General features: G+C 40.8%; 3 protein-coding genes across 7 annotated transcripts; 2 read left to right on the forward strand and 1 right to left on the reverse strand.

The window, feature by feature from the left end:
- Nucleotides 1–462: 462 nt before the first annotated feature.
- btf3 (basic transcription factor 3) lies at nucleotides 463–6,135 on the forward strand. 2 transcript variants are annotated; one of them, XM_085166212.1, is made up of 6 exons: nucleotides 463–589; nucleotides 2,241–2,309; nucleotides 2,643–2,756; nucleotides 2,872–3,073; nucleotides 4,581–4,634; nucleotides 5,597–6,135. In XM_085166212.1, the coding sequence occupies exons 2-6, from the start codon at nucleotides 2,241–2,243 to the stop codon at nucleotides 5,641–5,643; spliced, it is 486 nt and encodes a 161-aa protein (XP_085022338.1). In that variant the 5' UTR covers nucleotides 463–589; the 3' UTR covers nucleotides 5,644–6,135. The 2 variants fall into 2 exon arrangements, with proteins under 2 accessions (XP_085022338.1, XP_085022339.1); XM_085166213.1 differs by having other exon boundaries at nucleotides 544–652.
- Nucleotides 6,136–11,120: 4,985 nt separating this feature from the next.
- Nucleotides 11,121–15,776, reverse strand: ankra2 (ankyrin repeat, family A (RFXANK-like), 2). Its single transcript, XM_085166211.1, has 8 exons — nucleotides 15,008–15,776; nucleotides 14,754–14,912; nucleotides 14,587–14,652; nucleotides 13,425–13,522; nucleotides 13,189–13,314; nucleotides 13,026–13,092; nucleotides 12,812–12,892; nucleotides 11,121–11,893 (listed from the first exon to the last, which is right to left on the reverse strand). Exons 1-8 carry the CDS (start codon nucleotides 15,306–15,308, stop codon nucleotides 11,838–11,840), a joined length of 954 nt encoding a protein of 317 aa, XP_085022337.1. The 5' UTR covers nucleotides 15,309–15,776; the 3' UTR covers nucleotides 11,121–11,837.
- Nucleotides 15,777–21,375: 5,599 nt separating this feature from the next.
- Nucleotides 21,376–79,054, forward strand: arhgef28a (Rho guanine nucleotide exchange factor (GEF) 28a). Of its 4 annotated transcripts, XM_085166207.1 has the most exons (36): nucleotides 21,376–21,629; nucleotides 24,024–24,078; nucleotides 30,931–31,075; nucleotides 31,164–31,529; nucleotides 35,883–36,072; nucleotides 36,379–36,568; nucleotides 38,830–38,899; nucleotides 40,620–40,666; nucleotides 40,821–40,893; nucleotides 50,321–50,427; nucleotides 50,540–50,805; nucleotides 50,887–51,064; nucleotides 51,167–51,275; nucleotides 52,220–52,306; nucleotides 54,428–54,470; nucleotides 55,381–55,482; nucleotides 56,879–57,002; nucleotides 57,702–57,837; nucleotides 57,926–57,981; nucleotides 58,063–58,123; nucleotides 58,250–58,379; nucleotides 58,484–58,599; nucleotides 61,287–61,427; nucleotides 61,614–61,864; nucleotides 61,955–62,080; nucleotides 62,186–62,303; nucleotides 62,454–62,708; nucleotides 62,795–62,871; nucleotides 62,972–63,150; nucleotides 63,430–63,521; nucleotides 64,227–64,412; nucleotides 66,736–66,971; nucleotides 67,604–67,651; nucleotides 68,271–68,789; nucleotides 70,546–70,810; nucleotides 76,302–79,054. In XM_085166207.1, exons 2-36 carry the CDS (start codon nucleotides 24,046–24,048, stop codon nucleotides 76,451–76,453), a joined length of 5,274 nt encoding a protein of 1,757 aa, XP_085022333.1. In that variant the 5' UTR covers nucleotides 21,376–21,629; nucleotides 24,024–24,045; the 3' UTR covers nucleotides 76,454–79,054. The 4 variants fall into 4 exon arrangements, with proteins under 4 accessions (XP_085022333.1, XP_085022335.1, XP_085022334.1 ...); XM_085166209.1 differs by lacking the exon at nucleotides 55,381–55,482; XM_085166208.1 differs by lacking the exon at nucleotides 52,220–52,306.
- The last annotated feature ends 65,125 nt before the right edge of the window (nucleotides 79,055–144,179 follow it).

A 144,179-nucleotide genomic window follows, 5' to 3' on the forward strand; every position in this document is an offset into this window, starting at 1 on the left:
CAAGCATAGCAACACCTTAATTCTTTTCTTTCTCAGCCATTCTGCTGTAGATTTGCTGGTGTGCTTTGCTGCAAGCTGCCCAAGCCCTGTAGTTGGAAAAAACCCAAATAGTCACCCCTCCACCACCATGCTCGACAGTTTGTATAATGTGTTTGTGCTGATATGTTGTATTAGGTTTTCACCAAATGCGGTACTGTGCATTATGTCTAAACATCTCCACTGTGGCCGCGTCTGTTTAAAGGACCTTATTCCAGAAGACTTGTTGTTTGTTGCAAACCTGGAATTATATCAAAATTATCCCATTTTTCTATGGCATAAAATAGCCTGTGTAGTTACAAAATGATTCTGTATTGTCTAAGAGGCTTTAGGCCTTAAACTCTCATAAATAACAAGTCCCTAAATTTACCCTAATCAAGAACTTTCAGGCATGGTTGGCAATGTGCAAGAATCTCGAAAGCGTTGCCTGGAAAGCAAAACTCAGGGCAGGAAACCCAACTCCCGCTAGTTCGCTCTTCTTCAACTACGTCACTTCCTCCCTCCTCTCTCGCTTCCATCTTGCTCCCCGCATGTGTTTGCTGTTAGTTTACAGGTCAGTCAGGAGCTTTAAATACCTTCTTCTCTCCTCTTTTTTCCACTGATCTGACGGCAAGAGGTAAACGAAAGCCTCTTCTGACTAGATGGCTGAAATCTGCCGCGGTGTGAAGCTAACCGTACTGACGGGCTTGTGAGAGGCTGTGACTGACAGGCCGATAATTTCCCCAGTTAGCTTAGAAGCTAGCAGAAGTTAGCCTGCAAGTTCTGGCACAAAAGCTAAACCACACCTCGTTTCGGTTCAGTGTTCATCAGCTAAACCAGACCTGCTGCTACCGGTGGTGCTTTCGCCTCAATTTATTTGAGCAACAATAACTTAATATTGGTCTACCTTCGGTAGTTCACACTACAGGGAAAAGGCGTTTGCTAATTAACCTGTGAAGCGAGCAGCGCTTGCTGTGACGCTCACGTCTCCTTTCTGGCTTTTTAAAATGTCTGCTTGCTGTTTTTAATATTTTATTTTACCGCTCATTACCACAGCCACACCCGCCTTACTTTTGTTTGTTTATTTTCATCTAATTTCCTCACGGGCATGTCTTGCCCAGCACTGTTGTTGTGAATTTTCGCGGCACACAGTATATTTTTTGTGAGTCATTATCCAAAGTGTATAGTGGGGGGGAAAAAAACCGACGTTTTGGTTAGAGCTAATTGGTCACGTGGTTAATTAGAGGCCATCAGCAGGTGTGAACGTAATCAACAGAACACGTATTTAATATGACAGTTTCTTAATACGCAAATTTGTGCTATTTAAACAAATGGATGCGTGTACGCAGCTCGGTTTATTAAACATTTAAGTTTACAAAGGCATACAAAAAACAAACAAAACAGAGAAGGTAGCTGGAAATGCCAGAGTGGCCTTATTAAATGAAAAATAAGAACAAATACAAACCAAATATTTTGTTTTGTAGATTATTTAGAATAACACCACTGTGTGTGTTTGACCTCCTGTAATTCACGTGGTCACATACACAGGAGTTTGTAAGTCAGGGTTGTCAAACTCCAGGCCTCGCTGTCCTGGAGGTTTTACATATCACCCTGGGTCAACACACCTGAATTAGTTCATTACCAGGCCTGTGGAGAACCTTAAGACACGTTGAGGAGGTAATTTGGCCGTTTAAATCAGCTGTTTTGGATCATGGAAGCATCTAAAACCTCCAGGACACCGGCCCTCAAGGCCTGGAGTTCGACACCCCTGTTGTAAGTGCTTGGTTAGCGTTTGTCATGTAGGTAAGACGGCCTCTGATCAACACATGAAAGGACCAAAAATACAGTCTGTGTGAGCCAGTCAGTGACTGGACTAGCTAGAGTTAATTTCTTAACAGCAGACTGGGAAGTGACTGTATTTTGCCAGCTGACTTTTATTAAATCTGGTCAAATGTTAAGACCGAAATGTTTCAAGTCGGTGTCCGGCCAGATAACGCTCTGCCTTAATAATGGGGCAAACCATTATTAATCTTTTTACTGGTGTAGATGAGTATAAAGGTGTCATTTTAACTGCACTGCTGTCTCAGGGTGCTGCTTTCTTATCTGCATGTTGCACTTTATTTTGGTGCCTCCTTTGGGGTGGATTAACTTGTTTTGCTTACTTAGTTTTTGGATAATTACATTTACATACTGACATAATAATATGCAACTTTCCTGCCTTTCAGATGAAAGAAGCAATAATGAATCAAGAAAAACTTGCAAAGTTACAAGCGCAAGTCCGCATCGGTGGAAAGGTAATGCACGCAAAGCAGATCTAGCATCACATGAAAATGGGTAGATTTTTTATTGCAAAGCATTTTCTGAGTGTAAATCTGCTGCTGTCTTTTTTCCCTTTAAATGTGAATCTAGGAACATTAAACCTGAGCTCAAACAGCTGAATTTTCTATAGTTAGTTTCTATGACAACCAACAGTTTGATCTATAGTTTTGTTGTATTGCAGCAGTAATTTTAGGCAGCGTTGCGTACAGTATATAAATAGAATAAAAACACCCTCCCTCATTTGGGCATAAAACATCACTCAGGTTATGTTGACTAAGAAACATGTTTGTGCGAATGCCCACATTCAGGGAACAGCTCGCAGAAAGAAGAAGGTGGTCCACAGAACAGCAACCGCAGATGACAAGAAGCTACAGTTCTCCTTAAAGAAACTCGGTGTGAACAACATCTCCGGCATTGAGGAGGTGGGGCATATATCACTCTTGAGTTATCCCTTTGCTTGTGATTTTTCTTACATGCACCAGTACAGATTGTTATTTTTATCACTAAGAATGGGAAATGTGTTTTGATCGGTTCCAGGTCAACATGTTTACAAATCAAGGGACAGTCATCCATTTCAACAATCCCAAAGTGCAGGCCTCCCTCGCAGCCAACACCTTCACCATCACCGGCCACGCTGAGACCAAACAGCTGACTGAGATGCTGCCAGGCATCTTGAACCAGCTGGGAGCAGACAGCTTGACGAGCCTCAGGAGACTCGCCGAGGCTCTGCCCAAGCAAGGTCGGTAGCCTCAAGTTATAATGTAGCGTGTAGTTGACCACACTTTAGACTCTGAGCATGTTTAGTCAGACTTTTAGCGGTTTTCAGATATCCACTTGTTTCTGTTAATCTGACACACATTTTATGGTATCAGCTTCATGTCTGCTTGCACAGCCTTTTTTTGTAAGAGTCAATGTTTCTAATGCATAGAAACTGTTAGCCAACTAACAGTAAATCAAAGAAATAGAGGAAGAATCCTTACTAGCAGTTAGACGCTGAGTCTGTCCTCAACGTCTGACTGCTTGTAAGCTGTCAATCATACAGTGTGGTTAGATCTGATGGTACTGTACTTTAACCCCAGAACAATAATTTTCCGTTTTTAACCCCACCACTTACATCTGGTGACACCAGTATACCAAATAAAACATACCTTCCATCAAATTAAATACAACAATACTTAGCAAACTAAAGTCTGAATGCACATCTGAGATTACAGGTTCACGTCTCTCCTGCAGCTTGTTCTGCAGTTTCAGGTCTGTTGCAGAGTGAAAATGCAATAGTTCTAAAATCTGACTGCAGTGAAGACCACATTTGTGACAACAGAATAAGAAGACTAGCTGTTAATGTTTGTAATCTGTGTTTTGACAGAATTTCCACAGCAGGCGAAGCTTTTTTGTTGCCACTAGCCGTTCCTAGAAGTCCTGTATGGTTTTTTTTTTTTTTTTTTTTTTAAACCTGCTGCAGCAGACGGCAACACAATCCATCCATTAGCCAATTGAGATTTCCTTATATTTACATATTGCACAACAACAGTAATTTAATTTATTTGTAATATCATAGAACATGAAGACAGGATAGATCAGGGTAACTACATGTGACATTGTGTACTTCAGACTGATGAGCTGTTACAGCTGTGGGATTGATTCACTGCATCTAATTAAATTCATCCATCCATTCTCTTCCGCTTATCCTTATCAGGGTTGGGGGGGGGGGGGCTGGAGGCCATCCCAGCTGTTATAGGGCGAGAGGCAGGGAAGACCCTAGGCGGGTTGATACTCTTATCACAGGGCTAACAGGGAGACAGACAACTGTTCTCACTCAAATTTACACCTATGGGCAAATTAAGCTTATCCAATAATCTAACCCAAATAATTTCATGTCTTTGGACTGTGGGAGGAAGCCGGAGTACCTGGAGAGAACACACAGAGCTCCACATAGAACAACCCCGGCCAGATGGTGGATTCAAATTTAGAACCTTCTTGCTGTGAGGCAGCAGTGCTCTGTTTAAGTAACTTTTAAAATGTAATCTGCAAGAGAGAAAACCCACGGCCTCATGCGTTATATTTTGCTTGTACCATATTGAACTAGCACTGTGGATAGTTTGGTCCGTGTCCTGGTAAAGTCTCAGTGAAGCCATGAAGAATGCCATCAGTGTGATGGACTGGTGAAGCCAGCTGTGTCTGAAAAAAGCTTTGGTTTAATTTGTGGCTACTCTAAGGCTTCTCACAGATCTGTTCTCTTCTTACAGCTGCAGATGGAAAAGCGCCAATTGCTGCAGTAGAAGAAGAAGATGATGTTCCAGGTGAGCAATTTTCATATGTTGAATCCAAGTGTCTGAGCAGTTTGCTCCACCACTCAGAATCAAAGACCAGGCTGACATTTCTCGAGAAAAATCTGTTTCCCTCACATTACAAATTTTTTGCAGTTCTGTTTGGAAATCCTGCTTTACACTTGTCATTTATTGCTGCGGGATTTTTTTCTTCTTTCTTTCTGTTAGCTAAAAAAAAGAAAAAATCATGGTGGGTTTGCTTTTCTTTCTGGCTCATAAAAAGGGGTCATATGAAGGGGACTCATCAGTTACTTTTTGACAATGGTGCAGTGCTGGTTTTGTTTGAATCTCATGTTCTTTGTTTATAGGATTGTAAGATTCAGTTTGCTTTTCTTTGTGAAGAAAATGGACCGAGCACATGAGGTTGCCATTACAATAATCTCAGCTCTTTTTTTTTTTTTTTTTTTTTTCTTTTTCCCAGGGCTTCTCTCCCTCCAGCTCGAGCTCTCACTAACGTAACAAACGATTACATATGTACTCTGCAGTTGAAGCCCGATGGCTCAGGGGTTAACATCCATTGCCATCACATTGTTTTTGGAGTTAAGGATTTCTTTTTGTTCTCTCACTGAAGGAACATGTTTGCTCAGACCTTTTGAATTGTTTCCATTTGAACCCCCGACCCTCTGAGCTTTGAGTTGGATAGGTGGGTTTCTCACATTTCATGGGGTAATTGGAGCCAACTTTTTGATGCCCTTTGCTGTCATTTTTACAGCTGCTTTCAGTAGTTATAAGGGCCTCATATGTCGAGCACATTGCCGTCTGTGTGTAGGAGTGGGAGAGATGAGCAAAGAATTGCATTACACCAAGTATCCTGTTTCACATAAACACACACTTCCTGAATTGTTCTCCAGCACCTTTGAGTCACTTGTGCAGATGGGATACGCATTTACTTTCTTCCCCAATCAATCAATTTAATGTCTGATCTTTTGTTTCAGATCTGGTGGAGAATTTCGATGAAGCATCCAAAGATGAGGCCAACTAGAGGGGCTGGGACTCCAGAGTGTTGAAACTTGACAGGACCACGTGGGGCACAAGATGTTGTAATGTCCTTTTTCAATGGGTGGAAAATGTAACAGTTAAAGTACCTGAGAAAATGGAAAAACACGTCAAATTATTTTTGGCTTGTGAGCATTCTGTAACATGTGCAACACCTGAAAGTACTTGCATACTCTTAAGTGAATTATTTTTGAGTAACTTTTTTTTTAAGAATAGTACTCTGTATTAAATCTCGAGTAGCAGTATTTCCGTGAAAGGTATTTTAGTACTCATTCCACCTCCTCTTTGCCACCAGACTTCCTTAATGCTTGTTGTGCTGTGTGGTCAGAGTGAGAGAGTGTTTGTAAAAATGTGGTGTTAAAGGCTCACGTTGTCCTTCTGTTTCCTCCATGTTACTGACCCCCTAAATCTGTGGCCCCCCTAAAAACACCATATCTGGAATAAACCTTTGCTACTGTCAATAAATAGCTAAAAATTCTGTTTTTGTCTTTTGTGTTCTTGGTCAAGTACAGTTTTACAATTGAAACGCTGCAACTGCTCTTCTGTAGCCATTCCCAAACTCTCTGTGAATGGTACTCGTGGCCATTGATCAGTGGTTGTTGATCAATGGTCAGGAGAATTTGCATAATTATGACGAAGGAACTGACCTCCCAGCCCATTGTTCCTTCACTGGGCTGGTTTCAGTCATTATGCAAATGTGCTGTTTATAAGATTGGGAAAACCTGCAGTCAGCTGAGACTGAAGTCACTTGGATGAGTGACGAAACATTTCTCCCACTGAAAACGCTACGTCCAGATCATTGACTGTAGAAAACATGGACGACGCGACCCCGCCTCCTACCATTGTGCAAAATTGAAGCCAAAATACAACGCTTGTGGAGGCTGCCATCTTACAAATTTGGAGCCAGAGTCTGCGCAGTAGTGACTTGAGGTGGAGCGACTGTGTAACGCTCCCGCCCACACACCCGCTGGACGTGACCGCAAACACGCCCCCCTACACTTTTTACGTAGCCCAGCTGCTCGAGTTTTTTTCTGGTTTACCGCGACTGACGACTCTTTAAGGTGAATACAACCATGTCACTGTTATAAAAAGACACACAGCTCATCATCTTATAGTTCTAAAATCACTCTGTTGTTAATTCGTTAGTTAGATTAGCCGCTAGCATACGCACTGTGTTGGAGGCTTGTTGCTAGCTAGTTAGCGATGCTACACACCTGCTACTCTTAATAGTCTTCAACACTTATGTTTTGTTTTGTTTTAATCCATTTTTAGACAAAGATGAGATCAGCTGCACACTCTACAGAGGCCCAGAGTTACTGTTAATATCAAAAATATAATGCTGTCCTTTGAGATTTTAACATAAGACTGAGTGTAATGGACCTAAAACTGTTCAGAGCCGTCTACATCCTGGTAACATGGAAACTTTAAAAACATCAGCAGAACGTTTCAGTAGTGTAGTCTAATTTGTTCTTTTCATTTAATAATGGAGTCCATATTATATCAACAGCTACATTCACCCTGGAGAGAAACTAGTGAGGGAGACCATCAGGACCAAGCTGGGTTTCCTGGGTCCAGAGGTTTGGAGAAACTTCTTCCCTTTTTTTCATCACAGCTGTCCTGTGCCATAAGTTCTGTTGACCCGTGTAAGAGGCATCATTTAAGAAACACCAGGAAGACTGAAGCTCATGGCATTGATCAAGCAAGACTCATGATCTTCACCAGCAGCTCCCTCACAGGGAAATCTTCAGCACTCCTCCGTAGGCCCGCCCAAGGAGATGGATAAACCCAGCATTTCATGAACACTGTGATGAGACCTTTGGTTTGTGTAATGTTATAAATACTCGGATACTCCCCAGAGGCTCCGGACTTTTACATAAAGATATTATATTCAGTCCTGTAGAAAGTTATGTATTTAAAAATATGTGATCCTCTCTGGTTACTCTGGTATGAATAACTCTGAATCACTTTATGGTAAATAACACACTATGTGTAAAAAAAAAAAAAAAAAAAAAAAAAACTGAAAAAATTCCAGATGACAAGTTTGTAGTTCAACATACAAGTGACGACCTTTGACCTTCATCAAGTTTTATTTAATTGTGTTAGAGAAAATCTCATATGCTCTTCATGCAGCTGAGTACATCAAGTGTTTAAAACAGAAGCTGTGCAGGTCTGAGATCAGCAGCTTTGTGAAACACCAAACTGAGGTCCTGTTAATGCTGATATATAGTGACACAGTTACATGAGTGATTAATCCGTTTGTGTTTTGTCTTTAACTTAATAAAACAGCTGCAGCTTTCACTACAGCACATGTGGTACTTTAACCTTTGTACTGTTTTCATCAGTTCATTTTGCAGTTAACATATGAACATGTTGGATGATCTGTCTGCTGTCACTCGATGGGGCTGAGGTCTGAATCCGAGGGCAGCTCCTGTAATCACAAAGACAACAGAACCATCAAACTCAGATATAAATTTTATCCCTCGATATTGAAATAAAGCTGATTCTTCTGTCCTCACACACTCAGGATCTGAAGTTCTTCTCTTACATTTTTTTTTCAGTATTACAGTACACTACAGTACTTTAATCCATAGTTCCTGATTAATGAGGAGTTACTGAAGTACAAGCTTTTAAAAAAATTGTTACTGTCTTTACAGATGTGGCAAGAGACTGAAAACATGCTGTTGTTTGCACATATTTAATATTCAGCTCTGCACAGGAGCTGAAGCAGGATGCGGCCTGTTGCTTTTACAGTATAACACTTGTAATAAAAGTACAGTAACAGTAATTAGTGACTGAGCAGCCCGAGGCGTTTCTCTTGATTTCTTTAGTAAATTCATTCACCTGCACAGCTAAACAAACCCTGACAGCCGAGTGCTCATCTTAGCACCTAGCTAAGGACGGTGAGACCTAGCTACCGTCCTTAGCTAGGTCTCAGGACCGAGCTAAGGACGGTAGTTACGGAGTAGCTTACAAACACGTTTAACTTACCGAAAAAGTGCAGCAGGGCCTCGGGTCCTTCTGTCGGGTAGTCCAGTTTACTGAAGAACACCTCAGGCTGTCAGGTTAAAACACTCGGTCGTGTTTTCGTAGCGTAAACGCTGGGCATCCTCTCAGAGCCTACGCTCTATCTGCTATTCGCGAACAGAGATACGCAAGTTTCTCCGTGACTGCAGCTGTCAGTCAAAGCTCTTATGATGACGTCTCACCCAATTTAACATCACCGTGGTAGGAATTAGAATCAAAATTATGGGAAAGGAGACCCCTTGAACATCAATCAGCGTGATGAGAACTATTGAAAACAAAAGAAAGAATCTTTGGAAAAAAATTATCTAAGGAGAATTAATTAATTTTAGTCTGACCCCAGTCCCATCCGCTAACATGGAGGAGGCGGGGTTTATGACCTATACTGCAGCCAGACACCAGGGGGCGATAGAGACGTTTTGGCTTCATTTTTGGGGAGCTGTCGCGTCGTCCATGTTTTCTACAGTCAATGGTCCAGGTGAACAGAATCAACTTTTGGAGATTTACTTACCTGGATGATTGAGGATGCATCAAGAAGATGCTCTTCTGTAGATTTGTTGAGAAACCATAAACTGCAGGTTAAACTTGTAACATTGTTTAGTTCCTGTAAGGTCAGGACAGTTGCAGACATTCTTTGTCTGCAGATAGTAACAGGGAGGTAAAGTATTCAGTAAACTTTAGTATGTTCCACAATTTACACTTATGAAAATGAGGGTAAGAGGCATGTTTTTGCTGGGCGAGTAACGAGGGCTGTCAATCCCTCAGTTTGACTTTATGGTCAAGAAAATGGAGAGGGTGAGTGTGACCATAAGTGTATATTAGAATACAGTTATAACAACTACAGAATTATCTATGATGACAGAAATATGAAAAAGTCTTGAATCATTATATTTTGCTTCTAAGGAACCATACTTTAATTTTGGTTGAGTGACAAAACTGTCGCGCACTGTTTTTAAGTACTTTACTAGCAGCCTGTTGCAAACACTTTCCCCCCTCCATTTGTTTAGTTGTCTCTATGGAAAATGCAAAAAATAATTTAACAGACAGAAAATTGTATTTTTCCAGCAACGCTATGATTCCCAGAGACCTTGGATGAAAACCTTGCATATCTTGGTATGAAGTGTAGTGTGCCCCTAAAGGAATCGGGGAATCTGGACAAGTGGAGGACAAAAATGGCATGCTTAACACATGAGCAGTATCCAGTCCCAATACAAGATCGAAGATATGCATCTGGTCCTTTGTGTCATCCATCTACTTTTCACTGATGCCTCATCAGAGATGGTCAGTATGGAAGTTTGACTTGACAAGCCATACTTAAAAATGATCACTATATACGGAGGAGATCGGGATTTTGATTTCACCATAAAGAACACATCTGGAAACACGGTCATAATCATGGATAGGCCTCCCCAAAGTCCAGACCGCAACAGGGGTCAGCAGTCTGGGATCATCAGCCAACATCCAAGGAGCTTTGGGTGTCTTTCAAGAAGCTGGAGAACTATTTCTGAATATTACTTAAAAAAACAGAAGCTCCCCTAAGAGAGTTCAGGCTAAGCACAAAGCATGTTGAATAGAAAACTATTTTGAAATGCCACAACAACAAAGATAGTTAAAGATAATTTAGACAACGCTTTAAATAAAAGACCGACGGCCTTTGAAGATGGCTGCTGAAGAGTCAAGATTTGCTTCAAGGACTCTGCTTGTAGCTAAAACTTAGGTCAGAGAGGCAATGCTGATTTCACAATTTTATTTTTAAAAAGCCATTTTCCAGTTTTGTGAGTAGCTGACGCTGCAATCTGCATGAGCAATTTTGGAAATACAGCATTTTGGATACAAAGAAACAACAGCTAAATGAAACAATGTGTCAAATTAATTAAACTTGGCAAAATAACAATTTTACCAGCCATTTAGGTCTATGTTAAAATGATCCAGGGAGGGGGCATCCCAGCAAATACCCCCCCTCTCAATCTGACTGAAACGCTGTGGCAGGAGCTTAAAAGAACCATTCATAAACAAATGCCTGCAAATCCCAATAACTGAAGTAAAAGAGAACTACTAAAAGAAGAGTGGGCCAAAATTCCTCCACAATGATGTAACCGCATACAGAAAACAAGCACCTCAAGTTATTGTTGCAAACAGTGGATCAAACAGTCCTGTTAAAACTTATTTTCACAACTGTACCTTTCATTTGTAATGAGTATGTTTTCATTTTTTCCCCATTACATTTTATTTTCTTGGTTTTTTTTTCAGAGCATTCTTCCCATCTTATGAACAATATAAAAAGAAAAGCTTCACAGAATCGCAGAATGTGATGCTGTTGGTTGTACTTTCAAAAGTTTGATGTTTAAGTTAAACTGCTTAACTTCATTGACTCTTGCACATCAGATAAATATCTATAATAAACACAAGTATTACTATTTTCATACAAACAGCACCACAGCATTTTTGTGTGTCATTTAATTTTTGTGTGATCTCTTTTAAAATTCACAACACATCTGAACATTTTGTATCACTACACAAAGAAACAAACTGACATCATAACAGTTTAAATTATTAAAATAAATAAATTCAATACATCAAACACAAAGATCTTCAGTAAACGGACCACAAACAGCTTGACAGAATCATAAAATCTCGTGCCTCAGAAATATCCCGAGTTCAGAGAGTGTGAACGTGAAAACATTACAATAAAATAATGCAATAGAAGATAATAGGTTAGTCTTAGAACACAAAGATGGGCCAAAGGTATTAAATTACAACAACGTAAAAAGTAAGCTCTTTGCTACTTTAGAGCAAAGTCAATTCCAGTCTGCACTGCTCATTTGGCAACATACTACAGGTGGAGGGGAGTGGGTGGTGGGCTGTACTGAAGAACTCAGCATGCTCGTTGACAACCAGTCAGTGTACATTGATTGGATATGCAACTCCACAGTCAATGTTGAAAAAAGGAAAAAAGTGCAGAGCTTTAAAGAGGGTTAAAACTGATGTTTCACACACCACAAACCTTCACTTGCATCATGAATAATATGAAGCAATGCTGATGAAATATCTCTTAAGGGAACAAAATACTCCTGCAGGCTGACAGACTGGCCATGCTACATGATTGTCCAGCGCACAGCAGCATCTCTTCAGTATTTGTTCTCCCTCAAGTGCAGCAGTTCACTCTCTGATCCCCATCAATAACTTTAGCAAGTGTGCCTCCATCACCTGTTGAACTAAACAGAGAAACATACACTGAGGTCATTTAACTGAACTGTGGGCTTTGTGGAAACAAATCCTGATTACCGTGATAGTTTAAGCATTAAAAGTGAAAATTAAGAACAATATTTACATTTCCATGTGACCATTCTTCACTCTGAGAAAGGAGAAAGTGTGGATCTGGCAGAAAAGGCGACTTTGTGTTTATCTTAGCAGACTTTTACTTTTATGGAAACAGCAGCACTGTCAACAAATTCAAATCAAGTTTTACAGGACAAACGCCAGGACAATTACTAATTTTGGGCTTTGGCAGCAGGACAAAACCTAATTTGTTTTGGTAAGTTTATGCCATGACCGAATGAATCATTATAGGGAAAAAACAGAAATCTCAAATCTAATTTTGCTGTCCTCAACCCATAAGGTATCAAGTTTTTACAGAGGGAATATGCCTGTATATATTTCAAGCATCCCCCTCAGAAAAGATCCACCACAAACTATGTGGCAGATATGGAACAACAGCGCTGTGCTGACCTGTTCCAGCACATGCGGTGAATGGAAGATGGCCTCCTTCACTACATCCATGAATCTTCTCTGTGGTCTTCCTCTTTTCCTCCCGCCTGGCTGCTCTATATTAAACATCCTTTGTTCAACTGATCCACTACCCCTCCTCTGCATGTCCAAACCTTACTCTCTCTCAAGATATTAGCTGAACAGGTAAAATGAAATGAAGTCATAACAGTGCCTGGTTGTTTATTCCTTTAAAGAAACACACTCTCTCATTTTTTATAAATAAAAGTATAGTTCTGGGGTTTGTGCAGCAAACTCTAAAGTTAATACATATTAGAATACAGTCAGGGTTACTCCAGAGACAATTTGATTACTGAGACTGTTCCAGCATATTTCTCAGGTGTGTTTTGCTCTTTTTCCCCACATACCATTTCGGTGGCCCATGGCTACAGCCATGTCCATCGCATTGAAACCAGAATCTGACTCTATGGTAGGATCAGCACCGCTCTCTGGAAGACATGCAAACATACAAAATTTCAATCACTGTACATCATTTTCTGTTAGAACTCAACACAACTGCTTTGGTTACCCTTTAACAAATATGAACACAGATGTTCCTGCAAGTCAAAGATTTCTGCTCACCTAACAAGATTTCAACACAGCGCACATGGTTGCCATGGACAGCGTACAGCAGAGGGGCTCCTCCATTCTAAAAACCCACAGAGATAATAACATTTAATACCAAGATCACACACTGAGCGGAGGCGCTACTTTAAACTAATCACACTTTTTTATAATAACATACCCAGTCATATTCATTGACATCGACTCCACAGTCAATGAGCATCTTCACAATATCTGTGTATCCCTTACTGCAAGCCAAGGACAATGCGCTCTCTCTCCCTTTGGCTAGGAGGTTAGGGTCAGCACCCTACAGCAAAAAGTGTCACAGGATGACAAACAGACAGTAAGTGAAGAAGTCTTGCTCGGATATAATAAACATATAAACAGAATAAAAAGTTTTCAATGAATATTCCATACATTTTGGAGCAGAAACTCCACCACAGCGATTTGTCCGTGTGCAGCTGCCCACATCAGCGGGGTGAAGCCCTCCTCATCTTGCAGATTGATTACAGTCTCTGTTAAAATAAAGATGGAAAATAAAACATAACGGTGTATTTAATCTCCATCTACTGGTCTAGTTACATTTTTAAACTTTATATTTTGCATACACAAGTAATTATCAAGATTCAATATCTGCTGGTAAACTGATGAAGAACTGTTGTTTTTCTCTTTTATGTGAAGGTGAATTCAATGTCTGAGAAAGAAGGATTTAAAAATTCTGAAAAAGCAGAATCTTTAAACATTTACAGTTAAAAAAATACACGCTTATCCAACAGCAATGAAAAATAGAATTAGTCTCTTTTGGAGATTTGGAAGAAAAAGTTTGAGTTTCTATTTACTATAACCTACTAATATCTACTTTTAAAGTCTCAGCAGTGAACAAGTTAAATGCCCCAAGAAGCAGCAGATAAGAGGACATATATGAAACAAACTGGAATGAGGCTTGTCTAAAGGCACAAATATAAATAAAGCATCTTCAATATAAGTAGCTGATGTGGACTTAACCTAAACATGTTTAAATGAAAAAGGAATCATTCTTCACTTTTCATGGGAATGTCCAAACATTCATAAATTCTGGAAAGATGTCATCAGCTGTCTGTCAGAGGTGTTCAACTTCCACATCCCTGTAAATGTTCAACTGTGCCTGCTGGGAATTTACCCAGTGGGCTTCTGACAAACACAGAAGCACTATGCTGGAAGAGTATGGATGCTCCTTCTATGAAACATGGGATAAAGGAACTTTCAGAATGTATCAGTCTGGAAAGAATAACATTGTTAAAGGAAAATGGAAGAAGTTCGTTCATATGGTTGGTTCATATACAGTTCACACCTCTGCGAACTAAACATTATAGAAGATTGAAAGTAGACCTTGTCTGTAAAAATGTGGAATCATTTATATTAATTTATGTGTTTCTTTTTTAAAGTGTTGCACTTCATTGGTATATAATTTATGCATGCTTAACGGTGCATGTATGACAGTGATGTTTTTGGTTGTTACTGTGGTGCAATTTTTCATTTAACTAATTTTGGATGGCTTGAACTCCATGACAACAAAAACTGTAATCCTTTGACAACCTACCTTGTTCAATCCTGCTAGCCAAAAACACCATCTCCCCTTGGGCTGCCAGCTGATGAATGGATAAAGCTGAAAGGAAAGAAATGCATGTGTAACAATTACATTTTAACATTTCCGCTCACATAAAAACAACGAAAGAAACTGAAGTTGAAAGAAATGATGGTACTTACAGTGCACCAGAAGAGGTGTGGAAGACACCTCATTGCCTCGATGTTTATTGGTGAGAGTGGTGGACTGTTTGATTGGCGAGAAATGTTTGGTGGTGGATGGTGTGTAAACATGACGCACTTGTATACCCGGGGAAGGTGAGGTTTGGATGTTGCACTCGGCTGACAGAAGTAAAACGCGTTTATTAGTATCGTGTATTCGACACAATCACAAGTTAATCTAAGACGAAGAAACAGGGTTTTGCTTTTTTTCCTACCTTTAAACAAAACGGAAGCCACCTCCAGATCAGAATTCACCTGATCCTGGATGTTCTTACTGTCCTCCTCGTTGAGCGATTTTACAAATCTTGAGCAAACATTCATGTCGAAGCGGTTGGGTAATATGAATTTGATGCCCATAGCCACATTTTGGGTGTTTGTGTCGTCTGGGCTTGCACCCACCGACTGCTCAGTCTTTATGGCACTCAAGTCAGGCATTACACAGATCCCCTCCATGTCCTCGGAGACCAGAGGGCACTCTGCGGTCCCATCTGAGGCTGACACCGTAACGTTGTCCATCCCCGGATCACTTACTGAGCTTTCACACTGAGGTTAAACGGTGTACTATGCACGCTTGAAACACGGAGGAAATTTATGCTAAAAATCGATGGAAATCAGCACTCTGCGTCAGAGTCATTTTCATTTATCCTCGCCTGCGTACTAAAAGGACACAGAAAAGCCTTGCAAACAAAAGCGTGTGAAACATATTAACTAGCAAACAACTGACGGTGGTTAACCAGTACTTAGCATGCTAGCTACTGTTAATGTAACCTTCGGCCCGGTACGCTGTGTATGGAGAACGGATTGCTAACCTTTATACAAATTAACCGTAACTATCAAGAAAGAAATATTTATTTCATAAAATCAATTAATCTAAGTCCATTAGACATTTTTTTCTAGATAAATTCCATGTAAGCGTCGCCCTTTTGTCGGTGTTTTGATAGATTTGCACATGCGCAATTGGACGTCTTTTAAACGTCGGTGCATCATCTTTTAAACTCCCCCTAGTAAGTTCCGACCGAAAACTAAATCACACAAACAAAATACCAAAGCTGTTATTTAATGGTAGGCCATTTAATTGACGGTCTGTTACAGTTTGAAGCAAAGTTACCATAGTTTTGTATCTTCTATTTATTTTTTTATTTTTATTTCATTTAAATTTTTTTTAACTCAGTTTAGTTTTAGTTAGTTTACAGAGTGAATTTTCTTATTTTAGTTTTTAATGTTTGAGTTTATTTAACAAATTATCATATATTAAAAGTGAGGATATTTCCTCTATATCTTTGTTTTATTTGGTTTTATTTGGTTTTCCAAGTTCACAAAATCAGTTAGTGAAGTCTGGGGGAAAAAAAGGTTATTTATCTAATGCTTCAGATATATTCACCGTCTATCCTGTTCACTCAAACAAAATATCCAGTGTGCAGCAGGTTTCTGGGCAGAAATGCCATCTTGATCCTAGAGGTCAGAGGAGAATGGCCAGATTGCTTTGAGCTGTAGACAACAGCCACTCAAATAACCACTTGTTACAACAAATGTATGCAGAAAAATATACATTGAACACAAACACTGAAGCAGATGGTCACAAGACCACAATTGGCACTGCTGCTATCAGCTAAAACCAGGAATCAAAGGCTGCAGTTGTCACAGTCTGTGGATTATAGAGACTGGATGTAGAGAAAAGGACCCACATGCAGTCGTGTGGAGGTAGCCAGAATAAAACATGGCATGGCCATAATTAGCTGGCCATAATCCAAAAAGTGAAACATAAATCCAAAAAGGGGAAAGTGAAAACTACAGTATAACCACTAGGAAACACACTCATGCTGAAAACCACCAGGGGCAAGAGAGACAGGAACAGAAACACATGGTCTGACACAGGACAATGGGGGGCACTCACTGTATATGTGCAGAAGGGCAGTTAAGGGAAGCGGAGACAGCTACTTTACACTTTAAAGTAACTAGGAGGAGCAAGCTAGTGCAAGTACACCAAGAATACATGAAACATATATGAAACATGAAATATAAACATTAAACAAACCAGGAATCAGAACAGAATATTCAAATAAACACTAGAAAGTCCAAAAACTCTGAACCACTGGGTCAAATCCCCCAATGCCATGACAACAATTTGCATAGGCTCATCAAAATTGGACAACAGAAAATTGAAAAAGTGCTGCCTCATCTGATGAGTCTCGATGTCATCTGTGAATTTTGGAGGGTAGGGTCAGAATTTGGCATAAAAGAGTATGGATCCCATTCATCCTGCCTTGGAGCAACGGTTCAGGCTGCTGATGGTGATGGAGTAATGGTGTTGGGGGATATTTTCTTGGCACACTTTGGGCCCCTTAGGACCAGATGAGCATCATTTAAACACCACAGCCTGCCTGAGTATTGTTGCTGAACATCTCAACCCATCTATAAAGATAGTGTAACCCATCTGCTGATGCCTGCTGCCATCAGAATAATACGCAAAATCCCAAAACTCAGATCATCTCAAATTTGTTCCTTGAATACACCACTGAGTTCACTGTACTCAAACGGCTTCCACAGTCAGCACCTCTCAGCACACAGTACAGCACCTTTGGGATGTGGTGAAATGGAAGATTGGTGTTGTGGATGTGCAGCCCACAAATCTGCAGCAACATGTGTGCTGATGTCATGTTAATATGGACCAAATTCTCTGAGGAATGGTTCCAGCACTTTTTTGACTCTATGCCATGAAGAATTAAATCAGTTCCAAAGGCAGAAGTGGGTCCAACCCAGTACTAGCAAGGTGCACCTAATAAAATGCTTAGTTTGCATATGTCTTTGGTTCAAGCTAAAGTCTAAGAGAAATTAATCCCACCTTGTGGACGCATGTTCTAAATAATATTCAAATTATATAATTAAGTAGGGGCTTATGTGAGAAAAGCTACAAAAGCTGAAGAATTTGAGCTTGTTTACTTATTCCTTTTAAACTGTTTGCTACACTAATGACAGGGAATTCAAATGTCCTGCCAATCGTGGTTATTTTCACGGCAAGGTCAACCTTACAACACAATAATCCGATTTAAAGGCCGCGACAACTATTTCCTCAGAATGAGTGAAATCCTTTTATTCAGAAATAAATATGGAATGATCCTTCCCCCCCATCCCCCCTTTCTCCTGTTATGTTGTTTGTTTCACAATCTGTGTATTTCCATATCTTGCTTCCCTGCTTGCTGTCGATGTTCTGAAAGCGTTTGTGTTCTTTGACTTTCTCTGTTTGTTTTGCAAAGTAGAGATTTCTTAATGGTGTGATTAGGCTTTGGAGGATAAACAGTATTTAAGTCCCTGCAGTATTTATCCCTGCAGTCCTAAATAGAAGGTTTAATAGTGTTTTTACTGTATAATTTCTTAAAAAAAAAATCAGACTAACTGCCTGGTATCCATGCCAGCAGCTTTTCTCTAATGCTTCTGTGAGCAATGTTTACTGCTGGTTGATGGCTAATTCCTCACTCATGATTATGCAGTGTTTGAGTTAAACTTGGTAATCTATCACCGTGTTAAACTGCAAAGACACAGACGTTACAAATTCTGTGAGAGAAAACAAATACAGTTATTTGAATTATTGCCTTTGAAACCCCTGAATGATTTTTTTGAAATGCTTTACATATTTAAGAAATCAGAGGAGGATTTGGAGATTGAAGTTATGATTCAAAATCTGTTTTCATTGGACTGTAACTGAAATGTCTTTTCAGCTGGGGAAAAAAAGGCTTCATTGAAACAGTGTGATGGCAGCTGCGCTGGGACAGAAACCCTTCTTGTTTTGTTGTTTTAATTGTTTTAGGAAAGTGCTTTTGTATCTCAAATATTAGCGCCTTTGTTTCCTGTTGTTTTGAAGTAAAAAAGTGATGGCGATGCTTCTCCCGAGGCCTTTTTGTTCTGTTGGTTTTGTTTTTTCAAGCTTCTAATGAGGAGGTCAAGGGTCCTGGGATGTCCATGAAGTTGCTCCAACAACACCAGGGGGTCTTGATGGAAAAAAAAAAAAACCCTTCCAGGTCAGTTGCACTGAGGAAGCTGTGCCTTGTTAAATGTGACTCAGTGAACCTCAGTTTTTGTGTACCGCTCTCGCCATCTAAAGGAAACGGGAATTGCATGCAGAAAATACAGCAGATTACTGCACCTTAACTACTTTGGAATTTAGTGTATGACATTTCAGAGGATGGAAAAGCCTCCTACACAAGTGTTGTTTATTTTAGTCACTTCTTGGTTACACCAGCAGATGGCACCATAGTCTTATGAATTCTGAAATCGGAGCTTGAACTTGAGGGAGGCTTTGTTCTTCTTTCAAACTTTCTATAATCCTTTGATCATCCAATTAAGCAAGACAGCACTTTTTGGTGGACAGGGTGAAATTAACTGATATTGCCAACTGTGTGAAAGCTGGACCGTCGTTTTAGTTCATCTGCTGCTCATTATTAGTTAGTGGGGGAACAGGGTTTATGAGTGACCAGGGAGCAGGAATTGTGGGAAAGTTGTCTTCTTTTTGTGTTTCTTATTAATGTAAAATGTCAATATAAATTGCCCTCCTCTGTGTGCAACTAAGATGAGAATCCAGCTGAGAATGAAAGAGGTCTTTCCCCCCCCCGAGCCAGTTAAAAATTAAATATAGAGTCCCTAGTTCTTTTTTCATAAAAAAGAAAATAACTCCTAAAGTAGATCGTGCAAAAATCACCAATCAGCTTACATATTAAATGTGAGTTATGCTTGATACACCTGATGTCACTACATAAAACAGCTGTAGAGCCACATTTATTGAGTCAATAGTTCATGCTAAAATACTAAAAAGAAGAAGAATCATCTCAAAGTCCAGAAAGGCCCTTTCATTTTTACTTTTCCCTCATGCACCTGCCGATGTAAAAAGTCTTGAATAATCAGGCCTCGTGTTATCGTAAAGACCTCAAAGTAGCACATCACCTCCGCAGAGCACTTTACACTCAGCCTGTGAGCTTACTTGTGGTTTTAGAGTATTTATAAGAACAATGGGAGGCAGAGCCTTCAGCTTTTAGGCCCCTCTTCTGTGGAACCAGCTCCCAGTTTGGATTTGGGAGACAGGCACATCTCTACTTTTAAGATTTGACATAAAACTTTCCTTTTTGATAAAGCATATAGTTAGGGCCGGATCAGGTGACCCTAAACCCTCCCTTAGTAATGCTGCAATAGATCTAGCCTACTTGGGTTGCCCACGATGCACTGAGTATTTCTTCTTTATTCACCTTTTTTCACTGTCAGTGTGTTTATACATCACTTTGCATTGAGCCTAGTTTTGCTGGAGTTTTCTTCCTGGTTTCTTCCTTGGCAACAGTGGAAAGGAGGTTTTCCTTCCCATTGTTGCCAAGTGCTTACTTATAGGAGGTCATCTGATTGCTGGAGTTTCCTCTCTACTATTGTGGGATCTTTACCTTACAATACAAATGGGGTTTGTGGTTGTGATTTGGCACTACATAAATGAAATTAAACTGAATTGAACTGAACTGAAAGCTAGCCTTGATTGATGAGTATACATCAGTATATAAGATTTGTTTCAGCTGATATTGGCCATGTTGTCTGAAGTTGGCTATTGGCAAACAACATGGAATTTATCAGTGTAAGGTCATGACCATTCATACATCCAGTCTAGCTTATAATATTAATAACACATTAGAATTCTGAGAAACACACTTCTCGTGTGTGTATTTATACTATATTTATTACCACGTTAGCTAATGCCAAAAGTAGCCACACCAAAGTGCTAAAATACTCAGTGAGAGACTGTATTACAAATACAAAGTCAAAGTACAACAACTGGACTTTACTGTATCAGCCTGCCTGGTATTTAAAAGATCCATTATCCCTATCAAGGACGTACACTCTATCTATCCAACTCAAGAAGAAGCTCAAAGAATAGTGATGTGGCATGTTAATGTTGTATTAATGTGTAAGGTGCATTTTAACATTGGGGCTGATAAAGTGGAGCAATTTTTTTTCCAAGGTTAATAATAATTAAAGTGTGGAAGAAGTGTAGTAGAATAAAAATGTGCTTTAATCACTTTCCATTCTTTCCAGTTATTATTAATCTCTAGCTCTCTTTCATCTGTCTCCCTCCCCTTACCCCCAGCAGATAGCAGCAGATGGCTGTCCTTCCCTGAGCCTAATTCTGGATGAGGTTTCTTCCAATTAAAAGGGAGTTTTTCCTTCCCACTGTTGCCAAGTGCTTGCTTGAACAAGGTCATCTGATGGTTGGGGCTTTGTATTACTGTAGAGTCTTTACCTTACAATACTATTGTGTGAGAAAATGTAGCTGAACTAAAGTGAATTGAATTGACTTGGCTGTGGTTTCTTTGTACTCGGTCACAGTGACATCACTCAGGCTGATCTCTGATTGGAGAAAATTAAAATGACAAACACTAAATACAGGAGCTCAGTTAAAGGAAATGTCAAATGAAGCATTAAATGTCATTATGAGTTCCCTATGCTGGGGACGTTACATTTATAGAGACGGAATTGAGCACATGTCGCCACGTTTGGCCCTGCCTCCCGGAGAGGTTTCACTCATGCTGCCCGGTCCTTGAAAGGGGTGGACCAAAAAAAAAAAAAAAAAAAAAAAGGACAGGCAGCAAAGGAAAAGGAAAAACATTGGCGACACCTGCAGACTCCTAACCTGCTCTCTCTCGGAGCAAAAACATGGAAACCTGAAAGAAGCGGAAATAAATAGGAATAAAAGGTGCATTAATAAAGTATGTTTATTAGTCACAACTACTAGCAGAAGCGAGCGGCTCAAACACTTTCCAAATAGACTCCCGGAGCGAGAAAGCGGAGGGAGGGAGGAAAGCGCAGCAGGTAATGGGAAGCTGATTCATCCTCACTCGGAAAAGTTCCGTTTCACGCAGATTTTCATTAAAGCTTAAAGGAAGGAGCAGTGTGCAGACAGCGAAACTGTTTTCATGCACTTTTTAATTTTTGTATATATTTTTTTTACTTGTTAATTGTTCACGTGAGGCGTGGATGGAGTGAAATACTGGTGCGTTCACAGGTAAAAGGCAAAACGCGCGTTTTCCCCTGTCTATGTTGTCTATTCAAACCCGCTGTTGTGATCCCGGAGAGATATAAATGATGTGTTTACTGACTGTATTTGACTGTTAAGTGCAGGGGTTTCGCTTCCTACTGACAGTAGCAGTGGAGATCATTTATTGTTCATAGGAGTGCTCACAATGTGTGCGGTCCCCCGTTTTCACTTCTTTGTGTGGCTGCTCCATGCATTAGTGTGAAAGCGAGGTGGTTTTCCTCTAAGTAATACCTTACATTCTGAGTCCGATAACTCTAATTTACGGAGACACTCATAAGTCGTCATACATCATTCATGAATTTTTGAGCTCTTTTATTAAGTTTAAATACGTCATGTTGAAAAGTGTGGAGTTATGCAGTTGTCATTCACTGTGTGAATAAAAATGCTTTCGACAGCCTGTTTTTGCAGCTTGCCATGTGAACGGAAATTAAATAGTTTAACCGTGCGTCATCTGAAAAAGGGCTGATGAAGACAGGGTTTACATACTCCCATCTATGTATGTCAAAATGCTTTCCAAAGGCTTTTTGACAGCGTGCGGTTATGTGTAATCTTTTTTCTGTTTTCTCACGCTCTGTTCTGGCGTGCCTGGCCACGACTCATATCAGGTTTCTCCTTCATACTGAACAGTCAGACTGAGGACAATGAATGACACTAATGCTTCGCATAGTTTTAGAAAAAAAATAGACAATAAACGTTGGGTTTAAGGTTAATCCGTAGATGGTGGTGTGCCTTACTTTGGTTTCCTGGTCATCCAATCCTTGTTTTCACCTGCAGTCTATTCAAAAGTTGTTTTTGAGCTTGTGAAGCTCAGGTGAGGTCCTTCTGTGTTTGGATGTGAATCTTCTTTTGAACTTTCTATAAAGGGAAGATGAGCAGAACAATCGCATTTGTGGGCATTAAAAAAAAAAAAAATCTGTAATAGGATAGATTAACCATCATTAGTTGTACATCACAGTAGTGTAATCCTATGAATATAAGTAAAAAAAACTTATTTCACCCATTGGTGTGCAAATCGATTTATAATTTCTATGTAGTCTTTTTTTCTTTTTGATATCCTGTCTTTCTCCATTAAATTTAAACTACCATCGGAATTAGATCCTGCTCTATTCTTAAAACTGTAGCTAGAAATTAAAATAATCATTTCCACCACTGTAAATGAATTGACCTGCCCACCTTTCCTTTACGTACTTTTATATGGAAGAAGTGTCATAATCAAAAAAATATTCAACAATCATTAAAATATGTGTATTGAAATGAAAGCCGAGAAGAGTATTCAGTTAATAAATTAATAAACATTAAAGCACGATTCCTGCTTTTGGTTGGTTAAAAAAAAAACAACAACACAATTTTAACCATAATTTCTTGAAAAGTGTGAAAACTTGCATACTGGTAGATTTTTTTTAAAGGTTCATCTTTTAAAAGCAGGAAGTACTTAATCTACCCAAAACTATAGCTGTTTTTTCATCATGGTTACCATAAAAAAAATCCTCGATATTTTAGCCAGGACATTCATGTGGCTTACTTTCTACAATTAAATGAAAATATTCCTAAAATAAAATCATGGCTACAGTTTATTCATGCAAGGGAGCCATTTATGGGTTAGGGTTACATTAACATTCGGCTCATTTAATGGAATTTTTGCCTGTTTGGGACATGCAAAACGTCTGCAGAGCCACAAGGCCTGCTGGATGTGCCCCAGCTGATGCAGATGAGTGTCTAGACAAAGTGCAGCCTGCTGTGCAGCTTTGAAGTCATGCACTATTCACAGCTGAGACTGAAGTCACAGTGGATCAGGTGTGTGCTGATGATACAGTTACCCTTTCTACCACTGCTGTATCCTGTCTGAAGGCTATTGTTTTTCCATTCATGCAGGCAGGGCAATATCAGCGAACTAAGCCCTATGAGAGTCTTTATCTTACTCACCTCAGGAAATGTTTTGAAACATGGCACACGAAAATAGCAAGCGATCTCTTGGTCCTGACTTTGGGAGACAGTGGGGCTAAGAGGAGGGTCAGATCGTGGAGGTTAAAGTTTCACGCCAAACAATAACACAAGTGCAATAAATTTGGTGCAACATTCAATGCTTCAGTTGTAGCATGGCTATAGGTTACATTAGGCGGTGCTGTTATTAACCCGATGTCATAGTAACACCTCTGTTTTGTCTCCAGGTCTTTGGTGGATGGAGAGAAAATGGACGTGAACCAGAGGGAGCTGCCTTTATATGTAAGTGACTACCTCCTTTGCTTGTGTGTGTCTGAGGTGTTTGCATAATGCAGGGTTGTCAAACTTATTCTGCATGATGGAAAGATGCTGTAGTAAATAAAATAAATTGTCATTGGTCATTGCCCAGACTCTCTTGCAACTGCAAAACTGAAAGTCTTCATTAATATACAGAAAAAGTTTTATTTATTATTCTGTGGACCCATTGTAAAAACAGAGATTTCTACAGGCGATAGTAAAAATTAAAAACAGAAGATTTTCTGTTCAAGTTTATCTATTTATTACTCTGGTGTAATATGAACAACAATGGCAATGTGGGGTGGGGTGTGTGGGTGGGTGGGGGGTGGGGTATCTTTATCAGTAAGAAAAGCTGTAAAACTTAAGAAAACACAGTTGAAAGTACAACATCTATGCCCTCTTTCATATACTCCAAAGCCATCAAGTGGCCCAGATTGAGGTCTTTGCCGGGCTGATACTGACCCCAAGGCCTTATGTTTCAGCAGAAGTGTTTCCCTCCAGCTATCCTCCTCCTCTCTCAGTCCTGACTCTCTCTGTGTGCACTGGTTGACTAGTGAGCCTTGTGTCGCAGGTGAAACCCAACCCAGCAGGGTTTCAGTCCCTGGGGAAGCCAGGCTCTACACAGCCGCCCACCACATGACAAGGGCTTCTGAAAGCATGGCTCCCATAGTGAACATGGGACTAAGAATAACAGAGTATTCTTGGCTCTTTAAAAACTACTGATTACACAAGTTTAAAAAACAATGTGGATTTTCTTTTCTAAAATTGTCAAATTATTGTCTTTTCAACTTTTTTTGTTTTAACTTTTGGACGTTTTAGTTTTGTTTCGCCATCTCTTTCTCTCTTTTCCTTTTTGCCTCTTTCACTCTCTCTCTGCCTATTCTCCTGTAAATGTGGAAGCCTGGGTGGGCCAGTCACTGAAGCGTTGCCAGATTTCTGGTAAGCGGAGTGTCTGCTTGTTTTGCTGTGTCACCAGTTTGAGAGAGGGATGGTGATGGGGGTGGGGGTCGCTTCGAAATCGTTGCCTCCATTCGCTCACAGAATCTGATGGAGGGCCGGTCTCGAGGCCCAGACATGTGAATCATTATGGGCGCTAGAACTTACACATACTAAGAGGAAGTGGTGTCTCCACCCTCAGAGGACACAGCTGAACAGGAGCAACTCTCAGGACTGAATGAGATCCAGATTTCAATGCTGGGCTTTGTGTAGACAAGCTGTGGCACACTGCTGTGATATAAAGACTACTATTGTAGCATGCCTAGTAAAGTTTTATGGCGCACCTCCACGCACGCAACACAGTGTCATGCCCATAGCAAATACTGATGGACGAGATCAATGGAGAAGTGGCTGCCATGAGTTGGATGGAAAAAGTGTTGGGAGTTCCTGTGTGGAAGGAGATTTTATTGAGCTGTAGTTTAGCTTCAGGTTCATGCGAAAGTCATTTTGTTTGTCCAGGTGCATGACTGAATTAAACTTATGCCCCTGAAAGAAGAATGTGTGGCCACGTTGGTGAAATGGAAAGTGCAATTTTACCACAGCAGAGGCTGAACTAACTACGTTTCCAGTTGTAGCAACACCAGCAGCTTGCTTCTTTCTTGGTTTGCCACCACATTCGGTCATACTTAAGGATCTGAAACTATTAATGTGGCTTAAATGTGATAAACTAGACAGCAGATTTTAAAAAATCCCAAAATTCTGCTGTTACTGCTATTATATAGAAATCTGCTTGACATGTTTGTGTTCTGGAGGGGTAAATAGTAATTTTAACATTTTTTGTACATTATTTTATATTTTCCAGGTCATTTTAGTTGATCTAAATCTGTGGATTGCCAAATAAGGTGGTAAATAGGGTAACCATAACAACTGCTTAACATCAGGATGTTAGCAGTGCTGTTGTGAGCAAGTTAGCATAACAGCGTTAATGTTTATCTTAAGATGTTATGTCCAGGTGTTTGACCAATCCTGGATTTTTGTTGCCATGGTTAGAGCTGAGCAGGGTTTTTAAGACAGACACTGACACAATATTCAATATGCTGGCCAATAGTTTTTGGCTTTCAGAAACGAAACATAAAAAAATTTCCCTAACATTTGTTATGTGCAGTTATTCATTTACACATTTATGCTGTGTCTGACTCTGCTTGGATCACGTGGTTGTTATGTTTGTGGTCTTCCAAACATATGTGGTTCCAACAACAAAAAAAGCAAAGTGCCTCTGCTGGACAAACTATGCAATGTTAACATTCATAACATAGCTGAAGGGTGTTTTCACCTGGTTCCCTTTGTATTTTAAACTTGAATTTATTGGCTATTATAAATGCAGATACCAATTGATTGGCAAATAGCTAATATTGACAGATGATAATAAGAATAACCCAGGTTGATCCTGATACCATTGTTTTACATTTTGTTGAAAAACAATTCTTTAAAATTGGCTCCATTTTTGTAATCTGGATTATTTTCTGTGAAAATGCTTTTGTATTGGCACATGTCAACATACCCGGCAGGACGATACATCTGTTATAGGCCAGTATCAGTTGTTAATATCAGTATATACTCACACATACACTTTATTAGAATAGAATAGCCTTTTGTCATTGTACAACAAAATTGTGGTTAAATATTTTTCTAGCAGAGGATAGTTTTGACTTTTGAGCCATCGACCTCTTGGTTATGGGCCCAGCACACTTCCACTGCACCACTCTGCTTGGGACTCAGACTCACAATCCCTAATTTACAGTACGCTAGGTGCGTACTGCTTGGTCAACTGCTCATTAATCCAAAAAGCAACTCAGGACATGTAAACATGGTTAAGATGACCTGCTCGGTTTGAGCATCAGAACTGGGGAGGCAGGTGATCAGACTGGTTGTTTGGTTGTAACCCAGCGGCCCCCAACCGCCGGGCCACGAGAGTTAAGGCTCGGTTGTTAAACTTATGGTTTTCAGGGTTTTTTTTTCAGTTTTTGTCGTTATTTTTTTAAATCATTTTTATCGTTCCCTGGGTCTTTTCCCGTGTGTTATGAATACATCCTCCTTTTTTGGTACCGGTACTGATTTTATTTTGTTGTTTTTATTCGCGACACCTTAAAGGCCGGTCTGTGAAAATATTGTCGGACAAAAAAACGGTCCGTGGCCCAAAAAAGGTTGGGGACCGCTAGTTTAACCTACAACATGAAGAATTAAAGCTTTTCTGAAGGCAAAAGGGGTCCATCTTAATAGGAAGGTGTACCAAGCAAAGTGGCTGGTGAATGCATTGTTGGGCTCTACTTCCTTTCCTTAACAGCAGCTTTTGTCTCAACGCAGTACTGCCACATTTTGACAAATGAAGATAGATTGGGTGTCCCCGTATTACAATGTTTGTTAGATTGCGAGTGTGGTTTGTGTAGTGTAATGGTGGTTTCCTTTAAACTAGCAGGTATGTGTGTGTGTAATGGTTTATGGGGTTTTTCCCCCTTTAAGTGCTGTGATGATTGTGTTTGCTTTTCACATGTCAAACCAACAGAAAGACTCACGTTTCCAAATATTTATTGATGCGGAACAAGAAAGTTGGCCATAAAGGATAAAACAACATTACTTCACCAAATAGACACGCTCTCCTATTACAGCTGATTTCTCAGATGTCGTAATTATTCATTTCAGTACTTCTTAAGAATATTATGTAACAGCTAGTCTACCGACAGGACTTTTCTTTGAGATGAATAGTTGTGGCACTGCACCAGCCCCTTTTGACATGTAGACTAGTTATTAGTATCCCATTTGCACAGCAGATTAAATCAGAGGTATGTGTCTCAGCTGAGCATGAGAAAAGGCCTTCAGCACTAGCTGGTTGTCACTCTCAAGACTCTGGAGTTTATGTTAGTTCAGACGTGAACAGCCCATAGTGTCGCTATGGTAGTGTGTGACGTACTGTCACATACTTGTGGTTGGACAATTGTTTTGCTTAATGTAATGCCTTTGTGTGTGAACGTTCATGAGCATATCATCATAGAGCATGTGGAAGTAAGTGGAACGGTGGCCTCTGTTGTTCTTTGATCAAATTAAATAGGCTATGAGGGTTTATAGTGACTCTATGATTATAGCAGACTCCATTGCACAGTGCAGGTTTTCTTAATGATACCAAATGTTATTAGTGTTGGTTATTAAACTGAAATAACTATGCTTGAGAGCTGACATCAATAGGTCTTTGCACTGAGGGGAGCTAACTGTTATTGGAGCTGTTTTTGTTGTTGCGGTGGCACTGATCTTACTCCCCTGACGTCACCCGTGTGATACACTCAGGAGATCATGGCAAAGAGCTGTAGAGCTGACAAGTACAGGTTTCCTGGAGACCGGGCAGCAGATTTGATGTTGTTTTTCCTCCCACCCCCCACACTGAATGGACAATAACATGCGGAGGTTATAAGACCATCTCTCTGGTGTATCATTGGATTTAGTGTTTTAATAAAAATAAACATTAAAAACAAAGCAGCCCAGTTGTTATGTCACACAACAGCAAAAGCACCTTGTGGATTCATAGCAGGCACTTATGAAAAACCTTGTATTCATAACTAAATATACTACCCGACCTTCAAACTCGCCACGTGGAAGACATGAAGTAAAAAACCACAAGGTGTTGAATATTTCATTGTTACTGGATCAGGTTGTGTCATGACGGTGCTCTGGAAAAAAGGCCATAGATCACATCGGTGTGTGTTGTGTCAAATTTTGCCCCTCTTAAAGTAATATTGTCTGAGGCTATGGGACAATGTTGAGACAATTGAGTGGAAACTATATCCTCTGTGCAGGATTCAAAATGCAATCAAACAATATTGTGTGATGTGTCTTTTATAGACATTTACAAAGGAATACAGTATAAAAAATACAGAAAACTGTACATAGCATTAATATCTAAATAAATTCTATAACTTTTTTTTGTAAATGTACTTTTATGAATGACTCTTTATGTGAAGTTAGACTTACAGGAAATAACGAAGGCTACACAAGCAGCAGGATGAAATCTTATCTTCTGTTATGCGGAAAAACAATCAGAGATAAGTGTGCACTAAGTGGTACTGCAGCTAACCGCTGAAAACGGAGAAACTGCAGCTTGAGTCAGACCCGTTTATCACTTCCAAATAGCAGCCTCGCAAACAACAGGAAGATAGCAACTCTTGAAACCCCCAAGGGTTTCGAAAGAACAGGGGTAAAGGTTAGAAATTTGACTGGAGCCAGATTTTAAGTGCAGTTGAAATGATTATAGACTTTTTGTTTTGTTTTTTTTTGTTTCCATGGGAAAGATTGACCTATACTTGCATGTATAATATAGGTCAAAACATGTTTGAAGACATAAAGTGTCCTGAGAAAAAAATTCCTTGAAAGTGAAATCACTGCAGGCACTGCAAATGCATTAGAAAGTGACATGTTTTAGATAAGAGTATTGCACACAATGTATCTGGAACGTCAGAGTCCAAGAAGATGAATTCCAGTGTTGAGCTATCTATACTGACACAAGGACAGTGTTTACAGAGAACAGTTGTCCTTCCAGCATATTCCTGATTCGATGTCATTGTGTTTTCTTTGCAATGTATGAGCTGGAAGGCAAGAAAACCTTGGTGGTTTTTGCTGGTGTTTGTGTACAAACAGAATAAGTCAGTGCCGTCATGTTTCCTGCTGATATCCTTAAAAGATGGTAAGGTTATGACAGTCGTATAGTCGGATAATGCAGGAAAAAAGGCTAGAGTGGGTTAAAAAGTAGAATCTCTTCATAGGATAGATTGTGAGAACTTAAGAGTCCCTGTTTTCTTCCAGGGAAAAAACAACAGGAGGGTTAAGTACAAGGAGTGCAGTAAAAGTTAAATGGCCCATTTTTTGCCTTTTTAAGTTCAGGTTTTTTACAGTATAGGTCACACTTAGTGGCTCGGTCACACTAGATTTAAAATGGGATGGCCTATTTTTACATTTTGCATCCTAGGAACAACTGGTGGTTTCCCAATAATTGCATAAACTTTTTTTGTGTTTGGTGGTATTATTATAGGGTCTGCCTTACAATATGAAGCGCCTTGAGGCGACTGTTGTTGTGATTTGGCGCTACATAAATCAAATTGAATTGAATTGAATTGACAGATTGTAAGTAGTTGCCGTGATCATTTGGTCACCAAGAAGTTGAATGACAAGCCACAGTTTGCCTGGTGGGAGGCAACTTGTCTCCAAACAGTCACAGTCTGACTTGGACTGACTACAACCACACTGTGACAGATTGGTAAAGATTTGCAGATAATTGCTGTCTGACTTAAAAACGCAGATGGATTGCCAAGATGAGCACAAGTCACCTGGGACAAGTTTCTTTGCAAATGTGGGCTTGATTCAACCGGTTGCCAACTGACTATACAATCAAGGTTGCTGAGCATCTGTGCCATTTTGTCTCTAATTTTATGAAGGAATTTCTGAATATATATTTCAAATACATGAGGTTCTGGCTGGACTCTGAATGTAAGTAGTTAATGCAAATTAATGTTTAGTGAGAAATTCTGTGCATGTTGATGGCAATAGATTCGCAACAGGTCCATGATTATCATCGATGTATCAGAGTTAATTGCTTTGTTATCACATTCTCTTGCACACTGACAGCAGAGTGGCTCTGTATTATTACTGTTTTATCACTGTCTTGATGCACAAAAGTTGCTCTGAATGGCAACTGATTGCAAGTTCTCGCAAACTTGGTACACATCTTTGAAACATCATCATTGGACTCAATCGCATAAGTTGGTGATTTCTAGCCAAAGTGATAGAATATTCTTCAGTTCTACTAGAAATCATGCTCAAGGGTGATAATATTGCCTGACTTTCTGTTTCTCAAACCAGGGACAAGTGGAGGCTCATGTAAGGCTGCAAACCAGAGTTTCTGAACATGCAGATTTCTACATTGTTGTACAAGGCTCTAGACTTGCACACGTGATTACAGCAAAAAGAGCCAATGACGGCTTGAGTCTCTGCTTCACAGTTCCAGGTATGTCCTTTAGTCAACCACTTTGGCTCTCACGTTGTCATCACTTCCTGCTTTGATTTTTTTAAATGATTTTCTCTATATTCCACAGGCCACAACCTTGAGGAAGTTGTTTCTGTCACATCGTACTTTCACATTGAGAACAACGTCAAACCTTGTGAGGGGGAAGCGTCCTTTAAGTACGTCAGGGATGATGCCCAGGAAGTAGCAGAATACCTAAGTGAAAACAGAGACCAGCTTGTCCCCCAGAGCTTCTTAGAGATCCTGAAGAAGTTTCCTTGTTGCGCACAGGGAGCGGATGATGAGCTCTTTGTTGAACAGTTAGCTCACCTTGAGCAGGAGGTGGAGATCAATAAAAGTTCAGCTGATCTTCGGCTGCTGGATGAGAAGATCACACATGCTTTGACTAACATGGATTACCCTCAGCAGTGGAAAACAGATGGCCAACCTAAAGAAGGTAATGAAATGAAACGTCCAACTTTAAGTCGGAGGTTAGTTTCTAGAGACTTCAGTAACCACTTGCATCTCAGGTTTCTACCTCTAAAGCCCAAATGTGTTTTCGTATTATTTTTGCTTCATGTTCTTTTTCCATGGTAGAATAATTGTACAGCACACATCTTTAATGACTTTAAAAAGTACAATTGTGGGTACACAACTTTGAATTTATTTTGAAGCTTTCATCCACACAGGCTCAAATATATACCGTATTTTCCGGACTACAAAGCGCACCTGAATATTAGCCGCACAAGCTAAAATCAGGGGAAAATCCTGTTTTGTACATACATTAGCCGCACCTGACTAAAAGCCGCAGGTGTTTCAATGTTGACTTATCATATGTAAGAGAATATGCACAAAGGGAATTGTCAGGAAAGAGATGGCTGTTTGGAGACACATCCCTCTTATTAATATTTTGAAAAACAAGTTACGGGTACATATTTGCATAACTTTTTAGGGTATATGTACAAGTACCGGTAATTACAAGTACGAAACATGTACTGTGCTTCATAAACGAGTAACAAATGTAGTACATAACAATAACCTACAGCACACCAGAAAAATAGATTCGGCCTACCTTTTAGGCTCAGATGCAGTGACACGGCTTTAACAAGAAGAAAAGTCAGTCATTTACCAGCATCTTTCTCTTCATCCTGCGCACTAAAACAACCGAAGTCCTCTTCTCCAGTGTCGGATACGAACAGGCTCAGGATGGCTACGTCATCCACACTCCGCTTCTCTCCTTTGTTGTCACTTTCAAAACCAAACAAATCCTCGTTGTCAGTGTCAGAGTCGAACACCCTCTGAAGGGCCGTGGCGGTGTCCTCCTCTCCATCATGCAGCAGTCCAGCCCTTCGAAATCCGTTGGTGATCGTGGATGTTTTCACACTTTTCCACGCTGTCAGAATCCACTGGTGGAGTTGGGCATAACTTGCTTTTCGCAAGTTTATCGCCGCTCGTCATCCACGCCTCCCGCTGAACGCGTAGCGCTACTTTGAAGTTTGTTTTTCGCGCTACTTCGTACGGCACTATGTTGCCCGGCGGACGGACATGTGACCAACATACCACTCTTGAACCCCAATACTGTGTGTCTGATCACATGCCCTTCCGCCAGGCAACGTAGTGCTGTACAACTTCGGAACAAACTTCAAACGTCTTACGATTTGTTTTAGAAATGTTGTTTTAGAAATGTTACTCAATCCATAGAAAAGCCGCACCTGACTAAAAGCCGCAGGGTTTAAAGCTTGTGCAAAAAGTAGCGGCTTATAGCCCAACAATTACGGTACATGCTTTGACTTTAAACTTTTACGTGGTGCTGAATATTCTATTATGTCTTTTAGTGTGACAAGGTGAAGGCCTATTAACATCTCGTTAATAATCATGATTCACTACAACTGTTTTTTTGCCAGCATAAAAACAATTTGTTTGACAGCTCTCATTAGATTGACCAATACTCTGAAAAATGAGAATGTCCAAGTAACTCAGTGAAGATCTAAGAATAACGGTAGAATTACACAAGTTGAGAAGGTCTCTTGAAGCCATTTCTAAATAATCAGAGATGGCAAGATCATTAGTTCAAACAAGCAATAAGCAATAAGCAATCACAAGTTTTTTGGATATGTTGGCACTTGCCAAGGTCTGGAAGAAAACCCAACTTGCCAGCCTCAGATGAGAGGAAATTGGTTAGAATGTTCAAGAACAACCCAGGAACCACCAACTCAAGCCTGACATGACCTGTAAACTGCAGGAATACCAGTCGCTGTTCTCAGTGGAACGTGTTTTGCATCATCAACAAATGAGAGGGTGCTGATAAAGGAAATCAACTAAAATTTGCAGCTGCCCACATGGACAAGTCAAATCCCTTCTGGAGAAATGTTTTATGGGCATAAGACAGAAATATTGAGCTCTTTTGTCACATTGACAAGAGTTTGTTTGGAGGCAGGTAAGGTAAAGGTAAGGTTTTCAAACCCAACTGTCAAGCACAGTGGTGGTAGCATCATGCTTTGGGGCTGTTTTGCTGCTGTGGTACTGATACCAACTGAGTGTTACAACAGGAGAGTGATACACAATCCCAAATACACATCAGAAAGGCTTTTACCAATTCTGCTAAGAAGAGTGGTCAAATATCCATCCAAAATTATGCTACAAGCTAGTTAAAGTGTCTGGCCAATGTGCAATTGTTATCGGGAAATTTAACCAAATACTGTTGTGCCTTTGTGCTTTAGAGAAAATCCAAAATAAATGTAAACTTGTGCATAGATTTTTTTGTTTTTTTTAAAAAGTAAGATCTATGCTGTAAAAATATTCCACCCTGGAAAAAGAAATTTAAAAAAAAATTATTAAAAGCTGCAAATTAGCATGATGAGTGTATGGAAACTTGGTCAAGTTTAATATAATAAGGTCAGTCTCTTAGCTGTCTAATGATGCCACTGAGAGTGGATATGCCTCATATCATGACTTCAGCCACACAGCTCTGGCTGTGAGTAGAGAAAACCCACCTATTTGCCAGTCAACCCTTCTGTTAAAAAGGGGCAGCCAATCAGAAAAGTTGACCTTAAAGGGAAATATGGGGAAACTGTTGGTTTCAGACAGCAAGGTCTGGTATTAGATAATATAAAAAAATAAATAAAACATTGTGCTAGAAAGGAGTACACAAGGTGCCTACTATCTTCACATGTTTATATCACAAAAGTAAAGTTATTGAATCATTTGGAAAACATTTTTTTGTAGTTTTGAGGAAAGGAACGTATTAATCCTTCAGGTCATTATTGCTCTGGTGTTCAGTGGTTTCAAACCCAATGAGATCTGACTGTGCGGCTCACCTCAGTCATCACATGATTCAGAGGACCAGGCAGCCAGTCGGGCAGAGGCTGGTTTGCTCCAAAGACAAAGTAATTATTGCCATTATTCTTTCTTGGTCAGATTAGAGTTGTCCTGCAGACCTCCGTGGCTGCTAAATCAACTTCCACAACCCTTTGCACTACACTCCCATTGCTAGAGTTTCTGGCATTTAGCCTTAGATTGAGTTATTTATTATGTTTTGCGCTATCCTTTTTAATGAAAAGGATTAAAATGCTCAACAGTATAACAAAATTTTAATGAAAATAAGAAATTAGGAATTAGATATCCTGGTCCAGCTGTTTCATTATGCCTTTACAATTCCATACTGTTTGTATTCATCATAAGCAGAAAAAGCAAATGAGACTATAGGCAGCCTAAAGCAGCATATATATATATCACATGTAGTGCTAAAGGCTGCATTCAGACTGTGTGTGTGTGTCCTTTTATTTGACAATGCATGTATGGTCATGGTTTGCTTAAAAAAAAAAAAAAGCAAATGCTGATGCAAAGCTTGGGTGTGGTGCAAATTCAAAGTAGCTCTTGGCCCCCATAGCCATGCGGTGCACTATTTGCAATGGCAACAATTTGACAATGACGTGCTTGTTTGTTGAACTTTGCATAAAGAGCATGTGCAGCATTCGCAGCCCTCTCCAAACTGGGTCACAATTTAATGGCACCATTGTTGAGGCGGCAGGACATTTCAGTTCATTTTGGGGTTTCAACAAGAATTGGAAAGGAGATGATAAATAGTTGAATTCTTCTGCACATTGTTTCTGCACTGGAAAGATGGTACCATGGTAACTCTCACCCACAGACGGGGGGAAGACCCAGAAGATAAAGTCTTTTTTCAAGTTTCTTCCTGAGCTTACAAGACGACAAGGATGTAGAGAGAAGGATTTTACTAGTGGTTTTTTGCTTGCTCTTTCCTGCTGCCCTACATTAGACTACAGACTGTTAAAAGATCAGTCAGTCATAGGGAATAACGACTGCTGACATGTCCTCATACTCATTGTTTATACTCCCTTATACTCCAGTGAGCAGGAGGCTAGATCTAGCAACTGTGTCACAGCAGGTGTTTGCTTAGGAAAGCATTTGGTTTTAGTTGGCAATGATAATATTCATATAGTGCATACAGGCATAACGCAGAGTCACTCATTCCTTATATGCACAGTGCCCTGCTGCTCTGTTGATGCACTGGAAGTCTATTTGAAATAGCAGGAAAAGTTCTGGATTCTTGAAGCTAATACCGCTTTTGATATTTGGGATTTTCCAAATACATTCATATTGACTAAAAGTCATTTTTGTTTACATGAACAAATCACACAAACAATTCTGACATTGATTACTCAGAAGACACATGCTAAGAAGGCTGTTTTACATGTGTCAGCGCTTTTTAAACATCTCCTCGATTAAAAGATTATTCAGTATCTTTCTCCCTCCAGATAATTCTCTATTTTCTTTTCTTTTTCTCCAGCTGTCAAACCTCATCCCAGAGAAACCCTTCTCCACGTTGCGGTGCGTTTGGGTTTGGTTCACCTTGCCCGATTCTTAATTCACCAACCAAGAGGTCAAAGGGCATTGACCTTACCCAATCAGGAGGGAGACACACCCCTCCAATTGGCTCAAAAGTCTGGACAGCATGCCATGTTCATGCTGCTAGCAGCGTAAGACTCTTATTATTTTACTATTGTCTCTTTTCGACTATTGAAAGGTAGTAGTATTTTCCTTTTGAAGGTATTACTGTAATATAAATAATTGCTTTATGAAGTAAATGATGAGTAATGATGAAAAAAATTAAGATGGAAATATACACAAAATGCACATGCATAAAATGTCAGAGAATTTATTTTAAATATGATAAACCTCTAACATTTCCACATGCAGTAATAACATTGTAAAGACTGAGCTTGAGAAGTATGTACAATAGCTGATATATTGGGGAATATTGTAGTAAATCTCTTCCTCATCAGCTCTCCAGGTCCTGCAGTCAGCCCTCTTCCTGGTGTGTGGTGCTTGTGGTCCAACAGTTCTTACATGCTGAGGTTCTGTCCTGGGACCGACTCTCTAGCCCTCTCTGTGAGGCATACCCCGGGAAGCTCCCCTCAGGATAGCATCATGGTCCTGCGAGAAAGACTAGAAGACTTCAGTGTTTCTAAAATGGTGAGAATAAACCACAGGGCATGTCTGTTAAAATATTTAGGGAAGAAAATGCAAAAGACTGTTCCAATGCCTGTCTGTGCTTGATGTGAAGTTATGTTGTCAAGTTAAGGCCATATCATAAGTTTAGTAAACCCTTGTGTAAACACTCATGCTCTTTAACAATCATAGGTTTTGATAAGAGTGAAGCAGTAAATACATTACCTCTGCAGTACAGTAAAACGAAGGGCACGAGGGAAGAAAATGAATGACGTTAGCTGATGATAACAGGCTTAAGGGGATTACCTTAAAGAGCGAGAAGCCAAAGCAAATTGTTTCAGGCAGAGGATAAGCTGAGGGGTCGCATCAAGGCCTGTTATAAGGCAAATAAGGATTATTTTGAACTGTGGATCAAGTGAAACTACAATAGCAGTGTCCACGAGTTTAAATATGGAGTTGAAAATCAATATAATGAGTCCACCTTTAATGTTTGGACACACTTGAAAATCCTTTTGTGAGCTAATAAAGCAAACAATGGTTCGACCTCTCCAATAACTCTGGACCTGGTCCCTGTTGATAACCCAATCAGACCACTCAGGTCATCAGGTGCAGCTCTTAACTCTTCCCAGAATTAGATCTAAGTGAGCTGAGGGAGCTTTCAGTTAATATGGTCCTGTTCTTTGGAACATAATGCCTGCTGACCTGAGGTCAGTTACAAATGGGTCTACGCTCAGAAAAACCAATAGAAAGATTTTGAGTTTCTGTTCTCACAGGCTTATAATTAATATCTATGTGTGGACGTGTGTGTGGGTGTGTGTGTGTGTTAAGTAGGGCTGGGTATCGTCACTGATTTCTAGAATTGATTCAATTCGATTCGATTTGAATCTGGGAAATTTTGACTCAGTCAGAAATATTATAATTCTGATCACGTATCAGTACATTTCCATATTTTTATAGCTATAAAAACAAAGCTGACACTTGAGACCTTTAGACAAAGGTGTAAGCATCACAGCAGATGCCTTTGTGTCAAAGTAGCTGAGGATAAAACACAGAAAAACATGAAGGCGACTTTCCTTTCCTGGGATTTTATAGCAGATAACCTTAAAAATATTCTGCAGTAGATCAAAAACGAAAGAAAGTCTTCTATCAACATATGAACATTACCTGATGCTGCTGAAGTGAAGCAAAGCAAAGTTACAGAGGTTTGATTAGAGACACAGCTAAGCATTTTGCAATTTTGCATAATTTTAAAAAGTTTAAATTTGTTCAGTAGCCTATTGAACAGCAGAAATAAGGCTTTCTTTTTGGAAGTAAGTAAAAGGAAAAAACAGCAGCTGACAGTGCTGTAAACAACGGTAGACTTGTGATGAAGTGTGATTTTATCGTGGTGGAAGCAAAACAGCAAAACTAAGAGGGAATTTGTGACAATGTTTATGTGAAGCATAGTTTGGATCTTCTTTTGCTGCTGGTTCAGTCAATATTGTTTGGAGAGAGACAAAAACCTGCCGCTTCAGAATCAGTGCAAAAAGGGTGTAAACACAAAGTGCGGACCCGTTGACGGATCAGAATCAGCGAGCTGTCGGGTTTCAGCCCCGACCGTGTCCATGCCTTCGGGTGAGAAAGCCACATCTCACTGATTCTGATCCGTCGGCGGGTCCGCGCTTTGTGTTTACATTTATGTGCAGAATCCATGTTCCTGCTCTCTTTTACTGTTTTAGCTGTTTGGTGGTTGTTGAAATTTTGTGAGGTATAACCTGAGATTCTGACGTTTCGGGCAAAATAAATTTATATTAAAAAATCAATTCAGGATCGATAACACGTTATCCAAGCTAGAATCGATTTTAATTGATAAACTGATAATCAAAACCCACACATAGTGTTAAGCACATTGAGTTTACATGTAATGAAATGCGCTTTATAAATAAAATTGACATTGATATTGAAATTAGTGTAATTTATACTAGCAAAAACAAAGCAAAGGCCGACCTACACTGGACTTCACATCTGAAGCAAACGCAAACAGAGACATTTGACATTCCTGGATGATGAATACGCAAATGAAAAAACATAGCGAAGTTAATAATAATGTGATGTTGTTCATGCAAAGTTTGGTTCAGATTGGCCCATCTGTATGTGAGTACATATGGGGATACATCCATACATAGTTTGTATATACACATATTATAGTAAGACTGCAGTAGTGACTTGTACTTTATCATAATGTCATGTTTCTTTGTACAGTTCATGGCAGTTTTAATTTACTCAAACATCTGTTTCTGTCCAAGATCAATGTGCTCAGAGCTGATACTGTGGTGGGCAAGAGGGATACGGATGAAGGTGTTCAGACTAACAAAGGTAAGTTCTGAATTAAACTCAGTCTAATGTGTAGCATTGTGGTCAATTTGTGTTCATAATATCAGAGAAATTGATTACTTTCAGGCTTTTATCTGAAAAATATTAGGCCAATGTTTATCCAGCCTTTCGTGTACTTTGTATGGGGCCGGTCTCTAACCACATACATAAAATGTGATTAGGAAGAGCAGCTATGTCCAACTTATCACTGTATCCAAGACAGCGGGATAATATGGCAGCGTCCACAAACCGGTGTCTGTTCCTGTGTATCTTTATGGATTAATTCCAAATTTGTACGTTAGAAGATGAAATTAATCACACTAATCGGTCTATATTTATGAGCACAGCAGTATTTCTTCTGTTAAATAACCTCAAAATGCAGCTGATTGTACCTTTAATGCAAGTTTTCACCAAAAATGTTGGAATGGTAGAGAAATAAAGAATGGTCTTCGACCGTACTAATTGACAGTAAATATAAGAAATAGCTTTAATCAAGTTTGTCCTTACCCATGTTATTACTACAGAAGCAGTGGTTGAGCTCAGTCCACACCAAAGGAGTGTCTTGTCCCATATTACATGGACTTTCTGGCTGTGTAACAACCCCCCCCCCCCCACACACACACACACACAACAAAAAAAGGTTCATAAGCACACATGTCAGTACTGTTTCTTCCATGAACTTAGTCATGATCCAAATTCTTGATTGACAGATAATAAACTGATCATTGCATTTTTCAATATTTCAGATCACTTACTCTCATATTTGGACTTTGGACTGTTTTGTCAAACAAAACTAGCAGTATAAAGACTTCTTCTCAGGCTCTGAGAACCTGTAGCGGCCATTTCTAAACTGCTTTCTGATGCTTTGTAGCCGAAACAAAGTGTTTGATTTGTCAAAAATAGCAATCAAAGGATTTTGCGATAATGAAAATAATAATTACTTACAACCCTGCTATTGTCATCACACTGATCTGCGCGTGCGCAAACAGCTCATGCGTGTTGTCTGCCTGCGGTGGCATGCAAGTTTGGAGACTTTACTCTGGAGCAGTGGAAAAATGAACAGCCACAGATTCACTTGAGCAAACAATGGTATGATCAGACATCCATCACTTAGGACCTAAAGAGACTAGAAAAACACTTTCAACAGACACCATAAAAGGCACAGCCACTGCACATCTGAGCCTTCAGAGAAAACCGAAGAAGCACATTGTTTCTCTTTCCCTGCGGTGACATGTTCAGGCTGGCATGCAGACATGCAGAGAGTAATCTTTGCTAATCTTCGATGCCAGCTGCGAATTATTTTCTATCATTCGATCTCTGTGTCTCACATACACACACACATTTTGTGTTTCTTCAACCTGTGGCTACTCTTTTTGGTAACCATAGAGATGGCAGGTGGCAGTATCGACTCATAAAGGGAAGCAGGAAGTGTACCACGGTATTGACCTTAACCCCGTCGCGACTCTAGCAGCCGTCCATTAATCCTCTTGAAATAACAGCTCCACAGTAGGGAGCTTGTGCTCTTTCTCTGGACCTGCTGGTTTGGACGAGCGCAAAGTCTGATTGGTTAGTTTTCCATTCCTGGATAGCAGAGTCACATCCAGAGAACCTGATGTTGTGCCTTCCACATAACTCTCTTTTTTAGAGTAGCAGCAGCAGCAGGAGGAGGAGGAAGATGAGGGTGTTTGTGTGTCAGGCTTCAGCTGATTTTTCTTTTGCACAGGCATCAACAAGGAACAACATGTGAAAGAGCATGTGCTCGTGGACAGTGTGAGTATACATACATATGTTGTAGATGTTTGCAGATGTGCCACTTATGATCATTTCTGGTTTTTGAATGCAGCCATATGCATTTATGACTTTTTCAAGTAAACTATATGTAAATTTAGTGAAAAGGTGTGCATGCTTTTGTGTTTGCTTAAAGGTTTTTGAAGAGCAGCTCATCCTGTCTTTAGATGACGATGATGATGAAGAAGAGTACTCATCCTCATTATCTGGTAACTGTCTTCTCTTCTCTTCTCTTCTCTTCTCTTCTCTTCTCTTCTCTCCTCTTCTCTTCTCTTCTCTTCTCTTCTCTTCTCTTCTCTTCTCTTCTCTTCTCTTCTCTTCTCTTCTCTTCTCTTCTCTTCTCTTCTTCAAGTATTTTCAGATGATTTATTCACTGGCCCAACGTTCCGGCCCAGCAATCACAACTTTTTATTTTCCGTTTTAATATTATGGCAATAACTCTTCAGCATCTGGATTAAATGATGAATGGTTAATCCATAAAAAATACAACAACATATTTGTGGCTGCACTGAACAGCGGGGTGTGGGAACAGAACATATTAAGCTAGTACAGAAGCCTGGGGAGGAACTGTTTCTCTCGTGGTCTTAGCACAATATGCGAAGCTCTGTTTTGAATCACATCATTGGAAATCGATGCGGTTGCTGCTTCACAGGCACAGACAGGGATGGGCTTCTGTATTAGGCACAGAGGTGGTATTCGTTTATTAAATGGACATATTGTCCTCCGGGAGTCTTTGGATGATGCTGGTTGCGTCTTTACCCGCACTGGCTCCATAATGACTCAATCCAGGGGTCCAGGAATCTGCCCTGTCAGTGGGACAAAGACAGGAATGGGGTCAGGCTTGTCCCACTCAGACTTTGTCTGAGCTATGAGATGCCCCCCCTCTGGTTTGTCGCCCTGCCATCCCCTCCCCCGATTCTCTCCTGGATCAAACAGTAGAGCTGTGTACTCGAAGCAAGAGGTGGAATGTTAACAAGCTAAAGTGTCCTCGGCTTACAAAAGCTGACATTTCAGATAAGACACATGCATTTACACTGATTCCCTTTTAAATCCAACATATACTCAAGACTATATAAGCTGAAGCTCATTGGCTAGTAAAAAAAAGTTGAAAAGGATGCTTAAGTGTTTCGGGTGTCACCACGGTTACTGCGAATGCTAATTTTCCTGTGTGATGCTGTGGAAGAATGAAGAGTTTGTTGTAAACTTTGGAGAGACTCTGGTGCTACTGAATGGCGCTTGTAAATGTTGTATAAATGAAAGTATGTGTGTTTACGATAAAGTGTCAGCGTCAAGTAGTGTCGCGTGAAAAACACGAGGCATCGATCCCATTGTTTTCCACAGATTGCAGATTTCTCCTTATATTCCTCAAGTTCTTAAACTGTCTTTTGGCCTGAGTGCTTTAGATGGGATGACAGTGTCTTGGGGCTACTGTGGTGAAAAAGTGTCATTTGGAGTTATTGTTTTTTCCAGATCTGTTGAAATGATCATAACAGTTTCTCATGTTTCACTGACATAACTCAGCGGTGGCAGTTATTGTTGGAGCTAGCTTGTGTTACGATTAGTCTACCAGCCGAGACTTGTGCTGCTTGTGTCTGTCACCATTAGATCCAGTAGTGGAATCTTGGTTCTTTGTTTTTGAAAGGTTCTATTTAAAGGTCACAGCAGATACATAAAAACAAGTCATGGAACTATATGAGAAGTCTGCCTTGTATATTTGAGCTCCATGTGCGCTACTTGTATGTCTTCACTGTGTGAGAGCAGCAAAGAGGAAATGCCTCAGTGATGCCCAGGATTTCCTTTACATTAGTGCAGCCATGGCCAGTCCAGACATCAAAGTCTGGGTGGAAAGTGCACTCATCAAGGAAGGCAATTTTCCACGTGTTTAAAATAAAAATGCCAACCACCACTCCCTCACAGTTGCCCAAGTAATTATGTACACTGTACATGTTCAACAAGACTTTACTTTGAGACATTGTTCAGGCTACTTTAAATTTACTAAATTTCATAGCGAAAGGGAAATATTGTGCTTTTTAAATACATTTAACGGTCACATTACTGTTGTGTTTTTGTTTTTTTGTTTGTTGGTTTTTTACAATATACAGATCATGTGGCAGGCATTATAGTGTGTATATTTGTATAAATACATGCAGAGTTATACAAAGAAGCTTAATCCGCCTTACCTTTAATCTAAACCAAATGCTCACATTTGCTAATTAGCACTAAAGACAAGATTCATCTGAAGTTAACTGGAAACCACTCATGTAGATTAGAAAAGAAGAAAAAATAAGATTCAGAAAAAAGCTAGAGAAAAAAAAAAATCTGAACACCAATAAAATCTAGATTAAAATATCTGACAGTGTCGTAGACAGGGGTGTCAAAAGTAAAAGCATTTTTTACTAGTACACATACTTGTGTTAAAAATACTTTGGTAAAAGTCAAAGCACTGATTCAAATTCTTTACCAAAGTAAAAGTGAAAAATTACAAGCTCTGATTGTGCTCAGATTAAAAAAGTTAAAAGTAGCTTTTTGGAGGGCATCTCTACCAGCTATTTTAAAAAGTAAACTAAACCTTGTGCTATATTAATAAAGTAATTAAATAATTAAATGATATTAACACATGAGAATACAAACTTTTTTGAACAGGGAAATGAGTACAGTCCAACATTAGTGGGATTTCACAGGAGGGAACTCAGTCATTTCTATTCTGAGCTCTGCTCCTGTTTATTATTGTGAGCTGTTTTCTTTGTGTACATGCTGTGATCAGCTGACCTATGTTGCTGCTGGTCTTTGTGGATTTACACAACTGAATTGAACAAGCTGTAAGCAAATGTTTCATGAGCTATCTTCTCTGATTTCCATTCCCTACACTGGCAGTGTACTGTTTATACTGTCATTATACTAGACAGTATTATAAAAGTTGAATGAACCAAAGCATCATCATCTTAAATTCAATTTAATTTAAGCTACCCTTTATGTAAACCAACTCTGACCAGGAACACCTCACCAGCCCAGTACAGTGCTTTACTGTATTCACATCATATACAAATCCAGTGTCATATTTTTAAAAATGAGGACATTACTGTGTTGAACTGTTAGTGACACTGCATTTTAAATTACTTAATATGCTTAAAATGCTTGCTCCTCCTCCTGTAGTGCTAGCTAGACGCTGAAGTCCCGTGACCGCAACTTATGTACATCTGGACTGAAAACGCCATTCCAGATCATTCTGACCCATTTTAACTCAAGCATAGTGCTCTAAACGGTGCATACATTTTTTTTTATATATTTGCCTTTTTCATCTCTGTGTAGGCAGAAAGCCCTTGTAATGGATACACCAATGAGAACTATTGTTACCTCCATCTAGACTCATATTGGTTTAATGTTTTGAAGTGTGGAGTAATGGTGAATTGTGCTGTAACCAACCAAGTACAGTAACCAAGTATTTGTACTTCATTACCTCAAACCTCTGGTCAGTATAGTTGCTTGTTATCACCCTCAAACCCCTCAGGGAGTCAGTGAGTGTATCTAAGGCGACCCCTTGCAAAATAAGGGAGCTGCTGGGACCATAGACACTATAAAAAAGTACCTAATTGTATGTTACCCACTGGTTCGTCTTGTTATGAAGACTTAAACTGAGCTTTTTTTGTGATTTTAGTGTTTTGAAACCCAAGCTGATGAGTATGGTATGGATCTGACTGTGAAAGAGCACCGCATGCTCATCGGCTAATGACTTATTCACATTATGAAATTCATGTTTTAGTCACTATAGTCTGAAACTAGTGATTGTCCTCTGGGAGTCATCACAAAAATGTCGATTGAGGTCACGTAGTGAGGGAGCACAGGGCCGTAGACCAGTGTTTCCCAACCTTTTGGAGCCACTGCACATATTTCACAAAAATCACACGGCACACCACCAAACAAAAATGTCACAAAAAGCACATTGATAATTTTTCCCTGTGCACCAGGTAAAGCAGAATTGGCTCAGTTTGTCCCCATTATGCCGTTTTTGCTTTCTTCTGGCCACTACTCATGCTAGGGACTTCATCTGGGTTGGAATTTTTCCCAGGACCCAGGTGAGATTGACTACTTTTTCTTTTCAAATATTTATCTATTGCTATTACGCGCTGTTTTCTCACTCACAGCATGACTATTATATAATTTCTTCTTTGTCTTCTTCTGTTTTACTGGCAGTTATCAACCCATTTAATTAGAGCAGTTGTAGTTGTAGTACTAGTTGTACTGCCCTCTAGTCGAAGAGAATGTAAATGTTCTGCCCGTTACGTCGATCGCTTAGAGTACAAATCAGGTGGAACCAGATAATCTTCCATGACACACCTAATCATTTCTCATGGCACACCTATGTGCCGCGGCACTGTAGTTGGGAAACACTGCCGTAGATTCCTATACAAGCAAAAGTCTGTATGCAGGAAAAGGTGTCGTCCCCTGCTGGTCATTAACTCCAAGATCGGAACCTTGACGTAACTGCCAGTTCCCTGCGTCAGCCTCCTGGAACTAACTGTTCCTTTCTACACAAACTCTGACCAGTCTTAAAACCTCACTTCTGTCTAAATACCAAAGTATGTAGTGTTTAGAAACTTTAAGACAAAGTAGATATGAATGTTATGTTGCCCTAAAAAGAGATTATTAATTGGCAACATAGCTCCCGAATGCCAGAGGCAGCACACACAAACAGATCCTGTCAGGGTTCCTGGGTCAGTGACCCAGTGCTTTCCGTTTTGTTCACGTTCAGTTTATTTCGTCACTTCCTGTTTGTTCCTGTGTTAGCTCGTCTCGTGCCGTTAGCCAGATTATGTTCAGCTGTGTACTCACCGGTCTCTCATTATCATCCTCATCAGTCTGTGTATTTAAGTCTTCTGTTTCTATTCGTTCTTTGTCGTGTCATTGATGATGTTCGTGTGATGTCGTCCTCCCCCTGTTCTCTCAGTCAGTCAGCCATTCAGTGTTCCAGCCAGTCAGTGTCCGTTCACCCTCTGTTTCTCCACTCCTTATAATAAACATCCACCAGTCTTCACCTACCTGTGAGTCCTGCGTTTGGGTTCGTTCTTCCTCGCCTCCACACAACGCCTGACAGAATGACACGACCCGTGCCACGAAGACACGATTGGGACCCAGCGGACTCGGACCTCAACGAGCGGCAGGTGGCAGCGCTTCACCGTTGGGCAGAGTTGGTCAGGGGAAAACAGCGGCTCTTCGCGGAGCGAGAGCACGTCTTCGAGGGGACTCGCCTGGCTCTGGGCGGGCCTCGGAGACGCCGCGTTCCCCCACCTGCTGCCACACCTGCCGCGGAGCATTTGCCGCGGAGAGCGGACGTTTCGTGCCGCGTTTCGGCCGCTCCCTCTCTCGCCGCTCCGCTCCTCGTTCGCACACCCGCCGCCTCATTCGCCGGACCTCCACCTTCGCCACGGCACCGCGGCTACGCCTCCCACCTCGACTCAATGGAGGCTACCGCGCCAGAGGCTCAGCTGTTTACCCCGGCCGCTTCCTCTTCCCGAAGAAAGCGGCGCACACGCCGCCATAATATGGACTATTTTCAACCACTCCCGGTGGTGAGTTCCACTAACTGTTTTCCACATCCGTCATCTGATTATTCACATAAAACACATAACAGATCCACCACCGATCCATGGGGGGATTCCCTCCTGGATGATGTAGACTGGGAAGAGTTTTTCTGCTGTGCTCCCGCAAAGACTGTAAATCGTGGTGGCAGAAAAAACAGACCGAACTTTGATAAACCTGCCAGTAGCACACACCCGGTCACCATTTCCACACCCGTCACTCAGCCATTCCCCACCAGCACGGCAGCCCAGATTTGGCCTTCTTCTTCAGCCATTTCACCCCCTCAGATGTCTAGGGCCCGGCCTACACCCACACCGGTGCCAGCTCCCAGGAGGAAGGCAGCTGCGACGCAGTCTACCTCCACATCCACTCTTGTTTCCCGGGTGGGGGTGACTGGTGTCCAGCCACCTCCCGTGCCTGTCCCAGCACCCAGGCTGAGGGCAGCCTCAACCCAGCCTGACCTCCCTGGAGGCTTGGAAGAGCTAACCGGCCCACCTACTACTTCACCTCTTCATCCACCTCCCGATCCAACCTTTCACGCCCTCGCACTGTCCCTGGTTAGGCTAGCTGAAGTGTCCCCTGCTCAGGCACCAGCCTTATTAGCCCAGGCCGCAATCTTATCCCCCTCGGTAACTCTGTCATTAGCTCAGCCATTAGCATCGCCAACCTCTGTTCATCCCTTAGCTTCCCCACTCCAGTCAGTTCACTCACCTGCTGTTCAGCTTCCACTCCAGTCAGTTCACTCACCTGCTCTTCAGCCTTCACTCCAGTCCCCTGTAGTCCAGTCTCCTCCCGTCCTCCAGTCCCCTGTAGTCCAGTCTCCTCCCGTCCTCCAGTCCCCTGTAGTCCAGTCTCCTCCCGTCCTCCAGTCCCCTGTAGTCCAGTCGCCTCCCGTCCTCCAGTCTGTCCAGTCTGTAGTCCAGTCGCCTCCCGTCCTCCAGTCTGTCCAGTCTGTAGTCCAGTCGCCTCCCGTCCTCCAGTCTGTCCAGTCTGTAGTCCAGTCGCCTCCCGTCCTCCAGCCCGTCCAGTCAGTCCAGTCGCCTCCCGTCCAGTCAGTCCAGTTCCCGGACCTGCAGCCACAGCACCCAGAGCCAGCTGTGAGCCCTCCTGCTTGCCAGCCAGGGGCCTCCGCGCCCGCTGGCCCGGCCGCTCTCCCGCCAGGGGCCTCCGCGCCCGCTGGCCCGGCCGCTCTCCCGCCAGGGGCCTCCGCGCCCGCTGGCCCTCCTGCTTGCCAGCCAGGGGCCTCCGCGCCCGCTGGCCCTCCTGCTCTCCCGCCAGGGGCCTCCGCGCCCGCTGGCCCGGCCGCTCTCCCGCCAGGGGCCTCCGCGCCCGCTGGCCCGGCCGGTCTCCAGCCAGGGGCCTCCGCGCCCGCTGGCCCTGCCTGTCTCCAGCCAGGGGCTTCCGCGCCCGCTGGCCCTGCCTGTCTCCAGCCAGGGGCCTCCGCGCCCGCTGGCCTTGCCTGTCTCCAGCCAGGGGCCTCCGCGCCCGCTGGCCCTGCCTGTCTCCAGCCAGGGGCTTCCGCGCCCGCTGGCCCTAAAGCTGTGGCTCCGTCACCCCCGGCTCCCGTGCCGTCGCCTGGTCCAGCCTCAGCCTCAGCGTCTGCTTCGCCTGGGCCAGCCTCGGACTCAGCTTCAGCGTCTGCTTCGCCTGGGCCAGCCTCGGACTCAGCTTCAGCGTCTGCTTCGCCTGGGCCGGACGCAGCTTCAGCTTCAGCGTCTGCTTCGCCTGGGCCGGACGCAGCTTCAGCTTCTGCTTCTGCTTCGCCTGGTCCGGACGCAGCTTCAGCTTCTGCTTCGGCTTCGCCTGGTCCGGACGCAGCTTCAGCTTCTGCTTCGCCTGGTCCGGACGCAGCTTCAGCTTCTGCTTCTGCTTCGCCTGGTCCGGACGCAGCTTCAGCTTCTGCTTCGGCTTCGCCTGGTCCGGACGCAGATTCAGCTTCGGCTTCGCCTGGTCCGGACGCAGATTCAGCTTCGGCTTCAGCTTCGCCTGGTCCGGACGCAGATTCAGCTTCGGCTTCAGCTTCGCCTGGTCCGGACTCTGCCTCATCGCCAGATTCTGCTTCGCCTGGTCCGGCCTCGGCCTCATCGCCAGATTCTGCTTCGCCTGGTCCGGCCTCAGCCTCATCGCCAGCTTCTGCTTCGCCTGGTCCGGACTCAGCTTCAGCTTCAGCTTCGCCTGGTCCGGCCTCAGCCTCGTCGCCAGCCTCTGCTTCGCCTGGTCCTGCGGCTGCCGCACCGTCGCCCCAGCCACGTTCTGGGCGTCATCGCCGCCGCGGCCGCCGCCTTCCCCGCGGTCGCCCACCGGACCTGCTCAGCGGCCGCTGCCGCCTTCCTCGCGGCCGCCGCCGCCTTCCCCGCGGCCGCCCACCGGACCAGCTCAGTGGCCGCCGCCGTCTTCCTCGCGGCCGCCCACCGGACCAGCTCAGTGGCCGCCGCCGTCTTCCTCGCGGCCGCCCACCGGACCAGCTCAGTGGCCGCCGCCGTCTTCCTCGCGGCCGCCCACCGGACCAGCTCAGTGGCCGCCGCCGTCTTCCTCGCGGCCGCCCGCCTGAACTGTCTCGTCTCCGCCGCCGGCCTCGCGGCCGCCCGCCTGAACTGTCTCGTCTCGGCCGCCGGCCTCGCGGCCGCCCGCCTGAACTGTCTCGTCTCGGCCGCCGGCCACGCGGCCGCCCGCCTGAACTGTGTCGTCTCGGCCGCCGGCCACGCGGCCGCCCGCCTGACCTGTTTGTCTCTCTGTGGACTCTGTCCCTCCGTCCTGGGCCCCCTCCGCCCGCCCTGTTCTGGTTTTTCTTTCTTTTGGCCGTCGGGTGCCGGCCTTTGGAGGGGGGGGGTACTGTCAGGGTTCCTGGGTCAGTGACCCAGTGCTTTCCGTTTTGTTCACGTTCAGTTTATTTCGTCACTTCCTGTTTGTTCCTGTGTTAGCTCGTCTCGTGCCGTTAGCCAGATTATGTTCAGCTGTGTACTCACCGGTCTCTCATTATCATCCTCATCAGTCTGTGTATTTAAGTCTTCTGTTTCTATTCGTTCTTTGTCGTGTCATTGATGATGTTCGTGTGATGTCGTCCTCCCCCTGTTCTCTCAGTCAGTCAGCCATTCAGTGTTCCAGCCAGTCAGTGTCCGTTCACCCTCTGTTTCTCCACTCCTTATAATAAACATCCACCAGTCTTCACCTACCTGTGAGTCCTGCGTTTGGGTTCGTTCTTCCTCGCCTCCACACAACGCCTGACAGATCCTAACCATGTATAGGCTCAGTGACCAGAAAATGTCACAAAAAATTAATATATTAGTCTAAAAACTTCAACTCTGATTTCAAGTAGCTTTATGACCTCTTAAATTTTGAAAAAAAAAAACAAAACATGCACATGGATATAAAACTCTGGCAACATTGTTTCTTTTATTCTTCATCATTGGATTTTATGAGCTCAAATCTAAAATCTAACCAAGGTCATTGCCTGTATTTCTGAACATTACTAAGAATGAGTGTTTATAAACACTATGTTGACCTAGCACTTGAAGGAAAGAGAGAGAGAGTGATAGTGAGCATGACTCAGTGCAAATCAGTAATCTGCTTTTTTTCCCCCCTCAGAAAACAAACAGGCTGCCTGTAAGGATCATATGTGGAAGTTTCTATAAAAACAACCCCTTAAAGGTCATCACGTTTTTGCTTTATTCGTGTTAAGCCATGACATTTAAGCAATAGGATGAGTGAATTATGGTTAAAAAAAGACTTCAAATAACAGAAAAAAGCAGGAGAGAGAAGCAAAAATGATTCAAAGGTCTATTTTGATGACATGCTTTTTTGACCACGTCATGGTGAAGTTTCCTTGATTTGTTTGTGTGGATAAGTCGCCTGATTATTTTATCCTGCCCTTGAGAGCTGTCTCTCTCTCTCGTTTCTGGCTGATGGGGCTGATGCTGGGAGGAATTATTGTAATCAAGAGTGTGCAGTAGTTGATCTTTACTAAGAAAGTGGTGTGTGTGACAAGAAGAAGTAGTCTGTTTGAATTATTCTAAACCAAAGTGAATCTCTTCTGAAGTTTTAACTGTATGCTTGTCATAGTAAATGGAGATCGCATGCCGTCCAGTGAAGTACAGAGCCAGTTCACTCAGGAAGCTGCCCACCCTCTGCTCTCTGCGATCCACAGCAGCGGCCACACCATCGCACAGGTCATACATCATTCTCTTTCTTTTTAGTTATAAAATTTCAGTTTTTGCTTTGCTGCTATATAAATTTCTTTCTTTTTGCTCTTTCCTGTCCCGCCTTATGTTTTCACCTCAGGCGAATGATGTTGACATTAAATACAATGTCAGTGGAGTGACGAGGGACAGTACAGGGACAGATGGCAGTTTATGGGATACCATCAACTCGGAGGAAATTCTTTTAGCCACCGATACCCGTCCGCCCTTTTCAGAAGACTTCTACCCATTCTCCGGCTCTCCCCTGCTTTCACCTGTCGATCTGGCCCTCACAAGGCTGATCCGTCCCGCCTCCTCCGAGCAGGCCGATCAGAGAGGCAGTCCACCAATGGAGACCTGTGACCTCAGGTATTAATCAGATGTCTTCTCCGGTGTGTTGTGTGTACCGATAGTGTCTAACTAATTTGTCATTTATAACTCCAATCCCAGTCTGGTGGCTCTGGAAGTGGACAGTGAAGAAGAAAGCGTCAGGCCAAAGTCTCCACTTTCCCCGCTCTCATCAGATGTGGAGAGAAGTGAAGACAAAGAGGAGACTTTCCCTCTTCCCTCTCCTGATCTCACTTGCAACCGTAGCCAGTCCGCATCAGCATATGAACCCACTTCACAAGTAATATACCATCCTCTCATTAAGTACTTCGGCTTATCCGTACATGAAGTGCTCTACAAGTTTTATACTGATGCTTTCAAACATTACTTGTTTCTCATGTAGGAACTGGTTGACGAGGGCCTTCGATTGCGATCCTATTCCTACTCCTCCAAAATCAGCTTACGTCCGGCTCGTTTTACTCGAGATAACCAAGCCTCAGATATCAGCCCCGGTTAGTAACGCTCAGATCGTTGAGCATGATAAAAGTTTAACACATGACTAACAACATTTCCAATTAACCTTTTTATTTTGCTTTTTTTGTCTGTCACTGATGGGGTAGTCTCACATCGTTGGTTGGTGAGAATTCTATTTAGCTAATTTTAAATTAGCTTTCAAGTGACAGATCAGCTGAACTAGATAGCCTTACAACTAATATAATGTACAGTCAACTCTAAGTAAATTAGTGGTTTGAATGGGAAATATGCTTGTTCACGTTCCTGCATTTGAGAACATTCAGCCTCTTGTCTGTATAGTAAATATATGTACAGAGAAAAAATATCTATCTTTATCTAAGGGTGGAAACCGTGGGTGTAAGCTAACCTACCTGCAACAGTTATAGTTAACAAATTAGCACGTTATGCATTGAATAAAAAGGGTGCTTCTATGTGACAGACAAATTCTTGGCTGGAGTCAGTTATTTCTGGAGTCCTGACATCACAATGAGTGTACCAGACCTAGACAAGAAATAGTCTGGCAGAAAACCTCTCCTGGAAAAAGACAATTTATCATTTTTAAACAGTGTTCTTTGTGCGGACTAAATAAATTAGATGGATTTTGCTAGCTTCCAGCAGAGCCAGGCTAGCTATTTCCTGTTAAAATGGTGAGCCAGCTGGTAACTGGCTGCTGCCTCCAGCTTCATATGAAATGCGTAGACATGACAGTGGCAACCGTTTGAAAAACAAAAACAAACAAACACTTTTCCCCCAAATGTCAATCAAAGTTTAAGGTTTTTCTTTACATAGTTGTTATTAGTAGTTTTTATTCAAAACAAGTTTACAAAACTGAATGAAAAAGTACTGTTTAACAGCTTTTAGCTTAGAATTGACTGTACATGCGGATAGACTCAAGTGTCTTTAGTTGATCTATGAGCACTCCTCTATCCACTGTGCCCTGTAGATGCCGTGCACCACAGTGTCAGCCACAGCCGATCTCTTCTTCAAGCCCTCTCTCTGTCTAAATCTCTGTCTTTGCTCCACCCTGGTAGTAAGTACTGGACACCTGCAGCCGTCACATAGTGCTAAGGCCCAGCAAAGCCGGCATGCCACTGTCACTGTTAATGCTTGAATAAGTGTGGGAGGGGCGATTCAAGGTTATTATTGTAAACTGATTCAACTCTTTAAAAAAAAAAGAAAAATGGCTTAAGTCATAATTTGATAGAATTTTATATTGAAACTTGGTGACAACATGGTAATAGTTTGGTAATAATGTGGAAAAAAGCAGTAATAGTCATATAATTCAATTTAATTTTAAATTCAGTTTTATTTATATAGAGCCAAATCACAACAATCGTTGCTTCAAGGCACTTTATATTGTAAGGTAAAGACCCTACAATAATACAGAGACAACCCCAACAATCGGATGACCCACTATTCGTAAGCACTTTGCGACAGTGGGAAGGAAAATAGTCCCATTTGCCTGGAAGAAACTTCCTGTAGAACCAGATGGCAGCAGATGGCTGCCCCTCTCTGAGCCTGTGAGTGGAGGGAGACAGCACAAAATACACACTGTGAAAGAGGGCCATAATAATTAATGATTAAATTAATGATTAAATTCAGATTGGTGTATAAAAACAAGTGTGAAGGAAAAACACTCAATACATCATTGGAAGCCCCCAGCAGCCTGGCCTATTGCAGCGTAACTAAGCAAGGATTCAGGGACACCTGACCCAGCTCTTAACTTTTAATCCTAATCTTGAAGTAAAGAGGGTGTCTGTCTCTTAAATTCAACTGGGAGCTCAGAAGAGGGACCTGAAAGCTGAAGGCTCTGCCTCCCATTCTACCACAAGTACACTAGAAGTCTGAGAGCAAAGTGCTCCATTGGGATGATACGGTACTATGATAGCTTGCTATTTACTATCAACTAAGGTTCAATGTTAGCCTAAAATCCTTATAATGGGGTAATTAGGGCTGATATTGAGGAAAAAAATGCAAATTGTCAGTGAGGGAAAACCAATTAGTAACATTAACCTATAGTATATTACATTGCCTGCTGGATGCGTATCATATTTAAATTCTTTTTTTCCCCACAAAGCACAAAAGTACAGTCTTTATTCGCGTACAAAACATAAACTACTACAAAAGAAACATGAACCTGAAATTTGAGAATAGTTTCTACAATGACTGCCACTTCAACTTAGATGGCTTGGAGCATATCTGTCAATTTAATCTAACTCTAGAGAGACAAAGAAATACTACCAAATAATGTTTGGGTCTTTGTTACTGACAGCCTTACTCTACTTGGCCACACACCAGTCTGCTGGAAAAGTTGATTCTTGGGTAGGGCATTGTTGCCTGGAATTTCTTTTTTGGCTTAAACTCTAACACTGCCGCTAGAATGCATTTATTTTCTGTTATGCATTCACCAAATCACAACTGGTATTTCAACTTTTGAGAGGCTGCACCTTTCCCACAGATGGGCGTAGTTTTGTTGTCTTTGCAAATGCCCTCAATGCTTGAGTTTCTTCATTTGTTCATCATATTTTAATCATATACGTTAAACACTTAATAACACAACTTTATGCGATGTGACAAATTCAGAAAACATTTATTCTTGTTTTATACGGACTTTAGAAAAAACACATATTAACCTAAAAAACCAGCAAAATGTAAAAATATACACTAATGCTCTTCAATCAAAACACATAAAACAAGAAATTTGAAAGAAAGTTAAGATTAGAAAAAAAGAGAATTCAATTAGAATCACCAAACTGTAATAACCTTGGCTTGTCTTTGTGTCTGTGTATGGCTTTTGTAATCACGACACAGCTTCGCTTCGCAGCAGCGATGACTGCTTGTGGGTCTCTGACGGGTCAGCACTTGTGATTGTCTGTCTGTGCTACTGCTTTTCATATTATCATCCTGTCCTGATTTGATACCTGAGGACCATCTTTGTTGCTTTGCATAACAATTGTGTCTGTATTCAAATGTTGTCATATGAAACTGAACAGCTTCTCTAGAATGGAAATAAAATCTGATAAATCTGACAACAAAACTTGTTGCCTAGTCTAAATATTACTTTACCTGCTGTTTTTCTTTGGGTTATCAATAATCTATTTTTTATTGTTCTCAACTTTAGCAACATCTGCCCCTTTTTTTGTGTTCACAGAGCCAAGAGCCTCCAGTATATCAGATCAGTCTCATGAGAAAAGGTATTTATACTCAACGTTATTAGGATTATTTTGTGTTCCAGGGTCTCTTTTCTGTCTCCTTTTGTTTCCTAGCACTAACTGATGTGACCTTTTGGAGCTCTTAATTGAAAGTGCCGTATGCGCCAATAAATTTGCAATCTCAAGGGCAGCATATGTAGGTAACTATCATGACCAGGTTGCTTGGTGACAGCAGGCGCTCTGTGAACTTGGCTGCTGGTTTTTGTGAAGTTCTTTTGTCCTGATGACTCAGAGCCTTTTCTTTGGCCTTACTGGTGTTTGATCTATTTTTTTTTCTAGGGACAAAAGCGGTAGTGACGCAGAGATATCAATGTGACCCTGCTCTACACCCAACCGGATTTTTTTGTCAGTGTCTCAAGGCTGCTCTGTGTTTTTCATCACTGAGTTGAAATGTTTATGATTTAAATATGAAAGCACAGTTTCCAGTTCTTCCATTAAAAAAGAAAAGCCAATTGATATTACTTATCAGTCACTTTTAAGTGGACCTACTTTGGGCTTCAACTTTCTGGTTATGTGGCTGTTTTATAACAATGGCAGATGCTCATAGTTTTGTATAATGATGACAAACTATGCAAAAGTAATCCCTGTGAGACAAATTCCTGGGATTCTGACTGCTCTAAACACTCACTCGTACAGCTTTCCTTGCTCTAGGATCTCTATGATGTCAAAGAGAGTAGATATCCTTAATGTGATCATCTCAGGAGCAGAGAGGGCCAATCTGATGTTCAGCTCTCCTGTTTACAAAAGAAAACTCTTGGTTTTTTTTGTTTTTTTGTTTTACCAAAGCCAGGTGTTGGATAAATAAGGATTATTTTGAACTGTGACTCATACAAAGCTACTCTAGTGGCAGAGAATATATAAACACGGTGTGCTATGGCGCTGTTCTTTACAGGGAGATCAAGTTTCGTAAGCGTGCCCAGTCTGCTGATGATGAAGGCTGCATGGAGCTGGCAGAGTCCCTACAACATCTCACCCTGTCTGAGTTTCTCAAAGAGTATGTGGGGGATCAACCTCTGTTTGCCTGGTTCCGCGTCATTAACCATCTGACATAAAAGACTAACCGTTAAAAAACGTAACGAAACCTACAGCACGTGTACCTCCTGTCAACAAACCACATTTCCTCTAACAGCAGAACAGTAACAGAATTAGGATCTTTTAACAATATGCACCGAATGTCTTTCTTTGTCATGCATGTCCCTAACTTCTAACAGTTCTTAGTTTTTTTTACCTGCTTTCACAGCAAAGTGTTGCAGAAATGGAGAACTTGTTTTTTTGGTCTGTGCTTGTAGAGTGGGGGGAGTAATTATTTAATCTCTTACTGAATTTGAAGTTTTCTAACTGGCAACAGTCTCAATTTTTTTTTGAATATCAACCAAAAAAAATGATTTGCTTGTCATAAGTATTTGATCCCCAAGCAAAACATGGCTTGGTACAATATAGATTCATTCATTGGTCTCTTAGTGCACTTGTGTCCTGTAACCTTAGCAGAAAAATAGCCCCAAAGCATAATGTTTCCACCTCCATGCTTTACTGTGGAGATGGTGTTACTTGGATCATACCCAGCATCATACCCAAGCTGATGCCAAGGAGCTCAATTTTAGTTTCATCTGACCACAGCACTTTCTACCAAGCCTTCATTTATAAGGTCACTGGCAAACTTAGGAGAGGGCTTTAAATGTGACTTTTTAAGCAGGAGATCGTTGCAGTCATTGCATTGTAGTGTGTTACTAGTGGTGTTCTTGATGACCCATTTTAGTCTTGTGCAGGTCTTCTCCATGACGTCCTTTGACAGTTCACTGGCCAGGCCCATGGTGGTGGAGAAGTTGGAATGAAAAAACTGGTTGACATCAGGAGAATGTGTAATTGACTGAGTCCACAGAGAGAATTCTGGCTATAAGGAGATCGAATATTTATTTCACCCAATAACATCCAGATCATTTTATAACTCTTGACATATTTTATTTTCTAAATTTTTGTTCGATATTCTGTCTCTTTGCTTTAAAAGGAAACCACCATAAAAGTTAGAGAATGTTTATTTGACAAATTCAACAAGGGATCAAATAATGATTTCCCCCACTGTAGGTAACAGAAATGTTTGTACAGTCTTTTATTTCAGTTCCTGTCCCTAACAGAAACAACACGCTGCACATTATCAGCTGAAACGATATGTTGTCACGTCATGTATCCGTTAGGTTTGCAGACTTTCTGCATGTAAGAGTGTGTGCACCTCAACAAACCTGTCATGCTTGGTTTACTTTTGTTGACTCAGGAATAAGGAAATCAGATCACGGTGACTAATTTATGTCTTCAATCCAGTTAGTAAGCAGAACACACACACAAACACACAAATAATAATAATAACTGCATTACTTACATTAACCTGTCTACAGAATTGAAGAGGAGGAGTTGGATAAATACAACATTCCAGCCAAAACGGAGTCGGAGAAGTACAAAGTCATCCGCACATTCAGTTTTCTCAAGAGCAGGATGTCCAGTACACGTAACAAAAGCAAGGTAATCCCCAGCCACAAAGAGTCCTGCTGTTACACCTATAAACGCTTTACTTACAACAACAATGTAAAGAATAACTCGCATAACTTCACCTTGTTGTAGATTAGAGCTGGCTTTAGCTACAACATGAAACTCTCAGTCTAATACCTTAAAAGGGCATGCAGTATTTTCAGGTGTTTGCTCTGTAGACCTTGGTGTGATGAAATCCGTAGATTAAAGGATCATTCGTGTTGTTCTTGTGAGCCTATTTATGCCATTGGGTGATTCCCACGTCTAGACTCAAGTCTTTGCTTTCTGAGAGACACGAACCAGGAAATGTTTCTGGGAAGGACTCAAGGTCAGAGGGACAGACCAAACATGTCCAGCTTCTTTCCTTTTTAATGATTAATCCCCTGTTGTTGAGTCAGCACAGAGAGTGGAAGCCCTCCCTGCTTGTGTCTGTTGTTTACACCACGCTTCATTTCCGTGTCAGTGGACTTTCTTACGGTTTGGAAAAAGGCGGGTCCTCCTGGTGGCCTCGTTTATCCGCTCGCATGCTGGAGAGTTTACCCTGCAAATAGAAACCTTCACAAAGATGTTTATCGTCTTTTGTATTAAGTCCTGCATGGGCTTGAGTTTATAGGTGTAACTGTCAGTCACGTTTCGCCTCGCGTATGTATGGCCTCTTTGTTGACTCCAATGTCTCTGGCGTGGCTTTCAAAGGGGAAAGGGAAGGACAGAGAAGGCAAGGACAGGCAGCCGAATGGACATCGCTTTGCGACAGGGTCCTGTTTAGGCCCCACGGTGTGTGTGGTGTGTGACAAACCAGCTTCTGGAAAGGACCTACTACATTGCTCAAGTTGGTAAAACTTAAATTCCAGCCAGCATTTATATTAATTTCTCTTCATGTATAAAAACTTTAAAATTGTGTTTTTTTTCCATCACAGCTTGCACTGCGATTGTCCATAAGGGCTGTAAGGAATCTGTCCCCCCGTGTTTAAAGGTGAGTCTTAGCCTAAAGCAGATCGCCCCTTTGTCGGTTGTTTATGTGCTGTAAGCAGACTCCCTCATTTGTATTACTTAGAAACATCAGGAAAAATATGCCGTGTCCATGGTGAAGAACAGGACAGCATCCCTTCCACAGAGTGAGTTTACAACACTTGGTCGCCAGTGATTTTAACCATGTCATGCAAGAGTTTCCTGTTTATAAAACTTGGGATGATTATTGTTATCTAGGCTAATTTGCTTTGCTATCCCGTCACCCCCCTCAGACTTCACAGTGAGAGACAGCCCTTCTCATTCAGTGATCCCCACTTCTACCTCTCTACCCGTCATGACTCCCAAGGAGAAGAAGGACGCCGTGTCGCAGTCTCTCTCACGAAGTTTCCCCAACGTGGAAAGGTTATTAATCTTTATCTTTTACACAATTTGTTGTGGTAACATTCATTAAAAAAGAAAAAAATAGCGATAAGTAGCGATTGTTTGTGTTTTTCCTCTTGGTACAGCCAACTCATTGAGAGTTCAGAGACAGAGTCCGATACCCTGAAGCTGAGCAGCCAATCCGAAGAGCTCCTGCCAACTCCAGTGTCTTCCACCTCCACCGAGCCGTTCTTTGGAGAGGGTAAGGTATGAATAGGGCTTGTTGTTTAAAAGACCCAAAAAGAAACAGATCAGTTTCTGTTTCATTGTTTGCTGCTGCAAGAAAAAGCTGATCAGTGCAGTTTAAAAGGTCAAACTGTAAGAATATTTTTCTAGAAGTATTTTTGTATGAGGGACAAAGGCATATAAGTTGCTGAGTAGGCATCACAGTTCCTCCCATTACTGTAGATTAAAACAGGAAATGTTTGGAAGCAGATGGGTGTTCAAAGAATAATTGGAAAACATTCCTATTTTCTAAAGTATTATATTATAACATTACTGTAAAAAAGTAGCTTTCCACCCATTTTTGATCATTATATTTGACTTTTAAATAGAAACAACGAATAGAAATTCTATTCAAATAGAATAGTTGTAGGAAAGGTGTTATAAAGGCGCGTTCAGGATCCCCAAATACAAAATAAATTGTATGTAACAGTCAAATACATATTTAAATACTAACTTTAAGGTTTTTTAAGGGTTTTTTTTTTAAAACCGTCCGAGAGGAGATGCTTTGGGGAAGAAAATGTACTGAAATTTAGCGTGTGTCAGACAAGTCTCAGATTTACACAGCTTTAGTGAACCATTAACATGCATTCCACAGTCTGTAAATAAATCAGGGGTCTTCCACTGTTTTTAGACTTTTATATTCACAGGGCAGTTATCCTTACCAACTCTGAGACGCACTTATAGCGTAGGACCCCCAGTGATTATGATTCAGAGATCTAGTAAAGTTTTGAGTGGCACTTTTAATTTTTTCCCAAAACTTCCTTCTTAAACTTGGGAAAACATTCTCCAAAACTATTCCTAGTTTTTTATAACCTTGTAAAAATACAAATAATATTTTAAAATGTTATTGCCTAACCAGAAGTATTATAGTTTTGTATTTAATTATTTACTTATTAGTTGATGTGTTTTTTTTTTCATTTTGACTTTTTGTTTTGAATCCACTTTAGTCCAGAGTGGAATTTCTTGTTAAATTTCAGTCTTTATTGTTTAAAAATGTTGAGTTTTAGTTTTGTTTCTATTAGTTTCAGTGTTAGTTTTAATCTTTTGAATTATTACTTCATGGAGACTATATGATAGGGGCAAGATTTTGTGCCCGATTTCTTTGTGTTATTTATGTTTAACGTTCAGTGTTTATCGAAGCATTTGTAAAATCTTTTGTGCATTCCAACTTTCAGCCAAACCATTAGTAGAAATGGTGGTTGCACTATTTTTTCCATTTTCCAGAATATTATAGCAATTTGTCCAATATTTGAAATGCATCTTTCCTTTTTCTTAACCACTTAACTAGTGCAGGGTCACAGAGGGACTAGTGACACCCTGGAGGGTGTGCCAGTCCATCAAAGGGCTAACACAGAGGGACAGACAGCTAGCCAATTTATGCACACCAGTTAAACTAATATTTAAGTGAGGATTTTAATCTGTAATGCCCCCCTCAACTTGGATTTGTAAAGTTAGAGCAGCCCTTATTTTTTTGTCTTTGCTAATGAAATGCACTAAGCTCAGAGTTCCAACATCTGACTTTAGAGGATTTTTCTTGCTTAAACATTTAAGTACCTGCTGATCCTTTGTAACAAGTTAGAATCAGAATCAGAATACTAATGCTAATATTAATCCCGAAGGAAATTATGGGTTACAGCAGGCAGCACGCTAATGGCGCATGCGCACTTATAAAGGAACCTTCTGACCAAACTTTACACAAACAACACATTGGAAAGACATGTCAGAGAGGTAGGCTGATAGGAAAAGACAACGAAAATACATAACATGAAGTGAGAGGAGAAAAAAAAAACTCCACTCAAACTGAGCTCCTAATGGGAGAACAGTTTGATAACAGAAAAAAAACACCCCAGCACAAAAAGCACATGACTATCAATACACCATAGAAACACAAGACAAGCAACAGGAGCGGGTAAAAGGGTGAGAGAGAGCCGGTGTAGACAGCGCATCCGGTCCTGCAGCATGTCTGCGCTGGTCCAGTCGACCGCCATCTTCCCCGGGAGGGGACAAGCATCAAAGGCGTTTGGAAAGGGAGGGGGGATGAGTGTGTATCAGTGTATGTGTGTGTGTGTGTGTGTGTGTGTCCAGAGCAGCCGAAAGTAACATATAGTCACTAAACTTGACTTGTTTTGGTCTGATGGCATCTGAGGATTACGAGGTACCCAGTGCTGCTAGGATCAACTGAAGATCAAAAATGTGATCCCAGACTTTCGCATGTGAAGAGTTTAAGTGTGGATTGTTGTATAATCTGTCTCCAGCAACTTCTCTGTGATTCCCTCTAAATATCAAGCCTCACCGATGTCCTGCAGGTGGTTTCAGAACACTGTACTGTGAAGCTTTTTTTCACTGTTATCATCTTGTAGGGAGAACATTATAACCTGCACTTTGTTGACATTCTCATAACATTTTGTAGTTCAAGGTTACGCTATTAAATTGTACAGAAACATTATGTGAGATAAGAAGCATCCAAACTTTCTTTTATCATTCAATTAAAATGCTGAGCAGTTAAAAAGTTGAACACCTTGTTAGAACTTGCAGGTGTCATTTTGTCAAATTTGTGGGGAAAGAAGCTAGGGAGTCTCTTTTTACTAAATAAAATGTTACAGAAAATAAACAAAACTAACTGAAAGAAATTAAAGTGGTTCGTATGCCTCTTTCCATCTGCAGACTGCACAGACTCATACATCCACAGTGACATATCAGCTGATTCTGTGGAATATGAAGCTGAATCATGGAGCCTGACGGTTGAGCACAAGTTCTGCAAGAAGCAAGACAAACGAGCTGTCAAGAGGCAGGATGTAATCTATGGTAAGCAGATGTTGCTGTTGTGAAAGGCGTCTCCTGGAATGCTTTACTTTCTGCTTGTGTCAGGATTTCATATGTAAAAGTGTCAAACCACAGAGAACTGTTTTAAGACTGAGTAAGAGATTCAGCTTTTTATTGGCATAATTTAGCACATGTCCCAAACCTAACACCTCCCCCACCCTGATCCAGAGTTGATGCAGACCGAGCTTCATCACCTGCAAACTCTGCACATCATGGCCGAGATTTTCCGGCGAGGCATGAGACAAGAAGTGCAGCTGGACACTGAAGCGGTGGAGCGAGTCTTCCCCTGTCTGGACCAGCTGCTCCTCTTTCACCACGCCTTCTTTGCCGCCATGAAGGAACGGCGACACAGCTCGACCCAGCCTCAGGGCCACAGGAACTACCTCATCCAGAGAATAGGAGACATCTTGATCCAGCAGGTTAGCTGGTGTTCATGGGTATACCTTTGTCTCAGGTGTGGTTAGACCGGATTAGGTCATGTTTGAGTCGCCTGGTTCTACTTTTTGCAGTTCACGGATGAGAACGGGGAGAAGATGAAGCAGGTATACGGGGAATTCTGCAGCCGCCATAATGAAGCTGTCAGCTTTTTCAAAGAGCTCCAACAACATAACAAAAGATTTCAGACCTTCATCAGGGTATTTAACGTTTGTGTCATGCTTTCAAAAATCATTAAATTAAAATAGACTCACTCCCTTTCACCTCACTAGATCTTTCATAATTGCTATACTTCATTTTTAAAGCAACAAGGGAATAATTCCTTGGTGCGACGGAGGGAGATCCCAGAGTGCATCTTGCTGGTAACCCAAAGGATTACAAAGTACCCAGTGCTGCTAGAGAGGATCCTACACTATACTCAAGGTCAGTCATCTACTGCCCTCTGCTGGCTACAGGCTCTTATGATTACTAAACCTAGATGTTGGGGGACAAAAAATAAAACCTTACTTTAGTTAAAAAAACAAGAAAACCTTCCTTTTTTTCTTTTTGTTTTTCTTTTGCTCTGTCCATCAGAGGAAACAGAGGAGCACGCAGACCTTTCGAAAGCCCTGGCTCACATTCGAGAGGTGATAGCAGCCGTGGACATGAGGGTCAGCGAATACGAACGGCACCAGAGGTTACAGGAAGTCTTTAATCGCATGGAGAACCGCAGCGCAGCTAAGCTGAAGAGTGGACACACCTTCCGCAAGCAGGATATGATGGGACCCGGACAAGTGCTCAAACACCAGGGGGTGCTCCTGTGGAAGACTGCCACCGGGCGACTCAAAGGTGGTAAATGATACTTAGAAGTTCATGTGTCATTTTTGCATCCTATCTGATCTAACTGTTTTTCTACCCGTCGTTATTTTGCCCAGACGTCCTGGCGCTGCTACTCACAGACACCCTCATCTTCCTCCAAGAAAAAGACCAGAAGTACACATTTGCAACTGTGGTACGCATTCAGTAAAGAAATCAGTAATAAACACTGCACCGTGTAAGGATGATTGATGTTTTGTTTTGTTTTTTTTCTCCATGCTTTAAATGTGTTAAAGGACCAGAAGCCTCCAGTGATTCCACTACAGAAGTTAATAGTTCGGGAAGTAGCGAACGAAGAGAGAGGGATGTTTCTGATCAGCGCCTCAGCGGCTGGACCAGAAATGTATGAGGTCCACACGTCGTCCAAAGAGGAGCGAAACACATGGATGAGGCTCATTAGAGAGGCCGTAGAGAGGTGTGTATGAGGCCCTTACCTGAGCCTGGTTCTACCAGAGGTTTCTTCCTGCTAAAAGGGAGTTTTTCCTTCCCACCGTCACCAGATTCTTGCTCATTCGGGTTTGTTTGATTGTTGGGGTTTTCTCTGTATTATTGTAGGGTCTCTACCTTACAATATAAAGCACCTTGAGGTGGCTGTTGTTGTAATTTGGTGCTATATAAATAAAACTAAACTGAAGATTTCATGATGTGTACACATTTGCCTGCCTGACCTGATTTAATTGTCGCTTCTGTTCAGCTGTCCGGAGGATGAAGAGGAATACACAAGTGAATCGGACGAGGAGAAGCGAGCTGCCGAGGCTCGTTTTCAGAAGATCCAAAAGCTACAAGGTATATTTAACCATTTTGTTTGGGGTGTTTTTCCTGTTGACTGTAATTATTTTAAATGTAGATTTATTACAGGGTTGTTGTTGTTTTCAGATGCTTTGACACTTTTCTCCCAATGCTGCTGTTTTGGCTCTGCAGATGCATTTCTCTTAAAATGTTAAAACACTCCAGATGAACTGCCAAAGGTTCTTAACTTGCCCGCTGCCTTTTATGCATTTGTCAGAATGATGTTTTGCATCTATTGTAATGGAAAAATGTTACATTGTTGTAACTTTGTTGCACTGAAGCTCTAAAAGATGCTTTACAGTCTGATGACTTGCACATGTTGGCTCAGCATATTTGTGACTGTTAGATGGACTATTCGCTGTTCATTGAGCTGCAAATGAATTGATGCTCACATATTACCAAGAGTAAAAATATTCAGCTTATAGAAGCATTATTAAAGACTGAAGCATCTCTGAATGGTTTCAATTACGCCACAGTGAGTGTCGCCTCTTGCCTAAATGTTCTAAAATATTTGCAAACACTAATAACAAGTAAAGCTTGTTCTGAAGTGCTAAAGTAACAGACTGTTCTGAAGAGTTTCACACATGATTTGGCTACATTCAGCTGTCATTTAAGAAATAAGCCAAAGCAACTGAGAAAAACTGTAAACATAGTAGCTGTTAACATTTTACGCTCTTTGAACTACATGAACTCTTGTACCAGAGAGCCTGACGAGCCAGGACCAGCAGATCTGCTCTAGCCTGGCGGAGAAGCTGCAGATCTACGCACAGCTCTCTGTTTTGAGTGGGAGGATGGAGGCTTCGCTAGCTGAACCGCAACTGCTGGTGCAGCCACACTCAGAGGAGCTTCCCCAGGCTGCTGCGCTGCTGACCGCTGCGCTGCAAGAAGGTGAAACCTTCACATGCACTGTACACTTCAGCAAACATATTTTCATATCCACAGTGTTCTCAACTTACAGTACTCCTTATAGTACTTATAAAAACCCTAAACAGTTATTGAAAAGCTTTTGTAAAACCCCTTGAATTGAAGCTGAGAGTTTGCACTTGATCACATCTTGATCATTTAATTAAAAAATCTACTGTACCAATTAGAGATGGCACGATACCACTTTTTTATGTCTGATACCGATATCATAAATTTGGATATCTGCCGATACCGGTATGAATCCGTTATAGTGTTTTTTAATCAATAAAACTGTTTTGTTTTTTTTTTATCTTGCTGCATTTTGTATAAGTTCATACTCAAGTTTAAATAAACAACAACACTAAGGCTATTCTGTTATACCTGTATGTAAAAAATGCACTGCACCCAAAATATTTCATAGTTCAGCAGTACTGATCAATCTAATAAACTTAAACCCACTCAATCCTTCCTATTCTGGTATTTTAAAGAGTACTTAGCAGAAATCTTAAGCAACCTAACTAATAGGGTTGCAAACTCCCAGCAAAAAAAAAAAAAATAGGGAACCACTCCCCAACCTCCACCTCATGATGCTTAATCGACGTAATCAACTTTAATTTGATGCAGTGTGGAAAACAAAATGCAGAAACAGAAATAAATTATTTTTCAAGAATAATTAAATAGATTCAACATCTTCCTTCAACAGAATTGCAGACTGCACAGATGGTATCTTCCCAAAGGAAAAAGTACTATAGCTTACTAGGGTATATTAGACTTAATAGTTACTATATACAGTAATGGACTTCTATATATTTTACATAAGATTAAAACTTTGGGTGTAAGATTCAGATAATTATTTATTAAAAGCTAGACGTTTTAAATGAGAATAAGAAAGAAAAGTATGTCTTTGTGCCCCCCTTTCCCTGTTCATGCCCTATCGGCCCCCCTGGCTAAACTTTGCTAGATCCGCCCCTGCACAGTTACCAGCTGTCAGCTACGTAGAAAAAGATCATGGTGTAGAAAGAAATATTAATTCTAACAACAGCTTATCAAGCTTAATAGTGCTGCTGTTGTTCAGCCGCTGGTTTCCTCTTTCTGGCGCGAAGTGGGCCAAAAACAAACAAGAGAGACAGAGTCGTGACAGAAAAGCCGATCAGCTGATCATTAAGCAGTTTCACGATTGAAGTAGCAGCAAGAAGAGGCAGTCGCTCCAGGTATTGGTTGTTAAGCTTAACGCGGGAATGCTTTACAAACATTCAGAGATGAACTTACACACTTGCTTTACTTCTCTCTGGGAAAACTTTCTCTGAGATGAAATGCTGGTTTGGTAGCGAGGCTTCAAATACACACAGCCACTCTATCACGTGATGCATACTGCTCCGACGTGCTACGGTTATGAGCCGAGTTACGCCGTGTCGCAAGTTTTGTGAGGTGCTTTTTTATATTTAATGGATCGTATTACATTTTTTTTTATTTCTCTCCGATATCCGATCCAGTAATTTACGTCAGTATCGGACCGATTCCGATATGTAATATCGGATCGGTCCATCTCTAGTAGCAATACAGTACAGAGGAAAAATATCCAAAAACCTATGTTCCTAATTCCTTTATTTTTGTGTTTTAGATCGTCAAATGAGTTTTAATATCAGGTAAAATTAATGTAAATAATGAAGTTAAAATACATGTCATTGTCTTTTATCTAACTACAGTCCCCTTTGCATTTATGTGTTAATCAAGGACTCCAGCATGTGTACGAGTGTATGAGATGAAGCAAAAATAGGACAACAACATTCATAAACATAATGCATGCAAAAAGTAGAAACGTATTTACACTGTAAGAATAAATCAGAAAATCACAAATATAAGTAAGAGATATAAATAATCTTAGCAAGCTAGCTCTAGCTCTTGGTATAGCAGCTTTCATATTTAAAGGGTGCAAAAAATGCATGATGCTAAACAGCACGGCAGGCAGCATCTGTTGTTTTAGCTTAATTTCCATGGGATCAAAGTAACGTCTTTGGTGCTAGGTTGAAATGGTTATAATGGGTTTTTTTTCTTTTTGTTCCACACACCCTGTAATCCACTACATGATGAATAAACCCATTTTAGGAAAATTCATAAAGTATGAGATGCTGGCGCTTTAATTTAACAGAGTTACATGATTTTTAAAAGGCCAACGGCTCCGGTGAGAAAACTTGGATTATGTTCTTACAACAAAATTGAACTGTTGATGGCTTCAGTTGATTCAGTAATGTTGTTACTGATCTTACTAGTTTGAGTTTTACACTTGTCCCGTCTGTTTTTTTTCCAGCTGAGAACCTAAAGGCCATGTTATCGTCCAAGGTCCGTTCACCATCGAGCCACAGCCAGAACTCTGACACAGACTCCGTGTGTCCTGTCAGCCCTGCCGTACCCGTCGAGCCCTCAGACTCTTTGGAGGTCTCGCCTGAAGACCCTCGGGGCACCGAGGGAAGCTGGCCTGAGACCTTTGTATTTCAGTCCACAACTGACTTTCAAAAAGACAATCGAGGTGACGCTGACTTGAAGGTACGCAACCTGCTGTTTAAAATGTGTGCTGTGACTTCACCATATAAACAGAGAAGATAAATTAAATTGCTTTTTGAGTTAAATATTGATGCAGATATCAGGAGGCAATGCCTCCCTCGCTGCTGTACTGCAGAGGTAACGTGTTCCCTGCATCTGAGCACGGCTTCTTTCCACGTCCTTACAGATGTGTGGCTCAAGATTGTTGCTTTAATAATTCAGTGCAGTCTATTAGAATTACATTTTGGCCTTAATCTAATGAATCATTGATAAGTTCATAATAAAGGAAGTCCATTTAGTTTCCTGAGGTATTGCAGCATTAAATATTGATATGGGGACTTATTCCAATAACCATGCAACAGCCTTGCTGCTCTTTGCAGCTTTCTGTGACCTGTGAGGTAAATTACTCTGATAAGAGAGAGTGATAATTTAACCCTTAACAATGTGGTGACATTCCACGCGTGGCCTCCAGGGGGCACAAGTGTTCTGTCAATGCAACTTCAAGCTTAAAGAGGAATGCAGCTTGTAGTTACTTGTGTAGCTAACTAATAGGAAGTGAAATCTTGACGTTCACTCATGAAAACTGCAGAAGACCCATTAATCTGCGTTTTGTATCTGACTCTGTCTATTAACAGGTGGCTCAGAGTGTCCAAAACCTGACTCAGTTGCTGTACAGTCTGCAGGTGAGCTATTTTTATTTATCCTCCTCACAGCCCTCATCTATATTAGGCCAACAAAGAAATTAAAAGAAAAACACCTCCTGTGATCTCAGTATGAACAGATACGTTCTGTATCATAAGCAGGCTCTCATTCGCCTGCACACTTTCAGTAAACAGAAGCATCACTCTGCTGGAGCTCCAGGAGCTCATCTCACTGATCTGTTTTTTCAGTCGGGAGACGTAGCAGGATTTTTTGTTTCACTGTACACACGCTCCTTCTTTGGTGTAAAATTTAAATTTGTGTGAGGAGGAGAATGTGGGTGTATTTGCATATGACGTGTTGTTGTTGCCTATCTACTTAGGCTCGAGGATTTGATCACGATGTGATTTCCATATTCAAAGTTTCATTTTGGGTATGAACTCGGAAAACCACAGGGGGAGAGCAGCTGTGGCTTCCTGTCACTAGTTGCTGTGACCTTAATGCATAAAAATTAAAAGTCATCACTTTAGCCTTGATCGTGATTTCCGTCACATTTTGCCATTCAAATACGTTGCGAGGAGGCAACACGGTGGTAAAAGTGGCAGTTGATCATTTGCATTTTGATGAACCATGTCGCTTTTGACTTTCCCCTCTCTGTGCCAGGCTGCAGTGACCATCCAGGACAGCTGCTATGAGGTCCAGAGGCTCCTTCTCCAAGAGAGCGGCCGCCCTTCCCCTCGCGCCCAACGGCTGCATCTCCCAAGCGTCCGGGGCAGCGCCCTCCAGGATCAGGAGAAGCAACGTAACCTGGAGAAGCAGAAGGAGGAGGCGGCGGTGGCCCAGCGGCTCCATGACCGCCTGCGCCAGGAGAAGGAGCGCTGGGAGCGAGAGTGCCAGGCTAGGAAGAGTCAGCAGGGGGTGCAGGAGAGCATGCTGGAAGAGAGGGAGAAGCAGTGCCAGGTGGCAGCGGAGAGGCTGAGACGTGAACGTGTAGAGCTGGACGAGCAGCTCGAGGAGTACCAGCAGAACCTGGAGAGACTCAGGGAGGGCCAGAGGAGCGTGGAGAGGGAACGAGAGCGCCTGGATGAGCAGCAAAAGCTGCTGCAGTGCTGGAAGCGTGGGCCGCAGGACAGCCCTCCAACTGCGAATCCTCACATGTTCATCCCTCTTGATGGACAGCAGGTATTGGGGGAAACAGAAGTGATAGCCCTTTCTTTTACCAGTGAATCTATGAGCCAGTAATGCCCCTCACCAACGCTCGTGACCTCAGTGGGAGCAGATATACAGCATCCATGGAGTATTTCTTGTGCTAAAATCATTAACAAGAAGCTTTTCTCATACAGCCATCAGCCAGGGTTACGCTGGCTCACACGTTCACACCTAGCAGCCCAATCCCCTCTTGACATACGACCCGCGATAATGAGAGCAATTTCAGCACTATTTGTCTTAGTGCTCCGGCAGCTCCGCTCACCAGTAAACATCTTAATGATTGATGATAATTAAACCACTGCAAATAAAAGCTCTGACAAAATAATTAAAACCAGAGGCGCATGGCCTAAGAAACCAATCAATTGTGACCCAAAGGGGCTTAGATTATCGACACTTTGTTTGAAAAGCACTCCAGCAAAATGTCCCACACAGCTGGAAGGCATGGAGGATAAAGGGTGTGCTGTTCCCCCTGCCCTTTAAGTCCCAATATACCTCACGTGGAACTGCAGCAGTGGTGAAACTAATTTAGCACATACATCTATCTGAACCTCCGCTGGCTTATGGGGCTTGTGTTGCTCTGTTCGGCAGCAGGTGTGACTTGTTCAGAAGACACACAGAGAGCACAGAATGGACGGACAAATGAGCAGGCTCAGGTTTCGATATTCCTTCTGTCCCTCATTAATTTACACACAACCGCCACCCCCACCTTGGTCTTTTCCAGGCTAGACGTGATGAGGCTCTCCTGGCTTTTTGCAGTCTTTATTTATTTCCATTCATCTATTTTAGTCGGTCCAACAAAAGCGTGCCGAGACAGTGCAGGTCCTAATGTTTCCCCCCCCACACACACTAATGCTTCAGCCAGAGGCAATGGTTCATAGGGTCAGAGGCAGATCAAATGACACACACACACACTTTGACTCTCTGGTTGCATCTAATTAGCTGTGCTGCCTGCACTCAGCAGAGGGAAAGACCATGTTTATGTGAAGATGAGTCCTAATCTGCCCTTAGCCAAACATTAAAGGGTCGCTTCACCCAAATGACAACATGTTCCCTCACTTACCTTTAGTTGATATACTTTTATTTTTATTTTCTCTTGAGAGTTTTTGCCTTTGCAACAATAAGTGAGTCATTTGTGAGGGAAAAAAAATGTCAGCGAGAGTGTCGTTCCAGAAACAGCTTCTCCATTATTCACATAAATCCACAGAACATACTGTGAGCACTTTTCTTGGAAATGGCTTTCTCTGGAAGAAATTGCCTCTGCAGAAACTTCACAGTGAAGTCTTTATATTATCCACAGAAAGAAATGTTTCAGTACTGCGAGCATCAAAAAATAAAATTTCATTCACTTTCTTTGTATTGGAGAGAGAGACAGAGAAAGAGATCGGTTTATTGCATGAAGTGAGAAAATGTCATTTCGAGTGACTCACTTTTTGTCATTTTGTAATTAAAGCTTGAGGAAAGTAGAGATCTTGAAATGGAGGCTTTTCTAGTTGTTGGCAGGTATGTCAAATGTGTTTCCTGGTCTTTTTATGTAAATGCGTGAGTGTATTTCAAAGGTGGATTGTTGACAGATTTCACAGGTGTGAATGCCATCCAGCTGTCAGCATTCATTATTTGTTAATGATCTTATCCTGGAACGAAAATGGGTTTCCTCTTCCTGTTCTCACGGTTCTCGATGATGATCTTGCTAGTCTGGATCGAGCCCTGACATTTCCTCCCTCTCCCTCAGGACTCGGCATCAAGTCCGTCCAGAGGCCATGCCGGTAACGGCTCTGTGTTTGTGAACGAGGCCGCGTTAGCCAGTACCAGCGTCAACAACCGCCATGTGCACCACAGAAGAAATGATGCTAGCACACACAATTGTCTCAACTCCCTGCTGGCCCAATCCAACGGCAGACAGCCTTCTGGAGCTAAGACTCCCCACGGCCAACACTCAGACTCCCAGGGATGGATGATGGGGACTGGATACCTCCACAGCCCTGCAGGAAGGCATGGTAAGAATTACCACAAAGTTTAATTTCAAAGTTAGAAAGAGAAGACACAAATGCAAATCCAGCTTGGGCCTCATATGTTTTTTAAACTTTTCCAGTCACTTGCTTGCTACTATATTGATTTCCAAACAGATCAAAAACGAATGAAGTAATTGGACTGTATGATACACTGAATTTTATTTGCATTCACATTTTGGCTTTCAGTGGTTCTAATTGAGATATACTGATTGTCTCGTTTTGGTTTTAGTTTCATGGGATTAATCCCGTGCATCTCTTTTCTGTACACTGGTGTACTTACTCTCCTCTGTCAGTTCAATTCAATTTCATTTACATAACAAAAAAGCAACAGTCACTGTTATATTCAAAGCTAAAGATACTACAATAGTGGGGAGAAAACCACACGATTCAGACAACCTTCTATGAGCAAACAGTGGGAAGGAAAAACACTCGGTGCCTCACAGGAAGCCCCCAGCAGCCTAGACCTATTGCAGCATAACAAATGGAAAGTGCAGGGTCAGCCGATCCAACCTTAGCTATAAGCTTTTTAGAAAGGAAAGTTTAAAGGCTTGTCTTAAAATTAGACAGGTTGCCTATCACCTGAATCCAAACTGGGAGCTGCTTCCACAGAAAAGGGGCCTGAAAGCTGAAGGCTCTCCCTCCCATTCTACTTCTTAAATAATCTAGGAACCACAAGTAAGCCTTCAGTCTGAGAGCAAAGGGGATATGGTACTATGAAGCCTTTAAGATAAGATGGGACCTTCCTCTTTGAGGAAGACCTAGTGATACTGAGCCCTCAGCTGGCCTCCATCTGAGTCTCTGGTACACTTGTAACAGTGCTGGTTTCAGAGCTTTTGTTTTCCCCGTCTGCTCAAACAGACCTCTCAAAGTTGAGGCTGGGATATATTTTGACAATTCTCTCAGTGAATACCTTTGGTTTGCCGAAAGAGGATCGGATTTTTTATAGCACCAAATAGCTCAATTTCTTATTTCCATTTCTACTACATTTAAGAACATGCATTTTAGCACAGTGCTACACATTGCATTTACCTCATGTATTTGAACAGTAGCGTACTGTGTTATCACCCTGTCAACATAAATTAGAAATCTGCGCCCTGTGAGAATGTCAACAAACCTTCTTCTTGCACTGGTTTCACCCATGCATGCGAGAGCCTACTGTACACACAAACACGCCGCGCTCTCAAGGCCGTATCCACGGTGAGGCCTTGCCTGTCCTCCCACCACCTCCACCTGCAGCGCTATCGAGTCCCCCAAACTCCACCCCACCTGACAATGCTCGAGCCTGCCAAAGGAAAAAGAAAATCAATGCTTTCTCTATCTATCGAGTGGCCGGGGAGACAACAGCGTGTGAATCACAGTCTGCAGGCGATGGCTGACTGATTGGGACATCGATCTGAAAGAAATCTTTGCAAAACTCATTACAGCATGGCTTGTCATCGCATCAGGTGAAAAGGGGGCGGTGTGAGCGGGCGGGGGGTGGGGAGGAATGAGAGATGCAGTCACAGATTAATCAGGTTGCGCTCTGGAGGTGTCGGCTACATTCCCATGTTTGCCCGTCTCCATTTCTAATCCATTCATCAACGTGCTCGCCCCGATGCTCTCAGCAGGCGGGGAAAATTACAGTTTACATTCGGCCTGTCTCCCTGGGCCCTCGTAAAAACCGGGTCAGCGCAGCCTTATGTGGTGTTCCCGCTATTGTTTACCAGCTTACAGCAGGGAGCACAATCTCTTTGCCATTGATCAGCTTATTAACCTTTCCTCATTATTGAGCACACGCAATGCCCCAGTGAAACCTGAGTCACTTGTTAACAAGCCCGGGGTGGATGTCTGCCTGCAGTCTACAGTGCAGGGTGTGCTCCAGCTGATGTGTAACCACAAGGCTCTTCAGTGGGTCCCTTAAGGGTCTTCTCAACAGTTAATAAAAGACCAAATCGCCACATAAGTTTTTGTGTCTTAGGTGCAGTCTTATATTTTAAGAGCTCTCGTGCGATCTCATTCTGGGTCACAAGCTGCCTGGTATGTGGAGGAACCTGGTATCTCCATTCTTCTTTTTTTCGTGTGAAAAGAAAAGGAATCTCTTTCAGATGCAAATGATCCATTGTGCTGTCAGTCACATGGATCAAAATATGATCTCTCTTCTCATCCTCACCTGTGCATGTGACTATTTCTTCTTGTCCACACGACACACACACACACACACCTTTTTTAATTCAGTGGATTTCCATAATTCATTCTGGTTCAGTGTAATCTTGGAGAACCAGTTGGATGGGATTTTTTACGCTGACACTTCATCTGATGAGTCGTATCAGGTTTTTGTTGTTCACCTTTTTACACAAAAGACGAGAGCTCTGTGAGGATGTTGAGGAAGAAAAGAAAGGTGAAGCTGCTTCACTTTACGGCACGCTGACAAATTCAAACCCTGTGCAAAGTGCTGCAGGAGGCAAAAAACCTGAAGCATCGCAGCGCACAGTAGCTTTTGAATAGATCATTTTTCTGTGAGTCTGCCACACACTTAGAAAACAGTGGACATAACACAATACAAATAATAATGCAACATATAACTTAGGAATGTTTTTTTTTCTTGCAAAGGTGCAAACTTAATAAAACCTCCCTGCATCAGGACATTTTACTGCTTTCTTTATAACACTGGTTGTGTACAATTTATTTTGTGGAAAGGTGTCCAAGTGTTGTGTATCGGGCATTAAAAATTCCTTGGCATTCAATAAAAAAGCTTCTTTATACATTGTGAGCCTATATAACACAACGATCACGGCGTATTATTCATTCATCATTAGTTCCCTAATAAACGGTATCGTTCTTTTGACACCAGCGTGTTGTTGTCAGACTGAAATAAAAAGAATGAATTGAGTTCTCTCTGCTTAAGGCCAGCAGCTCCTGGCTGGTTAGATTTAACTAGCTTAACGCAGCCACTTCTTCAATCAAACCCATCGAGCCCATCTACAGAGAGCCCGTTCGCTTCCTTTTATTTCATTGTGCTGAAGCCGGCTAAAGTTAATCTGAGCCCTAATTCTGTTTAAATTTGCTTTTATTTATTGTCAGAATTTAAATGAAAAAAGTAACATTCTATTGTTTTTGTTTTTTTGTTTGTTTTTTATACACAGAACATGATATCCCCTACAGAAAGCTAGAATTCTGTGAATGCTTCAGTCACACGGGGAAAACAGTAGTTGGAGACATATATTCAAAGCAACTGCAACAATATGGCAATAGAACAACAAGCTATGCTTGATGGAGTCAGTCTGCAGTTAGTCTGCTATGAGTATGCAACCGAATTGGGTCATGTTGGCAATCAAATGAAATCTCTTTGTGATAATATGTCGATTATGTGTGAAAAATTTCTTGAAAACTGCAGTTTATCTGTTGTCTTCTGCATGCACAAAAAATCATATTAACAACTGGTCACTTTGAGGTTACTTTATTTGTATTTGTAGGTAGATTTGATCTGCAGACGTCAGTCATCCATCCTCACATGCACACTCTTAATACAACAGACAACCGAAAAGCATGCAGCAAAATTCAGAGTCCAACCAGAACCTTGTAGATTTCAATCAGGAATTCAGAATTGCCTCCACCAATAACAACGTTTTTGCTGCAGGACATTGATTAAACTGTAAAATCTTAGACATACTTGATTTTATATACGAATGTAACCAGAATACAACCTGTTAGTAATCAAGTCATGTCCACTATTACCAAGCGATGTCTTGCAGAGATGTGTTGGCAATCTGCCTGCATTTATGAATTGAACGGCAACCTTCAGCAACCTGTCTGCAGTCAGTCTGAGTTGGATGGTGATTGTTTGGGATACAAGTGCCCGCAATCAGTTTCTGAAAGCAACAAAGTTTGTTGCAATTATCAGTCAACCATTGACTTTTCGTAGACACAAGGAGGTTGGTGTGCTGTTTTTACTCTAGTGTGACTGAGCCATAATTGGTCAATAAAGGATTTATTACAGCACATACTCTCTTGGTCGTGGCTGCTTCCAAACTATAATTATGCCAGACATTGGGAGCATCATTAAATTAAAAATAAAACGGTGACAATCGCCGGGTGGCTGGTGTTAGAAAATCATTGCTGATTTAAATTTGATCAGGAACTTGGGAGAGTTGCGAGCTCTTCCCTGTTTGTAAATCATCTGGTTAAACTGTCAGCACCAATTTTGCATTTGGTTTATGTATGCAAATCAAAAAAATACATACACTTCAAAAAATAGACTCATCTCTTGTTGTGCTGCATTTTATTTCATGCTGTGAACTAAAATGCGATGCTAAGTTGTTAAAGTTGATACTTCTCTTTTGTACACTACTTTCTGCAGAACGAGCACTTGTTTCTGTAGTGTTTGAATTTTGACTGGTCAAACATCAGCAATTTTGGGATTTCTGACCATTACGAGTACACCAACTCTTAAAGTACTTCATGTATCCATAGTTGATAATGTGAACACACTTCTGCACTCAAAATAGTGAGTTTAAGTATGACACAAGCAGTAGTGTAGTATTTACCTTTCACTGCTGTAGACAGAAAATAAAACAACCCTGTGCCACGCTTTATCAGCCTTGTGTTTATTGCAATTTAAATATTTAACAGCATGCATGTCACATTATCATTCAATCTTAATATTTCATGGATGAAACTCAAAGAAAGAGATTTGGTATTTTTATCTTTACATCTCATCTAGTGGAGGCCTGGCCTGTGTGTTGGCTAACAGAGCTACTCTGACAGACTCTTATATAATTAATCAAACAGACACTTTCCTACAGGGACACAATGAGGCAATTTATAGTTCACGCCATCTGTTACCATGACAGCACACCTGCCCTAATGCTAGACAGCACATGGAGGAAAAAAGAATGCAAGCGTAGCAGAGACAAGTGATAGTTACCACCTACAAAAGCATAGCCTCTTTAAGAGCTAATTGCATCTGAATAATAATGATACTAATCCTTGAAAAAGATTATGAGAACAGCAACTACAGGCTGGTCAGGGTTATAGTATTTTGCTGTGAGAGTACTTCAGCATAACCATATGCTTGCCAACTCGTAGGTGTTAGCAGTTTCATTTGTCATTTCTGGTCTCTTGTCTCCTCCTCTCTTTTTGTCCGCCATCGCTTGCGAGGAGGCTGATGTCATCGAAGCCTGACAATTGATCGTGTTGAGAAAGCTGCTGATAAAAGTGACACGCCTGAGCTGAGGGGGCGTGATGCATAGCTTGAAATTCTCTTTTTTCCCCATTTTCAGACACGGTGCAGGAGGGAGCAGCAGGCTCAGCAGCGCCTAATCTGTATGCTGTTAGTGATTACATAAGTGGGCTAAGCAATTAGACCGAGCTCATTAAACACGTGGCTACGTGTCCCATACTGTCGGATACTTGATCAGTGGTGAATAAATAATGTCTCATTGTTCAATTTCAGTAATTGTATTTCTCCTACAAATGGTGTTTTTTTGTGCCCACTCAGATCACAGCTACAATGGGGAGACCTGGTCACTAACAGCAAGTGGAACTGACCCGTATCCGGTGCGCCCGCATCCCGGTGACCCTCAGCTGGTTTCCTTGGAGACCGACAGTGGAGGGGAGGAGGGCAGGGAGGAAACTATTGTGTACCTATGAACGTTGGTGCATTTCAAACTCTAAAAAAACACTCGGTGAAAGACATTCACGATCAGCATCAGTACTGGACTGACATTTGTTTTTCGGCATGCTTGTTTTCTACCATTGAAAGGTTATTTTGGTCTTTTTTTTGTAAACAGTTTCTGGCAACATTGAGAGAGAAACAGACTCTGTCTCACTTGTCATGCACCTTAGCTCAAAACACCACTGAGTGTTCAGTGTTCCTTGTTTTCTGTCTTCTTTGTGTCTGTGTCTGTTTATATATGTGGCCATATATTGACTGTCAAAACCCCTGCAGCCCTTTTCCCCTTTCGCCTTCTCTGCTTTTTTGCCGTCTCTCCTTCGCTGCTTTTCTCAGGTCCCGCATATCTCACCCCTCCAGCTCTATATTTATTATTATTCCCATTGAGTGAGAGAAAAGCATATACTCCATATCAGTGAAACATCAGCCTGGATCTCTCAAGTGGGCGATTGTTTTGCTTTGGAGTAAACTGTCCCTGTTTCATTCATCAGACAGGTCCTGTTTATTTACCAGCTAAAGAGCAATGGGGAGCACAGATCATTAGAAATGAGAGATGAGAGCCGACAACATCAGTCCCACATTTTGCAGTCTTGCCGTCTCATTTATTTCCTTTTATCTGAAGCATGTTTTTCTTGTTTAAAAAAATAAGCCCAGTTATGGTCTTAGTGGGGATGTTGCAGCTGGGCTAATCTGTCAGTTTTATCAGGGAGTAGAAATGAGAAATAAGCTTTCGAGCACTTGAGTATTATTTCCTGCAATACGCAAAAGCACACTCGCTCAAACCGCCTTAAGTCCTGAAGTCAAATTTTAGCCTGGCTCTTTGGATTGTCCAACTGTCCATCGGAAATGAAATGAAATGTCCTAAAAGCTGTTGGATATATTTCCATAAAATTTTCTAAAGACATTTGTGATCCTGCTTGACACTTGGCTGGAACGTTTTGACAAATATTGGTTGGATTGTCATGACCTTTGGTACAAACGTTAATGATCTCCACAGGAAAAAATGTCACCGTAATTGAGCCATTAGAATTTCGTCTAGTGTCATGTTCAGGTCAAACATTTAAAAGTGGCAACAGACTTCAGCACCCGCTGTCACACCCATCACGTCATCTAACTGGGGAGAGCAACCACTCACTAATGGCTCAGTCACACTAGAGTAAGGAAACTGCTCTAGTAAAAATAGAATTGCAACCTACTTGTGACTAAAGTGATAATTGGATTGATTTCTTTTTTTTTTTTTGCATTCAGCGACTAATTGGAAGTAGTTAGCTTGACCAACTGGTGCAACACCTTCAACCTCTGGGTGACAACTTTTGATTGCAAGAAGATTGCACAGGTCACCTGGTAAGGCATACCTGTCTCCAAACAGTCACAAGCTTGGATTGAAATCACTCAGACACATTTGTCAAGGGTTGCAAATAACTGGCACCTAATTTATAAACACAGACATATTGCCAACAAATTGGAATCAGTCTGAGTCAGTCTGTGCCAATAAGTGAAATTCGTCTCGTCTTTTGCATTATGTACTCGAACTGGTTGCCAACTGGTTGTAGTCTAGTTATATGTCTACATAAAAGCAAGGTTGATTTTAAGTGCCTGTGTCCTTTTCAGTTAAATTGCTGTCATGTAGTAACTACTACATTCCTGTTTTAAATCTATGGCTGCACTCTGAATGTAAGTAGCTAATGTTCATTGCACATGGTTCGAATAATTTCAGTCATGCAACTATGTCCAACCACAGTTATTCCTTGCTTGATTAGTGCATTGTAATGGGGAAAGTGCTTACTGCTTTTTAGTCCAGATTTAGTACCAGTGGCAGGAAGAACTGCATAGTAACAGTGATATTTTTTGGCAGCAAGCCTAAACACTGTCATTTCATAGCCATTACAATGTGCTTCTTTCGTAAAACCTAATGTCCCTTTAATTTTGCAAATGCTACAGTTTTGAACAGTTCCTGTAAACAAAATGACCTAACAGGTCGCTCTTTGTACTTAGTGCTGATTTAGTAATATCAGTGTGCTAAGACCCTAAACTAAGACTGAGGAACCATTGAACTACAGTGCTTAAAGCTCAGCATCATAAATATGTTTGCTCAGTTTAGCTGTCTTTCTTTGCTTGCTTCATAGGGTGAAAAATGTCCTAATATAAATATCCTCCCAAGTGCCCAGAACAATAAGAAGTTGCCTTATTGATGCTCTTGTGCTCTGTGCTGAACTATTACAATGCAGCTAGCATTTACATATTGCTTCTCCTGATGGTTTTTTTTGTATCGAATGTGCCAATGCTTTAGGTGTCTCCTAGTGTTTGTACAGGCACTATAACATGAATCTTGTTTAATTTCTGTTGTAGTGTAAGTAGACCACAAGGCAGTGGAGTATTTTGATGTTTTGACTTTATACCATGTACATAACTTATGTGCTTTTATTTATTTATTTTAAAAAAAAGTCATGTTTTACTGTGCGGTGTGAAGGGTTCTATTGCACAAAAACGTGAACGTGTGTAACCAGGTCTATTTTCCTGTTTTGAGCTCATGTGTTGTACATTCTTGACTTTACTGATAAAATTGCATTTAAAAAGAATTTCCCGCGGTGCTTTGTTTTTCTTGAGGTTTGTTTGATGGGGCTACATGATGGGGTTTATTACACTGAAACAGCAAAATAGCTGAATCTTAAACAGAGAGCTCAGCATGGGTGACAATAACACTTCAGTTTTTGTGTCCTTGGTCTCCTTGTGCAGTGTCTCCAACAGTGTAAACAGATGTGTGATTGAGCTTCCCGTTCAGCTGCCAGCAGTGACAGGTGGCAGACCAGGTGCGTGAATGTCAATGATTTCCTATGTGAGCACACTGCTGAATTGCAATCATAAAATCCGCTCCAGTATCAGATGAATGCAATATGTTGTTTTTTCAAATACGGATTCCTGCGAACCAAAATTGATCTTTTCACAAGAGGCCAAAAACAAAAACAGAGCTTCCAGGTTTTTTCCTGACAATAAAAGCAATGTATTTCATGTGCTCCACCTGTGTCTCTGCATCTGTTGTGGTTTAAGAAGAGCAGAAGTATGTGGTAGCAACAGGGTCCCGGCTCTGCCCCCAATTTGCATCTTATTATTTCACAGACTATTGCATATTTTGTAAACGCCCACTTCATTCCATGTCAGCTGCACGCCCCGGTCTTTTTTCTGGCTTAGTACATTTTGCATTTAATAAGTATGATTTTTTTTGTTTGTTTGTTTAAAGACCTGCAGTGTAATTCATCATTTTTTGGACTTAGAGTTAGGGTTGCATGTGGTAGCCTAGGTGATCAAACTGGGCTTAGTAAAAGAATTATTAATATTATGATTAATATTATTAAGATTTTTACAACTATTATGATTATTACTAGCAGTGCTGTATTAGCAGTGATAGCTGTGACTGCACAGTGGAAGCTGTACATGGTGTAAAAATTAACAGCTGTATAAAAATATCTGTATTTAAAAATGACTAAGGAGGAGTAATGATATACAAATGATGAATTAAGCGCCCACTAATGCTTTATTAATGCTTAATAGCATTAAAGTATTATAAAGTGTCACCCTTTCAACATATTGCTGCAGGTCAGACACTTTAGCTGTCACATTATATTAATAATAAGAGCTTTTAATTGGAAATGTAGAAATTTGGAAATCAGTACTTGACCTTAAAGGAATAAACAGCCATTACCTGTGGCCTGTACGCTGATCATGGTGTTTTGGACATAGCTAGCAAAGATTCCCCTCTCTCTGCCATCTTCTATGATTATCTTTAACCCTCTATTAATGGTGTAGAACAGTAAAGGTGCAGCAGACAGGGAATACAAATTTGCCAATTCTTAAAATTGAACCCCTGCAGTGAGTGTTACATATAAACACGTGTATATGAATGTGCAAATGTGACGTTGGATTTATGTGCATAAATATGGCGTACATTCATGACCCCTTCCTTGATCGTGCAGTTTTTATGTGTAAATGCACAGAAAAAGAAACAGTACTTTTTATTTGGAGTAAATATTTGACTCAATCACTAAAGAGTTAAGGAGCAAATATGCATACTGCACATATTTCACAATCATTATGGCATGATACATAGAGTATATATATATATATATATATATATATATATATATTTAAGTATATTTAAGCAGAAAGAAATTTTTCTGCTAGTAACGTCATTGATCATAGAGCTTGATTGTTTATTTTTTTATTTTTTCCTTTGTGTGTGAATCTCAACATGCGTCACATAATCTATTAGCTTCTTTTAAACCTTTTAAACCATATATATATATATATATATATATATATATATATATATATATATATATATGTGTGTGTGTGTGTGTGTGTGTGTGTGTGTGTACTTCAGTCGTATAAAACACTAAATGTTTTAAGATCAAAACAGTTCTGACATTCTGAATACTCTGATCTGCGCTCTTATAAACCCTCGAGGCTTTTCAGGTCATCTGGGAACTGCTTCTCCTTCAACTTTTGAAATAAAATATAGTGATGACGCCTTTAGCTTCTCTGTGGTACAGATCTGAAACAAGCTGCTGAGAGATCTGAGCTTTTCAAATGTTAACTGCTGCAAAATTGATGGTTTTCTATTTACCACTGCTTTATTAAATTAGGGGCTACTTTGACACTGAGACTGTACGATATCTTTGTGCCTTTTGGGTAAAACACTATTAGCATTTTTTAAATTATTTAAAAATAATTCATTTTAGCCAGACCGTATCAAGGATCCATTGTATGTATTACCTTTGCTTTAAAATTGAGATTACGCCCATTTCCCTCAGGCCTTCTGGAGCTTTCAGTGGAATAGGGTGTACCTTACCTCATCAGTTTTGAAGGAAAACCAAACAGCTGTTTGAAAAGGAATCTTTTGTGTTTTTGTCTAGGACAAAGGTGTCTGACAAAGGTGTGGGAAGAGAAAGCCTTTTATGATATTGCGAGCTTTTGTATGCATGTCATAGAGGTGCCTGTGTGTGTGCGTGTATATGTGACAGGTGTCATTGTTCACACAGCCGCATATAGTTTTACTGTTATATAAACAAGCACTAGAATACAGTGCTTAAGAGCTTTAGTTAAAAAGGAACTTACAGACAGGGTCAGTTCACTTCAACAGACCTGGTTGGTTGGTCGTCTTTGTTCTTTGTTACACATTCTGAGCAATTTCTTGTTTTTGTGCTGTTGTTCTGAGCTATTTCCTTTGATTTTATTGGGTTATATCTGTCTATCTACATTTGGGAAACATGGGTTGGGGTAAATGTGTATGTTATAAGGGTTAAATAGGCAGGTGCATGAGTTAGGGGGTGTGTTGGTGTAAAGGTTTGAAGTAAGAGGCGGTGAATAAGTTCGGGGGGAAACGGTGGGGTTGTAAGTTTCAAGAGAAATGATGGCCTTGCAGAGCTAACTCATATTCTCCTTCATTTCTTCCCGTTAACGCCTTGTGTGAGCTCCAGCTTTTTATTGTTTTACCTCTTCTCTTTCATTCTTCTTGGTGTTAATTTTCCTCTTGCTCTTGTGCTTTATTTTTCTCCTGTTCCATTTGAACTTTTGGCTCTTTTAAACTAGATGCAAGTGAAGGGTGGTATCATTTATCTTCTTGTAAGCTCCACTAAGCTGACTGCCCAATTTTTTACATGCTTATAAATAATTGTCAAGCTCTTCAGGTGGTCCTTTCCATAATGATTTGAAATCCTGTGAAAACTATGAATACACTGAAATCATCTGCACTGTTGTAGATCTCAATATGGATCAGGAATTAGGAATGTTTCCAGCACGTTGTTCAACGTACATCACAAAGAGTTAAATAGTTCTGAACTATTAGAAAAGTAACTGAGTGTAAAGTTGTGTTTTCGCCCTTAAACTTGACACAGAAATTCCCGAGGTCAAAAACTGGAATGTTCTTGCTGTGAGGTGACCATGCAGAGGATCTACTGTGTGGTGCATGTTTGGAACTGCGGAATCAGGAGGCGCTTGACAGAGAAATACGCTCTAACTCAAGCTATAGCAGTAGGATGTCAATCAACCATCTAGATTTTTCCAGTTCAGCTGAAAGTTCCCCGATATCATCACAAACACTTTTCATTTGCAGCTACCTGAGGAGTGGAGCAAAAAGTGTCATAATTTAAAGCATAAACACACTCGAGCTGAAATTAAAGTAATAGCTCTTTAGCATTTCATCCGTTTAGCTTTTCTTTGTCTGGGATCGGTAATTAAAGGTTGTTCCTTATTACGGCACGAGGCTTCTGTCCCTTCTTCCCTAGTTGTTTTTAATGACCTCTGTGGAAGGTGACCAATAACACCGACGGAAAAACCGATAAAGGGGAAACATATTATCGCTGAGTCATCTGGCAGGCCGAACCACACGTTGCTACAGGCTCTCCCAAGAGGGTGTAATGATTTCTGTAGGCACACAGAATAAACCTGCTCAGTCCAAATATAAATAACAGCTATTAAAGCTTATCCCAGTGAGTGATGCATTTATGAGAAACCTGCACTATATACAACATATATACAGGTTATTAGATTTTTCTTAGGGGTGAATTATAGTTACAGGATAGACTCAGTATATATACAGACTGTTCAAAACCATACCCAGAGAGGGAAATCTACAGATATAATGACCATAACAACGTGATTCATGTTTGTCTGACTTTCAGTACTTTTCAGTGTTTTCTGCTCTCTCTCTTTTACTGTATTTGGTGCAAGCAAACATTTCCGTTCAGATTTGCTTATGACACGCCTTTGCAGCATTTGCAAAAAGTTGCTTCTTTTGAAGAGACATTTTTAACTGACACATCCTCTGATCTTTATGTCTGACCCCCGTTTTAATTGGTCTCACTCATCACGTCCCTTTAAAATCATGATCATCTCCTCTCTCCTGCGATGCTGTTTAACCCAAAATAAGTGCTAATTACAACACTTACACACTGTGCAGCTTCTGTGTCATTGCCACGGGTCTGAGCTTCAAAGCAAAGGCAGGTCAGGTACGGCACTCTTTTACAAAATGTTCTTTTATAGCTAAGATTATCACTGTTAATAACATACAGTACAATTATCAGACACTTTCTAGTGATGGGTTGAACCCCTCTTTACCTTAATTCTTCTTGACATGTTTTCAACAGCCTACCAGAAACATTCGTCAGAGAGTTTGGTTCATACAGACATGATCACACAGTTGCTGCAGATTTGGAGTAAGGTGAACTCATTGTAATGTTAAAGAAACCAATGTGAGATGATCTAAGCTTTGTAAAATAGAGCACTATCCTCATGGAGGCAGCCATCAGCAGATGGGCACACCGTGGCCATAAATAGATAGACATGGTCAGCATCAGTATTCAGGTAGGCTGCGGCAGTTAAAAGATGCTCATTTCATGCTAAGAAATGATTCTCTGCAATATTACATTAGTAACACAAGCGTGAACCATTGATACCAGGCAGGAAGGATCCACGCTTTCATGTTTACACCAATTCTGACCCTACCATTTGAATGTTGTAGCAGTGATCGAAAGTCATCAGGCCAGATGTTTTTTCAGTTTTCTGTTGACCAACTTTGATAAGCCTGTGCAAGTTTTAACCACTGTTTTCTGTTCTTAGCTGACAGGAGTGGCACTCGGTTCGGTGTTCAGTGATTTGCGCTCTTCAGAATACCTCAGTTATCACAAGTGATTACTTAAATGCCTGTTAATCTTTCGCTGTTAGTCTGTCCATTATCATCTGACCTTTGACATCAGCAAAGAGAGAGAACTGATGCTCACTGGACATGTTCTGTAAACTGTGGGGATGATTGTGTGGCAAAATCCTAGCAGATCAACAGCTTCTTAAATACTCAGACCAGCCCTTCTATGGTGTTATTTTTGTGCCACTATTGTGAGCGCACGTAAAAAAAATTTGAGCGCACGTACAAAAAGTTTGCAGGTACAAGTGTTGCATTTTGAGGAGAAATTTATTTTGAGCGAAGAAAAGCTAAATTTGAGTGAACAAAATTCATTGCTGCGTGCAAAAAATGTATTTCAGTGTTTGCTATTATCCACACACACACACAATAGCAGCCCCTCTTGCTCAGTTTTTGCATTTGCGCTCGCTCGCAATGTGTTGCTTGCGCTCTCAACATTTCTGCCTGTGCGCGTTCAGCTCTTTCTGTACACCGTTATAGTTGTGCCACAAAACCAGCCAATCACAGACTTGGATGCAAAAAAATCTGATTGGCTGTTTTGGTCTCCAATCAGCTCGAAATGAAAAAATGCAATATCCCAGAATCCATTTCATCCAAAACTCAGACGAGGCAGTGGCAGAGCAACACAGAGTGGCGGAGTTTGAAATATTACTCTGTCTGGGTCACGAAATAAACTTTTAAGATATTTTCATGCGAGAAAATATCTTAAAAGAACAAAAGAACATATATCCACACCAATATCATGAGCAGCAGCTTTTACAGCTGTGGCTCCAGCAAACATCAGCTGATACTAGAAAGTAATATTAAATAAATTCTAACAGCTTATCAAGCTTGAACGTGCTGCTGTTGTTTAGCTCGACATCCGCTGGTTTCCTCTTTCTGGCGCAAAGTGGGCGATAAACAAACAAGAGAGATGATCAGCTGATCATTGATCAGTTTCATGATTGAAGTAGCAACAGGAGGGGGAGGGGTGAGCATGAGAGAAGAAGAGGCAGCTGACAGCGTAAAGACAGAATAACTCGAGCTTTGTGTCTTTTTCATTCTCGCTGAAATCCGGGACAAATCGCGTTCCTTTTCCCTCAATACGGATGTATTGTAATTGGTGCAGCCCAGAGCTGATCATGACCAACTGGCTAATCCACCACCTTTCATTGTTTATACCGTTTAAAAAACAAACAAACAAACATAAAAATGAAAAATCACCATCGGCCCACCGGGCAAATGCCCAATGGCCAGTCCAGCTGTGCGGTCAGCTGGTGGGTAACCGGCATCTCCGAAAACGTTAGAGCACTTATGCAAATATGTGATGTTTTGATAAATCAAGCAGATATTTGAAGTTTACACAGCACCATTCTTACATGAAAATATCTCAAAAGTTTATTTTGTGACCCAGAAAGAGTAATATTTCAAACTCTGCCACCACTGCCTCGTTTGAGTTTTGGACGAAATGGATTCTGGGATATTGCATTTTGTCATTTTGAGCTGATTGGAGACCAAAACAGCCAATCAGATTTTTTTGGATCGAAGTCTGTGATTGGCTGGTTTTGTGGCACAACTATAACGGTGTACAGAAAGAGTTGAGCACGCACGGGCAGAAATGTTGAGAACACGAGCAACACATAGCGAGCATGCAAAAACTGAGCGAGAGGGGCTGCTATTGTGTGTGTATGGATAACAGAGGTGGGTAGTAACGAGTTACATTTACTCCGTTACATTTACTTGAGTACGTTTTTGAAAAAAATTTACTTTTAAAGTACCGTTTTTGCACGATACTTTTTACGCCCCTCCCCCCTCTTCCCAGCGCAAAGCACAAGGCTCGCATGCTGAGTGAAGCGGAAAAAAAGTGCGAGAGAGGGTGAGAGAAAGAAAAAAAAACCCACGGCTCCCGTCGTTCACGTCAAAGATCCAGCTCTAAGAGCCATTTCGTTCGCGACCGACACATCACTACTTTTTAACTGTAGTTAGCTGGATGTCAGTCTTATGTTACAGCAGCTGTGTCGAGCTGCAAGTCATATTTTCGGTGCTACATTGTAGTGAGATAAGTTTGTGGGTGTTTTGTGCAGCTTCGGCTGTCCTTTCAACTGCTCGCTGGTTAGCTACAACTCATAGCTCACACTTATAACCTATAAGCTAACAGCTAGCCTGGTTAATGACGCTAGAGTTCAACGCACATGCAAACAGCTCGTCTCTACTGCTTTAAGGGTTGACAGGGTTTATTATGTGAAACAGCAGCTTGTTTAGTTTAAACAGTCTGCATTAAGCTGGGCAAACACGGCAATTTTTTTTCAGTCGCGTTATTCAGCTCCTGCTCAAACTGTACAGTTGAAATTTAGGGGTTAGAAGTTCATAGGTCACGATGCAGGGTCTCACGGCCTGATGCTCTGATGCGACCTGAGTGCTCAAACTGTGCGTCCATAACATGAAGCTTATCATACAAAATCTGTCTCTCGCTCTCCCTCTCTCTGTCTTTCACTCACACAGACACACACACACACACCACCATCAACTTTGCTAAATTACTAATGAAAAACATTGACCAGGCAGCTGTGATTGAGCAGCAGTGTCCATCCAACTCTTTTCATGGTTGTTGTAGTCGTGATAATTTTGTGAGGCCACATTGAAAAGCCTCGGATACGGAAGCGTAGAGCTGCCAACCAGGCAAAAGAAAAATAGAGCTATATCACTTTATAACGTGATATATCACGCATGAAAAGTATATTGTTCTAACAATATACCTTTCACGTTTGAACAATATAATATCACGTTCATACAATATAAATATTATATAGGCTACATCGCAGCTCCAGTCACGGCTTCCATCACTCTCTCGTCTTTTCCCAGAGTAACAGCCAAACAGGAGGATCTATTGGCTAGCACTTCTTAGCCTTGCATTCGTTCTTATTTTAAACTTAAGCTGGAATTTATTGCAAATTGTTTGTGCAGGATATGAATGACAAGATTTTGTTTTTCTACAAGAGTAAGTAAAAACCATCTCCAGTGTGATCAAATCTTCTTGCCAAACATCTGCAGCTTGGCAGTGTATACTACGGAGCCCCGCAGGGGACATGGGAGAAAAAACGTACATCACCTTTCTTCCCCATTTTGATGCTCAGTTTGAACTTAAGTAGATGTATGTGCATGACTCCATTGAGCTGCTTTTCAGTCCTTTCAATTTTGTGTGAAACACAGGCGGATAAATCAGAGGTTTAGGGGGAAAAAAACATCAAACAGCTCGTAAGAGTTACCTTCCAGGACTTCTATGTTTGTTTAATAAGCTGGAAAAAATACAAATATGTTGTTTCCCTTTGACGTAAATGCAGCATTAACAGGCTCTCCAGCACTGTTATCACGGGACTGCTTTGCAAAGTGCTTTGGGGCCTACATCAGAGTTTTTCCTGGCTCGGAAAAGGCCTTTGGGGCGGGTCGAATATGCGCAGCTGGAAACATAAATGCTGTGTACAGTGGAGAAAATGAGCATGCGTTACCTCATTTGACAGAAGTCTGTGCTCATTCCTGCGTTCTGGGCTACAAAAACTGTTTTAAAAGACATTTATATTTTATCAGAATATTGGGAGAGGACAGGAAGGGAATTCAATGAGGGTAACTGAAACCTCTTTTGTTTTTTATTATTTTTTTAATCAGTTTCTATTCTTTTTTGTGTCTATCCAAGCCCATCCCTGTACAGTACATCTGAATCTAGTTTCTCAGACATACTGTTGAAGGCATCACAACAGATAAAGTTAAAATAAATTAAAACAGAGAAGAGGGACAAAACAGAAACTCATATGTCCTCATAGCAGAAAAGGCACGACTAAATGATTTTCTTATTTGCTAAAGGCAAAGAAATACTTTCTATTAATGGCTATCATGTATCAAAAAAGCATCTGAATTGATAACCATGGCCTTCTAGTGGTGTTCAAATACACACTGCCAGAGGGCGAGCACAAATCAATACAAGTTTGATCTACGTGCGTCTATGTGCATTTCATGGCAGTTTTTTTCTACATTGATTTGGTAAAATGTCCACTTGTATAGTGGTTTCCAGCTATACTGTATATTGCTTTTTTTCAAATTGAGAGGAGAGGAATAACATAAAAATACTGCATCTAACATCTGCCACCAATTGGGTACTTTTCTGCTATGAATTAGTGTATCATTTTTCATCGTGAGCTATTTCCATGAAAGTGTATTCACCGCCTGTCGCCCTGTCAGCGCTCTCATCTTTCTGTCATCAGTGTCATCGGTCGTTCCTGCGATATTGTTGGTACAACAGTATTAGTAAGGCGTGTGCATGCACGCATGTGTTTGTATGCGAGGGATGAAAATCGTTTTAACTGGATGTGTACGCGCTGCGGTCGTCGGCGATCTACGGCCCACGTTGTTGTGACATGACAGACTGCATCTATTTTTAAATGCTCCTTTTAATTGCAGTCTTGGTGTTTATGCACAGGGTGGAGGTGAACCATCTCTTAGGCATACTAATACACATCAAAGGTTCATATCTGTCAGCACTTGAGGAGTGTCGGACACTCATGTGATGCTGTTCGTGAGAGCGTGTGGATGAGCTGTTCACTGTGATCCTGCACCGTGACACTGAGGTAATCCCTCACAATAGGTTCACTCATTTGATCAACCCACCCACCAGGTTTTCAATGGGACCTTCATTTTGCTTCTTTGTCCTTTTAAATTGTGTGTCACAAACATGTGTCATGAAGTTTAACAAGAGGTATTACTAGGGTGTTGTGCAACCTATAGGATAGGTTACTGTCACGGAATGCTAACAGATGTAGTGTAATCCTAAAGCATTTACCACAAAGCATTCCCAACTTTGTATCGTCTGACCTTTATTTTTCTTTTGGAATTGTAAAACTGATGTACGAGTGATGTATGATCAAACTTACAATGAACAAATCAGAAAAGAACATTTTTTCTTTTATCAGGTATTATCTTGATATCACATTGCCTTCTTCTTCTTGCCATCACTTTTTTTAGTTTCAATGTTTGAATGTTAGGACAAAATTTTGGGATTACTTTTTTTTTAGTTTTCATATATGATTCTAACCAGCTTGCAGCAGATCATAATAATATAATAATAGCAAGATATAATATAGATATGATTTTTCTCAAATCTGTTATTAACATAATACTAGAAAAATTAGCATTTCCTGCAAAGATGCTGTGTGAATGCTGTAAAGCTGAAGCTGTCTGCTGAAAACAGCTGAAAAGTCAGTATTTTAAAAGTAGTTGAACTTGTAATCATTTTGCTCAACTTGGCAAAAATATAAAAAACTTGACAGAAATGCAATAACTTAGAAGAAACATAATAACTTGGCAGAAATGGTAAAACACAGCATAAGTATTGTAATTCAGCATAAATGTTAATATTTAGCACAAACATAACAGTTTGGAAGAAGTGGTGTAACAGTATAACTTAATATACAGTAGTATAGTAGTAGCAGAAATAGTATAATTTAGTAGAAAAGTAATAACTTAAGCAGAAATATTGGAAAAGCAAAATGGCCATCTGAAAAAAGCTGAAGTTTTCTCAAAACTACTTGCTTTTCAACTGTGAACAATTGGCAGAAACATTAGAAAAGGAAGAAGGAACAGCCAGCAGATACACAAAATTACAAATATGGACACATATGAACACACTCATGCACACAGAGACTCACACAAACACACAGAGATGGAGCACGGAGGGGCCTGTGTGGTTCTATGCCAGTCAGTGTTGCCAACTCCTCAGTAAGGAAAATCGCTATTGGCTAGAAGTCGCTAAATGACGTCATCACCTAATTTGCATAATTGGTCATGCTAATGTAATTGTAACCTACGCTGCTGGAGAGAGAAATAACATCGTGGACGAGACATAAAGTGAGCAAAAAACGTCCTAAATGCATTTAGAATTTATTTAGAACTACAAATTAAATTTCTTTTAGCAATTATTGTTCTTTGTAATGTCTTAACACGTCTTTTTTTAGTGACTTTTTTTAGAAAAAAAGTCGCTAGGGGGTCTGAAAACTCGCTAAATATAGCGACAAAGTTGCTAAGATGGCAACACTGATGCCAGTCAGTGAGTCTGAACTCAATTTGAATCCACCAATCAGAGAGGCTGTGTACTTTTTCCCGCCCAAACAGCTGCACCTGCTGCAGCCAATACACTCACACAGACAAAGGCTACGTCCACATGTACCCGGGTATTTTTGAAAACTGCGATTTTTCTATATGTTTGCACCATTGACTGTAGAAAACATTGACGACGCGACCTTGCCTCCTACCATTGTGCAAAAATGAAGCCAAAATATCCCGCTTGTGGAGGCTGCCATCTTGCAAATTTGGAGCCAGAGTCTGCGCAGTAGTGACTTGAGGTGGAGCGACTGTGTAACGCTCCCGCCCACACACCCGCTGGACGTGACCGCAAACACGCCCCCCTACACTTTTTACGTAGCCCAGCTGCTCGAGGTTTTTTTGCTGGTTTACCGCGACTGACGACTCGTTTAATTAAGGTAAATACAACCATGTCACTGTTATAAAAAAAGACACACAGCTTATCATCTTATAGTTCTAAAATCACTCTGTTGTTAATTCGTTAGTTAGATTAGCCGCTAGCATACGCACTGTGTTGGAGGCTTGTTGCTAGCTAGTTAGCGATGCTACACACCTGCTACTCTTAATACTCAACACTTATGTTTTTTTTATCCATTTTTAGACAGCGATGAGATCAGCTGCACACTCTACAGAGGCCCAGAGTTACTGTTAATATCAAAAATATAATGCTGTCCTTTGAGATTTCAACATAAGACTGAGTGTAATGGATCTAAAACGATTTAAATCTTCAGATCCCTCTACAGCCTGGTAACATGGAAACTTTAAAAACATCAGCAGAACGTTTCAGTATTGTAGTCTAATTTGTTCTTTTCATTTAATAATAGAGTCCATATTATATCAACAGCTACATTCACCCTGGAGAGAAACTAGTGAGGGAGACCATCAGGAAAGTTATATATTTAAAAATATGTGATCCTCTCTGGTTACTCTGGTATGAATAACTCTGAATCACTTTTTTTGACAAGTTTGTAGTTCAACATACAAGTGACAACCTTTGACCTTCATCAGGTTTTATTTAATTGTGTTAGAGAAAATCTCATATGCTCTTAATGCACCTGAGTACATCAAGTGTTTAAAACGGAAGCTGTGCAGGTCTGAGATCAGCAGCTTTGTGAAACACCAAACTGAGGTCCTGTTATTGCTGATATATAGTGACACAGTTACATGAGTGATTAATCCTTTTGTTTTTTGTCTTTAACTTTATCAATAAAACAGCTGCAGCTTTCACTACAGCATGTGTAGTACTTTAACCTTTGTACTGTTTTCATCAGTTCATTTTGCAGTTAACATGTGAACATGTTGGATGATCTGTCTGCTGTCACTCGATGGGGCTGAGGTCTGAATCTGGGGGCAACTCCTGTAATCACAAAGATAACAGAACCATCAAACTCAGATATAAATTTTATCCCTCAATATTGAAATAAAGCTGATTCTTCTGTCCTCACACACTCAGGATCTGAAGTTCTTCTCTTACATTTTTTCAGTATTACAGTACACTACAGTACTTTAATCCATAGTTCCTGATTAATGAGGAGTTACTGAAGTACAAGCTTTTAAAAAAATTGTTACTGTCTTTACAGATGTGGCAAGAGACTGAAAACATGCTGTTGTTTGCACATATTTAATATTCAGCTCTGCACAGGAGCTGAAGCAGGGTGCAGCCTGTTGCTTTTACAGTATAATACTTGTAATAAAAGTACAGTAACAGTAATTAGTGACTGAGCAGCCTGGGGCGTTTCTCTTGATTTCTTTAGTAAATTCATTCCCCTGCACAGCTAAACAAACCCTGACAGCCGAGTGCTCATTTTAGCTAGCTAGGTCTCAGGAGCTAGCTAAGGACGGTAGTTACGGATTAGCTTAAAAACACGTTTAACTTACCGAAAAAGTGCAGCGGGGCCTCGGGTCCTGTCGGGTAGTCCAGTTTACTGAAGAACACCTCAGGCTGGCAGGTTAAAACACTCGGTCGTGTTTTCGTAGCGTAAACGCTGGGCGTCCTCCCAGAGCCTACGCTCTATCTGCTATTAGCGAACAGAGATACGCAAGTTTCTCCGTGACTGCAGCTGTCAGTCAAAGCTCTTATGATGACGTTTCACCCCAATTTAACATCACCGCCGTAGGAATTAGAATCAAACTTATGGGAGAGGAGACCCCATGAACATCAATCAGCGTGATGAGAACTTTGGAAAAAAATTATCTGAGGAGAATTAATTTATTTTAGTCTGACCCCAGTCCCATTCTCTAACATGGAGGAGGCGGGGTTTATGACCTATACTGCAGCCAGACACCAGGGGGCGATAGAGACGTTTTGGCTTCATTTTTGGGGAGCTGTCGCGTCGTCCATGTTTTCTACAGTCAATGGTTTGCACCTTTCGTCCACACATAAACAACGTTTTCGGTCACTGAAAACTGAGACTTTTAAAAACGCCTGCCAGGGTGGATATTTTCGAAAACTCAGTTTTTGCATTTATGTGTGGACAAGGAAAACGGGGAAAACGCAGCGTGAAAGGTGTGCGCCACGTTATTGTTTGGGTGAAATGGATTTCTACAATGGGGGACTTAGACAAAATACTGTTACTGTTAATTGTACTCTCTGCAGTGTTTAAATGCTTACATTAGTGATGGGTCGTTCGCGAACGAAATGGCTCTTAGAGCCGACTCTTTGACGTGAACGACGCGAGCCGGCTCCTTATCGCGAGCCGTCACGTGGGGTTTTTTTTTCTTTCTCTCAGCCTCTCTCTCGCACTTTTTTTCTGCTTCACTCAGCATGCGAGCCTTGTGCTTTACGCTGTGGAGAGGGGGGAGGGGCGGTAGTTACACTCAGTAGCACAGGAACAGAGCCAGAAGGAGAGAAAGAAAGCCAGGGACAACAACGTCACATTAGAAAGGTATAGTAATCATCCACAACTATTTTCAGTTGCAGATGATAAAGGATTCAGAAAGTTTATTCATGCGGGCCCATATGACGGAGAATATACATCTTATTTTTTTTCATGCTTTAATTTATATTTAATTGTGTTGTGGTTTGCAGTGTTTTGTGTTGTTTCACTTTAAATTTGTAAAAGGAAATAAATAAAAGTTTATTTACGGTGGCCCCTAGAGACAAAGCACATACAAACTTCAAATCACGTACAAACTCTGAAGCACGTACAAACCCTGAAGCACGTACAAACTCCAAAACACGTAAAAACACGTACAAACTCCAAAACACGTAAAAACTCCAAAACACGTAAAAACTTCAAAACACGTAAAAACACGTACAAACTCCGAAACACATAAAAACTCAGAAGCACATAAAACTCAAAACACGTACAAAAGACAACAGAAGTGCTCCAGGATGCTGGGCGCAGTGTTGAGCTTTTGTTACCTAGTGGCTACACAAGCCAACAAGTACCAACGACCGGATTTGGTATGTGGTAATAACAGGTAAATGAACATTTTTTTAAATTATTTGAATATATATGAGTGCCTGTGTATAAATACCCAAACAATACACACATGCTTTCAATTGTGTAATTTAAGTAATCTAGTAGCTCTGCTTTGGAAGTTCAGTTCATGCTAGAAATGTGTTTTGGAGTTTGTACGTGTTTTGTCTCTAGGGGCCACCGCATATATTTATATATAAACATATATAAATAAAAACCACTTTTTACGTTAGTAATTCCTTTTGTGCATAATTTTATATTATTGTTAATAATAAATTAATTAAAGCAACAAAACATCCTGAAGAGCCGGTTCGGAGCCGAAAGAGCCGGCTCTTTTTAGTGAGCCGAACCGAAAGAGCCGGATCTCTAAAAAGAACCGGAAATCCCATCACTAGCTTACATATACACGCACAGTTACTGTCCCTCCACATATAGGGCTTTGGAGGGGCACGCCCCCTCCCACCATGACAGTAGGCCAAACAAAGCACACGGAAGCGTCAGCTATGGTTGTACGTCGGTTGCAACGTTAGATCACACGATAGGGAAGGCAAGAAGCTGGAAAATGGGCTCTCTTTTCATTGTTTCCCCTCCTGGAGGCAACGGGAGGGATCTCATGTATCCGATATTACTAAACGAAGACCTTGGATTGCAGCGGTCAGACGAGCGTATATCAAGTTCTCTGCCATCCCCAATTTTTTGTTGGTTTGCTCGCTGCATTTTCTTTCCAGTGAGTTCTAAGTAAATTCATATCTCTCTTAATAGGCTTTTAGTGTTGTATTGAACGTGCACGCGCGAGAAAGGGGGGGGGGGGGGGGCGCGAACATTTTTCTTGTAAAACAAAGGGGGACCCAGCAAAAAAAAAGTTTGGGAACCACTGCACAAGGGTAAGGCAAAAAACAGCAGATATTATGAAAATATTCCGTTTTTTTTTTTTAATTTGAGATTCTTGAGTTTAGACATTTAAAATACATAATTCCTCTCTTCCAGTGGTTTAAAGAATATGAGCTACTAATATTCATTCAGATGTGTTCTAGCTCTAAATTTTCTTTTGCCATTAGACAGTTTTTCTTCTTCTTCATTTTCAAGCTGTTCAGCTAGTTTCCAAGTTCTTCTGTGTGAATTTCAGTTCTGCGCTTTGGCTTTCAGGTGAATATTTTGGTGTATTTCAGCCCATTAAACATGTTTTTCACCAGAGATTTCAGCAATTATAAAAATTCAACTCAAACTATTCAGCCATTAGCTTTCACACTGCATTTTCTACAGGAAATGCATTTTATATACCAGTTTCAGTTACTGTTGTTGATATGTTAACAGAATAAGTTCAAACTGTATTAAAAATAATACAATCAATATGTTATGTTACTGCACTACACTTACTGGACTTGTGGAAGCATTTTGAGAACCATAAGACCATAAGACTGTTTGAAAGAAAAAAAAATTTAATATAGATGGGAGACTCGTGTAGAAATATGAATGAGTTTATAAAATTTGATTTCTGTCATGGTGTGCAGGCAGGTTGTAGAACCCAAACACAGGACTCTTACGTGGAATGAAACTTAAATCGGCAGCTTTTATTGCTGGAAAACATTTTCATTAGAAATAAACGTTACAAAAAAACAAACCAAAACCTCAAGACTCAAGAAACTAAAAACTAAGGAAAGAGAACTAGGAAAACAAATCAGGAACTATGAACAAGAATTAAGTAAAGAACACTAAGGGGAAAAAAACACACCCAGCCCACTGAAAACTAAAGAAACCCTAAAAACATGAACAACAATCATCAAGGAACATATTTGGACAGTCTCGGTCGTTGTGTCCTTGGGCAAGATACTTCACCCGTTGCCTACTGGTGGTGGTCAGAGGACCAGTGTCCGGCAGCCTCGCCTCTGTCAGTGCGCCCCAGGGTGGCTGTGGCTACAATGTAGCTTGCCATCACCAGTGTGTGAATGTGTGTGTGAATGGGTGGATGACTGGATGTGTAAAGCGCTATACAAATACAGGCCATTTACCATTTATATTTACATATTTACAGTTACTGGAACACCAATACTGGGTCGCAGACCCAGTATTGGTGAAACTGTACGGTGACAGTTTCAGTGTCAGTCAGTGTCTTTTGGTCTGCAACAACAGCAGAACAGAGTTTTAAGTCTTTTGAAGAAGCCCTTTTTCTTCTTCTTCTTATTGAGCTGAAGGTCTTTGGACTTCATACTGGGTTCAGGAAAAGGTTCCTCACAGGGAACATCAGGAACTGGCCCAATTTCCGAAAGAGATCCTTTGATCTCAAGATCTTCGATGTTAAGACAGTTATGTTTAAAGGTTATGTGAACATAATAAAAAAAAAGAAATTTCCAAATTACTACAAGTCTTGTGAGTTTTCTAGTCTTACCAGCCTCCTCTGTCTATGCAGAGGTGCATGGAGCACCTTGGACAAGGGGGATAAAAGCAGCAGTAACAGGGCACTAAGCCCCCTGTGTGTGGTCTCATTTACAATGACTTGTACATACATACTTCTGTCATAAAATAAAGAAAAATCAGTAGCCAATTTTAAGTATATTAAAGTCAATTAACATAACATGTAATTGTCTGGCAAATTAAAGCAAGTGAAGTCAGTTAGATTATCACCTTAAAGACTTGTCATTAACATTACAACTACACAGTCCCTTTTATCACATTTTTTCTATTATTTTTTTATTATTATTATTTATATTATTATTTCTTATTTTCTTTTATCTAATATATCAAATATTTTCTTATTTGATAAAAAAGACTCAATGGTAAATTGAAGGATAAAGTTATAACAAAACAAGGAATGACAAAATTTGTCTGCAAGTGCACATTAAGTTTAGTTTAAACAAATACTTATTACATATATTTAAACATACATATTTCATGTTACTATTTTGAAAATAGGATCTGTCGTGAAGCAGCACATGGTGGACAAGTCAAACAAACCTCCGTCAGGCACAAGGCCTATCTTGCGACTTGTGGAGAAAAGATCTCAAAGACATCTTGTTCCTGTGATTACCCTTCATGTCTGGACTGGTTCCTCAGTGATAAGTGATGAATGGCGGGCCTATCGTGTACTCCCAAATTTAGGGTATGAACACCATACTGTTAACCACAGCAGGTGGTATGTTGACCCTCATACAGGTGCCCATACCGAACATCGGGAGAGAGCCTGGAGGTCTTACAAGGAGCAAATCTGGAGACTCGGGGGTAACAGAAATGATATACTACTGTCAGAACACCTTACAGTTATTCAGTGGAACGAGTGGCTCGTGTAACCCTGATATTCAGTGTTTATAAAACATCTAGTATGAAACTAGTATGTGTAGTACATGCAGAGTTTATAGTATTATATAGGGTATGTTAACCATCTACTTACCTTTTACCAATGATTTTGTATACCACTGAACATCCTGAAATGACCTTGTAACTGATGCAGAGTAGTGTTTATAAATGATTAATCATGACATTAAAACATGACAACATGATTAATAAAAAGTGTTATACATTAGCTTATTCATCATGAACAAAGTGTTTAAAGCAGTGCTTGTAAACTATTAATTGATGATGTGAAATACTTTGTGATGCTGTAGAGATAATTAAGTAACCATTAACTAATGCTTAACAGATGATTAACTAATGCTTAATAGTGTGCAGTTATTATAAAGTGTTGACTTAACAGAAACATAAAAACATAATAAGTTGTGTGAATGCCTACAGCATCCAGTGGTTGGAGCCTATCCCAGCTAAAGATAAGACCCCCAGGAATATTGCTTACTATATGCTGAGGTCCTTAAGAACCAAATATTAACAGCAAGCAAACATTTTCATATTACAGTAGTAGTAGCAGATAATAAGCATGTTTCTTCCTGTTAAAAGGGAGTTTTTTCTTCCCACTGATGCCTAGTGCTTTTTTGTAGGGGATCGACTGATTGATATCTTTCTATAGTCCAGAAAAGAACAAAACATAACAGAACAACAATTTGAGTTATATGAAAGAGGATATGCAAGTTGAAAACTGAGTAGTATAAATTATTTTATTGCTATAACTCTAGAAGACTTTAATATATTTGACACTGATAAATGCTTCAAAGAGATTACAATAGAAAAACTAAAATAATGATGTAATGGCAATCAGACAAGGGCAAAAGCTGCTCCCAATGTGTCAATCATGTGAATATTAGCTAGAATATTAGGAAAAAAATACCTGTATGAATGAGACATGTGGTATGAAGTACTTTGAGTGCTTAAGTACAGTATAAAATACAAGAACCAGTCTATAACAGTGTCATGTTTATATTCTGTACAGCATATTATTGGAAAAGTTCTCATAGTATGAAATTTACCATCAGTATACTGTTAAATAACAATTTCATGATGGCATATGGGTGCTATTGGTTTGCTGTAGTCTTACAGGAAAAATATTATAAAACCAAATGGGGAATCTTGTTTTAATCATTTGCAAATGCGATCAACCATACTGGTGCAACATCTTTATAAGTAGGAAGAATGATAGCCAAATGACAAAAATGAGACCCAAGTTAAAACTAACTGGAAAAATCCTTTAACATGGTTAATTTGAATTCACATGCATATTTTAAGTTTCATCTATCCCTTTTTTCCACTGGACCATGAGCTCCTTGCCACAGTCTGACAGGCTCATTCCTTTGATAACATTCTCCTTGGCATTAGAGGAGGCAGCAGGTAACAGATAGTGAGTTGGCCCTCCTTGGTCATTAAACTAGGTGAAAAAAAGGTCAGACACTTCCATCTGCCTGTTCACTATGGTAACTGGCAATTATAGCTATGAGGGGTCATTTACCCCTAGTTGCAGACGCAGCTGCCTGAGAGAAGGCTGAATTTTTGGTCAAATGTTTGGGTCATCCATCACTGGTGGCTGTCGGTCATCACTAAGAAATTATTTTTTGGGAAATAAAAAAAAATATACCTCAAACATAATCTATAAAAAATGTCTGAACCTCCTGGCATTGACTATCACGTCTTCGTTTTATAGCTATAGGACATTAAAAATGAAAAAAAAAAAAAAGTTGACTCAAAGTGATTTAGAGACAGGCACATTCAAAGGGTCTCCAAAAAAACCCCACTTTCAAAGTACATGAAAAGCTGAAAGGTCCATTTTGTTGTTTTAACTAATTGTTGTGGAAATTAAAAATTGCAGTGTTTTTGTAGTCATTGACATGGGTACAAATTTTGCAAACTGATTGTTTCAATTTTTAATTTTTAATTTAATTCATTTCAATGGATTTTTATTTATATAGCGCCAAATCATACAACAGTTGCCTCAAGGTGCTTTATATTGTAAGGTAAACTAATGAACTAGTTTTCAGTTGAGACAGGATGTTTCTCATTTTAGAGATATTGCGCAAATGGAGAGAAGCAGTCCTACATATTCACTGTAATATGCAGAAGCAGGAGGTCATTAGAGGTCATCCACATTTTTATATCTTTAAGACATTCCTGCAGTTTAACTAATTGGTGTGTGTAATCTATCATGATGGATAGATAAAGTTGGGCATAATCTGCTTAGCAGAGAAACTGCATGCTATGCTTTTAATTATACTGCCTGTCAGGCTCAGGAGAGACTCGGAGGCAGACCGTCACTTAAGTTCACAAATTTATTACACACAGACACCAGGTGCGGATATATACAGGTGAGGGGGCACAGGAAGAGGGTCTCCGGGAAACACAGGCACGGGAAGGGGACGGGCTATGTACACAATCCTTCACTGAAGCTCAGGTAGCTCGGACTCCGGCTTTTGGCTCACCAAACGGCGGTCCTCAGGCTGGCGAGAATCTGGCACAGGGAGGAAGAACAGGTAAGCAGCGGCACGAAAGAAACTTGGGAAAAAGCTCGGACTAGAAATGACACTGACGAGTGTTACACAATAATCCAGCGAGGAAGCACTCTCAGCAGCTGCCTTAAGAAGTGGATGAGATGAGATGATTGTTTGCAGGTGTTCGAGCCAGGGGCTGGAGCCGTCATGACTCCGCCCCGGTAGAGCGCAGTGCGCGGGAGGGGAGAGAGAGATGCAGCACAACAAAAACACTTGTAGCCATACAGAGTCAGCCGAGAAGGCACAGGGTCATGACACTGCCAAGGTAAAGCATGCATAATGTAAACAGAATTGGTCCTAGCAGGGAACCCTGTGGAACTCCATAATTAACCTTAGTGTGTGAAAAGGACTTTCCATTAACATGAACAAATGCGGATTAATCAGATAGATATGATTCAAACCACTGCAAGACAGTACCTTCAATACCTACAATATGCTCTAATCACTGTAATAAAATATTATGGTAAGCAGTATTGAACACTGCTTGTCTGGCAGGACAAGCACAGAGATGAGTCCTCTCAGAGGCCATAAGAAGATCATTTTTAACCGTCGCTAATGCTGTTTCTGTACTGTGATGAGCTCTGGAACCTGACTGAAACTCATGATCAGTTAGATGTTTTACAATTACTCTTTCATGAACTTTTGAAGGTTGGAGAAGGGCCTATAATTAGCTAAGACAGCTGGGTCAAGCTGGGTCAAGTAATGGCTTTTTAAGTAATGGCTTAATTATTGCCAACTTGAAGGCCTGTCATCAGTAATTGATTAATAGAGATAGACTGATCATATTTGTGATTGAAGCATTAATTAACCTCCTAGGACCTGCGTCCACATATGTGGACATCACATTTTGGGTTATTTAGATCAAAATATTCAATTTTGCTCTACAAGGGCCTGATATCCACTTACGAGGACATTATACTGATACTGTTCTATCAAAATTTTAAACAAATCATTAAACCTCATTTGTGGCTCTTATTTTTCTTAAAAACAAAAATATGGTAAAAAAATTTTTTTTGGTAATTCTTTGTTTTTACATTAATGGGGTCCCAATATGCCCAAATATCATATCAGAAATTAAAAATGCATGTCGTGGAAGAGTTCGGGTCTTAGGAGGTTAATGGTAGGACTTATTTGGGCAGTTTTTTCATAATGGGGTCTAAAAGGCACTTTGATGGTTTGGAGGAAATAATTCTTAAATCTAACTTAGAAGGATCAACTGGAGAAAAAAAGACTCTAGTTAGTCTTTATAAATCACGGCAAACTGAAATAAGCTGCCTTTATAAGTTAAACGTATCTGTGCTGATATTGTGGCTGTATTTACTCACTACCAAAATTTTCCAAAATCACTGATAACTGTAAAAGTGTTTGAAAATTAAATACAAACACCAACATCTGAGTATTTAAACACAACTTTGTGGTAATCTAAAGGACGTTGAGAGGTTTAGTTAAATAGTCATGTAAAAATAGTTTGAAATACACCTCATGATTTAAACTATGTGAAACTTTTACGTATTTTGTACTCTGAACCACACGTCAACCTCAAAGTGGTGCTGGAGGAAAATTTTGTGGCAGGCTGTTCAATACTATTTGAAATATTTAATACAGACTGAAATACTGGACTGTCCAACTCACATATTAATGGTATGGCTAATAATAACTATGGAGGTTTATATATTTGTGGCGCTATCGTTGCAAATAACTAAGTGAACTATGTATTATCAACATTACTTCACTTCTAGCCTCTAGAACATCCCCTTTCAGTGTGTTGTTTCTTTGTTGTGAATAATAACCATCAGTGCTAAGCAACAGTTCCTCAGAAAATTCCACATTACTCTGAAAGTGTAGAAAAAGAAAACGTTTCCTCCTTATACAGCCGAGCACAGACCAGTACCACCCGTATGTGTGTGTGTGTGTGTGTGTGTGCTGAGGCTTATTATTATTATTATTATTTTAATACCTAGTTGCTACACTGAAATTACATTTTCTGTTAATCATAAACGCCTACTGACTATATGACATGTAAGAGTCATTCCAATTTTTTTTATCCCGACCACAGTTTGGTTATAGTTTTGCACTCAGATCAGGACTGCTGCTCAGGATAAGCTTAAAGTCTGTCAGGTGTAATATTTTGGTAACATTTTATTCAGAGTTTGGACACATTTCGGTGTATTTGGGTTAAGCTAGGCGGTGGTCACGGACGGTTGGTCGTGCGAGATAATGCTCATTTGGTCTGAAATTGGATCTTTGGATCACCTTTTTGGATCTTTTGATGTCTTTGATGTGATTTCCCCTCCAGAGGAAACTGCTGCTCTTCCCTTTTCACTCCAGGAGAAGGAGAAACTGTTCAGAACTCTCATATACAAACACACACATGCTCTCACACACGCACACAACCAAACACAGTTATATCCATAACTCTGGCAGTTCGGGCATGAGTTAAAAGGATTTGGTCTCATTAAAACATTTTGGAGGATATGGGGGAAGAGGGATCAGGCTTTATTTGAGAGCCTGGGGCTGGGGAGCAGAGTACTTCAATCACAGAACAATTGCTTTAAAATCACAGCCTCTTTCTGTGTTTGGTTTCCCCCTGCTCTCAGCTGAATTACTGAGGCACTCTGCGTGTTTGTTGTTCACACTGCTATTTATGATTGATGTTGGTGTGTTGCACTGTGAAGCCATAATCAAATGTTATTTCACAGAAATTTAAAACATATTTCAAAGCTTTATAGCTCTGAATCTATTTTTGTTTCATTTCTTTATCTGTCAGAGAGCGACAGTTGTTTGGATTCACACTGATATTGTAATTATTTTGATTATTTGCACTAGGTGATTGAAATAAATCTAATAACTATATTTAATTGTTTCGTTGCATTTTTAGGGACACAGGTTGTTGGAAGAGTGGGTCAAAAATGACCTCACATTGTGATGCAGATGATGTGTGCTATATTTATAAATTCACTTAACCATGTGTCTAACCCATCAAATGTATAGCATCAAACCTACAGACGTGAGGCTCACCTTTCTGGGTACACAATGTCTGATTTTAGGCTGTCTTTGACTTTTGCCTGCATTGCCCAAATGGTTAATATTTGTATTTCCAGTCCCAGACTACCAAACTACTGATGAACACCCAGACAAATGGTGCTGCTATTGGTATATCAACAACCCTGAAATATTCAAATCCCTAGCAAAGCCCCATTAATGAAGAAGCTGTCAGATGATCATGTTTGACATTTCTCTGTGTTTATATTTTGTGCTCTCTGGTCTCACGGGGCTAAATGCATTAGACTGTATGTAAAAAGGTAATTTCTCATAAACGGGCATGAACAGCAACTCAGGAAACACTGGGCAATAATTTTAATAATTATTAATTCAGGACAAATGAGTTTTAGCATTATTTTAAATGTTTGTAGTTAGTGCTTATAAAAGCAGCAGTTAGAGCTTCATCGGTGGATAGCAGTCAGAAACCCAAATCAAGCCCATTTAAGGTAAAATTACACTGAAAAAAATGGAGTGTCTCAAGGCTGTCGGACAGACTGCAGTTCATTTTCAGCTGGATTTCATTTGCACAAAAAACACATGGAACATCTTATTCTGACGGTTGTTTAGGTGAGAGTGAAAGATGGTCCTGTAACCCCGTGTAGAAACTTTGCCAAGAAAATTGCAACAGATGTCTGGTGTCTGCTGTGTGAAGTCATTTAGCTGATACATCATGCCAAGTTAATGCTTCCATAACAGTAAATACTGTGTGTGGTAGTAATAACTAAGAAAAAAAGACACGGTATCTATGTGAGACATTATGACACAGCTCATTTCTTAAAAAGTAAAAAAGATAAATAATGTTTATCAACTTTAGAAGTTTTAGGGGGGGGAAAGCAATATTTCTTTCCAAGTGATTACAGTGTTTTCCCTCTTGCAAGGAATGGAAATGCATTTTCCAGTGAACGCACCAGACCAGTGCTATAAATGCCTGCAACCGTTTAACTGAAAACTTTGTCTTTAATCAAAACAAAATGTTTCCTAAATGCTGCGTTACAGCCCTGTAAATCAGCCTCTCCCAAATCTGCCTTGGAACAGAAAAGAAGGTGAAAAGAGGAAGTAGAATTTTTTACAATGCTTGGCTTTGTTTCTCAGCGAGCGGGGATGCCAGATAAACAGTCAACCTGAGCTTTGGCTTAACAACTTGATTGAAGAACAAACAGGATATGCGTGATATTAAAACGACCCAAGGACTGTGAGAATTCATCTTCAGTTTACTGTGGCTAAGGGAATTTATTCAGTGGCCGATACTGTTGTAGTGTCGCTAAAAAGTACAGAGATAGCAAACTGAAAGTTGGAAAGCATAAACTGAGATTAGATCAATAGCACCCCGAACTATGGAATTTGAAAAGCAAAAGCAAATTTTTTAAAAGGTAGATTAAGAACATGTTTAAAGATTCATCTCTACACCAAATTTCCAGTTGCTAGGAAGAGTGTGCTAGCTAGTTAGTTCACACATATTAGTTCATCATTTCACTAGTTGGTAAAGAGTTCCTTTTTCACAGTGTCATGGATGTTTGGTTGATGTTTGTGAAGATAGCCCCTGGACATCTTGGGTTCTCTGATTCCCCAGGCCTGCTAGTTGACACATCTGGCTGTAATTCTGAAAATAGTGCACCTACTGTCTAATACATTTTATTAATTTACAGCAAGAATAATTGTTAGATCCCCTTGTCTTCTCCTTTGCATATATTGTTTCGTTTATCATCCACCTATCCTCACAATTTGCTTGACAAGACAGTCTTTACAGAGTAAAAATACACTCTGGCAGCTCCATTTCTTTTTCCTCATATGTTGAACTGAAGTTGACACCATGGTGACTCACTCTTGGGGTACAAAGTGGCAATAGGAGATGGCAGAGCCTTCGGGCAAGCTGGTTAGCACCCATACTTCAGTAAAAATCTCTGCAACACAATATATCAAAGTGCCAGCCATAATGTCAACACTCATCAAATTCTCTTAAAAGTTTGTTTTTAATTTTTCCTAATGTTAAAAAAATGCCTTACACATGGCTCCTTTCAAATGCCCAAAGGAAGCCTTCACATGGAAGCATTAATCCAGAACCCAGACAACAACTGTCAATTACATTTTAAAAGCAAAAAGGAGGGTTTTCTTATCAACTCCATTGGTTGACCACACCTCTCCCATATTTATCCACACTCATATGAACACATGGCACAACCACAAACCCCTGAACCCTGTATGAATTTTCATTCCAAAAGCTTAAAGTGGTGAAGTGAATATTCAGATACAATGCCACAATTACCATACTAGCAGCAGTTTCAGGGGCCCAATTAGTAGCAGAAAGACCAGGAGAAGAATATCCGTTTAGGCTTTCTCTATGCTAACAAGTATCGTGTGACAAAGGTGAAAGCTTGCAATAGACCGTATTTGGATAATTAATCTGACATTTCAAAATGTTGTGATACAGAAAAAAATCTTTGCTCTGCTGCTCCATTTGTCTCATAAAAGTGAAGTCAGGACTTAATATGAATTTTTATAGCAATGAGTTAAGAGTCTATTTATATAAATGCACGTTTATATAAAGGAGGCCTGACACACACTTGACGCACACGTGATGGAAACCCTCCAAGCATGACTTGTGTGTTCTTAACTTAGTGACATTTAATGAGGCAAAAGGATTTTACACTTACTGGATCCTCTTAAATGGCTATAGAGGAAACTTTGATGTGCAAAGTTGTAGCCTGTTAAAGTTTCCTTAATATAAGGAAATCCTCATTAAATAACAAGTGGCCACCCAGTTGGTCATGGATGAATTGGTGTTAGTGGCTGTACTACTTTTTAAAAGGGCAATTTAGCTACTTGTCACCCAAGAATAAAAGCAGGAAAGAAAGAAAGTGAGGCTATTTAGCCCGAGCAGTTACAGTAAGTAGAAAAATGTATGTTAATGTACTGGATGTAATAACCAAGGAGCTTATGTTCTTTGGTAGTGTTTATGTGCATGTCATTCTGTGTGTAAATCCAATAGCTCAAAAAGCTTTGAATGAATTCTGATTAAACCTTGTAAGGGTTAGAGTGGGCTCATGTTAGCAATCCATTAAAATGTGGCTTACATCCACCAAGGCCTTAAAGGTCAGCTTAATGATTTATTGGTAAAAAAAACAAAACAAATAACTTATAACTTAGAAACTTTGATCATTAGAATAGAATAGAATAGCCTTTATTGTCATTGTACAAAGTACAACGAAATTGGAGTGCCACTCCCTTGGTGCAACGTGCAATAATAAATATAAATGTAAAATATAAAAAGTACAATAAAACAACCGAAGTACTCAGACAATAATAAGTACGATATATACAGGATAGCAGCATAATATAATGATAGTATGTATAGCAGCATAATGTAGTGACAATGGCAAGTATGGTATAGTTAAGCAGGTTCTGGGCAAGAAGCTATCCCTGAATCTGTTTGTCCTGGTTTTATGTGACCTGTACCGTCGGCCTGACGGTAATAGTTCAAACAGTTGATTACTGGGGTGAGAGTAGTCCTTAATAATATTGCCAGCTCTGCTGAGGTACATTACAAGTGTGGGGTGTATTGTCAACATATAGAAAGTACTGTATAAGCTTTAAAATACCACATCACATGATCTCTGACCCCACCAAGGTCAATTGATTGATCTGAAAGTGATAATAATGCATGTATAGGGCTAAACTAAGTTTCCTTGAAGCATTCCTTTGATTGTCAACATATATATAGGGAATGTTGTATGGGGATTCAAAATATCATGTTATTTTGACCTCCGACCATATCTTCATGGATAAATAAGTTCAAACTTTAATAAACTGTCTCTTATCTTTAAAACTGTGATTTAAATTCTACTGCCTCTGTTTGTATTGTCAGGATTTAGGAAATATTGCTGGTATATTGGGGATTCTAAATCTCACATTATAGTTAGCTATAATTACCTTCATAACATAATGTTAGTGTAATCAAAGTAAACATCTTTCATGCTACCCTTATCTGACTTCTTAAGGGGTGTTTAAAAAGAGCAAAGAAACAAAAATTAATCTATATAAAATAAAATACTATTTCCTTAGAAATAAATACTGCCCAGAGAGTGATCTCAGAGAACTTCATGTTTCACATATGTGACCAGGTAGACCAGGGGTGCGCAATTAATTTTCCCAAGGGGCCCTAATGAAAAACTGGGTCTGTTGTGGCGGGCCACACCAATGAGCTGAACTCAATTCAGCTCAGTATTAACTGTAATGCTTTATAGTGTTATTGGCGCTTCACAACAGTCCCAGTTTCTCATGTTGCCCCTTGGGAAATTTAATTGCCCACCCCTGATCTACTCTGACAGACTGAAAAAAATAACATGAAAATGTCTTTCTTCAGAGCCACAAATATGTCACTTCTGTCCCGCTACTTATAATTTGTGTCAAATGTTGTTCGGATGTCTCGGCTGAGACGACTCAGTTATGCACGAACATTATGCTTTACGTGATAATCCTGCAGCTGAATGCTAGGAATGCTATCTTTTCTGGAGCACAAAGAGGATCTGCATTATACCAAAACAAGGTATGGAAATCTAATCCAGCCTCTGTGCCTCTGAAAAACAGCAAGCAGACGGCTGTTTTCCAGCACAGGGAAACATGTTATCTGTGTGTGCCCTGCATTCCTTTGTCCTTATTAATGGCAGTTTTTTTTTTAATCTCCCCCTTTCCCAGGACGGGAGTGTGCAGCACAGTGGTATACTGAAAGTTATTCACGAAGAACGTAATAATCAGAAAGTAGAAGGGAGGAGGTGGGAACTGTTCCTGACTGGCTAATGGGCCGTTGCACCTCCTCGGTGCCTGTAGGAGACGCAGATGGATATGCTCACTCTAAACAGGGTGACTGACAGCTTCTGTCTCTTTCTGCATTTCATTTATATTTCAGCTTGTCTCACGCTGATAACTCTCGGTGATATTGCTGCCACGGTGGTGATTGAGGGAAGGGAGGAACTGGTTTTTAATTATGATTGATCTGTTGGTCACTCGTCAGTTGAGGCTCTATGTCGCAGCTGTAGGAAAACAGGTCAGCTGGATGTCAACGATAATGATCGCGGATAATGAGAATGTGATTTGTTCATACAAGTCATATCAGGGGCCTTCCCTGCCTCCCCGGAGTTGGCGAATCACCTCCTTTTATTTTACAAGAGGGAAAAAAGCAGCAGAAAAAAAAGACTTGCAAAGGGAGGGCATAGCCTGTGAGCCATCAGTTGGTGGAAATGGTTGCCAGAGCATGAAGTCACAATGTCAGACAAAGCTTAGGAGGGACAGAAACGTGACCTTGCCTGGAAATTTCCAGAGTTGTAGCATTTCCAGAGGTCTATTCTGCATAGTGTTTTAAAGCATTTGGTGCTTTCCTCCCCTACACCTGATTACCACACCTGACCTACTGTACGTCTGTTATCCCCACAATGAAATGGTTCACCTTGCAGAATTTTGAGATGGGGTTTGGGGTAGTGGAGAGTGGGGGTGGGGTCTAGGAGCAGAGTGAATGATGAATCATGTGAGGAGCACACAAGGATGAGAAAGCGACGCCATCGATCACCTCCACAGTGCCAGAACAGTGCATTTAATGAGGAAATCTGTCTGGTCGAGAGATGGAGACAGTAGCATGTCGCTGTGGGTGGCTGTCAATCAATTTCAAATTCAAGCCTTTGGAAAGCAGTCCATTGCAGTGTAGTTGTAGCATGGCATGAAAGATGTTTTGCAGAATAACTTCTGCTTATAAAAACAAAGCATTAAACAAGCACTAAACCACAAGAAGGAGAAAGCAGAGGAAATTCAAACTTTGCATTGTTGCAAAGTTAAACAGAATATTGAACATTGTGCTGATGGATTTCTGAGTAGGGATGCCAGAGAATTTAGTTGTTGGCTTTCTTGGATTTTTATTTCATTTTCCACACAAAAGATACATTATACATTAAAAGAAAACAAAACTATCCTTCCATGACTGAGCTGGGTTGAAATTCTATAGTTTTGTTATAGCCTGATACAGAAACAGTGATACAGGGCAGTATAGGCCCTGCTGACTGATATCATCTTATCTGTAAATTAGATTATATTTACCAAGGTCAGTGGCTGATAGGTATCTTTTATATTACATCAGCTTGGCACTGGCTGAATGTCTGCAGAGAGGGTGAGAAAGAGCCAAAAGACTTTATAAAAACAGTTTATCATCTGTTTGTTTTCCTAGCACAGAGGGAAAAAGAAAGAACAGGACAATAAAATAAACCATGCTGGCACTGGCTGTCATCAAAATTGTTTTTGTTTTTTTAATCCATCCGTCCATTTTTTTCCATTTATCCAATTCAAGGTCGTGGCGGAGCTGGAGACTATCCCAGTTGTTGCAGGGCAAGAGGTAGAGTACACCAATCACACTCACACACATGTCTATAGTCAATTTAGAATACCAAATTAATCACCAATTAACCTAATGTCTTGGGTATGGGCTGTCATAATTACAGTAAGTCATGACTAAGTTGTTGGTGTATCCATTTCTCTTACTGCTCTGTGGCTTTGGGTACCAAACTAATTGGGAGCCATAAATGGCAGTTTGTTAAGAGTTGAAATAATTCTGTATGACATCTTGGTGCCTGCTTGTTGCTCTGTGGTTGCAGGGATAGGCTCCAGCCATCTGCCCTCCCACACTGTCTGAACCCTGACCCTAACCTTGATCTGGATACGTGGAAGAAAACAGATGGATGGATGTTGATGATATAGTGCGTAGAATATACTCAGCGCAGTGGAAACAGTACATTTTCTGGGGACTATATTAGTTTTATTACTTACAGCAGCAGGTTGTTAGCCAGCTTAAAATGAGCTACAATGCCCATGGTACCCATAATAAAGGGACATGTCATCCAGTCCAATGGCAATCTGGTGCAATACCATGGACTTATTCTATATTAATGTTAGTGATGTAATGAGAACAACTATTCTGTATTAGCTCATAGTGCACTAATATACACATAAAGCAAGATAGGTTGCTGTCACTCTTCCCAATTACCATAAATCATTTTAATGAGGATGTCAGGGGGTGAATATAATTTGGTTTTGTTAGTCTCCTTTTTTAAGATGAACCAAAGACTAATACTGTAACTTCTCAGAGGAAAAAAACAAAGCCTTCATACCCATGGACAAGAGGATGTAATGTAATTCAAGCTCTCAGGAGACTCAATGTACCGAGAAGCCTTTATTAAAACAGAGGAAGAATACGGAGTAATGGCATGTAATGTGGAGTGTTTCTGACAATCTTTTGCGGGTTCATGTTATGGGATCTTGCACACCCGTTGCTTGTTGTGGGAGTGGAAATGAGTTTTGGGGGATTCATTATAACAAGAGCTCCTCTGTTTTTGCCTTCATACATGACCAAGATGACACACACAGACACGCAAAAAAAAAGAACAGTAATTGCATTTTTTCCCTCCCCCATTCTCGCCTCCAGTTCATATTACAGCAGAAATATGAGACTGAGGCTTGTGAGAATAGTCGTCTGTGGCAGGTTTGACAGCCAATTTAGGCCTGCAGAAACAGACCTGTCCCCCCAGGCTGGGGGCTAGAACTGTCATACACGCATTCACATACACAAGACCCCTTTCTTCTTCTTCTTTTTTCATTTTTGAAACCCCGACACCCGTTCTTTTCCATCTGCTATGCACCTAGCTTGATTAGAAGCAAATTGAATTCCTCACAAGAAACCCGCTGAATGCACCTATGCATTTGTTCCCATCTGCCTTGACTAAAGCTGTATCAGAACAGCACCAATTTTGTATTATGTTTGAAATTGTATTACTATATGAAGATTAAAAAAGACTGGTTTCATGTTTTGGTAATTGAATTGTGGACTTTTATTGCTTTTATTACGTGGACATATGCTCTTTTCCAGCTCACATCCATATTTGCATTCTGGGACTCTGATAAAGTTTTGAAAACAATCTGTTAAGGCACTTAAAAAAATGTTCCTAATTGGAAATAGCAATTCCTTAAATCCTCCTGTGCATGTTCAAACCTGAATCCAATCCAGAATATGAAGTTGGACTGCAGAAACATGTGCAGCAGCAAGCGAGGATCTTCTGTAAATATTCCCCTCATTTCCTGCTTAATATAGTAGACAAAAGTAGATTTATTCTTCTAATCACAGTCTTTGTTCGTACAGCCATACAGCCTTTGCCCTTCTGGCGAGTAAGTGTAAATATATTAAGGATGAAAGCGAGATGCTTTGCTTCAGCTGGCGACTAGAAAAAAAATCACATCACAGCATCAGATGGCTCGCAGTCCTTGGCTAACCTTCCTTCTGGGTGTGTTTGATAGGCAGAGCGGATCTTTATCTTCTCCGCGTATACATCAGTGTACACAGAGGGCTGTTATTATAAGGCTTTGTTGTTTTCAAGGAATTTCACTGTCATGCTCATTACAGCCCCACATCGTCACAGCCTTCATACCAGGTGTGTGGTGTACCTGTATAATAAGTTAATTAAAAGCAGCACAAGCAATCGTTGCTACAGCGCAAAGGTCAATGAAAACTGCTCGCTGCCTCATCCTCAGCGGCAGCACTCAGTCTTTTCTGAGCCAGCACATGTGTGTTCGGCTGCACACATCACCACACAATGCTAACAATTAAAACAGACGAAGATGCTGGTACAGATCCCCTGCTGAAAATTGAAGTTTGCTCACTTACAAAGAAATGAACAGGCTGTAGTTTTTATGGTAGTTTCATTTTAAATTTGAAGTGAAACACACCGTCATGTGTCGTGTGAGCAGCAGCCGCAGCACCATCACCATCTATGATCTTTACAAACACAATACTCAAAGGGCGCGTTGTAATCCATGCCGGTACACGTCTGAGGTCGGGAGTCACTACATTGGAGGCCAGATTTTATCTGTGTAACACTGGCTTTACTCTGTATCAAATAGCACAACTCAGTGGCTCTTTTTCTTCCTTTATAAAGATCGTAACAACACACCTGACTATTGAATAAAATATAAAGGTCTTTCTTATTAACCTTGCTGGCAGGTGGCTCTAAGAAGAAGCTGCATTTGAAACTGGACTTTGCGTCTGATTGGTTTCTCTGCAACCCCCTGCCCTCTTTCTCATGTTTGGAAAGAGTGAAAGGAAAACCATGCCTTTTGGGCCAGCGCACAGATGGTGACTGCAGCTCATGTCTATCTGCCTCAAGCTGGAATTCACCTGAACTGCTACTGAATAGCTGTAATATAAAGGCCTACTGCTGATATCCATCTATATCCAACAGATGTGAAAGTATCTTTGGTCAAATTAGAGAACACTTTTTTTCCTTCTGTATTTATGTTCGCCTGAAGGAAGTTTAAAGAGGCTCCGTAATACTCCGTGATGAGAAACATTGCAAGTTAGATCTATAAATATCATTATTTTTAATTCACAAACCCCTGCCTGTTCTCAAGTGTCACAAAAATGTACTCCAAGTGTGAATATTGAACGTATTTCTCCTCGGGCTCATCCAACAATTGTTCAAAGGAATCATTTTTGAATTAAAGTTCTCACTAAACACCACAACCAGGTTTTTCTGAGGTTTCCCAATCATGCTTGAACATACAAGTTGCAAATTTTTAGTACAACTTTTTATCTCACTTCACACATAAACCAAATTGTATGTCTGTATACAATATGAAAAAGTGTTGCTTCGAAGAATGAAAGTGCAGCTCGAAAGATACATTCAGATAAGCAGTTTTAGGTCCTGTTGGTTCAGATGATTCAAAGTCTCATTCAGCATCGATACAGGATGATTAGAAGATAACATTTCTGCATCACAATACAAATAGGTAAGTTTTGAAACACTTTTTTCTTTTAACACATTGAAAATATACAAAATCATGGTATAGAAGATGGACGTGGATACCATGACATTGTCCAACAGTTTCGTAAGTCTTGTATTGAAGCCTCTAAGATTTATGGTTTTATGGTAACTTGGAGATGTGACAGTGAGTGCGTTTATGATGTTAGCGCCGGCTGTGGCTCAGGTGGTAGAGTGGGATCATCAATTGGAAAGTCAATGAATCAATCCCTTGTTCCTTCTGTCCATGTGCCAAAGTATCCTTGGGCAAGATAGAGGTATCCATGGAGTGTGTGTATATTTAATGAAATGTTTAGGTATACATGTGTGTGAGTAAATGAACAAGACCTGTACTAAAAAATTACTTTTACTGCTCAAAATTAAGTATATAGGTGGTGCATGTCAAAGTAACATCCACATAGACGACAGGACCCAAGGTTTCCCAGCAGAACATTGTCTTAAGCAGGTAAACGACACACACAAACCACCAATCACGTGCTGTAAAAGACAATGTGATTCATCAGACCTGGCCGCCTTCTTCCGTTGCTCCGTGGTCCAGTTATGATGGTCATGTGTGCACGGTTGCTGCTTCGACAGTGGACAGGTGCCACGATGAAGAGACAGTCAGTGTTATTCAGTTCACCTGTCAGTGGTCATAATGTTATGCCTGACTGGTGTACAAGTGCCAGTCTATGATGGTGTAAAAAAGAAAACACACAAAAACTGCGTGAAATTGTGTAAAGTGTGAAACTGCTTGCTCATTGCCTCCATTTTGAATCATAGCATGACCAAGATTTACAAAATAGACTTAATTTATTATTAACATACCACATAAAGGTACCACATAATGTGGCAACAGTTTGCACTCCCTTTATAAGACATCACAGGTGACTGCAGAGCAATTTGAACAGGTGAACAGAGCATGATGTATAAGGTAAAGCAGCATGTGTGGTCATTTATGTGGTTGCGTGTATGTGCAGTGTGTATTAAAACAAGCAGTGAAACTGTTCTTCACATCTGTAAAATGACTGCAGGTGTGTTCCACACTGACACACACAAAAAGTGGATAATCATGTTCCTGTCAGAGCCTCCATAATCATTATCTGCAGTAAAATACATTTAAAAGAAACTCTTGGCTGTCAGTATAAATTGCTCAAAGTCCTTCTAGCTCAGAACCAATATTGTTTGCAGAAACCGCATAAATTCAAAAGCACAAACAGTAGCCGCTCATTCAATTTGGCTTCGTCAAATAGAAATAACCACCCACTCGTGTCTGCACTGCAGCTCCAAGGACAGAGAAGCAGGAGAGAGAGTAGCGCATGTTGTTACTTTTAGGTATTTGATCATCTTGTTATTTAACTGCTTCTTAAAGACAAGGCTGTGCTACATACAGTACAGGAGTTTGGCTGACTGGAGAGAGGTTAGCTAGACAACACGATGCATTCACAAGCATGGCTACAGTTTCTTAGTGACAACAGAGTCATGGACTCGAGGTCTCACGGCAGAAGTTTGAGCCATCATTGACCTCCCGGCACAGCTCGAAGCCTCTCAGACAATCAGTGAGGGCAGAGATGAGAGATTTATCTATTTAATTTAGCTTTTGTATTACCTCCTGACAACTCTATTCTGCCATCTGACCAGAGGTCTCAGAAAGCACAAGAAATGATCCCTTCATTCTCTTCTCGTGGTTGCTCCACAGGCAATTGACTACAGTGGTTTCTTTTATTTGTCATGGTTGCCACTGTGGCTCAGCAATAAAACAGCGTTTCTGTAGTTCACACAGGGAATGGACTCAGAATGAGGGCTATCAAAGTTTTTAAATTAGGCTCTACTTGAAAAAAGCAAAACAAAACATACATAGATTCTCTCCTCTGCAGCATTTCTTTCTTTCAGTAAATCCAGTTTTCACAGTTTGAGTTCAAAATGTAATTTCTAACTAATGTAAAACAAGTCAGATGCAAGGAGCTAGAAGCTAGTCCAATAAATCTATATGGAAAATGTGTAAAGTATAAACCGCGAGCCTTCTAATTGATGATGTAATGTTTTTTTTTTTTCTCTTTACAGTCTCTCCAGCTGATCTAACCCATGACTTCATTATCACAATCCCAGCAACAAGGCCGGGAGCTGCAGTGAGGTAATTTGCTGCAATATGGCTTTTATTTGCTGCTGAATTATTAACAGTCATCCATCCCCAGTGAGGCTGCCACACTTAAACAAGAGGGCAGAGCAAAATACAGCAGGGTTAGAAATGAGTGGTCAGCTCATGATGTCACCAGAGCTGTCAGCTCACACAGGGCTGACTCACTCAAGTCTGCCAGTAATCAAAAGCTGCATCAGTAAATGAATCATTCTCTGAGGTTATTTCACACTTACCTCTCAGAAATTGCAGAAAGAAAAAAAATATGGATGAGTGACAGCATGTTTCACATCAGTGGCCACTGCTTTCTGTGTCAGGGACAGTGAGATCCAGGGTCAGAGGCTGAACTGTGACTGCAGAAAGGACGGTATTGGATTGTCAGTCAGACGTGGAGTCGAGGGATTAAAGTGAAATTTCAGTCTCAGTGTCCAGAGAGGAGTGAAAGAGAATCTGAAAGACTTTCGAGCTGAGCCATGATTTTTTATTTCATTTCTCTTTATTTCTGTTTCTGTGGTTTTCCAGGTGAGTTCAGACTGAAGTGAAGGCCAATCACCTTGTTTATTTCACAGGTAAGCTAAATAAACAAATGCCGTGGAGAAACCTTTCCAAATCAGAGAGACGCAAGCCTAAAGGGACACAGAGACAAAAGTATTGGATCACACCTCTGACTCTATGATGGAAGATCAGAGAGTCACTGATTACATCGGGGGTGTCAAACATAAGGCACATGGTGCAGAATCAACCCAACAGAGACCCCAATCCGGCCCATTGCACATTTTTGGAGAATTTAAAGGAGGACATAAATTTTGGTCTTTTAATAGTATTTTGATACTTCTTCTCCTGTATCTGGATGTATGGTTTGAGTGGCAACACCTGTTGTTCAGGAGAATACTGCAGTGGCTACCTGTATTGTAATGGGATGTAGCTGTGTGATAACTTTAACACAAGTGCGGGAAGTTACAAATATAACGGGGCCTTAATGAATAGAAAGCTGCATAATGTTTTATTCTGTCTCCATGTAATTTTGCAACACGGGGTTGTTCTGGATCTGTTTGTTTTATTGAAGAAAAATCTCAATGCTTCAGCTTACCAAGACATTTGCCACAATACAATACAAAAGTTTGGGGCACATTGTTTTCTGTTTCAGCGTGACTGCACCTCAGACTTGATGGGTTTGGTGTAAAAGAACTTGACTGCTCTGCATCAAACACGTTTGAGAGAAACTCAAATGAAAATTGTTAGCCAGGCCTTTTTGTCCAACTTCAGTGGCTAACCTCACAAATTCTCTTCTGGATGAAGATTAGCACATACCACAATCCTTCCAAGCAGAGAAGCGAAGGCTTCGTTAATTGCTGCCCACTCCAAGTCCATTGTTGTTGATAAAACACATAGTCAGGAATCAGCCCAATAATGCTGCAATGACACATTTTCTGCAATCATCAGGACATTTTCAAGTGTTTGATGCAGTATTGATGGAAGTGTACTTCCATCAATACCATCAATACTGCAATTAAAAGTGGGTTTTATTTTAAAGTCCTGTTTTCAAAGCACTTTTTCTAAAGGTTTAATAAGTATAAATTAAGTAATGGCTTTACCAAAGGTTGTAAATGTTTACTTTTTACCATATGTTTACTATGTTGTTTTAGTATATTTGCTAATGAAAAAATAATAAGCTTTGGGGGTAAACAGCAATAACATCTAAAGGTTATGTACGGATTCCTCCGTGAATCGCAACCTTATCGCGGTGGAGGGGTTTGTGTGTCCCAGGGATCCCAGGGGCTATGTTGTCTGGGGGCTTTTGCCCCCTGGTAGGGTCTCCCATGGCAAATTGGTCCTGGGTGAGGGACCAGACAAAGAGCGATTCAGAAGACCCTTATGAAAAGAACACAGAGGGAACAGTTTACCCTGCCCGGGATAGGGTTACCGGGGCCCCGCCCTGGAGCCAGGCCCGGGGAGGGTGCCCGAGGGCGAGCGTCTGGTGGCCGGGCCTTAGTCCATGGGGCCCGGCCGGGCACAGCCCGAAGAGGAGACATGGGCCCATCCTCCCGCAGGCCCACCACCCGCAGGAGGCGCCATAGGGGTCGGGTGCATTGTGTGCCGGGTGGCGGCCAGGAGCGGAGGCCCTGGCGGACTGACCCCCGGCTACCAAGACTGGCAATAGGGACATGGAATGTCACCTCTCTGGTGGGGAAGGAGCCTGAGTTAGTGCGTGAGGTTGAGAGGTACCGGCTAGATATAGTCGGGCTCACCTCTACGCATGGCTTGGGCTCTGGAACCAGTCTCCTGGAGAGGGGCTGGACTCTGTCTCAGTCTGGAGTTGCCCCTGGTGAGAGGCAGCGGGCTGGGGTGGGTATTCTAATATCCCCTCGGCTTGCTGCCGGTACGTTGGGGTTTTTCCCGGTGGACGAGAGGGTTTGTTCCCTGCGCCTTAGGGTCGGGGAACGGGTCCTGACTGTCATCTGCGCTTATGCGCCGAGTGGCAGTTCGGAGTACCCAGCCTTCTTAGAGTCCCTGGAGGGGGGGGGGGGGGTGCTGGAAGGTGCTCCACCTGGAGACTCTGTTGTCCTGCTGGGAGACTTCAATGCTCACGTGGGTAACGACAGCGAGACCTGGAGGGGCGTGATTGGGAGGAACGGCCTCCCTGATCTGAACCCGAGCGGTGCTTTGTTATTGGACTTCTGTGCTAATCACAGTTTGGCCATAACGAACACCTTGTTCGAACATAAGAGTGTCCATAAGTGCACGTGGCACCAGGACGCTCTAGGGCCGTAGGTCGATGATCGATTTTGTAATCGTATCACCAGACCTGCGACCATATGTTCTGGACACTCGGGTAAAGAGAGGGGCTGAGCTGTCAACTGATCACCACCTGGTGGTGAGTTGGATCAGGTGGCGGGGGAGGACGCTGGACAGACCTGGTGCACCTAAACGCGTAGTGAGGGTGTGCTGGGAACGACTAGCAGAGGCCCCAGTCCGCGAGATCTTCAACGCACACCTCCGGCAGAGCTTCAACAGCATTCCGAAGGAAGCGGGGGACATTGAGTCCGAATGGACCATGTTCAGCGTCTCCATTGCCGAAGCTGCTGCATTGAGCTGCGGCCGCAAGGTGGTTGGTGCCTGCCGTGGTGGTAATCCCCGAACCAAATGGTGGACACCAGAGGTGAAGGGAGCCACCAGGCTGAAGAAGGAGTCCTATCGGGCTTGGTTAGCCTGTGGGACTCCGGAGGCAGCCGACAGGTATCGACGGGCCAAGCGGAATGCGGCTCGGGCAGTGGCTGAAGCAAAAACTCGGGTGTGGGAGGAGTTCGGAGAGGCCATGGAAAAAGACTTTCGGACTGCCTCGAAGAGGTTCTGGCAAACCGTCAGGCGTCTCAGGAGGGGAAAGCGGTGCTCTACCTGCACTGTGTATAGTGCTGGCGGAGCGCTGCTGACGTCGACTGAGAAAATTGTCAGGCGGTGGAAGGAATACTTCGAGGACCTCCTTAATCCCACTGACGCGTCTTCCGAGGAGGAAGCAGAGTCTGGGGATGAGGGGAATGACCCGCCAATTTCCAGGGGCGAGGTCACTGAGGCAGTTAAACAACTCCTTGGTGGCAGAGCCCCTGGTGTTGATGAGGTCCGCCCCGAGTTCCTGAAGGCTCTGGACGTTGTAGGGCTGTCCTGGTTGACACGCCTCTGCAATGTTGCGTGGAGATCAGGGGCAGTACCCGTGGACTGGCAGACCGGGGTGGTGGTCCCCATCTTTAAGAAGGGGGACCGGAGGGTGTGTTCCAACTACAGGGGGATCACACTCCTCAGCCTCCCCGGGAAAGTCTATGCCAGGGTGCTGGAAAGGAGAGTTCGTCCGCTAGTCGAACCTCGGATACAGGAGGAACAATGCGGTTTTTGTCCCGGTCGCGGAACACTGGACCAGCTCTTCATCCTCTCGAGGATACTTGAGGGTGCATGGGAGTTTGCCCAACCAGTCTACATGTGTTTTGTGGACTTGGAGAAGGCATTCGACCGTGTCCCTCGGGGTGTCCTGTGGGAGGTGTTGCGGGAGTATGGGGTGTCTGGCCCATTGCTACGGGCCATTCGATCCCTATACAACCGTTGCAAGAGCTTAGTTCGCATTGCCGGCAATAAGTCGGACTCGTTCCCGGTGGGTGATGGGCTCCGCCAGGGCTGCCCTTTGTCACTGGTTCTGTTCATAATTTTTATGGACAGGATTTCTAGGCGCAGCCAAGTGGCGGGGGGCTTTCGCTTTGGTGGCCTCAGAATCTCATCTCTGATCTTTGCGGATGATGTGGTTCTGTTGGCTTCATCGGGTGAGGGCCTCCAGCTCGCACTGGAGCGGTTCGCAGCCGAGTGTGAAGCAGCGGGAATGAGGATCAGCACCTCCAAATCTGAGGCCATGGTTCTCAGCCGGAAAAAGGTGGAGTGCCCACTCCGGGTCGGGGATGAGTTCCTGCCCCAAGTGGAGGAGTTCAAGTATCTCGGGGTCTTGTTCGCGAGTGATGGGAGAGGGGAGCCGGAGATCGACAGACGGATTGGGGCTGCAGCTGCAGTAATGCAGACGCTGCACCGGTCCGTCGTGGTGAAGAGGGAGCTGAGTGTAAAAGCGAAGCTCTCAATTTACCGGTCGATCTACGTCCCTACCCTCACCTATGGCCACGAGCTGTGGGTAGTGACCGAAAGAACGAGATCGCGGATACAAGCGGCGGAAATGAGCTTCCTCCGAAGGGTGGCTGGCCTCTCCCTTAGAGATAGGGTGAGAAGTTCGGCCATCCGGGAGGGGCTCAGAGTAGAGCCACTGCTGCTCCACATCGAAAGGAGCCAGCTGAGGTGGTTTGGGAATCTGACAAGGATGCCCCCTGGGCACCTCTTGGGTGAGGTGTTCCAGGCATGTCCCACCGGGAGGAGGCCCCGGGGCAGACCCAGGACACGCTGGAGAGATTATATCTCTCGGCTGGCCTGGGAACGCCTTGGTGTTCCCCCGGATGAGCTGGAGGAGGTGGCTGGGGAGAGGGAGGTCTTAGCCTCTTTGCTTAGGCTGCTGCCCCCGCGACCCGGCCTCGGATAAAGCGGATGAAGATGGATGGATGGATGGAGGTTATGTACAATACTCTTTATTACTTCCGACTGTCATTATAGGAAAGGAGGTGAGAAGCACAACATTTTGTTAACCACCCGATCACCTAGCTTTCCTCCGTCTGTTCACCTTGTGGCCTCTGTAATCACACCTCGCTACACCCTCTGCTCCCAGTAGACAGGAGTCATAATGATTGCTCAACGCCTTTGTTAGTTTAATTGAAACATCATATCACGCTTGTGTATTCACTCCCATGCTGCTGCTTTACGTTGGGAGACTCTAGTCGTTTTACTAGTTATAAATGCTGAATAAATAAAGTATACCTGCTGAGGTGATTAAGGTGCACGGCCAATATTGCTATCAACTGCTACCAAATCTGATACAGTCTTTAATTTGGTAACACTAATTTTCCCTACTCTGACACCAACAGTGAATAAGGGTGTAATTCCCCTTTAATTAAATGTAACTTCAATTTATTTTATCAGAAATTAAAATGTAATTATGTTTAGTAGTCTGTAAGTGATTTAAGTAAAGCATAAACAGTTTTTGTAGTGCATTAGTAATTGTAACTATCACAGGTATTTTACAGGATAGGAGACACAAATTACAGCAGGTATTTTAAGTACTGCACAAGTTTTTTTTAATTACTGTGTAATTTCTCAATCATAAGTTTAAACCGCATAAACATACAAATTTTGATGGGTTCGAGTTTTTTTTTATTTTATTTTTTTTCTTCTCAGTTGGTCAGGGAGAATAGTCCTTATCACAATTACTGAATAACATAACATCCATGATGCACATCAAGATAATGAATATTAAATAAGGATGTAAAAATGATGTAAAAATACAAGATTAATGTACTCAATATAATAGCCCCACCCTGAAAAGTACACCACATTTATGATCTAACATGGAATATATTGTTTGCTTTTCTGCTAAATTAATCATGACTTTCTATGATATGTAAAAATTGGTCACTTAGTACATAAAATAGTAGTACTTTTTAAGTATTTCTGTCTATAGAAATAGTATAAATATAATTACATTATTACATTCAGCTTTCAGATAAAATACATTAAAATTCCAAAAGTTTTTATTATCTGCAACCTTCAATTTCCGAGGCAGAAAGTATTGATTAAAGTTACCTGATACAATAAGCTACAGAGAAGTCATATAAATATGTGGACACTGTTGGGATGCCAGAAACATAGTTGTACAGCTTAAATATTGACAAAATAGCCAAGTTTTGGCCTTTGCTAAAGTTACTTGAAGATTAATGTATAGAATATATAGACACCTAGACAATTTTACGCTTATGTAACTTATGTTACTTATGACCCAGTAGAAGTCAGTGTGAGTGTAGGGACCATGTATTCTCTCATATCTTCTTGTTTTGCTGGACATTTCGGGGTTGCATCCTTTGGGCAGTTTGTGTGTAGCCTTGTAAACTATTACAGCAAGCATAGAGTAGCTTGTACGTGTAGCAGGACACCGACACAAAGATTTTGATTTGAACAACACAAAAGGAAGGACCGGATTTTTTGATTAGCTGTATTTTGGCCAGTGAATTACCTCATGCTAAGCCATTTGCTTTTGTAGTAGCTCGGGATTTTCCAGTGTTGCTCATAACCTTTGATTAATAACAAATGCATGAACAAAGTGAATGCATTTCACTTCTCATTAGGCAAGCTAATGTTCTATGTACATGTATACATCAGCATTTGATGTCCATTAATTTGGACAACTTGGATGTTTGTGGTAATGATGCTAATTAGTCAAAAATCAACTTTACTTATAAATTGTCTTCCTTCAAAGTATAAGAAGCCACATTAAAGAAGTATACTCCACTTCTTTTTGAGACCAGTGGACCTTCTGATTGAGCTCGAAGGTCTCTCAAGCAGGAGCAGAGAATAATTGACTGTCATTTGTCACTTATCTTACTCTTCATGTATGGAAAGAGCTCCCATATAAAATAGTTATGCACAGCGGTTGTCATGCTCTTGCTGGCATGCACAAAAATAAAAGTAATGGTGGAATTGGTGCGAGCCAATCCGCAAGCTCTTGTTTGGCAACAGCAAACAGAGCAGATTTGGTTGCTTATGATAGGATATGACATTTCCGCATTTCATCCTTCCTCCAAAGAACATTTTGGCCAAAACAAAAAGTCCAGCTTCTGTTTCTGGTTGCTTAATCCTAACCAATCAACCTGATCACAATTTGATTATTAAAGTGAACGTTGTTCTCATTGACTAAAACTTAAATGGTAACCTTTTCCTTTTTTTCCGCTTCTATTTCGGCTCTGTTTGTGTGAAATAAAAATTAAAGTTATCTTGGAGAGCCGCCGCAGTGATTTAGGCATTTCCATCCAAACACATACGGATCCTTGTAAAGAGGAGAGATTGATGGTGGCTTTCAAGTCGAGGTAATTACATTTTTCCACAAACACACCATCCTCTCCATAAGCATAAGCAATGGAGGAAGTCACTGATGTGTCTGTTGATTGGGTTTGAATCAAACAGTCTTTCATGATGCTTCTAGCTGTGTTTGGGTTTGCTGTGTCTCTGCATAACATTGTGTACCTCATTGACTTGAGTGAAATTTATAAAGTGGTATTCTATATGAGTGCTTACATCTTTTTATAGAGACTTGGTCTTCTCTCTATATATATCATGGTATGCCTGTGTATGTGAAGATTCTGCCTATAGAGCATATGTCCTCTGCAGGATGTTAGAAATGTGGAGACTTTGTTCATGCTTTTCTGTGATCTTTGTGTCATAGGTAAACAGTGCAACACCGGGAAACTGCGTCTCCTCAGCCACAGACATTTTTACATCACATTCATGTTGTAATTTTTTGCAGCTAGCACCTTATGACTCATTTACAGTGGAGTAAGGCTTACATCCTTATGACTTGGAAAAATTGGTGGTTGCCTTAATCATCTTTTGATTGCACAGGTCTCCTGGTGGAAGCAAGTTGTCTTCAACACTTGTGATATGACTTGGACTGACTGTAATCACTCTCAGACACATTGGTGAAAGTTTGCAAATAAGTACATGTATTTAGTTATATTCCTAAATTAAAGTAAGGTTGCTTATGGCTACTATTCCTGCAAAGCTGATTCCTATGCTATTTTGTAATCCTTTGATTTCATGTATCCTTGTTCATTTTGTTTCAGCCCTTTGTGCTTTTCCTGCTAATTTTCTGCACCAACTAGTCCCAATGAGGTATTACTTCTCTTAGTTCATATACATATTCGCTTGTTAAAAATCTGCTGAATCAAACTCGTGGAGCTACCCACTGTGGCGAACCTTTGTGAATAAGGGAGCAGTTCAAAGTAGCTTTTTAGTGTATATACACATTGATGCCAAACTTTCTCTGTCCAGGGTATCCTCTTTGGCCTTTATATTTTTTTAAATCTTTTTGCTTCACTGTGTTTGGGTCATTATTTTTTGTAAACTAGTTTATCCATGAATGCTAAACAGAATGATTTCAATATTGCTAGATTTGGCACCACAAAGCCATCACCACAGGCTCAGTGATTGGTGAGCACTGAATGTGTTTCTGTTGCTTTATTCCAGCCGTATGCTAATAACTTGTATTATGCTCTTTTGCTAAACTTAAAAACAAATACATGAAATTAGTTTGGCATAAAGACTGTGAAAATGAAGAAAAACAGTTAGACAGGCTTTGTCTGATGCTAATAAAATTCACCTACCAGTATCTCTGAAGCTCACTAATTACTGTGTTTTCCAGTAACGTCCCCAAGTGTCTGCTGGCACTCTGCATATAGTCATTTCTTTCACTTTGGTTTTCAAAACAGACTTAATAAATAAATTGCATTTATTTTCTCCTTGCTGCAGCCATATCAAACTTAATTATTTTTGCTGACATTTTGTTGTTCTTGTCTAGTGATTGTGTCACTTTATTCCACAGTATGCATACAGTGCATTGCTGTATGTCTTGGCATGCACATGCAGCCATGTGTATATTTGTGTTTGCCCTTGAGCATGCCCATAAACTGCTTCACCTTGACTACAACAGCTTATCATGACCCTGCAGTCCCTTGGCAGCAGGTTGAGTAAGTACTTCATTATGGAAACTACCAGCAGCAGTCCCCTCAGTGCTACACACACTGTCCACCCAGGAGTCCTAATCACCTTGGTGCATAGGGAAAGCATTTAAGTCGTCTTTAATAATGATTAATACACCTCCACTACAACACAAAATAGGCCCCCACGCACCACCATCCATCACCAATATGAAACCGCATCCTCTATAACACTTAAATTACATTCATTAGTGAAGCCTGCAGCACAGCGGCTGCCTGGGAGGTAGAGCGGGCAGTGGTAATTGTTCTTATATCAATCAGTTATGTGATTGGAAAATAAAACAAAATAAATTAGGAAAAATGAGAGTAGGAGGTTTGTTTCACAACAAAATCCCATGCGCAGTTTTACTGAGCAGAAGAGCAGACACTAATGTCATTTTAAAGAGCTATGTTTGATTACCCACAGACATGCCTGTATCTGCATGTGTAAATATACTTAATAATAGCCCTTAAGTAATGTTGTGTTGAGGAGAAGTGGAGCCTTGTTTTTTGCATTCAGTATTACACAGCTATGGAAAACAGACAAATGTATGGGAAAAATGGGCACATCCCGTCTTTGATGCGAGCCCGTTCTCACTCCCGAGGCGTAACATGCCGACGTTTTGTGACGTCCCGCGGCGTTCCTGAGGAACGCGAAAGGAGACCTTCGGCGTTCTTATGGTACGTGGCGGGTTATGGCCGAAATCCAGTGCAATGACGCTCCTGCGGTAATAGACGTTCCAGCCCTGTATTCCAGCCCTAAACCTAACCTTATCCCTAGCCCTAACCATAACCTTTTTCCTGACCTTAACCAAGACTTTAATTATGTTAAATAGCGTGTTTCTAAGCGATTTGAAGAAAAAGAGCGAACATGTGTAGATTGAGTCCATACGGTTCTCATATTTCCTCATTTTTCCGAGGTCGTCATTTAGGAACGTGGTGGGTAGCCGAAAATGTAATATGTTGACGATTTGTCACCTAGCCTAAAATGTGACGCTTTGGGAGTGAGAACGTGTTGTTGATGCTGTCACATTTGTCGTCTTTGTGAGATTTCCTGGCTCTGATTTAGTCACAGGTTTGCCTCACCTGGGGCCAAATGCATAAAACTCAAGACAGGAGGTCAAAATATGGCCATTTTGTCACATACACACACCTGGTTTATATTTCTCTGTCATTATTGAATTGTGTATTTGCATACTTATTTATGTGACCACTCATTAGATCTGTGAATGACAAAAACACACACACACACACACACACACACACATACATATATATATATGTGTACTGGATATTTCCAGTAGTTTCATGATAGCCGTGTGTAACTGAAATCCATTTTGCATGCAGCATTTGTCTGCATACATTCATGTATCTGAAAAAACATTGCTGTAGTGTTACAGAATTGCAGATTTCACAAAGACCTTCATAACATTTATAAATAAATAAATGAATAATTCAGGAGGCAATTACATTGTTACTAGCAAAAAAATGCTAAAAAGAGATTTCACCATGTGTATAAAAAGGGAGTTGAAACACAGCACACCACAAAAAACCCCATTAGGAGTATCTTTCTTACTTAATGTTTATTTTCCGCTTTATTATATCTTACACAATGCAATTAAGTTTAAGCACCCTCTTCTTTACAAATACAAGCTATGTGGGGTATAGTGTATGTATGGTAACTGTAGCTTAGCGAAGTAACTATTTGGTCTCTCTAAACTTTAAGCAACAACCAAACAATTTCTCACATTTGCCACCTGGCGATGTTGTGATGGAAGATAAAGGTCAAATTCAGGAATATTTCTAAGAGACCTAAACTATTTTTGCTGCATACTTTAAGTAGGCTAATTAAGCTAATACAGCCCAGTAGATATACTGTATACATGGAGGTACTAGGGATAGCATGGTCCAGTTTTTTCTCATTTTAATCCAGCACCAGTTTCTTAGTTATGGGTGTTTGTAGGTACCCAGGTACCCAGAATAAATACAGAGAAGAAAAAAATGCACGTGGTGTTTATTTAATTTATTTGCACTGGTCTTATTTCAGATCTTCTCACACAAGTGTAGAGCTGACAGGAGACAGCTGAAGTGATAAAACATTTATTGGCACGTTAGGTTACCAAAAGCTTACCAACAATAGTTTGGCTGAGCTAGCTAGCTTCTTTAATATTGTCTCTGAGCAAAATTAATGAGAGTGAGAGTAAATGAGCGTGCAGTGAGAGAAAGACAGCAGCATCATCACTGGATCTTTTCATTCGTCAGCTTACTTTGCCCGCAGTTTGCAGTTAAGTAAAGCCACTTTTGCAAATGCACAGATGCTGTTAGTTTAGCTACAGTGAAATACCTGTCCCAATCTGAACCAATGACATTCTGCCATTAGCTTCTTCCATGCTACGTAAACTCTGCCACTAGCTGCTGCTGTCAAAGTATAAAACTGAGCTGAATGGTCTGGATCACAGATCAACTCACTCGCAATGATATTTGATCCAAATATCAGATCTGTGCATCCCTGGGAGATACCACAGGACTTGCTGCTATTCATTAAAGCAATGTTTTAACTCAGCTGCCATATTACTAAGGGGGCCTCACAGTGCATGCAAGTCTACTGAAATAGAAAGTCAAAGTATAAAGTCTAACTACAAAAAAAATCCTTGTATCTTGAATTTGCAAATAGTTTGTGTAGTTGCAACTCTTTATCTGCTATTTGTGTGTTGTAAAAAAATGAGTATAAAATCTGAATTTAACAGGATAACTGCCGATTATTCCTAATTTAAATGAGTTGTCTGTCCAGGTCAGTCATAGTCTTTTTACCCACAATGCGAAAGGTTAAAAAGCCATTTGGCTCAGTCTCGTCTACAGTCTTGTGAATGCTGTTGTCTACGCATGTCTTTTAACTTCATCTTTTGTGAATATATGCACAAAACAAGCCCTTCTGAACATGTTTTCTTCTAGAGTTATCAGTTTGTTGAAAAGAGTCTGTTCTTTCCAGCTGGCTAGTTATTATTTTTTGAATTATTGTTGCATGTAAATCTGCTTTAGTTTGATTTCTGCTGCTGTATCAGCCAAATATGTATGTTTGTGTACAGTTATCAGGGAATGCCAGGGCCTCCATCAGGTGTTATGATAAGTTTTGTGCCGGTAGCTGTTCTGGTGATTTAACATTAGTTCCAGTTTTTGCAAAAACACTGAAGGGTTTTGGAGGCAGGCCCATCCAATTTTCTCACCCAAAACTTCTGGCGGCTGCTGGTTTCTACACAGCATTTATATCTGTGGCTTCTGCTGTAAGATATGGCTTTGTCTCTGAAATTAGAACCCAGTGTAATGTGCTACTGGTTGTGCTAAATATGCAGTGGTAATATTGCTGAACACTGTGTCTCTAATGGCAAATTTGTAGGATGGTAAAAGCTACGCAGAGTGTAATACAGCTGGGAATAAAGCAATAGTTTAATATTTTAAGAAATACTTGCTTCCACCTTTATGCAGGGAGTTTTGTTGGAGAATTTGCTAGGAGGATTGATCCCACACTTGTGTGTGTAACCAACTTCTGTTAGTTTAAGACAGGAAAGAGTCAGACTCTGATTTCCATCTTGCTTTCTCTCTTCAAAAGGCTGCAGTTTACTTTTTATGTTTCTGTTTGTGTATGAATTCCACATGTATGAACTAGGGCTGTCAATAGATTTTCACTATACAACTTTTGTAGCCAAAGTGTTCTCATTCCCATATTGTCACATACTGTGCTGTGAAAAATTATTTGCCTCCTTTATGGTTTCTTTCTTTCTTTCTTGCATATTTCTTACTTTTGCATGTTTCCAATAGGCAAGCAAAATGTATTATTAGACAAAGATAACGTGTTAGCCCTGTGACAGAGTGGTGACCTGTTCATGGTATATGCTGCCTCTCGCCCTATGACAGCTAGGATAGGCTCTAACCCCATCCTGACACTGAATTGGATAAGCGTTAGAGAATGGACGAATGGATGGACGAACGGTAACTAGACAAAATACAGTTTTTAAATCATGATTTCATATATTCGGGGGAAAAACGTTATGCAAACCTAGCTCTCCCTCTGAGAAACAGTAATTTCCCCCAAGACTGAATAACTGGTTGTGCCACAATCAAGCGTTGACAATTAACATCACTGTGGAGGAACAGTTGCCCACTCTTCTATTCCACAATGGGAAGGTTCACCACTGTTCCAAGTTTTCTCTATATGTGAATAATGGCTCTCATCATGGTTCACTGCAGCTTATTATGTTTTGGGTTTTTTTGTTTGTTTTTGTAATATTTCTGGCAAATGGAGTCAGAACTTCCCATTCTGGCAAACCTGTTCTGGGTAGGTCATTAGCTCACATATTCAAGATTCAAAGTGTTTATTGTCATGTGTCACAAGAAAAAAAGGCATTTCTCTGTGAAATTCTCAATGAAATTCTTTCTTTGCTGTCCACCCACAGATGCTGATTAATATATACAATAGAAATAGAACAGATAAATACAAATAGTGCAAATAAATAAATGAAGACAGAAAAGGAGACAAAAGGTTAGTTCTAGTAGAAGTTAAACTTCATTAAACAAAATAAGTGGCAGTCACATTAGGAAGTTTTGGATGACACTGAAGTGTAATCTTTTCTGTGTGGGCATATTTGTGCACTGGAGACATTTTTATAAGATCATTTTGATCATTTCCTGTGATCTAATTTCTGAATATTTCATGACGCCTCCAGACATACCACCAGCACTTTTCAATCAAACACCCTCTCAAAGCTGTTACAGGAATCACTTTGTACTGGTTTAGCAGAGGCTCGCTAAACATCACACCCAAGTTTGAGATTCCTCAACTTCATCCTGAAATGAGTACTTGATAATGATCCAGAGCTTCTTCCAGACAGAGGAGCAGATACCACACACATGCGAGGTGTTTCAAAATAAAGCGAACAAAAAGGCTCGGGAACAAATATCCATACAGCTGCTTTTGATCGTGTCGTTCTTCTTGTTTTTCCTTCCTTCCTTTCATCCTCCATGAGAACCTGAGCGTTCCACAGCTGTTTCACTGTTAGCTCGGAGTGATTTGACACCTTCACTGAACATACAAACAGTCACCAGCACAAATACAGCCCACAACACTCGCTCTCTTCCTCTGTCTTCCCAACGCAAACACTTGCTAGCACACTAACCGAAACCACAAAGGTACAATACTGGTTAGTAGAGGGGATTTACTCAGACAGTCACACGTTTTATTACATTTGTATAAACATGCCAACATTTACTGAGCATTTGGTCCACGGAAATGTTTTGGCTTTGCGTATTTTGACACCTTTCCTGTTCTTTTTGTTTGACGTTTTTCTCATCCATTTGGTCTGCTCTGACACAGGGACTGTGAAATGTTTTATCAGCTGTATAACACTTAACTGATTAGAAAGCACCTATAGTGAGCTCGAGTTTGCCAGTTTATTTTTGATTTAAAATATAAATATCAAAAACTTTGTGCTATGGGCCAGAAAATCAACAAAAGGTATTTTTATGTATCATTTAATGCAGCTTCCTGTAAGCAGACTGTTGCTGGGACCTGTAAACAAAGCCAACTGGCTTCCACTTCATTACCGCAGATGTGCTATGTGAGGTACTCCTGATGTAAACAGGGGAGTGTCTATGTTGGAAGCACTGGTGTTTAAATTGTTATTGCCATGGTAACAAACAGTTATTGTGGGTAGCAGCCACATGTTTTTGTGACTATGGAGAAATGCATTTTATTAGCTAAAAAAACCCAAAAAACACAAACAGCTGCACAAACACATGTCTGATACACGTATGTTGTTATCTGAGGTTCGGTATTATTCAGATGATCCACCTTTTGGCTAATCAGCAAAACTGCAGACATGCTAAAAGGAAATATTGATTTAGACATAAAGCTGGGAACGTTGTGGTTAAAGTGCAAATGCAAAGCCATATAGTGTGCAACATGAGCGAGTGTTTCAATGGATCTGCTCTCTGTCCTTCCATGGCTTAGAGACGTAATAAGGAACAAACTTAATATACATTTCTAAAAGAAATCAACACCTGCCCAGTTACTAAACTAATAATCTCTGTAAGCTAATATTTGTGTATGAACATGTAAAACCTGTTGGCAGGCAACATAAGGTTATGGTATTGGAAGCTTTCTGGTTTGGGTTTGTGGTGAGCTTGTAGCTCATCGTCTATAGTCCAGTAAAGTTTGAGCGGGCTGTGGCTCCATGAAAGTAAGCAGTCCTTGGCGAGAGCACATTTGCCAGAATGCAACGTCTAAATCACTGGCCCAAAGTCTTGGCCTGAATATCCACTAAATTTACCAGAAGCACCAAAATATTGGCTGTCATCACAACCATCCATTCTTTTACTGTGAGCTTTGGGTTTTACTCAAAGTGTGTGGTACAACCAGGTCTGTGGGCCACTCGTGCTTGTGCTGTTATTGATTCTTAAGCCAAGTGCAGAGAAGAGTGAGGTTTTAACGTACAAAGCGCTAATGTGAAACTAAGTGTTAAAACAATGAAACGTGTCCACTGCAGCCACTTTCTGTTCTTTTCATACTGTATTTTGTTTTCACATTTCTCCCATTTCCAGTGAACTCCGCTGTCGCTCCATTCTCTAATCAGTATTTGGCAGATGCTTACATTATCCGTTCAACCTTCAGGTTTGCTGTCATTGGCTTGAACCATAACCAGGTGTGTTCTTCATGTTGATTTTTCATGCCAACAAAGATAACATTAACTGCCAGTGTTACTAGACTTCTGCATATTAGTCAACAGATCCTGGATCATGGTTAACTGAGAATTGGATCTAGATTTTCTATTCTCTGCATGGCACACTGCTTACCCACTATCAGATAGATTTTTAAAAAGCCAAATCTCACTCAGATATGACTGACTGATATCACTACAAATGGAAAGCAAAAAGCTTCAGAGATTATCTTTTGGGTCCCTGAAAAGGAACCCCAATGAAAATTCTCTGGGAGTGAATTGGTTTAGAAGTGCTGCTTACACGGCGTTGCATTTGAAAGCACAGATCTATGATTGATTGCTTTCACAGACATGTCAGCTATGCCTCTGTAGGAGTAACATTAAGAGTAAAATTATCTATAGTGTCTTTATATTCATGCTATTAGACCATCACACGCTTTGGATTGAAGGTCTTTTGAGTAGTTGCCCCGCAGTCACTGTTAGTGTTTGGCTATAAGGACACATTTATTAGCCTATATCAAATCACTGCTAAATGAAAGTGCAGCTCTTTTTAAGCTCTTTTTAAAAAACAGATGTTAATGACAGCATCTCTATTTTATGGTCAGCCATACTGAAACACAAGATATGCCATTACAGAAAAAGTGCGACTCCAGCAGTAATTTAGCCTCTGGCTGTGTCTGTCCAAGCCGTCTGATTCACTTTCATTCCCACATATATTGTTGTTGTTGTTGTTGTAAAAAGCAGAAGAAGAAAGGATTTGACTGTTTGTCTAGACATTTATGTGTGTGGATGCTGAACTTTAAGAAATCTATCTGAAGCCCGGGAAATGTAGACAGAAAATTATCTGAGATTTATTCGCAGTTTTCATGTACAGGAAGAAAAACATCATCCACAGAGCACCATAATCCATCACAATAAGCTCAGCACTGTTATTGGTTTTTCTTTTTGTGTTTTTTATTTGTTTATTGCAGCTGAGCTTCTTTCATAGCATGCAAAGATGTTATGCTCTGTCTACTGTCAATCACGACACCCACAGACATAAAATATATATATAATCCTTCAAGTCACCTGACAAATAAACACAGGTATTATAAAAAATGCTCATTAAGAAAGGTGGTTATTCTTATAATAGAAATGACTCTCTTATCTCAGCTGTAATACTCTCTGCTTGCACTTACTACATAAATAAAGTAAGAAAGACAACAAAATCTGGGAATGCCTCCTTGACCTCCCAAGCAGTGCAGGTCACTGCTAGCAGCTGTTTATTGATGTGAGATTACTGGCGGAGAAATCCGAGCCCGTTTTTCCTCAGCATAATTTAGAAGCATCACGAACATCCCCATATGGAGCCAGTATGTGCAAACAGAAACAAATATAGGCTTTTTCTTTACCCCGTAGTATTATTTTTGTCCAGTTATACAAGTACATGTACTTTCTTCCCCCACCGATCCGGTGGGGAATCCCGAGAGCTTGAGAGAGTTTGAGTCTGTATGCGTGTTTTCTGCTGCTTCACTGCTGCTTTGATTGACACTTTTCATATTAGTCTCCGGTCTCTTTGGCTGAGTGCCGTGCCAGTAAAGTCTCTCCAAGTGTTTTTAAAGGATCAGTCAGAAAATCTGCCTTCCTCAGTTTATAATCCCTGTGAAGCATTGTGGAAATGTGTTGGGAGGCTGTCGTTTCCTTCTTTCATGGTTCTATAAAAGTGGTGTGAGGACAAATAAGTTATCTCACTGCACATTTGTGTGGACTGACCTGCTCTTTATTTTCTTTTACTAAGCACAATTCATTGAATTTCTTCAGATTCACTGGAAACACCACTAACCTGTTCTCTATACTTTTGCCAGTCCACTGCTCTGCTCTTCCCCACGTGCTGAAAATACTTACTTGCTTTTAGTCTTGCTGTTGAGTCCACTCGTTGTCCAACTGCTTCTACGTGCGCTTTCCAAAATTGACTCCTGTTACTATCCTTCCTACATTTTAACTCACTTTTTTGAAAGTGATTGAAACATCTGGGAATGAGATGTTCGGCTCTTGTGATGTTTAACACAGCTGCATACATTCAGTAATGTTCTGGTTCAACTCCGTCACTTTGACCTGTTTTGTAAAATTACATGATGAAAGTAGTTTTTTGCTTCCTCAGGTCAATTATTTATAATTGCGAGTTTCTTATAAGCACCATGTTCATTAAAGGCTCTTTATTGTTGTTGTTGGAACTGATAGCAATCATAGTATGTGATGCACAGGATTTTGTATAGTTGTATATTATTCTGTATATATTTTTTTGGGTGTGTCAAGGAAACAATCAATCCCAATTATAATTTACTAAAACCAGATGCTGTGGTACTGTACAGAAGTCATGAGTTATCCCGCTTCTCTTTTAAAAATGTTTCCAAGGAGACAGACTTTCTTCTTTTTCTTCTCGGACTTTTTTTGTACCTGACCATTGCACAGAAGTGTTTCTTAAGCCACTTAACTCAAAGGATGAACCAGTGTTGTGTCTACACGTAACCAGTGTTGGTCAAGCTACTTGAAAAAAGTAATCAGTAACTAATTACTTCCCAAAAAAGTAATCCCATTACTTTACTGATTACTTATTTTCAAAAGCAATTAGTTACTTAGTTACTGTTTAAAACATGATTTATCCCCTAAATAGGTGATAAAGCGATTTCTGCCCAATTCTACTTTTTCTGCATAATCCATCATATAAAATGTAATCAAATGAAAAAGTCTCTTTTTAAAACTTGTTTTATTAGTTTAAATCTTTCAACTTTATGCATCAAGCAAAAATGTAATTATATGCAATATTCTCTGACTGGAAAAAAATTGTTTAACATTTAAACCTATTTTCTGCACATTCCAGCACATAAAATAAAATAGTTTTTTGTGTTTACACTCACTCTTTCAAATAGATGCACGTAAAACACAGCAGAAAATAAATAAAATCAAAGACTCAGCGGTCCTGTTGCTCTATTTTCACCTGTATAGCAGGAGTGGGGCAGGCGGAGGTTTGCCCTGGTGCAGGTGTGCCGCAGCGGTCAGTGGAACGATCCGGCAGTTTCTCTGTGAATTTCACATTCCAGCGGCAGCGTATTTGGTGCTTCCTCAGATGTTTAGGGGTTTTTTGCTGTAAAAAGAAGTTTTCTTCCCACGCAGTGAGCAGCGGACGCTAATGTTTTTGTCACTTTTTACGGAATCAAACTCAAAGTAAGGTCAGTACTTCCACGCTTTAAACGCTGCACAGTCATACTCTCTCCCGCACTCCATATAGTATCCATTTTTGATCTGCACACAGCTGTTGCCACGAACGTCGCACTCGCTTACACCACTGTCATGAGACACTCGCAAAAAAAATCACGGTTTTAGTAATGCAGTAACGCAGCGTGCTTACGGGAAAGTAACAGTAATCAAATTACCTTTTTTGCAATAGTAATCCCTTACTTTACTCGTTACTCAAAAAAAGTAATCGGATTACAGTAACTGCCCATCTCTGCACATAACAGACAACTTTGCCAAATACCACTTTTTAATTGTATCTTTGGGCACTTTGTTGCTAGCAGTCTGTCACAAAAACATACAATTTGTTCTCATTTGTTTAGCTAAATTTATGAAAATCGCCAAAGATAACACAGTTTGAAAAGGATAAAATTATATTTTTGCTCCAACAATGAGATTCCAAAAAGCCTTTAGCCATAAACGTGGCATATCTCGGAATGATGTGCCTAAGAAATTTCAGGCTGTGTTGAAGAAAAAAGGTGGTTATATCGATTATTGAATATTGATTTCTGTATTTCCATTCCACTTATTTATGGTTGCACCTGTTTTAATAAATCAGTGTACCATATATGTGTACCATATAACCATATAAAAATGTTGACCAATTAGAACCCTACAAACAATAACACTTGCAGAGTCTGTGATCAGCAAAGGGGATAAAGGCCACACCTTTGACACTGCGAGGCAAAATCCTAATTTTCATCCACATGTAAACAGAGAAACAGCGTCTCTGAATATCTTCACGTGGAAAACGTTTTTCAAAAGCTTCATTTTGAGCAACACCACATATGGACAAAATTCCACTGAAAAAGCTTCATTTTCCAAAATGTGTACCTGTGTAAGTTTGGACAGGGCTTGAATATTACTGGTCTTTACAGTGATCTCTTAAAAAACTAATAATCTATTAAAATAAACATAATAAAGTTTATAATATTCATTTCCTCTTATTTTCTCCTCTACTTGGCATAGCTGCGTATTGTTCATGTTTTCCATCTGTCTCTTCTGAAGTCGGTAGTGCTTCAAATAAACTGGTCATCCGGGATGTCCACAAAACAACCCTTTCATTCAATAAATTAACATAGATATCAAGCTGTTGGCATGAATTTAGAGAACTGTGGTTACTTTAGAAACAGTGTCTCATACTTTGTACTCACACACAAGGTTATTAATCTCTAGGTTGTGTAACACTCTTCAGATCTGGTGCTTAATCACATCATGTAATGCTGACATAAATGAATACAGATGGCGCATCCTTAGAATAGGCAGAGACAAATTGCGTTAAACAGATACTTATAAAACCTCGTTTTTACAAGAATATTCATCAATAGTCGACAGCTTTCTTGCATTTATCAAACGAGCTTTTATTTTTTTACTCTAAGCTTGTTCCATGACATTTATAACCTTTCATAACCTTTCAAGGCGCTCCGCTTAAGTGCGAGTGAAGAATAGTCCAATTTTATGCTGGTTAGAATGAAATCTTTGGAGCAGAGCGCCTCTCGACCGCAGAGAAACGAGACGAAACCAAGCAGCGATCCTGCTCACAACTGTAATAAAAGCTGTTTTTTGCTGTGCCTCACAAAACACCATTTAGTGTAATATAAAGACCAACCTGCGGATATGACTGGTTCATTATTCATAATTAACAACAAGGCAGCATTTTGTACACTAGCTACAAATTAGTGCTTAGTGAATAGATCGGCTTCCTTTGACCATTGTTCAGACAGCCCCATATTTACATGTATTCAAATTTAGAAGCTGCATCGTACAATAACAAGGTTCACAGTGCACACAGAGATCTGCAGGCATGGTTAGAGAAGGGAAAGTGTTTATTGTCTACAGGCGGTCTGGGAAACAAGCTATAACCACGGCACGCAGTCTCTGGGCTCCCACTATCATTTTATTTACTACAACAATTTCTGCTCCCTTGTGAAAGCAGTTTTCTGAGAGCAGTGCAAAGCATTATTTCATTTTTAATGGTTGCTGCTGGGGTCAGGACTGAGTAGTCTTTGCATAATTATTTGTGGGCATGTTTGTATTGCTTATAGATTTTTTCTTTCCTGCCTGTGCTGGGCCATTCATAGCAGCGTGCTCAAGGAGATATTTTTCTTTACAGTGCATCTACTTAATGCTTTTGTTTGGGAGCTATTGATTAACAAGAGCATAATGGTTGCGTCACCGAATCGATGCCCAACTGGACAAAAGAGGCACTGAGATGGCTGTAGAAAAACATAGTAAAACATTCAGCCCAATAACCGTCAAACACTCGCTCGAGTGCATTTACTTTTTGGAACAGTGTTCTTTCATTTCCGAGGCGGTAAGTGCGCCGCAGATGTCGTAAAAGTCACATTCCGTGTGTTTGCACAGGCGAGAAAAAAATAAATGGGTATGGAAACAAAGAGGCGCCGTATTTGCAGTCACCATAATTTGCACACACTGTTCGGCTCTCCCCGGCAATCTGTCACGTGAAAACATATTTGCACCTCTCTTATAGTTGGTTATTTACAGTAATGTACTTTTTCTCTTGCAACAGTGATGCACTGTATTGCCAAAACTATTCACTCACCCATCCAGATCATTGAATTCAGGTGTTCCAATCACTTCAATGGCCACAGGTGTAAAAATTAAGCACCTATGAAGACTGCTTCTACAAACATTTGTGAAAAAAGGCATCCGAAATGTATCTTTACACAAAAAAAAGAGAAATAATACATCAAACAATGTTTCTCCATAAACATAACTCCTGTAGAAGTGATGTGAGGGTTCAGCTATGCAGCAAAGTAGCTCTCCTGCCCCTGTGTTTGCATTTTTCTCTCAGCGTTTGAAGTGGGTAATATGCTTTTGGTCGAGGCCTAAAAGTCTTGATGGTAATTACCTTGTTCTTATTCTGACTCTCATAATTGTGTGCCTCCAGGGGGCCATTACAGAAGCCTCTACATCTAACTCTGTTGAAATAAAGAAAGGATAGGCTGGGAGCAATGCTGCCCAAATTTAATGTCAGGAGAAGAAAGAAATGACATATTTACTTTTGATTGCTTTAGAGGAAGACAAATGAGTTGTGTTTTTGATAAAAACGTATTTGCTAATTTGTATATATAAGCCAAAGAGTTTCATCCTGATTCCAGGCAGCGATCTCAGCGAAGTTCAGAGACTGCATGCTGAAAAATATGTGGCTTGGGGTAACAGATTTGAAGATTTTCCAGCATGGACAAGATTAGACAGGATTAGACATGAGTGTATCAGAGGGACAGCTCAGGTTGAGCTGTTTGGAGACAGAGTTAGAGAGGTGAGGTTGAGATGATTTGGACATGTGCAGAGGAGGCATAGCTGACATACTGGACAAAGGATGTTGAATATGGAGCTGCCAGGCAGTAGGAAAAGAGGAAGACCACAGAGAAGAGTCTTGATTGTAGTCAAGGAGGACATGCAGAGCAGGAGGATAGTGACAGGGTGAGATTGAAGCAGGTGATCTGCTGTGGGAACCCCTGAAGGGTTCAAGAAGAAGATGAAGCAGTGACAGATCTACCATCTAGCACATGTAACACTCACTAATGATCACTATTATATCTTGTGTGCTAATTCCACTATATAACATATAGCCAGAGTCTAAATTATTGGCATTTTCCAACCTCAAATAAGCACTAGAAAACCACATGCATGAATTGTTACATCATTTAAAAACTGTATCTTGGTGTTGCTGAACCTCTTGTTGACCCTGCCACTGTGAATTTGTTTTTCAACCACCTTTAACACGAGCTGTGGAATATGAAATATGCAACTTTATAACACAAGATAACTACAATGCATTATTTTTTCAACAGTAAAATAACTTGGACGTCTTACATGGCTAAGCTGCTTCTGTGGATTGTATTCACTATTGTATTTAGCAGATAGCACTGCTGTTTTTTGAAACTCGTCATTTTAGTGAGCTGATCCCGTAGCCTGGAGAGCATGGGACTGTGGTGTATTACAGACTGTTCTTTGTGCTTCTCTGGTATGTTTTGGATCAATACCATTTTGAAAAAGGTGATGTTTGACTTTGTAAGCCTACTTAACCTTTATTGTCATTTTACTTTTGTCGTGAGATCGAGGCTGAAAAGATTCTCGCGAAGGTGAACGGAGCCTCTCCTGCTGATTCCTTTCTTCAGGTTGTTGTGCTAAGCTAAGCTAATAAAATGCTTGCTGGAGCCTGAAGTTTCTTGGCCAGAAATCAGAGTCATGTGTTACGCAGGTTCTAGTTTACTGTATAGCAGCTGTATAACACAACATAACCACAATGCATTCTTTTTTTTTAACAGTAAAATAACTTGGACGCCCTGCATGTCTCAGCTGCTTCAAAACCTGATAATTATAGGTGTTACCTATAATTAGGTAAGGCCAACTGCTTTCAAGTATGCAGTTCTCAAGATGACTGACAAGTACTCAGGTAGATACTTGATCAGTAGGTGGAGCAGTAACCGCAAATGTTATTACACTGAAACCAATTGCAGCTTAAGGTTTTCTTTCAAGTCTCCACATCAAAAGACAGTGACAGATATGTTCCATTTCAGGAAAAGAAGCGGCCCTCAATGCGCTGGCAACTTCTGTGCACTAAGGAAACGTGTATTCTCCAAGTGGTTGGCAAGCGGTTGCTGAAAGTTGCTGGCAGTTGGGTGAAAATGGTTGCAAAGTGGGTGCCACACTAAAAGCCTCCTTGTTTGGTTGGTATCAGATTGCCATGGTTGACTGCATGAAAGACCCGGACTTGTCTGCAAACACTCACTAACTGACAACCTTCAAAGTAAAAGTACTATTTAGTGAGAATCTGATGAGCGCAAACAAGTCAGTGTCTTTCATGGAAACTACAGGCAGCCATGGCAATCTGCTAGGACCGTAAACAATCAAAAGAGGGTTTTTGGGGCAATACTGTATACCTCTTAGCAAATAATCTACCAAATGACAACAAGCAACTACCTCCAGTAAACCCTCGCCACCCTGTCCTCAAAGTACATGTTTTTCTCTGGCGAGTACCTTGGTAACACATCCCATGTTTGGATACATCTCAAGAGAGATTTTGGCCCCTCTTGTTTACAGAAACTCTAAATCCTTAAGGTTCCTTGGCTTGGTAACTTGGTAACCTGAAACTTCAACATTCATTTTGTTGGAAATGAGTAAACTTACAATTCAGATACATGTAGCTAACATGACATCACCCACTGGTTAGTGAATCCTACTGTAAAGCCTTCAGCTTTATAGATAAGACTTAATTAGGAGGGGTACATCTGGCAGCGCAACTAAAGGCACTGTACCCTCAGATGTGCAACAATGTGTCTTGACAGTAGCCACAGCCTTAAACACACCTCTAACTGGACGCAGAGTCCAGTCCAATGACTGAACCTCATTTTGTATTCAGTATGATTTTAAGCTAGTGATGGAGAATGATAAATTCATCCTTATAAAATTTTTACTGAGATCAAAAAATCAAGAAAAATGAAGGGTTGTTTTACCGTAGACTTCTACACACCCAAACTTATTTTTGAAACCAGAGGAATCGCCCCCTTCTGGTTATTAGAAAGACTACAGCACACTGACTTCCCTTTTTAGATCTGTAGGCTGTTTCCATCCTTTATATTCAGTCTTTGCTTAGACAAGAAAAGAAAAAAGTTTGTTTTATAATATGTTGAACCACTTCAAATGTCTTCATAGAGCATTGGTCACATGTGACAAGGTTATTAGACAGTGTTTAAGAAAAGAAAGAAAAGTACTTGAAATGCATAAATGATTCGACAGTGTAGACTTTGGCCCTCCCAAACTTCACCTCTCTGTCTGTTTCCTGCATGAATCACCGTGAGTCATTAGCAGTCCAGATCACTGACCAGACTTTGTGAGGATATGTTGAGTCTGCTGAATATTCTGACAGTTACATCTGACTGCTTTTCAGGTCCACTCAGACCTGACTGAAACTTTGTTATAACCGTTTTCCTAAAGTATGTTCCGGTTCAGTAAGAAAGCTTTCATGGCTCGACATGTTAAGACTTGATATTTCAGTGACATTCTTGTTGAATGACATAGAGATAGATGGGAAACCTTTCCTGCTCTCTTTGTGTAAGAGAGAAAACTAGTGTTTGTGCTAATATGCACCTATCATTCTCGTAAATAAAACACTGACTTACTAAATGTGAGTTTACATGGCGATGTAATCACCGTGCTTTTGGTGTCTGCTTTAGCTTAAAGTACACTACCTTGTAACACTAGCCAGACTTGGGTCTTTGATTGTGGCTATGATATATTCATAATATTTATTCTCTGTTTGGAAACGCTGTGAAATTAACTTCTTTCTACAAATATTCACACTGATATGTATTTTTATTGTCACTGCATTATGTTTTCAGTGGTTTAACTCACTCATTTAAAGCCAGTGTTGCTTGCAGCCAAGTGAACCAAACCAATGAGCAGCTAGTCAGACTAAACCGAAATTAAAAAATGCTCATATACTGTTTATCTATGACATGTAATATTGTTGGTTAAACAAGAGGACAGATATGTACAAGATGAGTTCACAAGCATGAAAAACAAAAACAAAACAGTTGTATAGGAGTCCAAAATGTACTGTAGAGCATGGTTGCTTGGTCATGAGGGAGCTTCTAGACCACTAATACATATCAAATGAACCCATGGGATTTAGCTTTCTGTTTGGAATATCAGCAAAGGCTCATTTAGTCTAAAATGAACAACACTTGGAGGGATTGTCTTGCAGACATCAATTCAGTCTCTTATGGTCTCTCTGGGTTCCTTTCTAGTGACAACTCTGACACGTCTGACAGCAGTATTCTCCGAAGACCTAATTAGCCTGACCATTAAACTCAAAAGGATGATGGGAGGTGCTGAAAAGAACACTGCAAAGCAACAAATATTTGTCACTTTGTTTACTGCCAAAAATGATTAAGACAGCTTGTCTATATTTATTTTACCAGCTCTCAATATTCAGATTTTATTTCAAGATCTAACTCTCCGTGCTGTGTTTGTGATGTTGGATTACATATATTGCACAAATTCTTCCTAATAACCTTATATAGTCCTCACCATATGAGAGGTTTTCACCACTCAGTGTGCGGCTGTGTGTGTGTGTGTGCGGCTGTGTGTGTGTGTGTGTGTGTGTGTGTGTGTGTGTGAGAAGCAGAAGGAGTTGATAAATTCCTTGAGGCAATCGAGGAGGGGAATTCAAGAAAGGGAAAAAGAAAAGATGTGATCCCTGAAACACGCGAGCGCTTGACATAAACAAACATAGCAGGAGGATTTCAAAGCGTCGGCCCCTCAGTGGGAATCCTCTGATGCGCCGATGGCATATAAGGAGACAAATGCACCGCAGAAAGGTATGAAGACATACTGTCTGCCCACACACACAGTGCCACTGTGAAGACCCTTTCTCTTTCATGTGTTATCAGGCGAAGACTCAGTTGTTTGTTTACTGGCAATTTGTGCTGTCAGCAGCCCACAGACCATACCCATATCAATGCCAGGCCAGGAATGTAACCATGTAATGGAGGTGGAGGTGGAGGCGGTGGGAGGTGGGGATTTCCCCTCAAGCTCTACTGATAAACTCCATGAAGCTTGCCACATCTTGTATTTAGAAAACATCTGTTGAATTCTTTGGTCATAACAAAAACTGTTTATAGTTAAGTTCGTGTGAGAAATGCGAGTATGCTTCAAATTGCTGTAAACATGTGTTACATCCCAGTGTTCTCGGTTTCCATATCAACCCTGGCTATGGCAGGTGATTGGCACTTCTGCTGGCTTGTGGGCTGGGCTTATACAGGCTGGTCCTTTGTTTTAGCATGCTCCCTCTAACCTGCTCCGTGGTGTTTGGCATTAGGCTCTTCATTTATCTGATTATCTGCCTACAATAAACAGTGCCGTGTAAACTCTCACTGTTGTGCTGTGTCTACTAATATGTTTGGCGTTAGATCATGGGACGAGCCTCTATTATAATATTACAGACATTATAGAGAAACTTGGGAGAGTTGTCCCATGATCTAAACCTACCCCATCACTTTTGGCTCACAAAGGTCATATGTGTTACCACACCAGGTAGGTTGGAATTGCTGAGTTGCAGGACTCGGAACATAAAGGAATTGAGAAAAGGAGGCAACTTTTGTTCACTGTAAACAAAACCAAATACTAAATACAAGGAAGCAAAAACCTGACGCTGGAAAATGAAAGCTGGGAACTAAGAACTGGGAACGAACTAGGCAGTAACAAGGGGACCGAGGAACACGGTGACACATGCGCCGCAAAATGGGACTACGAGACAACAGGCAGAGAAAGACAGGGGACTAAATGCACAGAGGATAACGAGGGGACAGGAAACAGGAGGGAAACACAGCCAGAACTAATCAGACATAATGATACAGGGCAGAAGCAAAACTAAACACAACGAACACAGGACGAGAGACTGTCAAAATAAAACAGGAAACACACTGAGATGCAGACTAAAAGACAAAAGTTTGACACTGGAACCGGGTGATAAACAGACATGGGAACATGATAGACGAGGGAATAGAGAGGGCGAGAGACATGACTGCCTGGGGAGAACACAGGGGAGACCAAGGCTACGTCCACACGTACACGGGTATTTTTGAAAACGGAGATTTTCCATTTTCGTTTTAAAAAATAATCCCGTCCACACGTAAAGGCAGAAATGAAGGAAAATGCTGCTAGGAACATGCCAAAGCAACAGGTGGCGATATATTCCTAACCGTGCAGAAATGTTGGCCAATCAGAAGTCTAGAAGCCTCAGTGGGAAAAAGTAAACAAAGCTGGGGCATAGAAGCAGAACCGAGTCGTATGTATGGAGGGACAGTAACTGTGTGTGTATATGTAAGCATTTAAACACTGCAGAGAGTACAATTAACATTAATAGTATTGTAGAAATTCATTTCACCGAAACAATGACGTGGCACACAGTGTGACGTCAAAAAATGCGCACACCTTTGACGCTGCGTTTTCTCCGTTTTTCTCGTCCACACGTAAATGCAAAAACTGAGTTTTCAAAAATATCCACCCTGGCCGAAGTTTTTAAAAATCTCAGTTTTCAGTGACCAAAAACGCAGTTTACATGTGGACGAAAGATGCAAACGCATAGAAATATCTGCGTTTTCAAAAATACCCGGGTACGTGTGGACGTAGCCCAAGCCAACCAGAGCATGAAGGGGAACAGACTAAATGAACACAAACCTAAGAACTGCAAATACAAATGGATCATAGCACTCTTAGTTTGCATAAAGAAAGATCTCCAATCTGTGGTAGACCAGTTTTGGTCCTCAGGGTAATTTAAGGAATTTAAAGATTTTCTGTGTCAAAAGCAATAGTGGTCTGGCTGAACAGGAGCTACTAGTTGAAGTGTTTGAGTTGTTCTGTGACTTAACCACTGAAGGTGAAGAGACAGAACAGTTGCAGCAGAGTGAAAGGATACAGGACAGAGTTGTAGGATTAAAGGAGCTGGAAATAAAGACTTGGGTCTTTAAGAATTAAGGGTTGAGACAAGGAAAAGGAGCAGGTAAGGTAGTGTGGGCAAAAAAAACAAAAACAAAAAAAAAACAAAGGCATGAAAGAGAAATGAATGAGATGGAGCTTAGAGCTCAAATCCAAAGTGCCACCATGAAAAAAATGAGTCATTTTGATATTTGTAAAAACAATAATCTGCCCCCCCCCCCCCCCCCCCCCCCCCCAGCGAGAAAGATGTTGAAAAGTACTTTCTGCACTTTGGACGTGTAATCAAAGAATTGCTAGACCTTACTGTTTTAGTTTTTTCTAGTTGGTAAAGCTCAGGAGGCATATTCATCACTCAGTATAAAGAAGAGTACAGACTGTGGCCTTGTTAAAGCTAGTATCGTGTGAGCTTATGAACTGGCGGCAGAAGCTTACCAGCAGCATTTTCATGGCTGTTCTAAAGATGAAGCATAAACTTATGTGTAATTTGTTGGGGAAAAGGAGACATTATAGTACTGGCACAGATTTTCAAGAACAAGGGTGATGTGCAGTGCTTTAGTAACTACAGGAGAATAAAGTCAATGAGTCATACCGTAAAGCTATGGGTAAGAGTTGTTGAAGCTAAATTAAGAAGCGAGGTATGTTCACTAAGCAGCACTATGCTGAGAAAGAGCCCTACAGATACGATTGCTTTGAGAGTATTGAGAAAGTACAGAGAAAGTCAGAAGGAGTTTCACTGTGTCTTTGAAGATCTAGAAGCGCATGCCAAGAGAAGAGCTGTGGTAGTGCATGAGGGAGTCAGGAGTAACAGAGAAGTATTCGATTACATTTTCATTTCAGTTTTATTCACTTAGCACCAAATTGCAACAATAATCTGCTCAAGATGCTTTATATTGTAAGGTAAAGAAGCTATAGTAATAGAGGCAAAACCCCAACAACCAAATGACCCTGTTTGAGCAAGCACTCGGAGACAGTAGGAAGGAAAAACTCCCTTTTAACAGGAAGGAATGT

Source organism: Neolamprologus multifasciatus, chromosome 7 (genome assembly GCF_963576455.1).
Source record: "Neolamprologus multifasciatus chromosome 7, fNeoMul1.2, whole genome shotgun sequence".
NCBI lineage: Eukaryota > Metazoa > Chordata > Actinopteri > Cichliformes > Cichlidae > Neolamprologus > Neolamprologus multifasciatus.

Bases quoted from the DNA above. Each gene is read 5' to 3' on its own strand.
- btf3 (XM_085166212.1), top strand. From the start codon at position 2,241: ATGAAAGAAGCAATAATGAATCAAGAAAAACTTGCAAAGTTACAAGCG. The intron at 2,757-2,871 runs GTGGGGCATATA...GATCGGTTCCAG, and splicing joins ACATCTCCGGCATTGAGGAG to GTCAACATGTTTACAAATCA. The intron at 3,074-4,580 runs GTCGGTAGCCTC...CTCTTCTTACAG, and splicing joins CGAGGCTCTGCCCAAGCAAG to CTGCAGATGGAAAAGCGCCA.
- ankra2 (XM_085166211.1), bottom strand. From the start codon at position 15,308: ATGGACAACGTTACGGTGTCAGCCTCAGATGGGACCGCAGAGTGCCCT. The intron at 13,523-14,586 runs GTAGGTTGTCAA...TTATTTTAACAG, and splicing joins GGCTAGCAGGATTGAACAAG to AGACTGTAATCAATCTGCAA. The intron at 13,093-13,188 runs GTATGTTATTAT...GTGGGTTTTTAG, and splicing joins ATGTCAATGAATATGACTGG to AATGGAGGAGCCCCTCTGCT.
- arhgef28a (XM_085166207.1), top strand. From the start codon at position 24,046: ATGGACGTGAACCAGAGGGAGCTGCCTTTATAT. The intron at 40,667-40,820 runs GTGAGTATACAT...GTTTGCTTAAAG, and splicing joins AGCATGTGCTCGTGGACAGT to GTTTTTGAAGAGCAGCTCAT. The intron at 50,428-50,539 runs GTCATACATCAT...TTTTCACCTCAG, and splicing joins GCGGCCACACCATCGCACAG to GCGAATGATGTTGACATTAA.